Genomic DNA, 144,179 nt, shown 5'->3' on the forward strand with positions numbered 1-144,179 from the left:
ACACAATTACATTTCTCATTGGGAACTGTACCTTTACGTAGTGCATCTCGGTTCTTATTTTTTCCACATTCCTAGCCCTCCCTTCACCCCCTCCACCCTTCCCTATTTACAAAGACTTTGTTTCCATTTTTTCCATTTCTCATCATTTTTCCTTTCCCTTCTTTCCTTTCCCCTGCCCCTCCCACTACCCCTGCCCCTTTGGACCTTTTCTTCCTATTTTGCATTATCGATTATTCATTCTAATCATTGGTACATTTTAGGTATACAATATAATGACATTCATCATTGGAAATTTGCCCCTTTACATATTTTATGTATATAATAAGACTGACTGCAACACATACTAAACCAACTGCATCAGGGTTTTTTGATTGTTTGCTTGTTTGTTTCTTTGATTTAGATTTTTTGTTTCTTTTTATTATTTATTTCATATTTTAAATTTTCTTCCTTATTCTACTCTCTTTTATTCTTTCTTTTTTATTTTTTAAATGTTTTTCCATAATACTCATTTTTCTTACCTCTCTCTCATATTCTTATCTCATCTTCCTTCTCTTCCTCTCCACTTTTAGTGTAATATGGTGCCTGTATATGTGCAAAAGAGAATAAGAACTAAACTGTGCTTAACTTAAATATAGTAGAACTTTGAATTCCAAGTAACTTGTTCTGCTAGTGTTCGACAATCAAGCAAACGTTTCTGATAAACTTGATAAATGAGCAATGTCTTGCGATAGTAGTAGTACGTGATATCAAGTGTCACATGATAAAAACTGAGTTTATAGTTCTCTCTCTTCTTGCTATGAGATTGTGAGTACACATTGGCCAACAGAGAGAGATTATAGAGATCTCATCTGCCGAGAAGGACGAGAAAAAGGAGAAGGAATCTCTCACTTCAAATGAGATTAGGGAAATGTGTAAAGTGTGGGAAACAGTGCAAAATTTTTTAGAAAAATATCACCTGAATAAGCCTGTAGAAGTATGAGCAACAAATCTGCTTACCAGCAATGCAGTGTCACCTTTCCATGAAATCCTCAAAAGGCAAAAACGAGTGTCACTGGATAGATTGCTTGCTAAAGTTGTACCAAAAAAAAAAAAAATTCCATTGAGTCAATAGATAGCAGTGATTTAGCCAGTGACAGTGAAAGTCATCTCACACAATAATCCTCCTCTTTTCTCCCTCACACCAACCACAAAGGTTTTCAAAGATAAGTGTAGGTTAATTTGTTTATTCTTTTATATTTCATACTTTTCTCATTATTTTGTATTATATTACAGAATTATAATCATTTTATATGAATATTTTTGTGTTGTAGAAAGAAGCATTTGAGTTTTATTATTTCATATGGGGTAATTTAACCTGAAATACAAATGCTTTGGATTATAAGCATGTTCCCAACATGAATAATGCTCACAAAGCAAGCTTTTACTGTAGTATCATTCATGGGCCTGCCAGAGTAACAATTACCAAAATTGTGCTTAGAGCATCCAAAAAAAGCTACCTACAAATATATTAACGACTTTTGACCATCTCACAGGTTCCCTCAATCTCTAATTACACTTCCCTTCCTTTGTCTCCTTCCTCCCACATCCACAAAAGTTATCTCAAATCCTCTTTACACTAGCATCTTTAATTCACCTATAAAAAATTCTAACAATCAAGAATCCTATATAATTATTACCTACTGATGTTTCTCTTAACTCCCTCTCTTCTAACTCATGTATCCACTTCCTTCTCTCCTTCTTTCTTTTTCCCTAATCCTCTGCATTCCAGACTGACTGTTAATATCAGTATTGTACATTCTGTAAGGGACATTGATAAAAGAGTGACATTGTTAAAACAGTGACATTGTTAAAACAATTTTTTTTAATAAAATGGAGTATGGAGTACTACTCACTCAGCCATAAAGAATTAGAAATTAGAGACATTTATAGCTAAATGGATGCACATTGAGGCAATACTCTTAAGTGAAATAAATAGCACATACATGTGTAAATATCAAATAGTTTCTATGGAGTGAGAAACTGAAAGTGAAAATAAGGATCAAAAGGTATAATAGATAATGTGAAATAGGAAGAAAAGGTCCATAGGGTAAGGGGAAGTGAGAGGGGGAGGGGAAAGGAATAAATATGAGAAAAAGGATAAAATGGAAACAAAGTCTTTGTAAACAGGGAGGAGTGGAAGGGTTGAAGGGAGGGCAGGGGAGTGGGGAAAAAATAAGAAACAAGAGAGATTATGCAAAGGTACAAATTCCCAATGATGAACGTCATCATATTGTATAACTAAAATGTACCAATAAATTTAATTTTAAAAAAAGACACACAATCCCTAGCATTATGGAGGGACAGTCAGGAGACACACAAAAATCATACACCAAGATCATAACATATGAAGGCATTTTCACACAATAATAGTAGAATAAAATCAAGTGGACTTTTGATTCCCAATTCAGCTATTTGTTATGCTATACACTGCATTTCTGGAAAATTTCATTAAGAATAGTATGAAAGCAGTTGAATCTTTTATTGATTCTTCATTGCTTTTGACTCTGAGGGTAGAAACAGGTTTCAACCTAATCTATACTAACTTAGTATGAAATGCTGGCTAATAAATCTGCTTCCGTCTGAATTTTAATAATACCTTGAGATTCAGGGATGATAGGACAACTGATTTTTATCTTTGATCCTGAAAATCACATGGAAATTTTACTGGGAAACTTCCAGGGTCTCCATATTTTATTTCCATACATATTTTATGAAATTTCATTTTACTCTATAAGACTGTAACTTGTTACATCCATGAATTTAGGAATTACAAGATAAAATAAGTGGCTAACTACAATATTAGAGATGGAATTATAGAGTTGTTTTCTTTAAAAATATTAAAAAAATCATCCTCAAGTACATATATAATCAAATAGAATCAACTTCTGGAGTTTGTATTTATGTGGAGCTTCATAAATTTATAACAGGATTTCTTTCCAGATGCCTTAAATATAAGAATCAACACAAATACACACTCACATACACATAACTTTGCATTATGTTTTTCTAAGTACACGTACATGTACACAGACAAAAACACAGAGACACACATATAACAAAGAACTCTTTTGAGACATCCAGCTTTAAACTATCTGCTAACCAATTGTTGGGTAAGACCTGTAGAAAGAAATGATAATTAAGGGAGTTTAGAAAAAGTAATGCAACATATCCATTGGTAAAAGAGCTACAGTTTTCAACTATAAAGAACCATATATTAATTTAAATCTTCTCAGAAAGTATTGAGTTGCATCTAAGTTTCTTAATTCAATATTTATCAAAAAGAACTTAGGAAATTCTGCATGATACTAACATTTTATTTTTGGAGAAGCACTGGGGATTGAACTCATGGCCCTGCACTGAGTGACATCTCCAACACATTTTATCATTTAATTTTGTGACAGGGTGTCTAAGTCCCTAAGTTGCCCAGTCTCAGCTTCAACTTGAAGTCTTTCTACTTGGTCTTCCAAACTAGTGAGAGCAATTTTGTGTTTTTAGAAGAAATTCTCTTGCTTTTTTATGCTATTTTCATAATCACCACTTGAAAAATTAGAGCTAAAAATTATCACACACAAAAAAGAAAATATCAATAAGTAGGACCATAAACATGAAATACTCCCTAATAATCTCAAAAATTTTAATGTGTTTTGACAACTATACAGTAATAGTAGTAATAACATACAATAAATATGAGACAATAATTTATATGTTTTATCATTCTTAAACCTGAGGAGTGGTAAATCTAATATGAGTACACTAAAATTTAAATAGAAAAACAATAAACTGTGAACTTATTTGCACTTACAAGGTAAAGCTGTGCAATTATACACTGATGTATGGCAAGTATTAATGATTTATTTCCCTCTTATTGTATACTAACTATATTACATTTGTTAGGAGATAAGAATTGTTGTAAGGTCTTTATATAAACTAATGTTATTTTCTTTATTTTTTCTTTTTTATTAATTTTATTGGTACATTTAAGGTATATAAATAATGACATTCATCATTGGAAATTTGCACCTTTACATAATTCATCTTGGTTCTTATTTTACCCCCTTCCCCTGCCCTCCCTTCAACCTTCCATCCCTCCCTATTTACAAAGATTTTGTTTACATTTTTCTTTTGCTCACATTAATTCCATTACCTTCTTTCATTACTCCTACCCCACCCACTTTCCCTTCCTCTTTGAACCTTTTCTTCCTATTTCACATAATCTATTATACCTATTAGTCCTTATTTACACTTTCAGTTTCTTACACTAGAGACAATCTGTTGCAAGTTGTTAACTGTAAAAGGCTTGAGTGGCTATGGCCTTATAGCACTGCTAGTGGTTGTAGCTTCCATGGATTCTCTCTGGGGCCAGATCTGCTCTCTCCTTGCAATTTTCCTCAGATGATACATGTTCCTGGCTTCTCTGCACTTCTGGGGTCTCCACTGAACCTTCAGCTTCACACTCAGAACTTCACAAAACTGCCCTCTCATGAAAACAATGCCTGGCCTCCCAGGCCTTCTTCTGAAATCTGGGTGGAAGCCTTCTTGACCTCACAACTCTCGCATTCTAATTGCACATAAAACCAGTATGATGTGGATGACACCAAGGTCTGCTGCTAGCTGGAGCAGTAGCCAGGCTTCCTTCTCTCTTGGCTTTAGGGTTCAAGTGCCTATGAACCAAATCCTAAGGAACAACTTCCCTAGGCCATCACCATTCTAGAATGTAGTACTTTGTGGTTCTCCTCTCAAAGCAAAGCCTTTCACTTTTGAAATTTTGAGGCTTCAAAAGGTGAAGTCTTGATGCTTCTTGTGATGTCATTAGGTGATCTTTTCTATTCTCCTGTTTCTTCTCAGGAATCAAGGTCTCCTCTGCTCTATCTTTGTGATCCACAGCTTTACTGGAGCTTTGTTTCTGGCCAAACTCAGACAGTTTTAAATCATTCCACTGGGCTCTTTGCTCTTGATTCTCAACATAAATCTGGCTAAAAGCCCCCAATAGAAACCATGCCACTACCTCAACCCTAGATTGCCTTGAAGTTTCTTCTGCCACATTAATAAGTCTACCACCCTTAATCTCAGTTGCAGGCACAATTGCTGGACTTCAGCAAAATGAAGACAAACCTTCTGACAAGATAATACACACTGTCCAGCGTCCAACAGCCAATACAGTACTTCCTAGCAGAAACCTCCCATGCCTGATCTTTACCAGTAGCATTTCCATCAGTGTTCTGGTCTTCTGAGCTCTGACCAGAATCTCCCATCAATTATAGCCTAACTCATTCTAGCTCTACTTTTTCAGCCAGCATTTCCAAACCTTTCATAACTTATCTCTTTCTCACAAACCAGTTCCAAAGTCTCTTGAGCCACATGGCCAGGTAATGTTACAGCAACAATCCCCCTTCTCTGATACAAATTCTTTCTTAGTTCCATTTCTCATTGCTGAGACAAAATACTCCACACCCATATGTTAAAGGAGGAAAAGTTTATTTGGCTTAGATTTGTAGAGGTTTCAGTCCATAGTTGGATGGCTCTAAGGCAGAATTGCAGGCAAAATAGCAAAAGTAAGAAGAGACCTCTACAATATCTTTCTGCCCCTTTTATCTTATCTAGACTATTTAGGATGGGCAACACTTGCATGCTTAATTCTAGTGCCCTTGATCCTAGCATTGCCTCATGAATTGATCCCAACATCACAGATTCTTGATCCAGTCACCTCTGAAAAATAATCTAGCCACTTCATGAGGCTTTGGGGGAACATCTAGACACAAGCCATGACATCTTCTTAAGTAAATATAAACTCTCTGATGGTTGATTTACTCATATGTGAAATAATGATAATCACTCTTTTGTTACATGATTATTCTAGGATTAAGTAATGTGATATATGTAGATGCACATGTAAATGATTTTTTTTTCCTCTAGAAGTCATGCTTCTATTGCTGTAACTCAAGAAATATTTGTTTAGAAACTATCATGTGCGTTATTCAAGACTGCTAAATTTTTCAAGATATGTCTCTGTCACATGTGAAGTCTGTTTCAAACTTTAAAAAGATGCTTTAAATAGTTTGTGCTATCAAGTAAGTAAGCATTACTGCAATAAAAATCATAATGTTTATATTTAAATCAGTATCTCTGGGGTAGGGTAAAATTAAACACAATTTTTATCTATATAATCACAGAATTTTTACTAGAACAATTTACATTTATCATATTTAAATACCTTGAATTTAAATAAAGACTTATGCAAAGTCAAAGCTCAAGATTGTTTAAAGTAACTAATTTTATGTTATTAATGTTTACTTCTCAGACATTTGTGTCACTGTTGATCCAAGAAGTCATATAACTTAAAATTTATTCATACATACTTTCAACTACACAGTTTATTGAAGCGGGTATGCTAAATTATGTTATTTCTACCCTAAGTGCTGTTCTGTGAAATGAATATACCACATAATTATGGAAATGACAGTGGTAATTAGCTCAGCATAGCAGCAGAGCCTACATAAGTTGATTTTTAATGCATAGTTCAATTCAAAGCATACTTTCAATAATAGATATTTATTTTCTTCCTTCTTATATTACTTAAGCACCCAGAATTTACTTCATAATCATTAAATTATAGATATGTCTAAGTTACTCAACCTGAAAACAGGTAAGCAAGTCAAGAAAGCTAACTTAACTACATTTATAGTCACTATTTTCTGAAACCTTAAAATTTTCAGACAATTATTCAAAGCCTACTTGTGTATAATTGGCTTTATTAAGTAGTACATTTCTGTTTGGTGATTAACTCAATACAAATCAAGTAAAAATTGAGTATGAGCAAATGTTATCAAAATATTATAATCTAATAATTTGTTGGTTTTCTCTAGGAGCAAATTACTTTTTATAGCAAGGTCTTAATGTATTTTTGGTCTTTTCTATTTTGTTTTTAAATGTCACAGAATTTATTTGCTAATTAAAGCAAGAACAACTATTCTCTAATATTTCTTTGTAAAGGACACTAATGCTGAACTAATCATTAGTCTATGACTGATAGATAGAATGATAATAGAAGGTTATTCATTGTGTATTTAAATTTTTCATGTTTGCATTTAAACAACATAGTTTACATTAGAAGAAGTGAATGTGAATATCAAAACCCTTTTTAAAAATTTATTTATTTTACTTTTAGGCAAGTTCTCATTAAATCACTAAATGGTCATGGCTGGGTTCAACATTTTGATCTGTTTATCTCAGCCTCAAGAGTGCTGTGATTACAGTTATGTTCCACTGTACTTGGTTTCATGTAGAATTTTCAAGAACAGTATTTCATAGATTTTCATAGATTCTCAAAAAGTTTTGTGCCTATTAAAAAGCAATATCTATCTATCTATATAATATGATTTTTTCATATATATATGAATTTTTCAGTTAGTACCTAACATATTTTGCTCTTCAAAATATTTTTACTTCAGGTTAGCAATGTATTGATTTAAGAAATTAATGTATTATTGATTTGAAATGATCAATGAACTTATTCACAGAAACACATAAGATATGATCTGATGCTAATATTTGCATATTGTAAGTATTAGAGAAGATATGGATAATATTTACAAAATTATCCATTAACCCTGTGGCAATTTTATATTAATTAATAGGATTATTAGCTAAGGTGCTTAGTAACAGTATAGGAAGTATTTGTCCATAAATCAGAAACTTTCTGATATTAATCTTCAAATTTATCTTTTCTCCATCATTAGTAGAATTGCGGCACATAAGAGCATCATACCCATATCAGTGCCAAATCTCTGACTATGCATCATAAAGACAAACTGAAATATTTTAGTCTCTCAAAGCCAGAAACCAGCCTGAACTTCAGTGGAACTATAGGTGCAGTCTTGCTGGTATTATCCACTACCCAACCCTAAATCTATGGCTGGATTGCTGGGCTTAATAAGTACATATCTGGGCTCTGTCTGCCTACTCTGTCTACCAGTGAAAACACAGGAGAGACACTCTGAAGTGGACATTTGTTTTTCTTTTCTTTTTTTTTTTTTGATTCATCTTATTTTCCTATGAGTTTGAACTTTATTTCTAATTTTGTTGTTGTTCTGCTCTATTCTTGTTTTAATTTCTTCCTTCTATTTTTCCCTCCTGACTTCTTCACCAGTTTACCAAAGTTCAAGTAATTCTTTGCACTCCAGCCTTGGTTCTAATCTCTCCCTCTTCTTCTACTTCTATATTCCCCCCCTAAACCCTTTTAAATTTTTCTCTCATGAGAGCAACATCACCATTCTGAGGTGATTTTGTTATAGTTCATAAAGTTTTGTTATAGTTCATAAAGTTAAATGTATTTGCCACATGTTTGTCATTTTCTAAGCTGTGTTTAATGCTACTATTGTTATTGATTGTACTACTTAGGAAATGTGACAGAATTGTTCCAATCAGTTGTTCTTCCTGGTATGCCAAGACTGAGGTTGCCTGAAGGTCATAAAAAATACCATATGCCAGTGACAAAAATCCAGAGACTAGGCCAAATAGGCAGCAACTTATCATCCCCCCAAAATTGAAGAGATAAGATCTTACAACAAACTCAAAACCCAAAAGCCCTCTCCACCTGGATGACATCTCTGAGAAGCAGTCATTTCCTAAGGGTTTTAAATAAAGCTACCTGCTATAAGCAGTTTACAAGCATCAACCCAGGAATTAATCTAGAAAAAATAAAATAAAAGAAGCCAGAGAAGTAAAATGCAACCCCAAGACTTCCAGCTCAACAAAGGCAAACTCAGGGGCAATGAGATGGAACAATTTGAAAGCCACCCACTTAAACTCTCTGAGGTAGCAACAGTGGAAATGACAAAGTAGATAAATGCAGCTGTAGAAAAAATCAAATCATAAATAATTTCCAAGATAACTATAGAGATTTCTAAGATAATTATAGCTCATAATGAAGGACATACTGACTCTACAGAAGATACAGATTTAAAAAATAGAGGAGCAAAAAAAACTAGAGAAGATTAGGAAAATGATGGAAACAATGAATGCCCAACTCAGGAAACAAATGAAATATATGAAACAGACTCAAATAAAAATCTAGGAGATTAAAAACTCTATTGAAATGAGTTTGGAATGAGCCAATTTGAAGACAGAATATGAGATATAGAAGACAGGATTGCAATTAACAGTCATGAAAGAAAGATTTCTTAAAAATAGCAAAGGACCATGAAAAATCAATCCAATAGCTGGAGATGATGCAAAGAAGAAGAATAAGATTGACTGGAGTCAATGAAAAAGCAGGAGGATGCAAACAATATAAACAACCTATTCACAGAAGTAATGGCAGAAAACTTCCAAAGCATGGAAAAGAATTTGATATACAGAAAAGTGAGACATATAAAACTCCAATTACCAGTTATATCATCAATGTAAATGGTCTTGATTCACTAATCAAAATTAGCAGGCAGAATGGATCAACAAGCAAGATTCAAGAATATGCTGTATAGGAGAAACATATTTAATTCAAAAAAGAAATTCATAGACTGAATGTCAAAGGATGGAAAACAATACTCTATGCAACAGGAACCCAGAAAAAAAAAATCAAGGGCAACTGTTTGGAGAAAAAGTGGATTTCAAGTTAAGACTAAATAAGGGAGACACAGAAGGTCACTATATTTTTATAAAGGGATCAATCCAAGAGGAAGAGATAAGAATCATAAATACAAATGTACTAAATACAGGCTATTTATATACACCCAGCTATATCATACATATTAACAGACATGAAAAATCAAATAACAACTAATACAGTAATGGGGGGCAACATCAGTCAATGAAGTTGACGATGTAATTAAAAACTACCAACAATGTAAAGCTCAGGTTCTGACAGACTTACTTCTGAATTTTACAAAACATTTAGAGAAGGCTTAATGCTGCCACTTCTCAAATTCTTTAATGAAATTGAAAAAGAAGTGATACTCCCAAATTCTTTTCTAGAAGCAACCATTACTCTCATACCAAAACCAGAGAAAGAGTCTACTAAAAAAGAAAATTATAGGCCAATCTCCCTATTGAATATAGACACAAAAATCCTCAATAAGATACTGGCAAACAGAATGCAGCAAATCATTAAGATTATAGGCCATGACCAAGTAGGATTGATCCCAGGGATGTAGGCATGGTTAACATATGCAAATCAACAAATGTAATACACCATCATAACAGAACCAAGGACAAAAGCATATGATTATCTCAACAGATTAAAAAAAAAAATTTGACAAAGTCCAACACCTATTCATGATAAAAAAAAAATCCAAAAGAAAAATGGAATAGATAGTCTTTATCTCAATCTGATAAAAGCATCTATGACAAACTTACAGTCAATATACTAAATGAACAAAAACTGAAAGCTTTAATTCTATGATCAAGAACAAGACAAGAATGTCCAGTATCGCCACTATCACCAATCTTACTCATTATAGTTCTGGAAATATTAGCCAGAACAATTAGAAAAGAGAAGTAAACAAAAGGAATAAGGATAGGAAAGGAAGAAGTTAAATTATTATTCACTGATGACATGATATTCTATATACAAGACCCCAAAAACTCCACCAAAAGGCTTCTAGATTTAGCAACCAAATGCAGTAGCGTAGCTGGATCCAAAGTCAACACTCAAAAATCAATAGCTTTCCTGTACACAAATAACAAACTTACTTAGAGAGAAATAGCGAAACAGCACCTTTCACAATGGCATCCAAAAAAATGAAATACCTAGGAATCAATCAATCTAACACCAGATATAAAAGACTTTTACATTAAAAGCTACAGTGGTCTGAAAAGGGGGATCAAAGATGTCAGAAAATGGAAAGATCTGACTTGTTCTTGGGTAGGAAGAACCAATACAGTGAAAATGGCTAAATTTCCAGACTTGTTATAGAGATTTATTGCAATCTCAAAGAAAATATCATTGGCATATCTCATTGAATTAGAGAAAACAATTCTAAAATTCATTTAGAACCAGAAGAGACCTAGACTAGTAAGAGCAATCCTGATCAACAAAGGTAAGGTAGGAGGCATCACAATCCCTGAATTAAAATTCTACTACAAAGCTATGATAAAAACAGCATGGTACTGGCCAAAAAAACAGACTTGAGGGTCATTAGAACAGGTTAGAATACCCATAAAAAACTTCAAACACACTCAGCCACCTTATCTTTGACAAAGAAGCCAAACATTTTCACTGGAGGAAAGATAGCCTCTTTAACAAACAAATGGTGCTAGAAAAACTGGCTTTCCACATGCCAAAGATTAAAACTAGCCCCATATCTTTCACCATGCATTCAATTAAAATTGAAATGGATCAAAGATCTAAATACTAAAACAGAAAAACTAAGTCTGCTGGAAGATAAAATAGGTAGTACTCTTGAAGAAATTGGTGTAGGAAAAGACAATATGAACAAAATCCTAATTGCACAGGAAATACAAAAAAATCAACAATTGGGATCTCATCTTATTAAAAAGCTTTTGAACAGGAAAAGAAACCACCAACAGAGTGAAGAGACAACTTAGAGTGCTGGAAAAAAAAATCATAAGCTGTTCCTCAGACAAAGAACCAATATCTAGAATATATAAAGAACTCAAAAACAAAATCATTCCCCCCAAATTGAAAGACCCAATCCAAAAATGACCATCTGAAATAAATATATACTTCTCAGATGAAGAAGAAGAAATAGCAAATGAATATATGAAAAAATATTCAACATTACCAGTAATTCAAAAGTTGCAAATTAAAACACTGAGATTCCATCTCACTCCAGAAAGAATGGCTATTATCAAGAAATCAGCTAAAGGCTGAAAGGGCTCTGGGGGCAAAGGAAACCTTCTCCACTACTGGTGAGAGTGAGGACTGGTGCAATCACTGTGGAAATCAGTGTGGAGATTTCTCAAAGAACTAAAACCAGAGGTTCCATTTGACCCAGGTATTCATCATCTTGATATCTTCCCAAAAGACTTAAAAGCATCATACCACAGTGATATATGCACATCCACATTTATAGCAGCACAGTTTGTAATAGTTAAGTCTTGGAAATAGCCCAAATGCCCATCAATTAATGAATGGATAGATGGATTTTTTTTTATACAATGGAGTACTATAATACCATAAAGAAAGATAAACATGAGACATTTCTAAGTAAATGAATGCACCTTGAGACCATACTCTTAAGTGAAATAAATCAGACACGTGTGTAAGTACTGTATTGTTTCTCTGGTATAAGACAGTGAAAGTATAAATAAGGACCAAAATGTATGCTAGATATTGTGAAATGGGAAGAAAATGTTACAATAGAAAGGAGCCGGGGAGAGGAAGAGAAAAGAAAAAAAAAGAGGAAAGAAAAAATGGAAACAAAACTTTTGTAAATAAAGAGGGGAAAAGGGTTGAAGGGAGGGGATGGGAATGGGAAAAAAGGAAGCAAGATATATCATGTTCAGGTACAAATTTCCTGCAATGAATGTTACCATTATGTATATCTAAAATGTACCAATAAAATTATAAGTAACATTCTTTAATAATGGATACACATAAAAATAACACATGTTCTCAACACCTTAACATACACAAACCAAAATTTTTTTATTAAATTATGTATACTTATGAAAATACATAAGAATCAACTAGTATAAATCACTATGTAATGGGTCAAGAGAGTAAGGTTACTTAACTGTGGAACAGCAGCTGACATTCACTAGGAGAACATCATATGAAGGTTAGATTCATGGTACCCTAAGAAAAGGAACCCTGTGAATCCAGTCTCTTGACTCAATCATTCCTAGCAGGAAATGTACAATTTGTGGTCCACAAGATGCGTGGCTTTTTAAAAAATGTTATTACAAATATAAAAATTAAAGGAAGCTTTGTCACATATATATATTAACTATATCATACCAACACCCCTTCATTCACTGTGGCCCAGCTAAGTGAGAAAATACTTTTGCCATGCCAGACATAGAGCTTTCTCAGGAGCATGGCTCTACTAACACCTTGGTTTTGAATGTGTATCTCTCCAGACAGTGAGAAAATGGATTCTACAATTTTAAGCCACCCTGTTTGTTATTCTTTATTATAGCAGCCTTCACAGAGAAGTATATTGTTTCATTAGTGAACTTTGCTTTCATATGGTGAAAAAGGTATTTCTTCTATGTACAAAAATGTTACCATGGGTGAGGGGATCCCAGGACAAGATTCCAAGTCCCTATGTATGAGGAGCAAAGAATTGCACATTCAGTAGAGAACAGTACAGAAAAAGCAGCTAAATTTGATGAAATTTTAATTCACAAAATCGGCTCACGCTGGTGAAAAAGAAAATGGTGTGAGTGGGAAGGAAATGGCATGGACAGAAAGAAAAATGGCATGAATATGGGAACAATTTGAGCTTAAGAATTTGAAGTGTGTGTGCCAGGACTAGTGCATCTATCATTGGGTCTTTCAAAGCATGACTGACATGATTGACAGGGTGCTGAGTCATAACAGTTGTATCTCCTGAGAATATCTTTTCTCATAATTCACTGGTCACAATTGGAAGTTGAGAAGCAGTCCATATATATATGAGTTCCAAGTGAGGAAAGGTCATTGTAGGTCATGCTGCCAAGTCTAGCATTCATGTGCCCTGGCCTGAAATTTTAGGAATTTCTAGGGGTCTTTGTTATTTTTATCTCTGCTTCTAGGCTGTGAGCCTTAGAACAAAGGTCAAAGGGGTTGACCCTGGTGTGTTGCTCAGGCTCCGTTGAGTAGTAAGGAGTGGTCTCATAGCTCCTCTATCTTATTCTGTCCAAGGAACCTGGTCCATGAAAATGTATAAGGGTTGTAGAGGGGGGAACGTCTATTTTTTACAGGTACTTCCTGTTGAATGGTGGTGCTGGCCCTGTCTAGGCAGAGAACAATGAACTCTCCTCTGCCTGATCTAGGGAGTTGAGGGAGCAGTATCCTTCCTCCAAAGATTTATTGATGTGTAGTAGATGTGGAGGCAGGTTTTTGTCCTTGGCATCGGCAGTCATCAGTAGTTTAACAGGTATTAAGCAAGGAGAAACAAAATTGAACGAGATGTTATGTGTGGTCTAAATAGTAAGACCATGAGAAGCATTAATAAAAGTAATCTCCAGGGCCAGATAATCAAGGGTGAATGTTCTTGTCCAGTTTGTTGGAAGACACACATGGGAATTAGTGCCACACAGGAAGAAAAGTCCCTGAGTCTCAGGACACAAATCATTCTTAATAGTAAAAATATAAGTAAATTTTGCAAGCAAGATAGTAGCAAAACTACCTACAAAAGACACACAAGAAGGGACCATATTTTCAGGAAAGGGCTGATTTTCCCTTTTAGAGAGAACAAAATGATTTAGTTATCTGGCTTAGCAAGTTGTTTGGTGTTTTCTTTTCTGAAAAATACTTGAGGCCATGCACTGGTTCACAAGCGTGAGAGTTTGTGTTCTCTCCCTGACACCTCAGGCAGCTTGGGTTTTACCTTGGAAAGGTGAATCTATTGAATATTGAGAGCTAGTCCATGGGATCAGAAAAGAAGGCCTCTTTGAGATCAAGGACAGAGCCAGTTACTGTCTCCTGAGATCTGGGCAAGGAGAGTGTGTGGATCTGCCACTCATGGGGTGAATAGGCATCACTGCCTCATTAGTAATTCTGAGATCTTGTACTAGGTGATATTCTCTGGATGCCTTGACTATGGGTAAAATGAGTATTTGCACAGGGACTGGCATGGTAGGTTCAACCTTGCCGCTAAAGACTTATCAGTAATGGGCTTTAGCCCATGCCTAGTCACTTTTAAGGGATTACTGCCTTCTTTGAGGTTACTGATTAGATATTTGAGCTGAATGATTATCAGAGTGGCCTTGATAAGGCTCTGAGAGGTGACATCATACCATGCTTGGGGCTTAGCTTTGGAGGGAAATCAGCAAGATGTAGCCAGGCTAGAGAGGTACCTGGAAACTAGGACACAGGTTACCAGTGGTTTGAATGATAGTGGCCCTGGGTAAGAAGAGTATATCTCTTTCAATTACTGGGATGGAGCAATTTGTATTATCATGAAGGCAGCTTGGTAAAGGAAATCTCCCTACCAGCAGTTCAGAGTGGGTGTAAAGAAAACTGGTTACCTACTTCAAGACACATTACAACTGAGGAGCAAGATGGAGTAAGAGGCCCCAGTATCACGTAGCTACCACATTCAGAGTTACATGTGGCTCCAACAAAGTGATGAGTATGTCTTTATGTAGGGGCCACACAGGCCATCTTGGGAACTGTCAGCCCCTTAGGATTTTTCCCTGGCCACTATGGTGGAAGATGAACTCATCCTCTTCTGGGAACCAGGGTAGGCCCTCCTTCAGTACCAAGGGTTCTCTCCTGTGTTCAGACAAGCTTGACAGAGACTCAGAGGCTTTTGAAGAACTGCTTTGTCCAGCACCCTGATTGCTTGCACTTGAAGTATCCAGACTTGCCCCTATCACTCATTGCATTACCTTAGTTCCTCTTTGTGGAGTCAGCTTTATTATGCAACTTATCCATTAGAGTTACCATGCTTTAGGCTGGCTTTTCTCTGTACTCAACTCCCATTTGTCCTCTGCTTCCTCACTGTTACTAAAGGCTGTGTAAACCACATTTTCCAATTGACTTATTCCAGCTTGTGGGCCCTTGTTGGAATTTCCTCCTGGTATGTGGAGATGACTGGTTAATAAAATACTGTCCAAGGATAATTTGTCCCTCTCTAGATTCCAGGTTTACATTAGTGTATTTATGGAGTGCAATTTTCAAGCCAGTGCTGGAAAGCTGCTGGATTTTCATCAGAGCCTTGACTGATAGTTCTGACTGAGGAGTTATAACTTCCATTTGGCTTCTACACCCCCAGTGTTATAATCTCATCTGGGCCCTTCTTGTGGCCCAAATAACGCATCAGTTGGCTGATTACTGTTGGGCACAGCTGAAAGACTTCATCATTGACCTGTTTTACAGCTCTTGTAATCCTTTTGCTTTCTATTGTTGTGCAGCAATAAACCAGGATTAATTGGACATCTCTCCTTTCCAGGTCAGATTCAAAGGCATTGTCAGGTTATGGAATCTATCAGAAAACTTTTAAGAGTCCTCAGAAAATGTACCCAATTTCTCTTTGCTTTGCTGAATATCCACTACTCTCTTACATACTTTCTCATTACTGGGACAAAATACCTGACATCCACAAGTTGTAGGAGGAAAAGTTTATTTCAGCTCACAGTTTGTAGAAGTTTCAGTCCATAGTCAGCTGGCTCCAAGGCATAGCAGAAGAGAAGCTGTCCATAGCAGGGTATGAAAAGAGCAGGAAGCAATGAACCTGCCTTCCATCTTTCCCTTTACATTCCATACAAGTTAAAATGTCAAATATAACAGATTAATGATACATTAGTAAACTACATAGCATAGAACTCTGATGTCTGTAGCATTTATTTCATGAATGAATATGAACTTGTGTGCTGAAAGATCATTTAAAAATAATTTGTCATATAAAATTTATACTTTTTAGAATCTTTGAGGTGAAAAATAATAGCTCAATTTAGTAATATTATCAGAATAATAATGCTAAAATACTCTGTTGAATCAATGACATGAGACAAGTCCAACAGTTATGAACCAGTGACATGACTAGTGATGTAAGTTCATTTTAGTAACATTTAAATAGAAAGTGTATGGGATAGGAACTAATGAGGATACATAGGAATATTTTGGTTCTATTATAAATCTGAATAATGTATTTTTTCTCTATTTTTGCTCTTTCTTGCTACATAAACTTCTCTTCTGAATCTGTGATCTGCTATATGGTTTCCACTAAACTGTTTCTAATTTTGAATTTGAAAACTTGGCAGAGAAAATGTGTTTGGTCTAGAAGAAGTATTATGCCCTGAATAGGTAAGTGGGTGACTTACCAAGTCCTTGACTTAAAAAGAAAATTAAAATGGTCTGGGGATGTGGCCTATGTGGAGCTCCTGGGTTTAATCCCCAGCACCCCCCCCACACACACACATTAACGAAAGGATTTATGGTAAAATCATCCTGCCAAAAAAATATTGCTGAGTACTAGGAATAAAGAAGTACATAGCCACACAAAATTTTAATCTAATACTCTGTTTCTCTCAGTGTGAAAAGAACAACTACTACATGATGGGATACCTGTTCATTATAAGGATAAGAAGTTGTGTTTCAGAGAATACCAACCATTTTTTAAGTTAAAAATTTGAATCATCAAATGCAGTATCTAGATAAAAAAGATAAGCATGTTATGAAGGCAAATCTGAAACCAAAATATCAGGGAAGATAAGAATCAAAAGAGAGTAGTGAGCTAGAAGGCAGAAAATATTATGTCCACCTGAAGCCATATCTGAACATCAGTACTAATAACTGGGGAATTTATTTTTATTACCGTTTAATCCACTTATAATATAACTAATTGCTCTTAATCTTATAATTGTGACTCAAATGATACAATTTGATAATAAAAGTTGTAATAAAGGACAAATTTCCAATACTACTATTAATCCAATGTTCCATATTGCCATTACTATTCAGTCATTCTTTGTAATGGTATCTTAAATGCAATGAAGTCTTTATGGTACAAGTTGAAAATTTCTTCATAATGTTAGATCAGGAAGTTTCTCACATTACTTTCTGGCATAAATTAATGTAGTCCTTCTCATAGTGTGCTTGACTGGTTTACTGGAAATTCCAATCAACTCTGACCTATATTATGTAAGATTTAAGATTTGGATAAATCCTGACAACCAAAGTCATCAGAAAATAGAAATGTTGGCATAAACAGTTTGACTCACTTATCCACCCCTTCAGTGCTAGTAAGACATGAAAAAACATTCTTTATCAAGTCATGAAAATGCATTGGTGAAGGAATACATGAATCTTAAAAATCCTGTAAAAACCTCACAGGAGGCAATACTACCATTTAAAAAAGAAACCTGATTTAAATGTTAGTCACAGCTCCAAGAAAAGCAGAATTTTAGTAGCAGCGCTTAACTACCAGAGACAAGATAGTGATTGTATTGAGTCACATGGATCAAGCAGTAACCAGATTGATGTTACTTCCAGGGTTATTTGACAGTTAGGAACTTATCATGATGTCTGCAGGATTAAAATAAAAGGAAAGTCTATTATCAGTTCTTATTGGCCTGCAAGACTGGGGGAAACAAAACTCCTACTAGCATCTGGAAAGTCACCATAGACATTAAAGATATTTGAAGTATAATTATGTAATATATAATAATATGATTAAATTACAAAATTATAAAAATAAATTGTAGAATACTGTATGGCCTTAACATGCAGTAAGATGCCCTAAGTAAGGTATATCTTAGAAGGATTTCTACTGAATATATATACATATATATACATATACGTATATATGAAACTAATCAACTCAAGAATAGTAAAAAAATATCCAAAAGAGCAACTACAATGTCTATAACTTTATATATGTGGATATACATATGCATTTTCATATATAAACTCTAAGAAAGCTACTTTATGAATATTCAGTGTAAATACTAGAATGGTTTAGAGATGGTTTAAATGAATACTGTTTTATTATTCTAATCTTTATCTTTATGATATGTATGAAACAAATTGACAATAAAATACAGAGTAGAAAATTTTGTCTCTATCTTGAATTTTAAATAGCTCTATTCTTCCTGGAAAAAATAACTAAGCAAACATTTAGCTCTTATCTCTTATATTTACTGAATTAATTACTAGGCAAATAAAGTATTGCTATTCAGTCAATGACAGATATTTTTCTATTTGGAAATGTTGATTCTATTTACTTGGCTTCAATTAATTTCCAGAAAAATGGAGATGGTTAATATATCTAATTTCATTGAAAATGTATTTCTATCATTTAATTGTTCTCTTAAATTCCAAATTTTACCTAATAGGGATCCTCTATAATGAACAAATTTTTAATCCCTTTAGGATAATATAAATCATAAATCTGCTTTATGTATATATGGATATGGTTCTTGCTGTTATTTACTTCAATATTAATAAATAAAAAGCAAATTTTGATTGAATAACCAAGATGGAATTGAATATTAGAATATTAGAATAGAAATTGATGCACAGAAAGTAGATTTTCTAAATTCATAAACAAATATATCACTCATGAATGGAATGAGACTGTTAGCATTATTTATTTAGAAATATGAGTGTGATCTTCCACATTTTACTCATGTTGAAACAGAGATATCCAGAGATGGAGTAAATTATTTAAGGTCATATGTTTGGCAAGTAACATGTATGAGATTTAAATATAGTATAGCTTCAAGGTTTGAATGTTAAAGGTACTATGCAACATGATCTGTCTGTCATCACTCTCATATAAGTTACACCATTTTATCAAATTTAATTAAATGCCATCCTTCCCAAGCAAATAATGTCAGTAGCCCAGCACCCCACCTCATTCCCCACTTAACTGTGTACATATATGCACATTGGGAGATTTTTCTGTCAATTTGTATATGAACAGAATCATATCTTTCATGCTTCATTAAACCATTTCACATCTGACATGGCTTTGTAGAAATAACTTCTTGTCTACTGATAAAATATATTCTATTTAATGACCAAATAACCTATCTAACATATCGAAATTGGTAGTATATACTCAGAAATCATTTTATCATTAAATCTGTATTGCAATTAACATATGTTTTGTATCTTTTTTGAATTGCAAATTATTTCTATGTAATACATTTTAAGAAATAGATGAGTGAAAATGTGTGCATTTTAAATTTTAATAATTGTTTTCAAATTGCTTTTAAACAATAAATCTCAAGGCCAGCGACAGTGGTTCAAGCCTGAAATTCTGCTACTCTGGTGGCTGAGGCAGGATGATTGCAAGTTCAAGGCCAGCCAATAAAATTACTAAGACTTAGGCTGCAGCTCAGCTGTAATGTCTTTGCCTTGCTTACATGAGGCTCTGGGTTCAATCCTCATTACCACAAAATATGTTAAAAATAAACCTCAAAAAATCTAGAACACCAGAATTACTGTCTTAGTCACTTTTCTCATCCCTGGTGTATAATACCCAATACCCACAACTTAAAGAAGGTGGGGGTATGGGAAGAAAGGAACCCTTCTCCATTGTTGGTGAGAGTGCAGAGTGGTGCAATCATTGTGGAAATCAGTATGGAGATACCTCAAAGAACTAGGCTTAGAGGTCCCATTTGACCCAGCTATCACCCTGATGGATATCTTCCCAAAAGAATGAAAAGAATCATGTCACAGTGATATATGTGCAGCCATGTTTATAGCGACATAGTTTGTAATAGCTAAAGCTTGGAAACAGCCCAAATGCCCATCAACTGGAAACTGGATAAAGAAGATGTGGCTTTTTTTTTTTTTAATAAAATGGAGTACTACTCAGCCATAAAGAATGAGAAACTGGAGACATTTATAGCTAAATGGATGCCTATTGAGGTCATCCTCTTAAGTGAAATAAGTAGGACACACATGTGTAAATATCGAATAGTTTCTCTAGTGTGAGAAACTGAAAGTGTAATTAAGGATTAAAATGATTAAAATGAATAATGGATAATTTGAAATATGAAGAAAAAGTTCAAAGGGGTAGGGGTGGCAGCAGGAGAAGGAGAGAGATCAGGTTACAGGCTGGAATCTGGAAAGAATCCATATATCGATTGTGTTTAAAACTATAGGAAGAGATGTAGATAGAGAGTAGGCTGGAACTCATCAGTGGGCTGGGAAGGAAGAGTCACTGAGATCAAAGGAGAGAAGGGTGTGTTTCCAGAAGAAGCACATACAACTACTTACAGTACACAGTACTCAATAGTGTGATAAATGACTGTTACTGTTTTAGGTACTTATCATAACATACTGTACTTTTCATATTTTAGAGCATAATCTTATTTATATAAAAGAGTTTACTGTAAAACAGTGTGCTGCCATGCCAGTGGTAGCCTCATGTATCTCGTGTTTAACTTCATATTTGTATAATATCAAGAGACCATCACAGGTGATTTATGTATAACTTTTCAGGTTACACTTAGAAGTTGGCACTCTGTGTGGTACTTTGTGATACACACTGATGAAATTGCCTAATAACATATTTTTCAGATTATATTTTCATCACGTGTCACATGACTGTATTGAAATTTAAATCAAAAAAAGTTGGCCTATGTGGAGTCTACTAGTTAATTAGAATTTTTTCTCCAGACCACTATTTTTCAATATTAGTTTTGAAAATCTTTCTAAAACAAATCACGTCTTCTGATGTCTTGTTAGTGCTTGAGGTGTTTTTTTTTAAAATTGTATGGAAAAATGTTTAAGTTCTTTTCAGTTTTGCTTTGGTTGAGCTCTATTATATTTGAATATTATTATAATATTTTCCCTTGCATTACTTTTCTTTGAATAATTTTAATCTTTGTATATGTGTGTGTTTAGTGAATGATAATAAATTTATACATTATTTTAAAAAAAGAAGGAAAAATGTATCTGGGCTCTTATTTGAGAAGGTTTAGTCCAAGATTATTAGAATCAAATACAAAAACCACAGGGTGAAAGGGCCTATCAAAGAGGAAAGCTCCTCATGGCATGGCTGGCCAGGAAGCAGAGTGTGAAGGAAGAAGCTGGAGAGAGAGGATACCTCTTCTGGGTCATCACGCCAGTGAGTGACACATCTCTTCTGACAAGACCTGCCTTCTAACAGCAGGTCAGCTATATTGCTCCATGGCAATCACCTTGCAAAGTCTCATGGAGGAGAGAAATGGGCTTTTGGGGGAAATATGCCTAAACAGTACCAATTATATATCCTGCTTGCTGTATCTTTTGCCACACCATGTTTAAACATACTTATGTTTACTAAATTAAGGAATGTAACAAAATAATATATTTTTACTTTAATCTGCATTTCTCTGATAAATGAATTTGATGATATTTTTTATATGGTGTTGTATTGGTTTTTAAGTGTGTATATGAAGCTCAAGGTTTTAACTATTATGAGTGTTATATCTAAAAACTAATTTTGTTCTCTAAATTGAATATTTGCATATAACAAAAATATTTTATAGTGATAATTTAAAACATTTGAAATATTTTAAACAGTTTTATATAGTTTTTAATAAATCTTCATTGTCAACATGTGGTTAAGAAGCAAGTCTTCTCAGTATACAACGTTTTCAGTTGGCTAAAAATATTACATAGATATACCTCCCTTATTTATAAAACTTTGGTAATTACCTGGATCTGTTCTTCTTCTCTTGATAGTACACATACACAAAATAATGTGGTAGTTGATATTAAATAACAAAATAAAAGTGGTACATAAATTTATTTTAAAATAATATTTTTGGGGAAATTATAGGAATATTATCTTCTTGGCCATAACATTGAAGAAAACAAAGTCTTATACTTTCTAGTGTCCTCTGTACTTCTTCAGTATATTTTTGCCCTACTACAAGTGGAAGATAACTGAAATAGTGAGTGAATCCTTACTATAAACATGGTCCTAAAGGAAAAAAAATCGACATTATTAGAAAATACAAAACAGAAAACTCTGTTAGCATCAAAGGTAATTGCATGTAGTATAAAGAGTGGAACTAAAGAGCAAAAAATTGCATAGTCATTCTATATAGGAAATAAATTATGACCTCACAAAATTGTGGAATAAAGGTATGCCTTCAAGCATATAAAGGCAATAAATTTTAGTGTCAAATTTTCAATTTGGTAGAACATTAGAAAAGTAAAAGTGTGCATAGTAAAACAATTCTGAGTTACTAAAGCTTAACCCAAGTAAGAAAGATAACCTAGCTCTTTGGGATACAAGAAAAAAAGGTTAACATCTAAAATTAAAAAAAGATAAATTTATTGTCTTTTGGAAATTTTGTTACTGTAAAATATATTGAAAAGGAACAATGAAACAGCTAAGTAACATTTTATTTCTTCCAAGTTGAAGAGAGAACTGTACAGTTCAGAGTAGGTGGTCTGCTATAAGTAAGTATATATCTCCTGCAAGGCTTTTTATTAGGTAAAGAGGAATTAAGAATAAAAGCCAATGATGCTTTCTACTTTGAGATTCTTGATATGTTCATTAAAAGACAAAAAGAATGAAGAATTGCACTTGGACATAATATTTGGATATAATAGAGGACTTGTAGGAAATGCTGCATGTTCAGAGGAGGTTGGCCTAGGGCCTTTTATACTTGAAAAATCTACTCTTACAAAACTACTCATTTTAGAAAGATAGATGTAAACATAATTAAACACTGAAAAAATTATTTCCTAGAAAGATGAAGTATAAATAGGAATACAGAGAAAAGAATGAACACTTGTTGAATAACTATATTATTCCAAGCACGTTAGAAGCATTGCTTAATTTAATCTTTAAAAAAATGGATACTATTTCAACCACTTTAGCTGTGGAAAGTGCTATTGGAAGAGTTTTAAGGTAAAACTCCTAGTAAATGATAGTCTCAGAGCTTAAACTCCATTAAAACAAGTTGCTTTGGTCTCAACATTTGGAAAGAATGAACCTCTTCTAGTGATCTGAAGTACAATCAGTACAACATAGGGCAGAATAATTGACTTTGGAGATCATTAAGGTTTTAAAATATTCATTGATTAGTAAAGACAAATGACAATTCTGGGAGGCAAAGTATGATGGTTGTAAAGGTTTTAGAGATTTAAGCAGCTAATTTGCAATTGGTTGTAAGGAGACAACTAGTAGAAACTGCTAAGATGCTCAAGTCTGGGCCAATGTTTCTCATGATTTTGCATGCATCATAATCTCCTGAGGCCTGCAATTTGCATTTTGAACTAGTGCCCAAGTGAACCAAAGCTGCTGGCCGCAGACCTCGGTGTGAGAACTACTACTTGGGCAACAAGGCACCCACACACAGAGTCATATCATATTAGTTTACATTTAGTTTTTCTACTGTCTTCAGAAGCCTTAGAAGAGCAAGATTTAGATGATATTATATTATTATTGATTGTAAGAAATTTTAAAAGTCCCTAAATTCTGAAAATGAAAACCTAATTTAGTAAAAAAGACCTAAATTAACATGTAAAGACTTCTTTACACTTCTGAAAATACTAAGAACAAAATAAATATGCTTCCAGTCAGCAGGGAAAAATGTAGTATTTTTTATAACTGTTCAAAATACCATCATTTCTGTTCAAAATACCATCATTACCTCAGTGAGGGATAAATATAGCAAGTAAATTTTAAAAATAATTCATGCTTTTATTCTGAACATATATTTTGTTTTTGTGTATATGCAGAAATTCTAAATAAAATGCAATTCTATATTTAATACAGTTGGGTTATCTGCTAAAGTTCATTCATTAATTCTAAATAAATAAATCACAAATTCTACTTTGTATTTCATTGTACAGATCTTATATTTACATAGCTAGGAAAAATAAAAGGCAAATGACAGAAAAACAATTCTTTGTTTTCTCCCATTACATTTTATATTTTTTCACCTAAAGTGAGGATCTGGTTGATTATTCAACAAACTAGGTAACTGTCACTAGCAGATTAAAACAACTCATTTTGCCTATTGAACATGATATAGTTATTTCTCCAAAATTATAGCCTTAAATAGCTTTTACGTGGAAAGTAAAATGGAATTGTTGATACACATGTAATTGGAAGATTTCATCTATTAATAGCCATTGCTGACATAAAATAATTACTTTAATTTTGAGAGTGTTAAATGACTATTCAAAATGTCCATAACCATAATTCTAAAGAAATGCATAAAAGTAAAAAAATGCATCTAATTTTAATTCTTTGACTTGAAAAAATAGGAATATGAGTGCAAGTACAGTGATCACATAAATTGAAAGGGATATTTTATTGTTCATAATCACACAATGCTTAAATCATTATGTAAGAAGTATTTATTTGGTATAACATAGTTCACACTTTTAGAAAATGAGATGAGAATAAAGAAATGAATAACATTTTCTTATATGGTGTTTTCTAAATAAATGGATTAGTGCTTAAAAAAATGTTAGGGTCAAGAATTTCTGGCTGGAAAATGTAATTCTGAATGCCAAGTTCATGGTATTCAAACTCTTCTGCTTTAAATGTCAGAGCTGTTTGCTTGTATCAAGAGCCAGACTGATAAAAGCAGTCAAAGAAATAGAAAACAGAAATGAAATCAAATATGACATATAGAAGAGCAGAACAGAGTACTGTGAAAAATCACATCCTTCATTGGTAAAGAAAACACTTATATTTCTAAAAATAGGTTAGTTTGTTTTTAAACATATTCTCCAACTCCAAAATTCAAAAATTGTGATAATGAGTCACATTTCTATACAATCTGGTTTTTAAAAATAAAATTAAATGATTATTTTCTCATTTTATAATTGAGTTACAAACAATATTTCTCTAGAAAAGAAATGCATAGTTTTCACTTAGTTTTAATATGATTTTTATTTGCATTTTACTCCAAACCTATCAAACTTTTGTGAAGTGTTTATTTAATGTATTGCTAATTGACAATTTATACATCAGAGAATCTGTTCCTGTTATATCCCATTGTTTCAAGTAGAAAATATGTCTTAAGTGATATAAGGTCAATGTGTATTCAAGTATTTTCATACATATACTACATATTATTTTATGTACAACTCAGTTAATTTTTCAAAATTTTATTTAGGTTTAGTCAATGTAATGTGACAAAATACCAGATTAAAACAAATGGAAGACATGAAAAAGGGTGTGTAATCTACTATAAGAGCATATGCTAATAAATTAGAAACTGTTTTCAATTTAGAAAAACAAAATCTTTATTATAATTTCCCATCCTACTGTATCCATTACTATTCAGAAAGTATATTATCCCTGTTTATATATAATGTGCTTCAAGATTAGACACTGTCAATATTGCACTTTGACATTTTTATCAAATTATGCTTAATTTTAAGAATTTATTAGAAGACTATAAAAATAATAGGTATACTAATAGTATTTTAAAAAACAATTATAAATATAAATCTATGAGCTTCTCTGTTATAAAGTAAATAAAAGAGGCTCAATTTGAATCAAATATATATTCAAATGAAACAAATTGCTTATTGCATATTTATTTTTTAACACTTTTGCTGTATTTGATGGAGAAGATTCACATAGGCTCTCACAATAATATTAAATACTTAAAAATTTAATAGTAAAGTGTCCAATTATATGTAGTCTTTAATATTATGCAAATTTTATGTGAGTGGAAGAAAAAACAAATTTATAAATTTATATTTTAAATTTATAAAGTCATAGATGTAACTTAGTAGTGCAGTAATTGTCTAGCATGTACAAGGTCCAGGATCTAATCTCTAGGACTTTAAAAATACTACTGCTGGTAATGATAAAATATATGTAATATATACTCAATATTTATAATGTATCAACATATTATTTTAAACTCTGCATAAAATACAACTAATCTAGTAAAAATAATAAGTAACAGGCTAGGGATTTAGCTCAGTGTTTCTACCAACTGCCTCACAAGCACAAGGTCCAAGTTCAATCCCCAGTACCAAATAATAATAATAATAATAATAATAATAATAATAATGAGTAAGTTGATAGACTGCATTTTTTATTGGAAGTGTTTATAAAATGCAACTTAGATTTATGGTGCTAAAGCTAATTTTATTTTCTTTCCTTGTATCAATTAAATATATGTATTTTAGATTTATGTGCTTCTGAATTTGCATATATTTGCTTGTGTCATGTTTTTTGAAAGATTATTAGATAAAATCCATAATGAGAGAAGGATTTTTTTTTGACATAACTTTGAGATAAATTATCTGAGTGCTCCTACAGACTCAGTTTCCTCAAGAGAATCATAAATGATTATATTTATGAAAATAATAGAATATGTGTATTTTTAATTTGACTTATATGAAGGAAGGGTATAAAATAGCTTAGACAACATATAGGATAAAATAATAGTCAAGTTAAAAAGATATATTTTCATTTTAAATTTGACTAGAAGTGATCAACATCACATTGTGACTGAAATTGAATTTTTAGTTGTATCTGAATTTAAAATGAGTGAATTTTACATTAGGGGCAAATAAAAAATAGTTCACTCAAAAGACAATAAAATATAATTTACTAGAATACATTTGTTGCAGTTAGCTAATGTTATTTAGGACATTTAAAATTATTAAAGTATATGAAGTCCATGTTTATTAGATAAAATAAAATATGTTCTGGTTATTTTCTTTTGAGATAAAATACCAAAGAAATCTACTAGATAAACATATAAAATGCTACTGATTATTAATATTTCATACAATATGCATCAGCTAAATAAGTTGAAAGAGTTTTAAAAATTCCAATATTTTCTGTGTTTAGGAGTTTATAAAAAGATTTTGTTATAGTTTTAAACAACTCTGAATTTCATCCTATCAAAAAATTTTACAATAATTAATCATTATACAGTATAATTTTTAAAAGAATAATACTGTACTAGCTATAAGCCTTATGTTTCACTAAATAAAAAGAAATATGTATGAAGGGTAAAAAAAGTTGCAGTGAAATTAGCTATATGAAGAACTATAGTTTATAGTACCACCGATGATAAATCCTCTGAATTACATTTGAAAAAGAGCTCATGATTGCTGAATTAGACAAAATGGATTCTGAGGAAAATTTTTATTGAATACATTAGTTGCAATATTTGGAAAGATTGAGAAATCTTAAATATTATAATGAAATACCTCAATATATAAGTATAAAAAGGCATTTAAAATATAAAAATGTACTGAAATTTTTGTAAATATATATTAAATAGTTATCTTTATGACTCATAACTTAAATATTAGTGATCTGAATTGCCATAATAATATCTTGTTATTTTTAGTTTGACTTCAAAGAATAGCTGAATTCAGAGGAAATGGAAATTTTGCATAACTTTTAAAGCAAAATTATAAAATCCTATTTGAAGTTATTTCAATTTAATAAGAATAAATATTAACACTGCTAGAAATTTATACATTCCTCAAAGATATAAACACAATAATATTTATGTTTCATAATTATTTTCATTTTCCCTTAACATTTTCCTTTCCTTTGCACTTTCTGTAGATAAAAAATGTTCTATTGGATAAAATTTCATTCTCTGTGTTCATAAAATCTGTTAGGTTTTTCTTTGGGTTAACAATTTGGACATAAATTAAATAGTACAGCTATATTATGTGCTCAATACTTTTGTATTTGCTGACAAACGTGGTTAAAAATGATGCTTGTATATTGACCTTGTGTTTAAAAGTCCAGTGATATCAAACTCAAATTTTTATACATCCAATTGCTTAAAATTTACCCCAAGTGATGAGGGTGAAGCTCAGTGGTAGACCACTTGGTGTGTGTGTGAGGTCCTGGGTTCAATGCCCAGCTTCCCAAAACAAAAGAAAATACATATAAGCCATATATATATAGTTTACAATACTATAAAATTATGTATAATTTATAAAATATATCTTAAATAGTCATGGATTTCAGGCATTTATAGCCTGCCTGATTTCTATACTTGGAAAACTGTACCCAAGTTGAATCATAGGCAAACTATTCTCTAGTGTTATTAAGGACAGCTAAACCATTCATATGTTCTTTAGAATACGCCAACTCAAAAACTTCTTATTGTTTTAACTAAGATCCCACTCAAATCTCTCCACTCAAATTAGCCTCTGAGGCTAACTGCTCTGATGGAGCCAGTGGTTACTAGATGAACAGTACCTGAGGGGAGGGGTGAGTATTAAGAAAAACAGCACCAATTTGAGAGAAAAGAAAAGGAGAGGGAGAGCCTTCCCTCTTCCCACTTTATTGAGCCTTTTATATATCCCTCTTCTTCACCCACAGCCTCCCTCCCTTGCTCCCCTCATGACCTGGTGACTTATTGTTTTTACAGAGAAAAGGTCAAGTATATCTTTACAATTCCGGGAATGTTACTTCTTTGTCTAGCAGACATACAAATTCTTATTATTTTCTTTAACAGTCAACATCCTTGTTTTTGTACCAGTTTCATATCCTGGCTCATTATATTCTTATCTGACTCAAGAATCTCAAGAGGCTCAGGAGTCTTTCAGGGTTGTTTCAAACCTTTCGCTCTCCACACTGCTCCCTCCTGTTTGGAATCATGATGCACACTGTTGACTGTGGGAGTCTTTTGCTGTGAGGGACCACCTCCTACATATCCTTGCAATCCTGTCACAGCACTGCCCAAATAAAGCTCATGTGTACTGTACCACTGCCTCACTACAGATGCATTGTTCTCCCTGATCTTGTCCCAGAACCTTCAAATTCGCTACAGGTACTTAATTGAATATGAGCATAAACATGCAGTTCAGCACATACATTCCAGAGCCTACATATAAATACACTAGATTAAATTAATTTACAAAGGTATTATTTACAATTTGAGTGATGTAAATGTGTCTAGTATAAATTAAAATACATAAATCGAGAAATGTTTCCAATAGAGCAATTTTTTTTTGTCTTTTCCTGGGCTTTTTATTTGCAATCTTGTACAAGGAAGAGGTAATATATCAGGTGGGAATAAATAAATTGTATAAACTTATCCAAGTGGACATATTTAGTGCTCACTCATTGTAGCTCTATTTATTTTAGCAACAAGGTATTTATTTTATTTTGGATATTGTGACTGGAATCCAATCACAATATTAACAAGAAATAAATTAATTAGTCAAAGCACAGGATTAAATGCATAAACAAATAGGAAATATTAGAAGTAAATGATGACTTCAGATTTCCACAAATACAGCCACATGAACCAAAACATCAGGGACTAATAAAAGAAAAAAAGAAGAATTCTGAGATACTCTTTTCTGTGGCTTTCTACATTAAAACATAATTTGTCATTTTGACATGCAAACTTGGTAAAATAAAAGTCTCCACCTAAACATGTGTTTACTTTTCATCCCCCAAAATGTATTTCATGTTCACTTCTACCCTCAAATAAAGAATTGAATACTTTCTGAGCAAGAGGATGCAAAGAATAAAGAAACATTATCACAATTACCACACATTGGACAGGAACTTTGAAGTCAGAAAATGAAGCAAGTCCAGTGATGTCAACTCGAAGTTTTACACATCCAATTGCTTAAAATGAGGCCAAGTGTTGAGGATGCAACTCAGTGGTAGAGCTCTTGGTTAGTGTGTGAGGCTATGGGTTCAATTTCCTGCTTCCCAAAACAAAACAAACTGTACATAAAGCAAACTGCACATAAACTGTACATAAATGTGTATTATAATATTCACAATACAATAAAATTATATATTATTTATAAATATATATTATAAATAATCACAGATTTCAGCCATTTAAAGTGAGCCTGCTTTGTATTCTTGTTAGATGTGATCAATATGAGGACCCTGGTCTAAGTAATTTCCAAATACAATAAAATATTTCTTACTTTTTTTCCAGCACTGGATATTGAACCAAAGGTCTTTGCAATGAGTTACATCTCTAGCAAATTTCTTATTTTTTATATTGAGATAGTATCTTCTTAAGTCACTAAATTGCCCAAGATGGATGGGGTTACAGGTGTGTGCCAGGAAAAAAAAAGTATATGATACATATATATATATGAAATAAAAAGTTTATTACATTTATCTAGCAAGACATTAGGTAATACAGAAGAGAAAATTAGTGAAGTCAAAGACATGACAACAAAATGATGAAATAAAATCCAGTGACCCAAGACACTCAACCAATCACCCAAAATACATATATAAGCACATCAATAACCTCCAACTCCTCACTGTTCCATGTTACAATGTCACTAGTGTATAGAATTATATCTTATATACTCTTATCTCATTTTCAGCAAATATTCCAGTTTCTCCATGCAGATTTCTGAAGGAGCCCTCTTTTGTGCATGCTTAATCCATATAAAAAATTATTGCATACAATTTGTACCTACTTGTTTACTTTTTTACTTATTTTTAAATGTACATTTTTCCTTAATTTTAAAACACCACTCTCTGTCCTTACCTCACCAAGTTCACCAAGCTCATTAAGATGCTAGGCTGTGCTTCTATTTTGCAATAACTGAAGACTGCTGTTCTTTGTTTTGTCCAATTTTCTCATTGTTTATTTAGGATGAAAAATTACAAGTCCCTGCTTTTTGATGTGGCCAAACAAAATTGATACTGTTATTTTCAAAGTTAACCACATAATTATAATATATCCTGAGAGTTAATAATCAACCTATAAATTAGAAGGTTCTTTCTTTCAAAATAGAGAAATTTCTTATCATCTTAAAATATTAGACAGAGGTACATTCATTTTCTGGTTATTTGTTCAAATTCTGTCAGATTTCAACATAGCCCAAAGAGATAATTAGAATTTATTGTTTTTTTTTAAAGACCATTAACATTTTATTTATTTTAGCTTTTTACTTTTTTCTAAAATTCCTCATGTTAGGAGCTCTGGCATTAATTACTAATTCAGTGTAGAATATTAAAGCAATATATTAAAAATCCAGAAGCCCTGAACCTGTTGAAGATCTGCTAAGCCAGACTCTGAATATTCACAAAAATTTTAGGTGTTGAAGGTGCACCTTAAAATATGAGAAACCTTAAGTAATTTACAAACTAAAATATCTAATGAAAACCAAGTTAATTTGTCTGAAGAATCAAAATGACTAATAAGACTATAAAGAGTCTTTAATAGTTATTTTCTGTTTTAAAGTTGTGCTGGAGACACACACACATGCAGGCACACACACTTTACTGCTCTTACATTATACACTCCCATACTTTCTTACAGAAAATTTCTCCCTAAAGGGTAAGGTGGCAATCAAAGTAAATATCACTTTCTGAAAAATGAATTCTAGCTCATATATTTTATTTGTGAGCCAGTTGTAGTGTATAGGTCAACAGCAACATGCTACCTTTTTCTAATATTAGTTTATTCTGTCATTTTGTTCCATTTAGTGTCAGATTGTGTTAGAATTGTTAGAGTATACATAAACCAGTTCAAGAAAAGAACGGCCATTGTTTGGAAATATTGACAGAATAATAAACCTTTTACTACTCTACTTTGCAAGAACTCAAGACATATCAATAGTTATGTCACTTTGATTGCAGTCCTTCTGAAATTTTTAAGGAATGCTGTAAATGGATAGGTAGCTTAGCACATCCATTGGGAAAAAAGGTAAAATATTGTCTAAGATACATGTAAATTTACCACTATGTACATTTAGCAGTTTTTCCTATTCATTCAAATCAACAAACATGTCTTAAATATAGATAAACATAAACATCATTTAAAAAGCCCTGTGGATATTCAAAATTATAGGCATCCTGTAGTTTTGAAATCCAAAGGACAAACATGCAGAAAATACAGAATGTGGCTAGTACTTTGTTGACAGTAATGTCAGGAAATATCTGATGGCAAGAAACTACAGAAAAGGTTTCACTGGATGACTATATAGGATACCAGAGGGAAGGAAAGCTTAAAATGATATTTCGAATGGGGGCAAAGAAAGAAAGGGAAAATTTGGAATGTGGTTGAAATATTTTTGACAAAGTGAGTGCCAAAAGGAGCAATAAGTTTTCCAAAGTACAGCACTATGTGGGATGAATCAGGAAAATGTGTAGTTATTTATAAGACCCTTGAACCAATCCTTGTAAAAGAATAATGAGAATGGAAAAGAGTCATCACATATGAGAGATGTAATGGAAGAAGATGATACTACCTCTGGAAAATAATTAGGGAGAGGATAAATGTTATTTCCCTTGAAAATAGAGGGGGAAGAAAAAGTACAATCCATATTGAAAAGAGGTTTTAGGGCATGCTGAATTGGCCAGGCCAGTGAAAGCATGCAGGAAAATATAGAGCAAGTAGATGAAATGCATAGTGAGATTTAGCAGTAAAAATGCAAGACACATCAATTTAATTTAACTTAATTTGGAACCTATTAATTTTATAATATGTATAAGATGTATAACAACATCTCAGCATGTAGCCTAGTCTAGCTTTGAACTCTCTAAAACAGCTCAGGATGGCCTCAAACTGCCTCAGCCTCCCAAGTGCTGGGATTATAGGCAAGCACCATCACACACTGTGTTAGTTTGTATATAATACATGTACCTGAGAGAGGCTATAAAAACTAAGAGTTTCATGAAGCCAAGGTAAAGAATTAGAGCTATAGCAGGGAGACACAAGGAAGTAAACTAATGATAGTAGTTTTAGGGAGAGTAATATCTAAAAATAGAATACAGTAAACAAAACAAAAATATATTTAGCACAGAGAACAATCAGGAGAAATGAAATGAATCAAAAAGTGGGGGAAGGAATTGTATTTATTTATAGCCTCAAGCATTTAAAGAGGCATTTAGTAGTCTCAAGTACTTAAGGAGGTAAACAAGAATTAGGTAATTAGGTAAGAGAGTTTATTACTGAACACAGAAGCAATGTCAATCATCTGGTTAGGCTTCCCAGATAATATCTGGATGAATTTAGCAGAATATAAGAAAATCTTCTCACTAAAAGTTCAGCTAATCTCATTAACACCTGTTTTTATGCTCAGTTTCCTAATTGGAGTTACTAGATTTATATGAGATCCAATAACCAAAAAATCGGAATATGAGAAGTCATTCTTAGAGCTCTTCTTATTACACCTAGAATTTTCCTTCAGATTTACAGAAAATTTTCTGTATATTTTATGTTCATTTTCCACTTCAAACATGAGGAAATCAAAATATTATTTCAGATACGTATTTCATTCTCAGGGTCTAAAAGTGCATGTTTTCTCACAAGTTCTAAGTAACATTTAATTAAATGTTAACACTGTGGCTTCCACCACTAACCTTTATGAAAATACTTTATGTATTAAGTTTTAACCTCAGAATGAATCACAGTATAAGGTGTTAAAAGACAACCTTGATTTTTGCTTCAAAAGTATGTGTACTGAGCTGTTAGAAACAACTTCCTTGATTTTGAGATGTACTTGAGTAGACAAATATGGCTATACTTTAATCAATTACCTACTAACTGATTTGTAGCATATAATTTGTCCCCTTTTCTCTTTGGGGGAAAATCTGCTACACATAATATGTATTATTTTATAAACTACAAACTTTCCATGAGGGTAGGAAATAATCTACCTTGTAATGACATTCCCTATTTATTATTCCACACTAGGGAAGGTTACACTGAACATATCCTTATAACCAAAGTCTAGCCCAATAGTACAATTATTTTAGTAAAACTATCTCACAATGAACTACTTTGGATACTATAATGCTATATGCATTATATCTTTAAATTTCCAAATCCCTTGCTGAAGTAGCTCTGCAATGAGGCAGTGAATGTTCCTATTTAATCAGATGGATTCTATCTAAATGTCATTTGGATTGGATTAGGGTTCTGAGAAATACAAGCTAATGGTACTGGGCTGGACAGAAGTTAAGGGGTATGTCTTGTGATATATAATATAAATATAAATGTATATAAATGTTCCAGACATTCCAAAAATTCACCACTGAAGAAATGACATTTCATGGGATAAGTGTAGAACAGGGTGATCTGCCCATGGCAAATTATAGCTTCTGCACTGTTTGCAGGTCTTGACACTTCTCTAAACAACAAATTGTTTTGCATTGCATTCCTTTCATCATAATTCCCTTCTCTGCACTTTGATTTTATTAAAAGTCTAATTCTAAATAAAAAGCAAACCATACCCTAACATAGCCATGATAAACTCTTTAATACTCCAATGTGCTGATAGTATCACTTATTACTTTGTCCTAGAATCATTTCATTCTAACCTTCAGCATGTGGTTATTCCTTCTACCTATTGGAAAAATTACTGTTGTTTGGAGAACAGGGAAAAATCACATCTTAGCATGATAAAGTTAGTTCTACTCTATTCCCTCTCACAATGAGGAGAAAAATAACTTTAACCCGTAGGTTATTCTCATGTAAGGCCATAGACCATTCATAAATGTAAGAACAATATGGTTGAAATATTTAAGTATTTATCTAAATTGAAACAAGTAAAGGTATTTTTATTTGGGAAGTATTTTCTTTCGTCAAACAGGTATTTTTTTAGCGTTTACTTATGAATAGACACTGTGCTGAGTTCTTAGACAAAAAAAAATTATCCTTGCCATCAAGCATCATAGTATCTAGTTGTAAAGAATAACTCTACACAAAGAATGTAAATATTAATTATTGCAAACAGGTATTAATAAAAATAAGCTATAAATGACACATTTAGCTAAATAATAGCTCATGAATTAGGGGATGAATAAAGAAAAAATGTCTAACAAAAAATTTGGTGGAAACATAGAGTGAAATGTTTTTAAGATAATGAGAACTGATTTTTCCAAAATATACCTTGGAGAGCTCCTGCTGAGTTGCCAACATCATTTATAGCAGTTGTCCTTTTACAAGTTCTTATGCAACAATGAAAATTAGACAAGCACATTTCTGATAATATAAAAAGAAACAGTGTATACATTCATAAAGAATGAAGACATTTCTAAAGAAGTGAAAGATTTTCAAATGGAGAGTGGCAAAGTCATTTTAAATTTTCAAGGACTATTTTAAATTTTATTTCATTTATCCCAATATAAATTTATTTTCCAATCTACATTATCAGTCTGTTTTGAAAATCAAAATTAAGTGCCACATGATGTCAAGGTAGTATTGTTCAGAATTCTTTGTTTCAGACAATTTAAAGCTTCTAAAATTAAAAGTAAATTGGCAAATTTAAAACAGAGTATTAATTACATATGACATAATTCTGGCACACAAGTTGATAAAACTGGGTCTTGATGATTGATGTAATTTTATACCCCATATATTTATGATTCATAGCAAGCCTACTTTAAAATTTATCAGATGCAACTGATTGATGTAATTAGACCATGAAAATGAACAAAATTTTCTAACATTTTAGGCAGTAACTCATTAAAATGAGGTGACTAATTTGTAAGCTTCTAGAGTCAGATCAATTTTAGATCAGTAATTTATATTACTAAATTATATTCTAACTTATGAGGACAAAAATATTAAGCATTGTACAGTCTATTGAGAGACTGTCAAAGAATCATGGAATTTAGTGCTGAGAAGGTTAACTGTATAAATGTTTAATGACCTAAACCAACAAGCCAAGTTTTTCTGATGCAATAAATATAAATGATATAGTTCAAAGTGGTGACAATTGCTAATTTATGAAATATTAAACTTTACCAGCAGGACTAAATATTGTCAGGTACAACCTAATGAAGAAAATATTTTAAAAACCAATAATATAGTTGAAATTTACTTTTTAAAATGTATTCTAATAGAAATTAAACAAAATTTTGAAAGTCATTTTCACTGGTAATGAATGATGTTTTGGTTAGTAGATGAAGCACAGGGATCTACTGACAACTCCAAAAGTACTGATTGAGAAATGAGTAGGCATCCATATACCATAAGTGTGCTGTATTTTTACAGAACAAAATATTCAAAGACAAAATGATTGGCCACTTAGTCAAGACATTGTCTCAAGGCTTGCACAGTGTACGGCATGTTTCTCATTATTCATGAAGAGAGAAGCTAGACTCTAATCCTTTCTGCAGTACCTTTCATAGTTAGAATAAAAGTATTAGCCAGTTTGTTAAACAAAGTAGCAACTGTAAATAGCTCCAAATTATACCACCAGAGAATACAACAGTAAATCAACAACTGTCTGGGTATGCTGGAGAAAACTGAACACACAACTTACCCCTCAAGCACATGTATACTTAAGAGTGAGCAGTCCAATGTTGTCTCTTGGATGGAACAACAATGGATATTTTAAAAAGTGTAAATGTGCCAATATTTAAGGGATTTATATTTATATGTTGCTATTTATGTCTTGAATGGTATAAAACATCCAATTATGGGTAGGAATTTTCCTGGTACTTTACTAATTGGGATTTGGACACTTTTGGGTAAATTATTTTAATGATTTTTCCATTCACACAGCAATAAAAGTGCCAGTTTACATTAAACAATGATGGCTTTATATATATTTTTCTAGTTATGTGTCTATGTCATTATACATTATAATAGATGTAAAAACTTACTAGTAACTGATGTAAAATCTGAGACAAATATAAATCATTTCAATACTAAATATTTTCTTTTTAAAACATATTAATATTTTCCAGATGAAATATGGCAAGGTGACTTTTCATCTGGAAAATATTAATATGAAGATTTATCTTATATCTCTAGTCATATTATTTCTATTGGCCATTATTTTAACCTGATATATATATATTTACTACTTCAAATATTTACTACTTCATCTAAATCAAATATTGTCATTAGCCCTTAAAATATACCAGTATATAACTATTAAACTTGACATCTCAAACTTAATTAAGTTAATTAATTTTAATTACTTAATTAACTTGAATTACTTAAATTTAATTTAAGTAATATCTCAAATATTACTTTTTGAAAGTAAAATCCAAAAGGGAAATAATTTTTCCATGATTTTTATAGGAAGTATCAGCTATAAATAAAAGAATTACACTGAAAACAATTAGTAATCGTACACAATAGCTGTCACGGGATACAGAGCATTTATAGGTATCATAATCTAGCAACCAAGAGATGTCCTTGAAAACCCAAAACATCATAAAATAATGCAACCACTATTGAGCTTCTGTGAAGACCATAAAATATTTGAAGAAAAGGTTATGTGAAGTTGCAGTGTAGCACTTAACATTTTGGCAGATACTAGATTTAATGCAGTACAACTCTATTTACATAACCATAAGCTAGTCCCACTGATCTAACTGAAATATGGTGGTCTTCCTGGACATTAGGCAGAAATTCATAAAAGAGACATTTTCTCTAAGGAAAATTATAAGTAAGAAGAAAATATTTGAATGCAAGAATGAAGGCTATTTAGTTTATCAAATGCATTCATTTTCCTGTAATTAATTATTTGATTAAACAACCTAATCATCATTTAGTAGATTATCAAAAAATAAAATTTTTAGCAAATCTGTTTATTAATTTGGTAGATAATATAGCACCTTTAAAAGAACAACATTTTATTTTACAAGCATCAACAATGAGTTTCATTTTTTTATGCATTATATAATATGAGACTGCTACAAAAAGTAATGATGAATTTTGAGGTATTGATTTAACTATTTGAAATATGTAGATAATATAGATTAATAAAAGGTGTATATTTTACATAGTTAAGATGAGAGCTGTTTCTGGCAAGTATGATTTATAAACAACTATTTGAAAAGTGTGAATTAATAACAGAAAAAAAGAGAAACTTAGCTGGTATATGAAGTTGAAGGTTTTTTTGATGTAATTTGTTCTCCAAAACTTTCTAATAGATGTCTACAATGACAGCTATATCAAAGTCAGATTTGGTAAAGAGAACATTAGTGAATTGAGGAAAAAAGAAAATTTGTGAGCATAATGATTTTGCAATATGTCAAATTGGCTAAACCAACTATTCATATATTTCTAGTTCAAGAGGAAAACAAAAAAGATTGGAAGCAGCAGTTATTTTTATTTAAATCTCACACACATTATTGTTGATCTGTGGATTCACAATGTTGATGTGAAGTAATCTTTGCTTTCTCCTGGATTCTCCTTTAGCTTCTGTACTGTGTAGATCAAGGTTGAGTGTTTGGCTTTATGATAAGGGAGCCTAGCTTTTGCAGAATACCCTCATCACCAAAGTCACAGTCAGCAAGAATTGAAATTAGTTCATCCGTGGTAATCAAGTTTCTTCTTGTCTGTTCCAACTTTCTTGTTCTTCTGCATTTTCCATGTATCATCTCTAATTGACTTCATGCTTTTTAGGTGTCAAACTCCAGCAGTCCATATGGAAATAATAAGCTTACAAATATTGGTTAGCTTCCATGATTTTCTATGACTAAATCTCAATAAACTCTTACAAACACACACACACACACACACCAGTTCTGATTCTCTGGTTGAATATTGACTATTTTTATGTCAACATCACGGAACAGGTAAAAAATCAACCATAAAGTATAGATCTAATAATGGGAATTAAATAAAAGCAACAAATTAGAGCCAGTGGTACTAGGAGAAATTAAGTCCAAAAAATGTATTTAGGATTATGAGATAGTTTTATCTAGATTTTAGCAGCTAGGTAAGCTAAGTAGAAATAGGAATTATATCAACCACTGCAAAAGTCTTTTATTCTTTGGCAAGTTGAAACACATTTTTTCCAGCACCATTTAGTAAAGAGGCTATCTTTCCTCCAGTGAGGAAAAGATGAGGTGGCTGAGTGAGTCTGATGCTGTTTCTGCATCATCTAATCTGTTCCACTGATCCTCGGATCTGTTTCTTTGTCAGTACCACACTGTTTTTAGCACAGTAGCTTTGTAGTATAGTTTCAAATTGGTGTTTGGGATATCCCCTACTTTGTCTTTGTTGCCTAGAATTTCTTTTGCTATTCTAGGTCTCTTCTTGTTCCAAATGAATTTTTTGTAATTTTTTCTCAAGGTCTGTGGAGTATGCCACTGGGATTTCAACAGGAATTCCATTGAATCTATATAGCAATTTTGGAAATATGGCCATTTTCACTATATTGGTTCTTTCTACCAAGGAGCAAGCAATGTCTTTCCATTTTCTGATATCTCCTTAGATCTCTTTTTTTCAAAATGCTGTAGTTTTCAGAGTAGAAGTCTTCGATTTCTTTCATTAGGTTGATTCCTAGGTATTTCATTATTTTGAATGCTATTAAGTTCTTTCTCCAGTTCCTCTCTCAGTAAGTCTGTTGTTCAGGTACAGGAAGGCCATTGATTATTATTAATTTTATTGGTACATTTAAGGTATACAATATAATGACATTGATCATTGGAAATTTGCACCTTTACATAACATCTTGGTTCTTATTTTTCCCCATTCCCCTGCCATCCCTTCAACCCCTCCACGCCTCCCTATCTAAAAAGACTTTGTTTCCATTTTTTCTTTTTCTCATATTAATTCCATTCCCTTCTTTCTTTTCCCCTACCCCTCCCACTTCCCCTTCTCCTTTTCACCTTCTCTTCCTATTTCACATTAGATATTATATGTTTTACTCCTTATTTACACTTTCAGTTTCTCATGCTGGAGAAACTATTCAGTATTTACAGGTGTGTGGGTTTTTTTTTTATAAAATGGAGTATTACTCAGCCATAAAGAATGAGAAACTAGAGATATTTATAGCTACATGGATGCACATTGAGGCCATACTCTTAAGTGAAAAAAATAGGCCATTTATTTTTGTGTGTTGATCCAGCTACTCTACTGAATTTGGTTATTAAGTCTGGAAAACATTTGTTGGAGTTCTTGAGGTTGTCTATATAGAGTGTCATGTTGTCTGGAGATAATGACAATTAGACTTCTTAATTTCCTGCCTTTATTCCTTTTACTTCTTTCTCTTTTCTAATTGCTGTTGCTAATGTTTCCAGAAGTATATTGAACAGGAGTAGTGACAGTGGACATCCTTGTCTTGTTCCTGATTTTAATGTGAAGGATTTTAGCTTTTGACCATTTAGTATGATATTGGCTGTTGTTTTTTCACAGATGGCTTTTATCAGATTGAGGTACAGATCATCTATTTCAATTTTCTATAGAGTTTTTATTATGAATAGGTGTTGGATTTTGTTGAACTCTTTTTCTTCAGCTATTGAGATGATCATATGGTTTTTGTCCTTGAGTCTATTAATATAGTGTATTACCTTTATTGATTTGCATATGTTCAGTCATTCCTGTATCCCTGGGATGAATCCCACTTGGTCAGGATGTATGGTCTTCTTGATGATCTTCTGCATTCTACTTGCCAGTATCTCATTAAGGATTTTTGCATCTATGTTCATTAGTGAGATTGTCCTAAAATTCTCCTTTTTGGAAAGGTCTTTCTCTGCTTTTGGAATCATGGTGAAGCTTGCTCCCAAGAATGAATTTGGTAGTATTACTTCCCTTTCAGTTTCACTAAAGTGTTAAACTGAAATAGATTAAAGATCTAAATATTAAACAGAAACACTAAATTGGCTGAAAGAGAGGTTATGTAGAACTCTTGAAGATATTGGCATAGGACAAGATTTCAAGAACAAAACCTCAGTTGCATGTGAACTAGCAAAAGAATAAACAACGGGGATCTCATCTTATTGAAAACTTCTGCACAGCAAGAGAAATCAACAACAGAGTGAAGAGAGAAACCACAATGTGAGCAAAGTTTTTACCAGCTGGTCCTTAAACAAAAGACTACTATCTAGAATCTATAAAGAGTCAGACCTCCCAAATTTAAAGACCCAATCCAAAAAGGGGCATCTGAAATGAACAGACATTTCTCATACAAAGAAGTAGAAACAACAAATAAGCATATGAAAGAATGTTCAACATCACTGATTATTTGATAGATGCAAAAAAAAAAAAGAAAACAACTCTGAGATTCTACCTCAGTCCAAAAAGAATGGCTGCTATGAAGAAATCAACCAATAACAAATGCTGGTGGGTTGTGGGGGGAAAGGAACCCTCTCCACTGTTGGTGGGAGTGCAGACTGGTGCAACCATTGTGCAAATCAGTATGGAGATGCCTCAAAGAACTAGGACTGGAAGTCTCGTTTGACCCATGTATTCCCCTGCTGGGTATCTTCCCCAAAGAATTAAAAGAATCATACCATAGCAATACATGCAAACCCATGTTTTTAGTGGCACAGTTTGTAATAGCTAAAACTTCAAAACAGTCCACTTGCCCATCAACTGGAGACTGAATAAAGATGTGGTGTTTTTTTTAAATAAAATGGAGGACTACTCAGCCATAAAGAATGAGAAGCTAGACACATTTGTAGCTAAATGGATCCACATTGAGGGCATACTCTTAAGTGAAATAAGTACAACTCACCCATGTAAATACCAAATTGTTTTTCTGGTGTGAAAAACTGGAAGTGTAAACAAGGATCCAAAAGTGGAATAGATAATGTGAAATAGGAAGAAAATGTCCAAAGGGAAAAGGGAAGTAGTGGTAGGGGAAAGGAAAGAAGAGAAAGATAAACATGAGAAAAGGAAAAAATGGATACAAAGTCTTTGTAATTAGGGAGGGTTGGAGGGGTTGAACAAAGGGCAGGGGAATGGGGAAAAAATAAGAACCAAGATATATCTTGTAAAGGTACAAATTCCCAATGATGAATATCATCATATTGTATACATAAAATGTGCCTATAAACTTAATGAATAAAAAACAATAAATGTTGTATATAAACTTTATCAGAGAAGATAAATACTTGTGAAATAAAACCAGAACTGGTAACACAGTTTTTTATGTTTCCTTCCCATCATTTTTCTTTGCTCATTTACAATGCTATTTTTAAATTTTAGTGTTTATTTTTACATACTGAAAAACTAAACCTAGGGCTTTACCACTTTCATACTCATCCCTTTTCTATTTTTTTTAAATTTTTGAAGCAGAGTCTCACTGAGTTGCCAAACTCCCTATGCTGGGTTCAAATTTCCTATCCTTCTGCTTCAGCTTCCCCAAGTGCTTGAATTATGGGAAGGTCATTCCACAAGCTAAATATCTGATATCAATTATCTGCTTAAAGTTACTCCTTCTATAATGGGATAAAGTCCCAGTTATATATGATAATAATCTCTAATTATTAAAATAATTAAACTATATTTGAATATCTCTTAAGTGTCAAGGACTGGAATGATTTGGGGATAGCATGGTATAAAGATAGACAAGTTCCTGAATCTCTTGGGTGTTGCTTCCTATAATTTGACAATTATTTACTCTGAGAAAAAATTAACATAAAAATATAATTGAATATGTTTTCATATGAAATATTTTAACACCGTCTTTCTCAATAGAATAAATAATACATTTCTTCTTTGGTTTGTTCCAAGAATGGCTAAGATTAACCTTTTAATTATCTTCCTATTTTATAAGACCCTCAAGTAATAGTATACTGCTTCTTGTCTTCTTTTGAATCATACTAATAAAGGTCAACTTCTGAACTGATTTTGGTTCTTGACCATTTTTTTGTACGCCTTCTGTAAATATAAAGTCCATGGACAAATACAAAATGAAAAGCTTAATGTTCCCCTCAAAAGGGAAAGAATCTCCTTTCTCTTTTTTCTAAGCTCATTTATCTTAGAAAACATAATTTTAAATATTTTCTTAGCCAGGTGTGGTGGCATATACTTGAAATCCCAGCACTAGGAAGGCTGAGGCAAGAATATTGCTATAAATTCAAAGCCAGCCTGGACTACATAGTGAGTTCTGATCTACATAGTGAGACCTTGTCAAAAAAAAAAAAGGAAAAGGAAGAAAAAATATTTTCTTATAACAAAATGAATATAAAACATTTCAAGGACTAAATAGGTCTTTCCTCAAATGACCTATTGTCAGCTTTATGATTCATGACATTTTTCTCAAGACCTAAACATTATCTTTTTAGAACTCCAACATCAAGGGAAATAGCATCCTTATGTCCAAATTTCTTTCAGAAGTCTAATTTAGACAGGTAACTTATTCCAATTTACAAAACTACCTCCTATTAAAAGCAGATGAAAAAATTTTCTCCTTTAGATAAAGGAGATTTGCTAACACAAAGAGTTACTATAGTTTGTATCCTAACTCTTCTCCCTGAGGGCTATGTGTAAAGTCTGGATTTGCAGGCCACAACACTGTTAGACATGGTATAAACTAAGAGGTGTGGCTTAGTGGAGGTGTTTTGGTCATCATCGGAAGAATGTCTGTGAAGGGCATTGTGGAAACACAGTTCCTTCTTCTCTAAGTTTTGCATCTTTACCATAATTGGAAGAATTTTGCTCTGCCTTGCAATCTTGCTATGATGTGTGGTGCCCCCCCCCCCCATTCCACAAGCCTAAAAGCAGTGGATCTCCTGGACTGCGCTCTATAAAGGTATGAACAGAAACAAACTCTTTATCTTAATAACCTGACTTTTTTTAGGTATTTGTTACACTGACAGAAAGCTGATGAACAAGGATTATGCTAATTACCAGAGAAGTCAGGATGGACTTTTTATGTTCAATGGTGATATCAAGTCCTCTACTTGAAGACGTCTCACAGTTTATCTTGAAACACATGTAAAACACATTGTATATGCTTGGCTTTATGAAATTGTGAGATTTCTTCAAGTCTTTGAATTGTTTTGGTAGATTACTTGTAATGTGCATCATATTCTAGCTTAATGCTTATTCAATAATAAAATCATTTCCTTGGTCCATTGCTTACTATAGGGATTTTCAAGGTTGAGAGATTTTATTTTTAATTATATTTCTTAAGCAATATACATGCACTCTTTTCCAGAAGAAATATTAATTCATTTCTTCCCTTGAGATCAGATTGTTCCCATTTTCAGCATAAGGGATCTTAGTATAAACTCAAGACTATTTAGTTTCCTGTTTGTTTTTAGTAAATATAAATAAACTTTTATAATGTATTTCTTTTAATCTTAAGAACCCTGAAATGCTTTATTCTTGCCATAAAGAAGCTTTTCTTTTTTTTCAGCTTTTAATTTTATCAGTACATGTTTGTATTGCATGATGATGACAAGCTTTTCTATTACCAAATCTTATAAATGTTTTAAATTTAACAAAAGTACCAGTAATTTTTATGTCTGACTAGAATATCTGACCTCAGGTAAGAGATAACTCTTTAACCTTAAAGGAAATTAATATTTGATTCATTCAAAAGCATTAAGGCTCTATAGGGTTCAGGTGATTCAGACACTGAATTAAAAGAAACACATGTACATAGGTTTCTGGATTTCTTTTAAATCAAAAGAAGACACTTGAAGCTCAGAATTCAACACACACTTATAGTTATTGGTAATCTTTTAGGGTTTTTTTTCAGGTTTTCTTAATTTTAATTTGATCGAATTCTATTTAGAAATTATCTTGAACCTATGTTACATGTGGACTTAAATAATACACATACATAATTATTCCTGGTTTTCAATATGGGAAGCATTATGATAATAAGCATCATTTTGTTGAGCATCGAATAACTAATAAACTAATTATTATATAGTGTAATTAAATATCTGTTAATGGAGGAAAAAATTTTATACTATAGACTTGAACCCAATCATCAAATTTCCAAATATATAAAATTAATAAATTATAGAATAAGAAGAAATAATGAGTTTGCAGACCATAACTCATCCCAAATAAGAAAATAAATTAAATTATCAAACGTAGCTAAAGATTCACTAAAATCTTTTAATATTTTAAACTATAATAAATATATTAAGAAAACCAACTCATAAGCATTGCTTTGTGATTGTATTGTTTTATAATTAGTTCATCTTCAATCTTCTCAGAGAATTATAGTATTTAAATTATAAGTTTGGGACTGAGTAATTTTTAATGCAGATCTTGAATGTTCTGAGATTGGGCACATGTTATAATGCAATAACTCCAGATGGAAAAGGAAGCATGAAAGAAGAATTTTGATGCAAGTTTTAAAGAATTAGAAATCAATTGAAACATTTATAATAAATAACTTGTATTCTGGTAAGGAAGTAGTTTTAGATGTTTTATAGTCTATCTTATCGCAACAAATATTTCTGAGAGTAAACAATTATTTATTATTTGGTCTCACATATACAGGATTTTATGCTTGTTTTCAATTCAAAGAAAATAAGCTCATTTTGAAAAAAAAATGTGGAAATATACAATGTAAGCATCAGTACAATCTATTATACAGAATGAATTTCTTACAAAGATACACGAAAGAGAATGGATACCAAGAAAATCACTTTCAATTTTAAGGACTATTGCCCTAAGCTTTTCTTTCAAGACAGATATTTTAAGCAAGTAAACAGTAAATATGAAAAATAGAAAAGAGAATAACATTGCATTGCAACAACACTACTGAACATAAAGTAAAAGGGAAAAGGTTTCATTTAAATTAAGTCTACCAGTTACCACCACCATTATAAAATGAAAACAATCATTATAAAATGAAAAAGACATTTTATATTGTATTGATTTTCATATTAAATTTCTAGAAGGACAATAAGACTAGATGCTGTATTGTTAGTAATGAGGCTGGGCCAACCACCACGTATGACAAATTTTATGAATGTAGAAAAAGCTTTCCTTTCAAACAGAAAGCTGAATGAGGGCATAGATCATGTTTAATCACATGAATTGAATTTTACACAACAAATTGCCCACTCTTGAACAGGATAGTCAGAAAAAGTACTCATGTGTAAATAGAATTATTGCAATGGAAATCCCATTAAATCACTGCTTGAAAAAAAGTTCATGAGCAAAGGGCAACTGGAGAGCCTAAATTTCTACAATTATGAGATTGTAACAGGAAGCCCCAAACTTTAGCCGATGGGGTGTTACACAAAGCCAAGCAGGGATTTGGGAATTTCATCCCCATTGACAGGCAATGAGTACCAGTGAAGACTATCTGTGGCACCTGGTAGTAATGAGGTACTCTTCTCCTATCTGCACCCTCATTGCCATCTAATATGTAGAAAGCCCACTCAGTCATCAGCCCTGGATAGAGACTAGAATTTCCCCCATCTGTGCCAAGCAGGAAAAAATAAAATACCCTCACCTTGAATGACAATAGAAGACAAAGGGTAAACCTAGAGAAATATCTTCAATTATCAATGAAATTATTATGTCCCACTTCTTTCCCCTGCCCAAATGGTATCAAGGAAATCAGTTAAAACAGAAAATTTGAATAAGAGGCCTATAAGACTTACAGTGTTCACATCTCAGTAGACAATTTTTCATTATAATAAAAGAGAAAAGGCTCAAAATGAATTACAGAAAATACAATCAATATATGCCAACATTGAGATGAAGAAAATACTAGATTTATTTGATAAATATTTTAAATCATGTATATTCAAAAATGTTTCTATGAACATGCTTGAAGAAAATGTTAAAACCAAAAGTTTTGAGAAAGTCATAGTAGAAAAATAATAAAATGAAAATGACAACTAAAAACACAATAAATGAATAAAATGCAGTAATAGGCTTAAAAATAGAAATAAACAGAGGAAAGGTTCAATATCACTCAATGAATGGCAGAGAGAAAGTAGACTGAAACATACTCAGCAGAGTTCTAGGCCTGCGGGGCTCTAACAAAAAATCCAACACCCATGTGATTGAAATCATAACAGGAGAGGAGGAACAAGGACAGGCTAAGAAAGTATTGAAAAAATAATGGTTGAAGCTTCCTCAACTTTGTTTCAATCAATCAAACAATCCATCAATCAATCAATCAACTTACAGATTCAAGAAGTTAAACAAAACTCAAACACGCTAAACATGAACAAATCTATCCTAAGACATATGCTATGTGAATTTCTAAAAGTGATAGATAAAATTTAAAAATATCTTTAAAGCTGCCACATAGAATGACAATGGATTTTTCAACAAAAAACATGGACACCCATGGAAATAACTCAATATCTTTCAAATCCTGGATTGAGGGCACTGGAAACAGCCAAACAGGAATGCAATACCTAGTAAAAAATATCCTTCATAAGTAAAATAATATCTAGGCTTTTCTAAAGAAAAATCAAGAAAATTTCTTACTTGTAGACAAATACTTTTAAAATGACTTAAAATTTCTCTGACAGGAAAGGAAACAATAAAAAAGGAAGCTTGGAGGGCTGGGGATTTAGCTCAGTGGAGCCACCGCTTGCCTTGCAAGCACAAGGTCCTGAATTTGATTCTCAGTACAAAAAAAAAAAAAAAGAAAGAAAGAAAAATAAAAAGGAAGTTTGAAATGTTAGGAAGAAATAAAGGATATATTATGCAAAAAAATGGACAAATGCAAAACGATTTCCTTTTACGTTAATTTTTAAAAATATTATGTTAATGGTGAAGCTAAAATAATATTATTGTTAGCTATGATTCTAAATATATGCACAAGAGATATTTAAAACCATGACATTAAAAATATAAGAATGTAGAGAAACACAGGGAGTTTATTCAAAAAGACAATGTGAAAACATGACAGAATGTGATAAGGAATGTATGTAAAGTTTAATAACTAGGATAACTACTAAACAAGCTGTGCAAAACGCATGCACAAAACATTAAAAATAAATAAAAATTGAATTTTAAAATGTGTTGAAATGACCCAGAAAAAGATAGGGGAAAAACACATGATATCTATTTTTTAAAGTTTTATTCTTTAATCTATTTTGCCAGTCTTTGTGTTGGGATGATATACTTAGCATGCTAGTGTTTAATGTAATTATTGGTTTTTATATGCTTTGGACACAACATTTCAAATAGAGTTTTTAAAAAGTACATTGTGTTGAAGAAAATGCATATGTAGTATTTCACAATTTATCAAACTGAACAAGAGCAATGGTGAAAGGGAAATTTACAACATTTAATAGCTGCATAGATAATTTTAAAAATCTTAAATCAGTAAACTAAGCTTCACTTTGAAGAACCTAAAAAGAAAAAAAAACTAAAGTAAATAGGCAAACGTAAAAATTTAAATCACTAAAATTTAAAGCAGATAAGCAATAGAAAAAATGAAAGGAACAAAAAATTGTTTCTCTGAAAAGATTGATAGAATTTTCAAATCTCTAGCATGATTGACAGTAAAATAATTAAACTAGATGACATCAACACAATCCAGCAGATCTTCAAAACATAAAGTAGTATAAATAACTACAAAGATAAATTTGGCAACAAAGAATGCTAAACAATTTCAATTCCTTTAAGAATATAAAACATTACAATTTACCTAATATAAAATAGATAATTTCAATAACTGTCTAACACCATAAAATGAAGTAGAATTTGTCATTTAAAAACTCTGGAATAATAAATCCATGGTGTTGAGATGATCCCACTGGAGATTCTACCTGAGTTTAAATAAAAATTCACACCAACCCTATGTAATTTCTTCTAGAAGATAAAAAAAAAAAAAAAGTTACTAATTCATTTTTGACATCAGTATTATTTGAATGTAAAAACACAACAATGACAGTACAAAAATAAAGCAGAACCTATAGGTTTATATTCCTTATAGATACAAACTTACTTAATAAAACATTAATTTGGCTAGGTTGATAGTATCACAGAAATTTTCTATATCCTTACCAATTTTCTGTCTTATCCTTACCAATGATTTTATAATTGTATCAGTCAGTCCTTACTAAACAAACATATTTAATGTAAGATATACAAATATGCAAGAATTTATAAGATGGCTTACAATGTGCACCCATAGAGTGAGGTGTGAAAGAATACAAGAGGTCTGTCTATGCACCAGAGGGCCAAAGGATCCGAAGTACTGGAGCTCAATGTAGTGTTCCCTTGGAGTTCATATCAGGGTCTGCCATGGAAGAATGAAGGGTCTGTGCTAGAAGCCAGGAGATGACATCCCAGATGAAGACTCCTCTGAAGAAACGGAAAGGAGCCTTCCTTCTTCATTTCCCTTTTATAACATTCAGAAGACAAGACAGACACCTTAGGGTGGGTCTTCTGTATTCAGTAAATCCTCTCAGTCACACTTAGAACTATGCTGCTCCAATTTAGTTGGGTGTTTCTTACTCAAGCTGACACAATCAATTAACTATCTCAATCACTTATTGAGAAGGATGTTTGAATTTTTGATGATTGATGTAGATTTCCATACTCTTCTTTAAGTTACATTAGGCTTTCCTCTTTTCTTTTCTTTTTTCTTTTCTTTTCTTTTCTTTGCTTTGCTTTGCTTTGCCTTGCCTTTCCTTTCCTTTCCTTTCTCATTTTGTCTCATCTTGTCTATTTTCTTTTCTGTTCTTTCTTTCTTTCTTTCTTTCTTTCTGTACTGACTCCAAATGTTTTATAGCTCTATAATAGTTGCATGAATCTTTAGGACTGTGCTATCCTCCCAATGAGCATCTTTGATGCTCCATGAGTTACAAAATTTCCCCCCGTCTGATGGTAATAGAGACATTTTCCAGTTCTCCCTGAGCTCAGAGCAATTATTCCTTTGCTCTTTTTGGGTGATCTTTCACTGGCACCTGGTATCCTGGTATCTTGTTCATGCACATAAGCTCATCCATGCCTTGTTAGACACTCCAGAGAGATTCTTTGTAGGTATCTGGTGCCAGTTCTGTTCTCATATGCTTTATTATGGGAATTCAAGCCACTCTGAACTTTCTGTACTCCATGTCCTTTACTTCATCTTAGCCAACTTCCTGAGCTGAACCTACTTCCCTCTGTGGCTTGGGTCTGTAATCTTTCCTCAAGCTGTAAAATAGCATAAGCTCAGGATTGATCTTCATTGTTTCTTCTATCTGAGATATAATTCTCCTGTGTTACTTGATAGCCAGTAACTGAAAATTCTTGTTTTATATATTTTGTACCATTATTTTTTGTGTACTGTCACATTTTTTGTTTTTTCCAGAATGGACAATAACTCTTTTGAACTCTTTTGTACAGTCTGTGTGTGTGTGTGTGTGTGTGTGTGTGTGTGTGTTTTCTGAATTTTCTAAATAGGGAAAAATTAAAAATATAACTCCTATAATATGAACTGTATTAAATAATTGTTTGAAAAAGAAAATAGAGTATGATAAATGTAGGGAGTCAGACCTGGTATTAGATGGAGAAAACAATTTCTCTTTAAAAGAAAAACAGTAGGCCTTTAGGAAGATCAAGAGAATACTGAAAGAAATGAGTCAAAGCTATACATTAACTGACTTGTGATTGAGAGCCTGTTTTCTTCTCCATTTAAAAAAATCACTTCTCCATTTTTAAAAAAATATGATTTTATGTGATTTATCTTGAATATCTTGATGGAATACCTTTCATGGGTCATTGCAAATACTATGCAGCTTCCTCTGGGGCACTTCAATGATGAATTGACTGAGAGAAAGATATTAGAGAGTCAGTTTTTTAAGAAAAAGAATGTCTCATCCTTTTCCCTCTAATTTTTCTAGGTGGCAGAAGAAAAAGATCTATATACTGAAATAGTTTGACCAACGTATCTCTGGAGCCTGGATCGGTCACATTTTTGTATAAATAATAATTCTATATATGGGAGTATACTTAACTACATTGTACTCTACCAAGATAATAAATATATATAAAAGCATTTTTAAGAGCTGCTACAGTTTTAGAGGAGAAGCAGATTTATAGTGCCATAAAAATCTCCAATATTGACTAAGCCTTTCAAATATTAATGATGTCTAAATGTGGTCACTTTATTAGACATATTTGCTGTTCATTCAGATTCAGTCATGTATTAATAAATTATTTAATTATAGAGACATATTACATATTGCATTGTATTAGAGTACCCATTTTTATTTTGCTGTAAGTAAATGGTTAGTTTATTGAATTCCAAAGAATTGAAGATGGTCTTTTCACTGTATATGAGACATAAATGTTTAAAGAATGTTATATGCAATCCTTTAGGAAAATAAAGAGTCGAAACTTTAGTATTTATTGCTCATAATATGTCTTACTCTGAGAGCTTTAAGTTAATCTAGAATCTTTTATTTTCAAATAATCTTTGTAATTACTTCTCTTAGGGCTTTATTTTATTTATGTAAATAAAATATAATTTATAAAGTATATATTATTTTTATCTTAATATAGTATATTCAGTGAATTACAATGTATATAATTTAACATTTAAATATATTTTTACTAATAACGATTTGCAGTGGCAAAGTCCTTATAAAATGAAACCTCCTTTGACTAAAAGAACATTAAATATAAGTATTTATGTCATTATTTTTTCTATATGTACTTTTTTATTAATCACAGGTAAATTGAAAGTAGCTTCCTGTCAAATAGAACAGCCTCTGGAAAAGTATGATTTAGGGAAAAATGTGTCAAGGCATACACCAGATATGCTGCCGCAAAGCTTTTAGACCCCAAGATACTCAATAGCCATAGGACAGAACAAATTTTTCTCTGATCTCTGACTGTATCAATCACCTTTCTGAGGCCTGTATATGTAATTTATATTTAATTATCACAATACTGTGAAAGCAAAAATATGATAGTACTTTTTAACAAATGAAAAGTGACAGATTAAGGAGTTTACCTTAAAGGCATCTGCGTGTAAATAATTCAGACAGCAATCTAACCAATGCTGTTCCATTGCAAAAGTCTGTACTCTTTCCCCTACCCTGTAGTTCAATAGTTCAATCTTATTTTTGCTAATCCTCTCCAAATGTCTGATAAGAAGCATAGTTTAACTCTTGTAATAAAAAAGCTGCTAACAGGTAAGCATTCTTTAGAAATGGCCTCCTCTTCTTGAGAACACATCATTTCTTGGCTTGATCTGTCTGGTTTGTTTCTTCTGACTACAATGTTATATATCCCTTTACTTCTAAGGAAAGGTTCACCCATGTTGAATTTTTATTAAAGTAAATTCTCAGATGAAAAAGAAAATCTTCTGTTTATATTTTAGTAGTATGACTATTGATTTAACATATTTACATTTGTAAGTATATTTTCTGCAAGAACTCAGAAAAGCAGGAACTGAGCTTCATTTGACATTTTGTCTTAACCCCTACTAGGTAAATGGATAAACAAATGAAAGTACTGAATGGATTTCATTGCAATCAATGAAGCTATAGGAACTGTAAAGAGCTCATTATAATGAGCAATGAGCAAGTTTGTTTTGATTTGCTTTGTTTTCTTTCCTTTCATTCCTTGGAATGCAGTTGAGGGCTTCCCACATGCTGAGTCAACAATTCAATGAAGACATTTTTTCCCACAGTGGCTATGGCAAAGAGGTTTAGTATATAAAACATTCAACTCAGGGATTTTATATCATCTTCAGTAACAACTAGTATGATGTGATACCACCTAAACTAGCATAAACATCTAGCTCAAATACTGCAACAATATGTGCAAAATATAAAATTCTATTTTAATTGGACTCTCTTGGGCTCCTCTTTAGGCATTCTACTCCCATTCCAATATACTTCATCTTGTTTACCTGTACAGAACCTTGTTCTGTCCACATAATTACTCAACAAATCTTCTCAAAAATAATCTAATCAATTCACTAAAAGGAGGAAATAAATAACTGATAGGACCTAATATTGCTACCTCAGCAAATACCAGGGTAGCTTAGCTAAGAAAAACAAAATTCTATGTGGGTTTTCAGGCCCTCACAAATTTGAATTAGGAGGTATGAGCTGACAGCAAAGTAACATTTCTGGTTCCTTTGAAGTCAGCCCACCTTTAAGAACAGGTCAAATTTGTCTTTTCTGTTACTCTCATACTGCTCACCATTTCTCTTCTTTGAAAATCTAACTCTACTTTCAGAAAACTGTGTGATGAATATGCTCTGCAAGCATAGTCCACAATTCTTCCTACATGTCAAGTTCATCTGAGAATTTCTATCTACGAGGCTAGTCATAAGATTTTCTGAACTTGCCTAATCTTTAGAAAAGTTTCTTCATGATTCCTCTTTACATAAACCATCTGTAGAACACTTCTAACTGTAAATGTTTCCCCCACCAATTTTCAGATGCAAATCTTTTTAAACATGTGTCAACAGTTTTACAATCAAGGAATTTCTTTCTCAAGAATGTTAAAGAGCCATACCTGAAGAGGGTATCCGTTTTTCACATTGGGAGGGTAGGAACCTACCTTTGGTGGGTTATTTTGTTCAGAAGTTATGAAACTACTACTTGCCATGTTAAGACAGCATGGTAAAGTTTACTTTTCCTTTGGGTAAGTCTGCTGAGCAAGCACAGGTGAATTACAATTACCTGCACACCAGCAGCTAAAAATTCTACTACCATTTGTTTCAGTGCAGGTGAGTTCAAATTTTATCCATTCCTGCTTTGAAGCAAGTCTCAGTTTCTTGCTTGACTTTCATACAATTTTCCCTTTGATACTATTTGTCTTCCTATCTGTAGCATAATTCATCTTCAAATGGTTAATTCCACAGATTTACACCTCATCATCTTTGTGTTTTTAAAAGTTCTACAAGAAATTCTAAAGTGTAGCTAGGTTGGTCAACCATTGATTTTTATGTTAGCATAAATACAAATATGCTGATTCAAAGTACATTGGCATTTTACGTATTATAAATGTTGAATGTTGAATGATTGTAATTGTGCCTTCATTTACGAGAAATTCTAGCCCCAACAAATTGTGGCCAGTTAGCTTGGGTCCTTGCTTTAGAAAAAAATATAAATTAAAACTAAAGCACACATTTAGAGAAAAAAGAGCATTAATTTTGAAAAGTTATAGGGAAGATAGGAAAGGACTTGGGTTAGATAACTGGAGGGGGTACACACTCATAACAGGAGTTCAGATACACAAAAGCCAGAGACCACTTTTCAAGGATTAGCTGGCAGCCTGGGATTGGACTGATCACTGTCAGTGCAGTTGGCATAACCTTGGGATATTTTTGGCTGACAGTGCCCACCTTTGCAGGAAGGATTATCTCCATCTGTGCTGAGCTCAGCCAGGTAGGACTCTACAGTTCTTGGACTCCAGGCGATCACAAGTTCAGGAAAATGGCTGGAAAATTCTGACAATAGCTGTAAATCCTTGAAAATCTTCCATCCTGGTGTTCTCAGTCTTGAGGGGAGTGAGATTATGTAAACTCAGACTAAACAACCTTGTTTTGCCAACTTTTAGAAAGACACTCTGTAAATGATTAACGTACCTATATGCAGAGCTGAGAAGGGATTTGACCCCAAGTTTTAAGGTAACAAAGGGTACAAAATGGTTTTGTCCTGCTTCTACTTACCTGTTCAGCATCTTTAGGCCCAGGTGAAGAGTCTTGTTGACAGCAAAAATGCTATTTATGTCTGTTACTGTCCCAAAAGAAAACAATTTGAATGTTAAATGAGTAATAGTAAGGGCCTTGGAGGGCCAGGGATTTGGCTCAGTGGTTTTGTCACCTGCTGCGCAAGCGCAAGGACCTGAGTTCGATTCCCAGTACCATAAAATAAAATAAAAAAATTTAAAAATTTAAAAAAAAATACTAAGGGCCTAGGATTATACCCGTGGTCCCTGACTATGTAATGACCGTATCAAAGTTCTTCAAGATACTGTTGTGCAATGTTTTTATCACAGTAGCTTTGTAGTATAGTTTCAAGTTGGGAATTGTGATACTCCCAGCCATGTCTCTGTTGCCTAGAATTGCTTTTGCTGTTCTAGGTCTCTTCTGGTTCCAAATGAATTTCTGAATTGTTTTCTTTAGTTCTGTGAAGTATATTGTTGGAATTTCAATCGTCATTGCATTAAATCTATATAGTAGTTTTGGAAGTATGGTCATTTTCACTATATTGGTTCTTCCTACTCAGGAATAAGGAATGTCTTTCCATTTTCTTGTATTCTCCTCGATCTCCTTTTTCACAGTGCTCTAGTTTTCAGTGTACAGGTCTTTTGCTTCATTTGTTAGGTTGATTCCAAGATACTTCATTTTTTTGGATGCTATTGTAAAAGGAAGTGTTTCTCAAATTTCTCTCTCAATGAATGTGCTATTTGTGTATAAGAAGGCTATTGTTTTTTGAGTGTTGACTTTATATCCAGATACTCTACTGAATCTGTGAATTAAGTCTAAAAGACTTTTGACTGAGTTTTTTGGGTCTTCTGTGTAAAGTATCATATCATCAGCAAATAATGACAGTTTAACTTCTTCCTTTCCTATCTTCATTTCTTTTGTTTCTTTCTCTTTTCTAATTGCTGTGGCTAATGTTTCTAGAACAATATTGAACAGGAGTGGTGACATCAGGCATCCTTGTCTTGTTCCTGATTTTAGCATGAAAGTTTTCAGTTTTTGACCGTTTAGTATGATGTCGGCTATTGGTTTTTCATAAATAGCCGTAATCAGGTTGAGATAAAGACCTTCTATTCAAATTTTCTCTAAGGTTTTTATCATAAATGGGTGTTGAATTTGAACAGACCCGAGGATCAGTGGAATAGATTAGAAGATGCAGAAACAACTCCAGACATGCTCAGCCACATCATCTTTTACAAAGGAGCCAACCACCCTCATTGGAGGAAAGATAGCCTGTTTAATAAATGGTGTTGGAAAAACTTGATTTCAACCTGCCAAAGATTAAAACCAGACCCATACCTATCACCATGCACTAAACTAAGATCAAAGTGGATTAAAGATCTCAATATTAAGACAGAAACACTAAACTTGCTGGAAGATAAGTTAGGTAGAACTCTTGAATACATTGGCATAGGAAAAGATTTCATGAACAAAACCTCAGTAACACGGGAGCTAGCACAAAGAATCAACAACTGGGATCTCATCTTATTCAAAAGCTTCTGCACTGCAAGAGAAACCACCAGTAGAGCTAAGAGACAACCTACAATGTGGGAAAAATTTTTACCAGATATACTTCAGACAAAGATCTACTATCTAGAATATATAAAGAACTGAAAAAAATCAGATCCCCAAATTCAAAGACTTAATTCAAAAATGGGCATCTGAAATGAACAGACATTTCTCAGACAAAGAAGTAAAAGTAGCAAACAAATATATGGAAAAATGTTCAACATCACTGGTCATTCTAGAGATAAAGGTGAAAAGAACACTAAGATTCCACCTCACGCCAGAAAGAATAGCTGCTATGAAGAAATCAACCAATAACAAATGTTGGTGGGGATGTGAAGAGAAAGGAACCCTTCTCCGTTGTTGTTGGAAGTGCAGACTGGTACAACCACTGTGGAAATCAGTATGGAGATACCTCAAAGAACTAGGGCTAGAGGTCCCATTTGACCCAGCTATTCCCCTGCTGGGGATCTTCCCAAAAGAATTGAAAGAATCATACCACAGATATATATGTGCACCTATGTTTATAGCCACACAGTTCGTAATAGCTAAAGCTTGGAAACAGCCCAAGTGCCAATCAACTGGAAACTGGATAAAGAAGATGTGTTTTTTTAAAAAATATATAAAATGGAGTACTACTCAGCCATAAAGAATGAGAAACTAGACATTTATGGCTAAATTGATGCATATTGAGGCCATACTCTTAAGTGAAATAAATAAGACACACATGTGTAAGTACCAAATAGTTTCTCTAGTGCGAGAAATTGAAAGTGTAAATAAGGATTAAAATGAATAATTCAATTTGAAATAGGAAAATGTCAGTGGGAAGGGAAGGGGAAAGGGAAGAAGGGAAGGAAAAATTATGAGAAAAGAAAAAAATGGAAACAAATCTACTTAAGTAGGGAAGGGTGGGGGAAGTGAAGGGCGCACAGGTAATGGGAAAAAAAATAGGAAGTAAGATACATCATGTACAGGTACAAGCACCCAATGATGAAAGTAAATGTATACCTAAAATGTACCAATAAAATAATTTAAAAAATACTGTTGTGTAAACAGTAATAATCACTGTGGTGTCATATATAACAAGAAAGAAGTATGTAAGATTTTTTTCTTATTTCAGATGACCACAATCTGAAAAAAATTTTACTACGTAGGAAAATTATACATGGAATATCTTTCCAAGATTTTTATGAGAGGGGCAACATGTAGTGAAAATTCTGGGCTCCACAAAGTCTAAGGTTTAATTACTGCTTTTCTACTTGGTCTTAAAACTTCCTGAGGACCCAATGATTAAAAGATTGTTAATGGCTGTGAGCTCCAAGGCACTAAAGAGACATACACGTGGTGAACAATTATGAGGATAAGTAAATCTAAATGACACAAAAATTTAAAGTGTGCTTTAAAATTGCACAGATATATAAATAAATCAAAAAGAAATATGTATACTGTGTCTTCCATGTTTACCACTAATAATATATAAGCCACTGACTAGTATGTAATCAGTGAAGAATTCCTCAACACATTAAATGGTGAACTTCTGTGGAGATGGGTTATAAATAGGATGGTAACTAGTAATAACTACGAAATGAACCTTGAAATCTTAAAATATGTGCAAAGTGATCTTGCCAATTATCATCATAATGTAGCATTGATAAAGCAATGAATGATTATTATGAATGAGGCACTCAGTGGTTTATCACCCAGAAGAACTGAAGTCAGAAAACCACTGTTGGTCAATTCATTAGGACCTGTTGGATACTGACAGATTTGTTCCGGACAATACAACAAATTAAAAGAGATCACTACAAGTGCAAAAGCATTAATATCTTGGCATAGAAGTTTACATGTAATTTGGTAATTACCAAGCAGCTTAATATACTCTTTGCCAAGTTTTATAAATCATTGTGTCAACTCTAACTCCTTTTGCTTTAAGAAGTTCTGGATACAGGAATTTTAAAAAACAAACAATTTCCTGATCTTAAATATTAATAGACTTTCAACTTCACACAGGTCTATCTCTTCCTGAAAATAAATCCATAAATCAAATCAGAAAAATCTTGGAGATAATTGAAATGTCCCTATAAGACCTGTCATTACCTTTCAAGAATGTAGTTCATGTTGCCTTAAAAATTGGTGTATATTAAAAAATAAAAAATTTACTGAGAAATTATAGGCTTCAGATGATGTAAATTTTACTAAAAGGAGTCACAGAAAAATTTAGAAATATCTCTTGAGCTTAATTATGTTTATTTTGATTAATTGTCCCTATTTGGAATTAATATTTTCAAATTATAGCATGAAATTGAAATCATATTACAGTGAGATCTCTGCACTGTGAAAGTGATGATGGTGATGAAAAGGATGATAAATTATTAAGGAGATTTGGCTAGAATAGTTTAAAAGAAATGACTTAGTTTGCAGGCCAAATGTGATGCTGCTGCTTGGCACAGAAGCTAATGACCCAAACTAACTGGCTTGAGTGTGATTCAATATTATCTTGTCAGCTTTCTCCTCTCCTGCCAATACAAGAAAACAAAGCAATTCCCAAGGAAGAAGAAAAAATGAACATGTCATTTCCTTTGTCAAATGCTACATTGTGGTCAGCTCTCTATGGTCAATGTAAATAGACATCTAATAGAAAACTCTGAAGGACAGAAGTGATTTTCTAATAGCTCTGCCTAGTGACATAAATGACAGAAAATTCAGCAGCAAAGTGCATTTGACCTTAATAGCAAAAGAAGTGTTTTAATTCCTGTGGGTAGAATTTGAGCCATAATCAATTTCCCCAGAATGAGCTAGAATATTAAATCCTTCTACTTCAAAATAATAAGAAACAGTAACAAATATTATATAATTGCTGTGAGAAAAATCATAGAAGAAGGTAATTTGGTTAATAAATAGCACATAGATATATTTCCACCTTCAAATAAGATCAGTTTTCTAAACTTTTAAGTCTCATATCATTTTAATAAGTTTATTACCTAGTATTCTTGGATTAGGGGACATTTTTGTCATTGACATGAACAAATATAAGTCAAAACTAAATTCTACATGACATAAGAATGCTTAAAAATGAAAACTACACTTGATCTTAGTCAAAAGACCGAGAAGTGATTAAAAACTGAAGTCTGTATTAAATACATTCAAGTAATTTTGGATGTTTTTTAAATCTTAATTTATTTGTAAAATGATGAACTCATTAAGGTTGGCCCTGAATTTCCTCTCAAAATCATGTGAAAACTGAAGATCGGCATAAATTGTTTTTAGTTTCAAAAAAGTTGTGAAGATTGTATAATTCTCATGTACCTACATCTATTTCTCATCTTATTACTGTTGTATATTGTACATTATACCTGTGTTCATCAGCTTTTTGTTACTAAAATTACTTGAGACCTCATAAAATTAAAAAGTGAAAAAGTTTATTTTCACTCACTGTTTAGAAGAATAAGTCCATGGTCATTTGGCCCAGACTTTTGGACCTGTGGTGAGGCACCACATCATGGGGGGAGAATAGGTAGAGGAAGCCCTTTCCCCTCCTGACCAGCTGGAATTCAGATAGAGACCAACATCCCACAGCCCCATTGGAGAACAGGCCCCAGACTTTCCATTCAGCCCACCTCTTAAAGGTTCCAAAACACCTAGTGCAATTATTGTGGACCAAGCCTTTAACACATGGACCTTTTGCAAGATCCAAGCAATAACAGTATCTTTATCACAAAGAATGAACAAACATTGGCCTATTCTTATTGACGGTAATCTATACTTTATTTAGAATTCTTTATATTTGTCAAATTTTGTTTTCTCTTTCTAAGTCTTTATCCAGTATGCCATGTTAAATATCACCCTAATGTCTTCGTAGATATATCTAAAGCATTTCTCAAACTATTATTTTGCATTTTATTTCTTTGGTAGTTGGGTAGGTCTTCTGTCTTAGTTACTTTTCTGGTTGCTGATACAAAATACCTGGTGCCCACAAGTTAAAGAAAGAAATATTTATTTCAGCTCCCAGTTTGCAGTGGTTTTAGTCCATTATCAGCTGGCTCCAAGGCAGGGTGGCATGGGAGAGGGGCATCACAGAGGAAAGACAGTCCATGGTAGAAAGACAGTCCAAGGCAGAAGTCAGTAGATCAGCAAGCAGCAGCAGCGGCAGCAGCAAAAGCCTTTCCCTTTTTATCCCATTGAAGCTACAACCCTTTCAGGTGATGCCACCTACACCCAGAACTATGATGAATGAATTAGTGGACTAATCCACTAACATGTACCCCTTATCCCAGTATAATGTCCTTAATCCACATTCATAAACCCTAGATCACTCACCTCTGAAAAACCCTACCCATGACTGCATGAGGCTTTGGAGGGACATCTAGATAAAGCCATAACATCTTTTCAGCACTTTTTATGGAATATATCTCAATTTTTGTTAATTTTATGTTTTTCTGATGATTAGACAGAAATTATGAGCTTTGGAGAACAAAGTCACAGATTCAAAGTCATATTGTGTTGAAGATTCATGCTAGCAACATGATATATCACCTTTATCACCTGTCTAATGTAGTCTCTATCAAGTTCCTTCACTGTAAACTTACTCTTTCCTCTCTTTTCACACTGTATCCCTTGAAAAGAAACCCTCGTGTATAACCCACAATTAAGAATTGGGAAACTCTGATCTCCCATCTTAAAGGTGCAATAGATACATAAGTTATTTGGATTTCTTTGGAGTAGAGAATTTGTTTCTTCTCTTTTATGTATTTGTTTAATCATTTATTTATATCCCTATAGAATTGTGGATACTTATTTTGGACTTTAGATAATAGTCCAATTTGATTTAGTTTATTATGTTCCTTACATTGTTCTGGCTTTGAACATTTGGAAGGTTTTGGTTGGCTCCTGTGTGCCACTGGCATATCCTATTGTGGTCTCTTTCTTATTGAGCACTTTCTTGCTTTTTGAGATTACAGTATGCTCCAGGATAATCTTATGTATTCTCAGATTTAGAAGTTGACATAACTTCAATGAACTGCAGTTTCTTTCCTTAGAGAGTAGAATTAGATAACAAGTTGGGGGTACAAGGTGTCAGTATGATTTTTAATATACTGAATGACATGGAAATGATGAGAGATTATTCACATTGAGTGATATCAATAAGGTAAATAAAGAAGATTACAGCCAGATAGTGAAAGATCTTCCAAAGCAAAAGAAAATAGGCAGGTATAATGGCTAATAAAAAATTAGAGAATTTTTATGAAACAGAAAAATTGCATTATTTTTTTCATTTACCTATTCATATTCTAATAATTGTTTTGAAAATTTATGTATTTACTTACTATTATTCACTGATATCTAAATATTGTTTAGAAAATTAGAATTTTTTAAAGTAGCTATACACATAATAGTTTATATTTTAGAGAACAGATACAAAAATAAAACAATAAATATTGATAATGAATATAAATTGTTATTAGATTGAAAGAAAACAATGAATGGAAAATGATTTTGAAAGGAAATATTTGGCAGAGAACGGTAACTAATATTTTCTCCAGTAATGTTACATTTCAGCAGAGATGTAGATGTGCATATAAATCCTGAGCCATTATGCATAGAACAATTTCAGCAAAGGCATATGTCTTACAGTGAATAAGCTGAAATTGTATGTATTTAAAGTAGAGCCATTCAGATTTGCCATGTATGTGGCTGAGGGGTAAGAAAGAAAGAGAGTAGGGACACCTTTTCCCTGATGCTCTTTTCTAAAATGAGGAATATTGGAGATGGAGCAGCGGTTAGGATAGCAAATTTTGCATGCCAGACACCTGCCAAACTCACTGTACATTATAAACCTTTGCAATAAGGTAACAAAACATAACAATGAAAGGATTGTGGTAGAAATCACAATTTAGAGAAGGGGACTTTTACTTATAAATACACATATGAACAACTGGTAAGAAGGAATAACTGGAGGAAAGGAGTTATATAATTTAAATTAGTAAATAGAAAATGTCTGTTTGAAGGAAAGACTTTTAAGACTAGCCCGTGCAAGTTGAAGACTGAACAAGAAATATCACTGTAGGATGAAAGATCAGGCTAAACTGTACTTTTGGTGGTCTATTACAGAAAAACTCATTATGTGTTTCTATGTGAATACACTCAAGATAGAATTGTGTATGTACACTGTTATAAATGTATATAGGGACTTGACTCTGCTTCCCTCAATAAGTTAGTGAAAATGTTATTTTTTAAAAGAAACTTTTAATAGGCATTTTTAAATTTAACTTGTATATAATCTTTTCCTATTAAAATTCAACACATTTTTCTTACCTTTATTATTGAATTGCCTATTTAGTTAATTACCCATAAATGAAGTAATAAATGATGGCTATTCTAATCATTCATGTGTTGTAGATGTAAAAACCCACAAGTTTACTAAATAAATATCTTCGTATGGTTGCCTCTAATCTGTCTCCAAATATCTCAACAGAAATATAGGTAGTTTGATGCAAAAAAATAGCTGTTGAGATTTATATATTTTTGCTTCTGAATTACGTATATTTTCCATGGATAAAACTAATTTATTAATCTGTCATATATACTGATGACTATTACTTATACCTAATCCAAAGTTTTGGTAACATTTTGTGATACGCTTTCTGAAGAAAATATCTTCTTTTTCTTATTGTAATAGGATCAAATCTAATCAGACAAAAATGCAGTAGATCTATTTTTAAAGTTTTCTAGTAATATGCTTTTACAGAGGTTGTGTAGGAAAAGTCATCCCTTACATAATATCTTCCAGCTGCTGACACTACACAGCCATTTTGCTCACTATAGCATAAGTCAAAACTTTCCCAAGTAGCTCAAAGCCTAGAAAAAGTTTCAGGCAAATTCTTACTCACTGAAAATATTCAATTTTTGTGTATTGTACCATTGATAGTTCATATGTAACATTTTTTTGGAAACAGAAAAGATATTCTTTTGGTTACTCATAATTCTACAAAAAGGGTAACATCGCCACTATGAGATCTTTGGAAGGCAATAATATTAAGCAATATAACTCAAACTTCTTTCTTTCTTTCTTTCTTTCTTTCTTTCTTTCTTTCTTTCTTTCTTTCTTTATTCTTTGGTATCGGGGATCGAACTCGGGTTCTTCGACTTGCACAGCAGGCAGTGAAGCCACTGAGCTAAATCCCCGGTCCTATCAAACTTCTTTTCTTATAGAAGTTTGTGCGGGGAGACAATTAAAATAAAAAGTAATCAGTACTGAAAATAATTGGTCAAGAGTCATTCTCTTAATAAGGAATCTGGGAAAGAATTCCCCTGACATTCTGCAAATCGTGCATTATAGGGATAACAAACAAATCTGATTTCCAAAAAGTTCTAATAAAAGTTACACTGTAATAAAAGAGTTTTCCTTAAAGTTTTATCTTCAGGTTTTTGTTCATGTTCATTAAATTCTTTTTGATTTTGACTGTAACATCTCTCAAATTTCAGATGGTGGTATAGATAACAGAAAGGACTAAATATACTACTTTTAAATGACAGCTTTACTAATGAAAATGTGTAGATGTTGATTCTGATAACATAAACAGCGGGCTATAATGATGTTTATGCTGTGTATAAGTGGAGATTTGTTCATTTTTCATATCAAATCTTTATGCTTTTTATTTACTTTGCCTATTTCATTAAGTAGAAGTTCCAATGTGGTGTTGAATCAATATAGTAAGGAGGGCACTACTGTCATGTTTCCAATATTGTTGAGAAATGTTTCCATATTTACCATTAATTATTAAATCATGAACCAGCTTTGTTTTGTGTTTAATTTGCTCTTTTCTTCTAGTTTCTTAGGATGAAATTTCACATTATTGATTTGAAATTGTTATCTTTCCTATATATGTCATTGATGTTGTAAATTTACATTTAGCCATTGACTTAGATGTATCCTACCAATATTTTTATGATATATATTCTTATTCATTTAGATAAAGATTTTACAATTTTCTATATGTTTTATAGATTTACAATTTAAATCAATTATTTTCAGAAAATATCCTTTGTGTGATTTTCATAGTTACCATTTTTAAATTTTCAAAACATATGTCTTATTTTAATCTACATTTTATGTGTTCTTATGAAAAGAGTGATTAGGTATTCTTGAAAGCAATATTGGCATAAATCTACTATATATTCCTTGTTATAATTGTACTGTTCTTAGTTAAAATGTGTATTTGTATGATTGGATTCTGTTTGTTTTCTTGGTTGTTTTTATTTGTTTCATAAATTCTTCAGATATTTTATCTTCTTTATATTTTTATTAACTAGGCTATATTATGATACTGTTTTTCAGGTTTTCTTTGCACATTATAATTTTCCAACTTGATCAGTTACTGAGAAAAAACTTGAAGTGCCTAGCTAAAACTGAATTTATCTTGATTAATCTTTCCATTTTAACAATTATTTTGCTGCAGGTATCTGTAAGCTGTATTATTAGGTAAATGCATATTTAGTTTTCCTATGTCTTGCAGTCCAGATGATCATGTAATTCTTCTTTTCATTATTAAAAATCCTAATTTTTCTAAAATCTGTATTTTCTGATATTAATAAAGATTATCCAGCTTTCTTTCTGTTAATATTGGTGTGGTGGTGTTGTGGAAAGCCCATTATTTTATTTTTGACCTATCTTTACATTTAAGCCAAATTTCCATTAAATGGCATGAATTTAAGTATTTCTTTTCCTTTCTCATCAAATTAACAACCATATCTTTTAACTGTTATGTTTATACTATTTTAATTTATATTGGAAATTATTATGATTTAAATGAAACCAACTTGCTAGTTGTATATATTTGTTACTTCTGTTTGTATGTGTCTTATTTTAATGCCTTTCACTTGGTAAATGAGCAGTTTTGTTTAGGTTGTTTTAATAACATTTGACCGATTAACACCTGTAATTTTTCTATCCCATTGATAAAATCCCTACAGATATCATTAAAAATCAAAATCTACTTTTAATTTTCAACTTCCTTTTTACAATAGCTAAGTGTTTTCAACATTAAATCACTTGTATCTTCAGAAGCTCTTAAACTCTCATTAGACACAGATGCTATGCAACTTATAATGATTCATGTTTATTTGCAGTGTGGTGAGAAAAATTTGAATCACAGATTAAATTTTCTCAAATTAACAATGGTATACTATGGCATGCATTATCAAAATCCTATTAACTCAAACTATATTTTAGAGAGATTTCCATAAACATAATTAAAAGTATTATTTTTTATCCTTCTATGTGACTACAATACTTACAAAATATTTGTCTGGCTTCTTTCCTTCTATCTCTTCAAAATAAGATTCATGTTCTCTGAAGGCCTCACTGTTTTTACAAGAAAGGGAAGCAATATCTAAGATTGAAGCCAAAGGAATCAGAGAATAAAGCAGAGGCTTGGTTCTGTGCCCACCAGGGACTGCCTGAAAAGACTAGCTTAATTTTGCTTGTGACATCCTATGCATGACATAAAGGGTAAAGTGGGAGAAACCTATATTTGGGACTATCTCTCTATCTACCTATCATCTATTGATCTATCTGACCAGCCAGCCAGCCAGCCAGCTGTCCATCCATCTATCTTTTTGTACCATGGCACAGAAACACAATTTATTATTTTACTGTACTTAAAATATGAAATGTAAATGTATGAAGCAGAAAGTAAATGCTTAATTTTAACATGTGAACACTAATAATTTTAAATACAGGAAAATAATGCTTACTGATGAAATTCTGAAGAACATATTGTAGCAAAATGACCCAAGATCAAGCTCATTATTTTTATATTTTAATGATTCCTTTTATGTTTAAAAAATGAATTTTTTTTGTTTTGTTTTTCATTTGCAGTGCCCTGTTTCCTATGACTTTTATAAGAATCGTGCTTTCATTTCTGTGGATTCATTACCAGATTTTAGAAATTATTTCTACCTGAATTAGCAATTTTAAGAGTATTTTCTTCCTGAACTCTCATGCTATTTCCCTTTTTTAGGAATATATTTGTAAATAGCTTGTTAATTTTTTTTTGAGTAGCCATATGCAATATGAGGAACAAAAGAAAGAAGGTTTGTGATTTTAGATATGATAAGAGAGTCATCACCAAAAGAACGTCAAGCAAATTTGCACTAGAATTATTGTGTCGTAGTCTGGGAAATGCCACAGACTCATAAAAAGCCCAAAGGTGATTTAGGTCTCCAGCACTCTCTCACAGTCAATGTTCATTGGTTTGCAACATTTTTAAACAAAAATGACATAAATCAAATATTGTTCTTCCCAGGATATAAACCTGCCTCTTATTGACCCTAAGTAACAATAATAGATATATTATTTTATATTTATTTCATTTCACAGGTATGAAACACATGCGACAAAAATTAAATATTTGTTTTTTCACATACGATATACATTATCACATTTATTTGATACAAATGACATAATTTTGTTTTAGCATACTTTGAATCATTTTAGACATATTAGCTAATTTAATAAATGGTAATATATTAATATTGTTTTTAAGAATATAGATTATTATTTCAAGACATTAACAGAGTATGAAAAAGATGTTCTGCTAGGCAGAGATGCAGTTTCAAAGAAAATTTGAGTGAGTCCTCACATGCTGAGTTTATGCTGTTAGCCAATCATTAAATTAAATTATATCTTACTGCTGCAAACTGGCATTGAATGATTACTTGTTTAATTCAAATATGTATGTTTGTATGTTTTGATGAATTTTGCAGATTTTTTTTTTTTTTTTTTTTTGTACCAGGGATGGAACTCGGGTCCTTCCGCTTGCGAGGAAGGCGGCAGAACAACTGAGCTAAATCCCTGGCCCCTGTGCAGCTATTTTTGATAGAAAATGCCAGAAGGTTTTAAAAGTTAAATTTCAGCAACCATTATATGGTACGGTAGTGTTTAAAGTAAATTTTGAAGAAAGAAACATGAAACAAAATTCTGAACAAGGATACAGATAATGTCATCAAAGAAGCTAGAAATCAGAATACAAAATACATTTTAATGTGAATGATGTAACTTCTAAAAAATAGTGACAATGTACTAGGTGAAGGATAAAATCTTGAACTTAGAAACTATATTTTATAAGGACTAAATGTATAATAGGTAATGTGAAATAGGAAGATAAGGGGCAAAGGGGAAGGAAGTGGGAGGGCTAGGGGAAAGGACAGAAGGGAATGGGATTAATATGAGAAAATGGAAAAATAGGTACAAAATCTTTATAAATAGAGAGGAATGGAGGGTTTGAAGGGAGGGCTGGGCAAGGGTGAAAAATAAGAACCAAGAGAGAATATGTAAAGGTGCAAATTTCCAATGATGAATGTCATTATATTGTATACCTAAAATGTACCAATGATTAGAATGAATAATCAATAATGTAAAGTAGGAAGAAAAGGTCCAAAGGGGTAGAGGTAGCAGTAGGGGCAGGGGAAAGAAAAGAAGGGAAAGGAAAAATGATGAGAAATGGAAAAAATGGAAATAAAGTCTTTGTAAATAGGGAAGGGTGGAGGGCGTGAAGGGAAGGCTAGGAATGGGGAAAAAATAAGAACCAAGATGCCTCATGTAAAGGTACAATTCCCAATGAGAAACGTAATTATGTTGTATACCTACAATGTACCAATAAAAGAATTTAATAAAAAAAAAGAAACAGTATTTTATTTAGTGCTTTATTTTTAACATCTAGTATCGTGCCTAAATATAGTAAGAAACAAAAATTTGTGGAAGGACAGAAAAAAGCACTGAAGAAAGAAATAAAGGATGAAGGACTGCAATGTTATGGGTGATGATAGATGTGTCTCAAAAGACAATCAAAACAGACAGATTAGAGTGGTGGAAAAATTTTCAAGACTGAGATGAGAAGAACTAGGAAACGATACCATTTCTCTGGGTAGACATATTTCAAAAGATGGCAAAAGTGGCCAACATTGGATAATCTCCAAAGAGAGATGGATTCAAGTAACCAGGTTTTAGTTATAAAAAGTAGTAAAATAACTTACACCATGGTTCTTAGCTTAGAGCAATTAGCTCTGTCTTTAAATTGAAGACCCACTTATAAAACTATTAGCTACAACCTGTCATAACCTGGGAGTTTGTTTTGAACACATTCTTAGCAAATTGTTTTGTCTATCATATCTTTGACTAGAAAAACAAATATTAAAACTGTACTTGATCTTAAATTAAATTTACAGACTCTGTAAAAATTTCAAATTCTTAAAATATAAATTTCAAGAAGGCACAATGTAACTTAAGGTGATGATTTTCCTCCTTTATCTTGTGCCTGAGTCATTTCACAAATCCCAGGATAACCTGGATTATAATATTGACTCACAGGTGCTACAGCATTTGTTGTTTGTAGTATTTGGAAGGCCCTGAAAATACTTTGACATTTGGGTATTTTGACATTTACCATTGATATTAATGATGCTATAAAATTGTAATGCAGAATGCCATTTACCTATGGAGTGATGTTTATTAATTATAAATATTATGTAATCTATTTTGAAAGTAAAAGGTTATGTGTTCCTTTTATCTCACATTCTGATTAAATCTAAATCAGCACACGAGCAGAATCATTATTAACTCAAATGTGAACGTTAAATGGGATGGTAACCTTAGAGATTTGCAAGTCAGAAATAATTTAAAGACACTGAGAAAATCAGGCCAAATATATATATATATATATATATTAAGCAAAAACAATATTTTAATAAGTTTATTGGTATATCTAGATATACATTATGATCACATTCATCACTGGGGACTTCTACCTGTACATGATGTATCTTGGTTCTTTTTTTCCCCATTCCCTTTCCCTCCCTTCCACCCCTCCACCCCTCCCTATTTACAAAAACTTTATTTCTATTTTTTCCTTCTTTTCTGACATTTTTCCTTATTTTCCTTTCCCCCACCCCCTCCCTACTTTCCCTTCCCCTTTGAACTTTTTCATCCTATTTCACCTTATCACAACAATATTTTTGTAAATTGCATATATCTCCATATATGCTGAAAAACAGTAAATGTGAAATGGTTGATTATTATTGTAAGGATTTTAACTTGGCTATGGGATAAATTAAATGAAAATAGAAAACACTATCCTATAGAGTTAGAATATGAATATTTAATTTATCCTTTTTAAAAAGAAAATTATTTAACATGAAATATTTCAGTAAAGATTGACAAATGGACTTGACTTTCAAAAATCGTTTGAATTATAGGTGTACAGAACCTCAACACTTTAAAAATACTTAGCAAGTATGTAAATCAGAAGAAATTATTTTATTATATTAACATTGTTTCATCTTCTTTTGATCAAGTATAAGCATCCATGATATATTTACATTCATTAATTTCTTCATATATAATAACATTTTTGAGTTCATGGACTGTACTCTAACATGTATCTCATCCATAAAGTTAAAAACAAAGCAGCTTCTACATAAACTCCAAATTTGTGGCCTGATTTTTGAAAACACCTGGTTATTATATTTAAAATTCAAGTTTATTTTCATATGTAGGAGTCATTTATTTTGGTCTCACTCCTGTGGTTCTAGTAAAATGGAGACTAAGACATAATTTCAAAAATAATTTTGTGCTCAATCTTTTTGCTTCTGGAATTATTACATATATATATATATAAATTTTGTTTTTATTTGCAGCAAATATAAGACAAGCTAAAATGTTCTGTAAACATAGAGCTGTAGAACAATGTCTTATGAAGGAAATTTTTAAATCTTGTAGGAATTATGATATCCTAAGAAAAAGGAAAATGAGTCCCAGAGTGTTAGTTAAAATTTAGGCGAAGATTGGAAATAAGATGTTGGCTAAGATAGTCCAGAGGTCTTCTTTTCCTCAGAGACACCAATCTGAACAGATATTTATCCATAAAAATACTTTCATAAGAACTCAGAAAGCCAGTTGAGATATGACAATGCCTAGTTTTGGATTAAAAAAAAAAGATATTAAAGAAGACAGGGAGAAAAACACTTTTCACTTTACCCTTCTCCTAACACAAAATAACAACTTGGAAAAGCATTTCACATAAGAAAGAGGGAAGTAAGTTCAGGTCTTAAACTTAAAACCCAGACCTAGTTCTAATGCAATGAAATCCAATGTCGGGCAGAACCACATGGCACCTGCCCCCAAGCCAATGCCTGTACACTGAGCCTCTAGACCATCCTTAGTTATGGCAGCCAAAGTCTTGATTCAAGTTTCCCTTTCCCAGCTTTGGGCAGCACATCAAGGAACAAGATTCCTCTCACTGGGCAGTAGAGCAGGAAAGGAAGCATTGCATTTTGCCTCGGAGCTCAATACAGAGGCACTTTGGTAAAACCCAATACTAGACATTGCAAAAGCTGCTATCCTCAATCTTACTCTCTGCCTTGATATTAAATTTTGACCTCTGCACTATTAGAATGGTTGTTGTTATGGCCTGAATCATCACCAGACACAATGCTGGCCAGGTATGCACACCTAAATGTACACGAGCCCCTGAAACTGTGAAACCTGAGTGTAAACCAGCTTAGTATCAGCCTGGGCAGTCAAGGGACAGCCTCTGCCACCTGTCCACCAACCATGGACAGAACATGAAGGAGTATGACTCCTCCCTGGGAAGCAGGAAGAAAAATTAGTACAAAATGAGTATCCTGGAACAACATAGTGCTGGGCTAGGGCCGAGGATGTAGCTTAGTGGTTCTGGCACCTGCCTCCTAAGCAGAAGAACCCGAGTTCGATGCCCAGTACTGAAACAAAACAAAACAAAACAACGTAGTGCTGGGCTGGTAAAAACTAACATAGGATCGATCCTAACATTCCCTGTTCCTAAGCCAGGAACACAAGCCATTGACTGAGGGCAAAGCATCTGGGTCTATCCCAGTCACAGGTGGAAATCTGTGAAGACAGAAATGCCACATCAGATTTGTAGTCAGGCATCAGGGGATTCTGCACACCATCAAGCATAATTGTGTAGCAACTGTTCCCAGCCTTCTATGCCGTGACATCTGGCTTACATACTTTTTCCTTCCCTCAGTAGACAATTAGTCTTTTTATGTTGTGTTGCTTGGGTTTAGCTCTGAGGAATGGTTGGGAATTCTCCTGGTCACCAATACACCAAAGTCTTCACAATTCAGCCATTTCAAAAATAACAGATTAACTGCATACCTTGTTTAGGACAAACTTGGCCTTTGGGTACCCTCTAGTGGTGACACCGCAACAATATACCAAAAATGGCCATGCAAAAAACCTGATTTTAGGTTGACATCTAGTTCTGAAACAGCCAAAGTGTACACAGGCTCAAGGACAGCTGTATAAGCAAACTGTTTAGAATTCTTGGAACACTGGTTCAAACAAACCGAAACTGTAAAAACTGAAGTAAATACTATTCATCAACTCATAGATGTTGGTATACACCAATGAAATTCAAGAGTTCCAGAGAACCATAACCTTTCCTAATAATCAAAATAAGATGCCAGCAACTGATCAGTTAGCAACTGATATGTCAAATTCTTGGATGGAGAATTTAAAATAGCTGTTTTAAGGAAATTCAATAACTTTCAGAAAAATAGAGAAATATTTCAGTAGTCTAACATAAACTAGGGATTAAAATACTACTTAAAAATCAAACAAAATGCTTTTAACTTAAAAGTACACTCAGAAAATTAAAAAACTGCTAGAAGGTATTCATTAGCAACATAAATCAATTAGAAGAAAGAATTAGGAGCTCCAAGATAGACTTGTTATACGGTAAGAAGAAGGGGAACTTGCCTATATAGTCCATTCACATCCCAATCAATGGGATGACAGATATCACAGCCAATTCACCTTTAAATTCAAGACAGTTTCACGTGGTGAATACATAAAACTTCCCAAACTAGAGAAGGATATAAATCAAACCAGTCACTGGAAAGGGAAAATTTATAAGATGGAGCACAACCAAGACTCTTCCGAGACATTATAATCAAACTCTCTCAAAGGCTAAAGACAAAGAAAGGATTCTCAATCCATGAGAAAAAAAAAAATTACAAACAAGGGTGTCTTTAGCAAACTTCAAGAAAGTATTTCCATTGATAGCATACTGCTCAGTAAAAATCTTAAAGGCCACAAGGTTGTGGGGTAAGATTTTAACAGCAAAGCTATCCATTAGATATCCTGGAGACACAGAGACATTTCTAGACAAATAAAAGGACCAGACTTGTCCTACAAGAAACGTGAAAGAATTCTTCAAGCTGAATTGATTTACTGAAGACTGAAGTCTCACCTTGGTGTGGGTGGTACCACACAAAAGGCTTGTAGCCTGGATGAGATAAAAGGGAAAGATGGGCTGCTGCTGAAGGCTGCTTTTAGCATTTTGCCTGCAGGACATGAACTGTTTCTCCTCTGCAATGATCTCTGCCATGCCACCCTGCCTTGCAGCCAGCCAACTATGGCCTGAAAACGCTACAAACTTTGAGCCAAAACTCCTTTAACTTTGGGTGTCAGGGAGTTTGTCTCAGGAATGAGAGTTCTATTTTCAACCAAAAAAATAAATAAATAAACAAAGGATTATTTGTAAGGCATATATTAACCACAAAGCAAAAATCCATAAATGACCCAACAAAAGTCTAAGAAAGAGTCAAAACACACTTGTATGGAAAATCATTTGAGCAAAAGAAGACTGTAAAAGAAAAAGGAAGAAAGAAAAGAAATACAACAAAATTAGAAAACAAGGAAGAATATGGAAGTAATAAGATTTTATTACTACTAATTACTTTAAATGAAAATATGTTAAATTTTCCAATTAAAAAAAATAGTGATAGAATGGATAAGGGGACAAATGTTAACTATATTATGTTTGCAACAAAATAATTCCATCCCTAAGGCCACAAACAGAATGAAAGTGAAGGCATGGGATATGATATTTCATGAAAATAGAATCCAAACAAAAGGATAGATAACTATAAAAGAAAAGCTCAGGACCAGATGGCTTCACTGATGACTTCTACAAAGCATTTAAAGAAGAATTAATGTCAATTCTTAAATTATTCTAAAATTTTGTGGGAGGAGTTCTTCTAAATTCATAGTATGAGGCCAATTCTGTCTTGATACCAGAAAATGATAACAGAAGGAAAAGAAAAAGCCACAGGTCAAGATCCTTGAACACACATGAAAAATCCAAGATACTAGAAAACTTAAACTAAAACCAGGTAAAAGATCATTCAGATGGTCACATGGGATTCATCCCAAAATTCAGAATTGTTGAACATATCTGAATCAGTAAATGTGATATACCACATCAAGAGGATGAAGAACAAAACTCATGATTATCTCAATAGATTCAGAAAGGCATATAGTAATATTTGACATTCTTCATGATAAAAGTTCAGAATATATTAGATATCCAAGAAATATATTTCAACATAATAATGATACTGTACAGCAAGCCAAGATTTATTATCATACTGAATAGGGAAAATCTGAAGAATTTCTTTCTAAGATCTGAAATAAGATCAGGACACACAATTTCATCATTCTTATTTAACATAGTACTAAAGTTTAGTAAGATTAATCAGGTAAAGAAAAAGGAGTAAAGACCGTCTAAATTGTAAACAAGGAAATAGAACTCTTGCTGTTTTCAGTTTACATGATTTTATATGCAGAAATTCCCATGGGCTCTACTGAAACACCATTAAAAATTATGAACAATTCAGAAAATTTACAGGATACAAAATTAAAAGCAATCAGTAACATTCCTCTATACCAATACTAACTTGTCTGAAAATGAAATCAAGAGAACAACTTTGTTTTAAATAATTAAAAAATTTTAAAAAGCACTTAGGAATAAATTAAACCAAAGAAGTAAGTGATCAGCATGTCAAAGAAATACACTTTCCTATTTATTGCAGCAATATCCACAATAGCTAAAAAGTGGAAATAACTTGTGCCCATCAGCTGACAGGTTGATAAAAATGTATATATATAACAGAAGGGAGGGAAACTGGGAAGTGATTAATAAATGGGTAGGCACTAAGTTATAGCTAGAAATAATAAAGTCTTTTTTGACATTATTGCATGGTAGAGTGACTCTCCATGATGAGAATATGTTGTATCTTTCAAAAACCCAGGATAAAACATTTGAATGTCTTAATGAGATAAATATATTCAAGCAGATTTAAATATTACACAATGTATCAAACAGTCACAGCGTAGCCTATACCTGTGCCTGATGTTTATGGTTTATGTATCAGTTAAAATATTTTTTTTTTGGTACAGGGGATCTAACTTGGGTCCTTATGCTTGTGAGGCAGGCAGCGGCACCACTGAGCTAAATCCCCGGCCCCAAATAAATTTTATTTAAAATAAAAATTTCAACTAGAGTAACTCTAATGGACAAATGACAATATTCTGATTAATTAAAAAAAATAGAAGAAGGAAAGAAAAAAGAAAATCTTTTCTAGGTTCAATCTTCCAGGCCATAGATAACATTTGTGTGACTGACATCCAAATTAATGCAATATGTAATGTAGTGGGGTATTTTTGTGTTTACTTTTACTAGAAATCTTCTAATGGCACTCTATACAGAAACAAGCTCGAGGTACATAGACTAGCCAACTAAATCATATTTTCTTCAAAAAATCTTATCCCACACTTTTTACTTAGATTATTTTGTACACAAGAATGTGAAATGGGTTTAATGTGAATAACTAGTATGTAAGTAAATTTTTCACACTAACACCTTAGTTCTAACCATAATCCTATGCCTTCTTTTGTTGATATCTCAATATTAAGATGAGAAAACACATATGGGCTTTAAAGAGACTTAAGTAACTTCATTTTAATTTAGACTGATAAGAAACTGTAGAATCCATATTAAAAGCCAGTTTAACTCCATTGTGAAATCTCCAATCTTGGCTAATTAAAGAAATTAATTTTCCAGCCATGGAAATATGCTGTATATAGAGATAACTAAAAAATATTAAATTGATAATACATTCCTTTGTCATTCTTAGTAAGAAGGAAAGGTAACTAAATCACCTAATTAAAAATGAAAAATAATATCAATCATTCAGTAGTAATATCTTCTTATTTTTCTCCTTGTCCTTTTTTCTACAGCTTGAAAAATGTAATTTATCCTTGCCAATTTCATCATATTCATATTCTTTCTGTAAGATATGTCAAGATGGATGATTTCACCAAGTTGTTGGTGACACTATAGGCCACCTTACATTTGTAAATGTTCTATTGTCTAAAATTTAATTGCCGAATTATCACATATTCTCCATGCATACTTCATAAATTGAATCTATTGTCAATCATTTAGTTTTCCTTCTGTGACAAAAAATCTTTTTCTAGCATATGCTGCTGAAATAATTTCCTTTTTATTCGTTTTAGGATTACAGGAAGTTGTCTTTATTGTTTGTCATTGTTTGCAAACACATTTGGAAACACTGACACTTTTCAATTGCACAAGACATCAGAAAACCCTTACTGGTTACCAGCTGTCATCTAAAGGAACAATAATTAAAGTGATAGAAGGAAGCTAAAATTAACTTCAGCGTAGTTTCTTTGTTTCTAAATTATTTTCATTCACATCCTTATTAAAGACTCATATAATATTCAATTTAAAGTACATACAAACTACTGTGACAAACTCTAGCAAAATGTTCTCTAAAATTCAACTTAACATTTCCTTAATCAAAAATATCCTTATCTCTGTGTTTTAATAGTTATTGGATATTTTTGCATAATTTGAACTAAAAACACTTCAAATTTTAGCCATCTGACTCTTACAGGTAATACAGAAAAAATAGAGTTGAGTTGTTGAGTTCTTTTTATAAAAAATTATATTGGTACATTTAAGGTATACAATATAATGACATTCATCATTGGAAATTTGCACCTTTACAGGGAGGGCAGGGGAATGGGGAAAAAATAAGAGTTGAGTTCTAAATAATATAATTTCACAAGCAAATACATAAATTAGGCTCTAGAGTTTTTAACAATTCTCATCAGTAAAGAACCAGTTAATGATAATATACATAGCTTTAGGGTGATAGCATTATAAAAAAGTGTTCTTTTTTTCTCTGTCAGTCTTAATTTAGATATGTATGAGATCATTGTCTTCTGAGCCCTTCATACAGAAACTAATAAGTCTGCTGAGTCATTTAATTTATAGCTTGTTCAGATAGTGTATGATATCATCTAATCTACTAAATTCAGTATTCATCAGAGTTTATCAAGTTACTCACTTAATAAAATTGTATCTGAATTAAAACTAAGTTAAATGGATGCATATTGAGGCCATACTCTTAAGTGAAATAAATAGGACACACGTGTAAATACCGAGTAGTTTCTCTAGTGTGAGAAACTGAAAGTACAAATAAGGATTAAAATGATTAAAATGAGTAATTGATAATTTGAAATAGGAAAAGGTCCAAAGGTGTAGGGGTGGTGGGAGCGGGAGGGGAAAGGAAAGAAGGGAAAGGAAAAATTATGAGAAAAGAAAGAAAATGGAAACAAAATCTACGTAAATAGGGAAGGTTGGAGAACCCACAGGTAATATAGAAAAAAATAAGAACCAAGATACATCATGTACAGGTACAAGCACCCAATGATAAATGTAAACGTATTGTATACCTAAAATGTACCAATAGAAGAATTAAAAAAAAACTAAGCCTATGAATTTAACTGCTAGAATACATTACAAAGTTCGTTCAATATTTTTTTAAAATTCAAGAAATAAAATTTTGTTTAATGCAGATTAAACATCCTGGTTTTCATCTTTCAATATGACAAAACTTTCTCACTTGAAAGATTACTAAATGATTATCTTCACACAAATATATTAATATTATAAATAGCCCTTTAGAATTGTAATTTACCTGGAATAATTTTAACATAGCAAGCTCTATATAAGGGTAAAAATAAACTTTGAAGGAGCCAATTTAACCTTTTGGAACTGAAAAAAGAACTATGGTATTATTGGTCTCCATAGCCTTTCACTTGTCAGATAAATCTTCCAAGGATATTACTGCTCTATCTATTGCTAGCTGGTTTTGCTATTCATTGTAGTATACACAGGGAACAAAAAATAACTAATCTAAAAAAGGAAAGAACAATTTAAATTTGATACTTGAGACATCCTCTTAGAAAAGAAAAAAAATTGATTGGGATAATATATTTGTATAACCATCATAAATGTGTTTGGATTTAGCTCAATTTATTATATTTGTTCAAATAAAGTTATTCAATTAAAACCCAGTAGTTGGTACACACTGGTTTATTGAGGCTACAGTATTTTAGTACCACATAGAACTAATTTTGCTTTTATTCCATTAGGCCATATTGAGGGATAGTAAATATGCATTCCCATGAAACTTACTATTGTGTGTACTATAGAACAGTTGTTGAGGGTGTGACTCATTAATTTGTACAGTTTCTTTCTTCTCCATGAGGGCCCATTCTTGTGTGTCCCAGGATGAGATGATTAGTTTGTCTCTTGAATTCTCTTTTAATCTTCAGGTCACTTCCAATATGGATTTTTATGTGAATTGAACATTAGATATAATTGATTTTGCACACTTGTATTTCCTTTGCACAATTATATACACTTTAATCTCCTGCATACTTTTGAAACCTATATTAAAATAGCTGCAACTTAGATACCAGTATAATTAACAAATAGTGATTTAAAATATGAACGGTTTTCAAAAGATACATTTTATGGCACTCAAGATACTATTCAGACTTCTTACTTTTACAAATGTGTACTTTCTGTGGGCAGTCTGATTATGAAGTGCCATAGCTTTGTTGATTTGTCTAATTAAAAATCTCATTATAAACATACAAATAAACACTGGTGAAGTTAACAAGAAATTTTTGCATTCTTTAACTTTTGAATTTATATTGCTTTGGGATTTAGAACATTTCTTACCTTATGACTATATATTTTGGATTTAGAACATTTCTGAGAAAAATTTTTAATATTCAGTTTTCTAATTTGTAATACATGAAGAATGTTCTACCAGCCAGGATGAGCATGTGATGAGATAATTTAGTAATATAAAAGAAATTTACTAACAATAAAGTTATAATCTGTAAAAACACTTTTTACATGACTAACTAAGAAGTTAATGTTAGAATATGCTGGATATATGTTGTTGGAAAATAGACTCAATTCCTGCCACTGGGTCTATGAGGATAGTGAAAGTTATATAATCTCTGATTAATCTGTAACTGTAATCTCTGATAAATGATACGAAAGAAAAAGTTGCCATGTATTGGACACCTAAAATATATCCCTCTCTGAAAAATTACACAAACTCTGACATCTGGAAAAGAAGGAACAACTAAAGATATAAATATTTCAAAGATATAGAACTACATGCACAATATTCTCAATGAAGAGTTTGACATGTGTGAGGATTTGATAAAATTACAAAAGGAAAGCAAAAAATGACATAAGATAAAAATTAAACACATAGATAATGTCTGTTCTTCATAAACTTTACAGCTAAAGTTAAGGAATTGAGATTGAACTCTAAGAGAAAATAAAATCATTAAGATATTTTAATTTAGAGTAGCTTTATCAAATTTGCATTTATTAAGACTTTTCTCCCTACTGTGCAAGAATTGTTCAAGTACTCCAAATTTGAAAGCAGGGAGACCAATTAAGGATCTGTTATTATTTCTCAGGTCAGAAATCATGTTGACTTGCACTTGGGTGAGGACATCAGAGGTAAAGTTATGTGCTTTTACTCCCAATATTTTAATAGAATGGAAGTCAAAGTTCATAATGATAAAATAAATATAAAACTGCAAAGAATGAGTCACCAAAATTGACTTTTATATTGTTATTCATCTTTAGATCATGAAAGACGAAGGATAAGCAAAATTTAAAAATATAAACTCATTGTATATTATAGCAAGTACTATATAACATAACTGCTAGTACCTTGATGACTGCACACATACCCAAAGTATTCTAAGCATTTATTTCATTATGTGTACTAAACACAAAAAGTTCTAAATGAAATACTAGTTAGAAGATAATATCAGAACAGTAAAAATGCATCATGATCAAATGACTTTCATCCTTCAATATATGGGTTTTTCCAAGTTAGTAACTGTTACGTAATTTGTTCAAACTGAGATATTTTTAAAGTGAAAGGTTTGCTCTTATTAATTTTAATCAGCTATTAACACTAAAGAAATAAATCACATATGTTTAGAAGAAATATAATTACTTTTTCTTCATAGTATATTCATGGATCATACTTTGTGATTTTATATATAATGGTACGATATTTTTTCAAAACTACCTCCCAGACTAAATTTTATGCTTCATGATAACAAGGCGTCTGTCTATTCCATTCACTGTTAATGACCTCTGATATTAATCTAATGACTGGCTTACAGTTTCGGTAAATTAAATTTTATTGCACAAAAGAAGCAATTCAAATTTAATTTTGTTATGTTCCTTACTATCAAATTGTCATATATTTGCATGTGCATCCCTTTGTATATATACACATAAAGTCAAAGCGTGAAAGTATATTGTTGTATTATTAGATACTTTAATGATTGACTTCATTACTGAGGTGAAAAAGATTTTGTAACTTGGAACACAGAAAAATTACATACAGAAACATAATTGCAATTAATAGAAAACACGAAAGTCAAACACTAAAATAGTTATCCTGCATAACCCTCTGTAGAAAAATGACTTTTCTTCTGATATTTTGAAATAAAAGGAAACCCATTTTTAAATGCCCAAATAAGATTGCATTGGTCAGCTTTCCTGTTTCTGGGATAAAATATCCAACACACGCAAATGAGGAAAAGTTCGATTTGCCTCAGTGGTTCATTTCCTGGTTGCCTGACTGGAAAGCAGAGACATCATGGTGCAAGTGTGTGGCCCAGCAAAGCTGCTCACTTCATAGTGGCTGAAAAGCAGAGCAAAGGGGAAGGAAGGACACAGGGTGAAGAGGACTCTCCAAAGGCACAGCAACCTGTGATCCACCGGCTCCACCTGGGCCTCAGCTCCTAAGCGCATTTGCTGTGAACCCCAGTGACAAATGCATGGAGGAGTACAGTATCTGCGTGATCCAATCAGTTCTTCAGGCAGCTCTTAATGCGGTCACATTGAGAATTATGATTAACTGGCCCAAGGATGAATATGACAAATAAGTTATTGTAAATTTTAACTTTTTAGTCTGTATTCCTTCTTAAAACATCAAAAATTTCTGAGTAATTTTAAGAAACGCTACCAGTTATATAGTTGGTAAAGAATAGTATAAAAGTAACATAATCTTAAAACATGCATGAAAAGTTTTATCATCATAAAATAATTTAGTAGAGCTTGCAACAGATTTAAAAAAAGATTTATTGAATTAATATGTTATATACTTATTCTCCATAATAATAAGTGGAAATAGTATCAATACAGGGGAAAATATATCACATTGTTAGAACAATTTCTTCCACATTATTTTCATTGAAAGAAGTACCTCATGTAATAGCTGATATTTACTTCTACTTGAATCCCTATTGTATCCTGTGGTGGAAACAGTATTGGCTTTGCAGTTAGGGAAACTTGGCTCTATCACAAAACAACTTTATGAGGCAAGATGTCCTTGTGATTTCACTATCTGGAAAGTTATAGAGCTTTGCAGCTTTATGGTGAACAGAGCATCTATTATTACCATGGGAAATAGAATTGCTGAGAGTATGTTGCAATATAAATAAAAATATCTAGTAGAACAGATAAACAGCACCTGAAGTTAATTTTCCTTCCTCTTTTCCCTCTTTCTTTCCTTTCAGTGACAAAACCAAATTTACTAAGTCTTAAAAGAATGTTTGCTTTGTGCATTACTAAGAATGTATCTTCATATTGAATTTAATCTTACACCATTTCAATGGTAGCAAAATTAACTGTGTTATCCACATTGCTATAACAAATTTCTCACATAATCGATGTTTAAAGAGAAAAGTTTATTTGGGCTCATGATTTTAGAGATTTTAGTCCATCACTGATAGATCCTGCTGTTTTCAGCCCTATGGTAAGTCAGTACAACGTGGCTAGAGAAGGTGGTGAGGCAAACCCCTCACTCCACACCTCTAAAGAAAGCAGCAAGGAGGAAGAGGATGGGGTCTCAATATTCCTTTCAAGGGCAACACTGCTCCCAATAAGTCAAACACCTCCTTCTAGGCCTCACCTCTTATGTTATAACCCACTTCCAATAATGTCATGCTAGGAACTCAATCTTTAATATATGGATATTTAGAAAACAATTATTCAAACCAGATCCCTAATATTATTTGGAAAAAGATAAAATTGATAACAGTATTGCATAAACATCATGATCAGATTTCATTAGTCAGTGACCAAACCAATAAAATGATGGTCTATATAAATTCAATGGGATTTAGAAATCTGTTTCCTTTTCGGATCCTCTGTTATTTCAGAAAGTCTGACTTGGTTGGGCTCATGTATCCTCAATGCAGTTTCCTGCTCCAAGCTTAATACTACAGATTTACTGACCTTTGTAAAAATTTGATTCTAGTGATTTCGTCTTGCACTGGACTAAGGAATAATTCTAATGCACACATCACTGGATAATTACATGACTAGTAATAATAATAATAATACTTTCTATGTTTTGTATCATACCTACTGCCTCTTATAAACTGACATTATTTCATTTGCAGTGCTGACAAATCAGGGAAGCTTTTGCAAACTTTCAAAGCCTTAAAACTCCGTGACTAATTATAATGATGTGAGATGTAAATTTAAAATTAAATATAATTTTCTGACAACAAACCACTTGGTTAAAAAAAAATATAACATAACAAAAAAAAACATCTACAGTTTCAGGATCACACCTGAAAATAGCAAAAGCCATTTTATTCTCCAGAGCTCTAGAGCTCTTAGTGGTAACTGGCTTACAGCACAACCCAGAGAAGAAAGGCAATAATTTACTACAAAGTGGGACCCAAGTCATTTTTAAACAAAGACAAAGATATAAATATATTCCTATAGAAAAATATTGACAATTTAAAAAGTCAATAATTATATTGACTTGACATATGAGAAAATGAACTTAAATGGCAATATGTGGAAATAAATTCATGAGGTACATTCAGAAAGGTCAAAGTTTGTGAAATATCAAGGTCTTTTGCATTTTTCATGCTTATTTAGGCTAACTTTGAGAAAAATAAACAGTCATTTTGTATTAGAAATCTGTTTGGACAAAGAATGGGTCTGAAAAGATTTCCTTATAATAGTTTTTTCTTTAGATATATTGTCATGTTTCAAATTTTAAAACAAATATTTTTACTTTAAATTATTCAAACAAACAGTCTTTTATTGTTTGCATAAAATATTTTGGAAAAAAATTACAAAATGCTTTGTTATAGAGTTTCATTCATTTTTGTTGACTTTGGCAATATTGCAAATTATTTGTGTCCAGTATTGTACCTGTGTCAGAACAGATTACCCAGGCTTTCATTGTGTAATGGAGTCTCTTAGCACAAAAGATGTGAAAAAATAATACCCAGCCTTTATCCACAGTCATACAATGTTACTTACTGTTTCCAAAATCATAAAAGCTTGTCTTAAAAACCTGGCATCTAGTTTCTTTTTAAATAATTCTTTACAATTTAAACTTAATGTTGTATACTATCCATTTTTGCAATAGTTATTTAAAATTTGTCATTACTTTGGAATTCATGAGAATTATTTAGGAAAATGAGAGGTGAAAATTCAAGAGAACAGATATAATTAAATTTTCTAGATTTGTTCACAAGTTTTTTCTTCATAATGATTATTTAAGAGGCATAGAATTTTAGAAATGAAAGAAACTCCTTGGAAAAAAGATAGCCATGGAGATTAAATGTGGTAATGTGTAAGAAAAAAGGACAAGCTTTTGGCAAATTAAAGCCAAACCACTTGATATTTTGGAAACAGTTCAAATCTTGCTACTCTATTTTCCTCATTTGATTTGAGTATTTTAAAATTTCTTTTCTTTTTTTTAATTCATTAAGTTTATTGGTACATTTTAGGTATACAATATTATGACATTCATTATTGGGAACTTGTGCCTTTAAGTGATGTATCTTGGTTCTTATTTCTTTCTCCCATTCCCCTACCCTTCCTTCACCCCCTCCACCCTTCCCTATTTACAAAGACTTTGTTTTCATTTTTCCTTTAATCATATTTATTCCTTTCCCTTCTTTCCTGTTCCCTACCCCTCCCACTTTCCATTCCCCTTTGGACCTTTTCTTCCTATTTCACATTATCTATTCTACATGTTGATCCTTATTTACACTTTCATTTTCTCACACCAGAGAAACTATTTGGTATTTACACATATGTGTTCTATTTATTTGACTTAAGAGTATGGCCTCAATGTGCATCCATTTAGCTATAAATGTGTCTACTTTTTCATTATATATGGATGAGTATTACTCATTACTATATATATATAAAACATTTTCTTTTTCCAGTCTCCAGTTGATGGGCAATTGGGCTGCTTCTAAGTTTTAGCTATTATAAACTATGCCGCCTTAAATATGTGTGGACATATAGTGCTGTGGTATGATTCTTTTAATTCCATTGGGAAGATATCCAGAAAGGAATAGCTGGGTCAAATGGGACCTCTAATCCTAATTTTTTCAGGTATCTCCATTCTGATTCCCATAGTGGTTGCACCAGTCTACACTCCCACCAAAAGCGGAAAAGGGTTCCTTTTTCCCCACAACCCCTCCAGCACTTGTTATTGGTTGATTTCTTTAATTAATCATACAGCAATAAGCAAATATTATAAATTAAAGTTCATTCATCATCATTTCCAGGAAACAATACATTAGTCACACAATAATAAAAACAAATGCAAACATTCCTCACTTGATTTTCGCTTACCCCCTAGTGAGCTCATCAGAATACCTTTTTAAATAGAAAGTCCCTCATAGATTTTACTAATGCACATTTCCAACCTTCATACTTTAGCTGCCTTGGTCATTGTTATGGCTTGTGTTATGTGTTCCCTCAAAGCCTCCTGCCATCCTAGGTGGGGCTTTTGCAGAGGAGGCTGCATCTAGACTGTGTGACACTGGAATTGATTCATGGTGTAATGCTAGGCTTAAGGGAACTAGGATTATGGGTATTAGTGCTACCCACCGTAAGTAGTCTGGATAAAATATAAGGAGCAGAAAGACATTTGTTAAGGTCCCTTGTTGCTTTTGCTACCTTGTGCCTGCCATCCACCTGGCTTGGAGGCAGCTGATTATGAACTGAAACCTCTATAAATTTCAAGTTAAATAAACTTTGCCTTCCTTAATTTTGAGTTGTGTATTTTGTCTCACCAGCAAGAAAACTAATGAAGACAGAAATTTGATACCAATGTAGTGAGATCCTTTCTGTGAATATATGTGAACATGTGGTTCATTCAGGAGCCTTTGGGAATGGCTTGTGGGAAGACTTTGGAAAGACTTGAAGATATGGGGTCAAAACATAGAGCTGGAAAACCTTAGGCTATACTTGGTAGGGGATTCTGGTAAGAGGTAAGAAGACCAGAACGATGATAGAAATATAAACAGTAAAGTCCAGGCTCAGGAGGTTTCTGCTGGGAAAAAGGACTGCATTGGCTGTTAGATTCCAGATGATGTGTATTATACATTGGTAGGAAGTTTGTCTGCATTTTGCTCATGTCCAGAGACTTTGCTTGAGACTAATATTAATCTGACAGAAGATGTTTCAAGGAAGTCTAATATTGAAGCAATGGCTAGATTTATGTTGAGAATCAACAGCAAAGAGCCCAGCAGAACAATTTAAAACATTTTGAGTTTGGCAGGAAGAGAAGCTCTAGTAAAACTGTGAACTGCAAAGATAGAGCAGAAGAGATCTTGATTGCTGAGAAGGAACAGGAAAATAGAAAAGATGGCTTGAGAACATCACAAGAATCATCAAGATCCCACCATTTGTAACCTCAAAATTACAAAAGTGAAAGACTGCTTTGAGAGACAGCCCCAGAGCACCATGTTCCAGAATGGCAATGGCCTAGTGAAGTTGTTCCTCAGAATTTGGTTCATAGGCACTGGACCCCTATAGCCAAGAGAGAAGAAAGCCTGGCTACTGCTCCAGCTGGCAGCAGACCTTGGCTTTATTCACGTGGGGCTGGTTTTACGTGCATGCAGAATGCAACAGTTTTAGAATCAGGAAGGTTCCCACCTAGACTTCAGAAGAAGGCCTGGGAGGCCAGGCAGTATGCCACTGAGAAGGTAGTGTGTTAAGCTGTGAGTGTGAAGCTGAAGGTACAATGGATACCCCAGAAGTTTATAGAAGCCAGGAATGTGGATCATCTGAGGAAAACTACAAGGAAGGCACAGAGCCAGCCCAAGAGAGAAGCCATGGGAGTTACAACACTGGCAGTGCCATGGTGGCAGAGCTACTCTAGCCCTTTGGAGTTCACAACTTGCCACAGATTGCCAAAGATTGTCAAATGCTGGACATGGAACTACAGGACTTATTGTTTGCTTTGCTGGATTTTGTGCTTACTTTGGTCCCATTTCTTTGTATTCCCCTATTTGTACCTTTTTGGAATGGTAATGTTTATTTTATGCCATTGTATATTGGAAGTGTTTAACTTTTTTTTGTACAGGGGCTCACAGTTAAGAGTTTGCCTTAAGGCTCAGAAGAGACTTTGGACTTGGACTTTTCAGCAATGCTGAAACTATTAGGACTTTGGCAGCTCTTAGAGATAGGCTAAATGATTTTTTGTATAAAGGGAAGTACAAGAGTCTTGGGAGGCAGGGGAGAATGTTATGGCTTCTGTCTAGATGTCCCTCCAAAGCCTCATGCAGTCATGGGTGGGGCTTTTGAAGATGAGGCTGCATCTAGAATGTGTGACATTGGAATTGATTCAGTGCTAGGCTCAAGGGCACTAGGATTAAGGGTGTGAGTGCTACTCTCCCTAAGTACTCTGATAAAGATATAAGGGCCAGAAAGACATTGTTAAAGTCCCTCTTGCTTTTGTACCTTGTGGGTAGCCCCTGCCTTGGGTCAGCCAACTATGAAATGAAACCTCTACAATCTGTGAGTTACATAAACCTTTCTTCCTTTAACTTTAGGTGTCAGGTGTTTTGTCTCAGCCAGGAGGAAGATAACCAAGATAGTCATTTACATTTAAATTCAAAGCAACCAAGGAATATGGTATAGCAGAATATTCTTCTGATTGTTCTTTCTATAATATACATGAGCTTTCATAAGGAACATTTTGTATTAAATCTTTTTATAATAGTAGAAAAACTATACCAACAGAGCAGAAGGATTTAAATAAATTTGGATAATGAAATACAGGTTTCTGTCTTTATCACTCTTTCTGACTTTTTCCATCAATATCATTCCTGGAGGAAAAACATCATTACATTTATTATTTGCCATGATATATATGATACTTCGCACTCTTCAAACAGGCTTAAATGTTCACAAAAGTAATGTATCTGTCTATTTCTTTATTAAAAATGAGTAATTCAAGTAAAAGTAATTTCACATAATATATATTAATGAACTTATAATATATAGGAATATACTTAAAATAATTTAATTTAATTTGACATTATTTATATGGCCTTAGTCTTCACTGGGATCCAGAGATCCCAAGGTGGTTAACATAATGTTGGAAAATGCTGGGTAATCTTTAGATGTAAATTGCCCTAAGTAACACCTGTCGTAATTTATTTCACTAAAAATCACAAGTAATATACTAATTAATGTAGCACTAACTTCTACAAGAGATAAACTCCAAAATCTCAGAGACTTGAGTTTATATAGCCCCAGGACTTGTTGCAGATACAGGAAATGAGTGTTCTCTAATAATATGTTTTGGGGACCCAGATTAATATAAGCTCTGTCAACATCAACATACTCTGATACTTTGAGTTGTCAGCATTCAGCCAGAAGACTTAAGAAGAGAAAATCTTAAAGATCAAGCTGTAATGATTGGACTGGATCTGGGCATGTAATGCATCACTCTGTCCCACATCAGTGGTTACAACTGCATCATACAAAAGAGAGGCTCAAGGCAGAAGGAACATATTTGCTCTTTCTATTATCTGAATAATATTTTGATCAATTCAATTTCAGGTAGAAAATTTTCCACCTAGGAATTTATTCAGATATAAAGACAGATGTTACAGAATGCATACATGTTGCCATGAATAAATACATTTAATGCTCACAACTAGGTGAGGAGCAGCAGAATGAGAAAGACTCAGCCATCATCTGATGAGAGGGAAAGCAGAGGGTAGATATAGTTTGGCGATTTTATTGTGGTTCATGAGTGAAGCCAGGGCAGACTTTCTGACTGAAGGCTAGGAGTTGTTAAATCTTATATTCAAGATTTCCTGTGTAGGCAAAAGTTGTGACATCTCCTTGATTGCCCTGATGGAAGGCAACCTGGGTTAGAGGGATGAGGAAAAAGCTGCCAATGGTCCAATATCAAAATGGAATCGGCTTCTTTAATGCATCAGTCCATGATACTAAATTAGCAACCAGTTTGGATGGCTCTTGTGGGAGAAAACTAGCTCCTTTCAATCATATCAATTGGAAAAAATAAATGCTTCCTAAAACAGACCAGTCCAAGAGTCATGCTGTCAAGATTACCAATTTGAGGATTCTGGAGTATCCCAGAATATTTTTCTTTCTATGTATTTGTGCATAGCTATAATGATTTATTTCTTCTGTCTATAATATTCTCTTTATTATTTTCCAAACCTATCCTCACATATCCAAATATAATGTACAGATGCCAGCAGATTAAGCATGAGAAATGTATAAAATATGCATTTTAAAGGATACAACTCAGCTGAAAAATTTAAATAACAGTCAAAAATTTTAAAAACTGCGTAAGTGTTATCAGATAGGACTCATTATTTTAAATAAAATATTCCTCCTTAAATAGAAATTTAATATTAGAACAAAATAAAATCTCTTGTTCACTTGCAAAATATAGATGGAATTATCCTTAAAAATATTTGTCCTCGGGCCAGGGATTTAACTCAGTGGTTCCACTGCCTGCCTTAAAAGCACAAGATCCCGAGTTTGATCCCCAGTACAAAAAAAAAAAAAAAAAAAAAAAATTCCAATCTTGCACATAGTTGTTTATTAACATGATTGAAATTGAACCAAATATATTGCAGAGATCTGAAAAAGAGACAGTATAGAGGATAACTATTTGAGCAATTTAAATGGAGTTACTAATTTCAAAGATCCTGAAATATCTCGTGGTTTAGAGGGTTTTGGATAATGTATACATCAACAAATTCAGCAAGATTTGCTTGGATTAGTAAATCTATTTACTATTTATTTATTCTATCTTAGACATTTTGGAGGAAAATATAGACACCAGGATATGAATTTTGTTTTCAACAAAAGTCTACATTCGGAGAAAACTTACATTTATATCATTTAGAAATTTCTGAAATAATGGAATTAATGAAACACACAAAGGAATATAATACAGGGATGAAAAATTAGTTTGTTTATTGGAAATTATTTAAAAGATGCATTTGTAAAAATGCATGTGTAAGATTCACTATAGGAATTGAATATTTAGGTAGTATTGCATAATGGAACCATTTAAAATCTAAATATAGAATCAGGCTACACATTTTCTATGGTTAATTCTCTTTAGAAGGATTTTGCTTTATTTTTGTTTTCTATTCATGACACTTGTGTGACTTAGGAATATTTCTGAAATATTATTGTGATTTCCCTTTCACCTCTTTAAATATTCAGTAGTAATAAAACTTATTTCATAGATTTGTTTTGAGAATTGAGTAGCAGAGTCAGTATAAAATGTTGGTGTTATGGTAAACAATAGGCCATGCAATCAAATCCTTTATTTACTTAGTTAATATTTCTTTTAATATTATCAGCATTACTTTTCAGTAAGGTGTAACTCTGTATTTACACCAGGTATATATCTCTTCTTTAAAAAGCCCCTTTGTGGGGCCAGAGATTTAGTTCAGTGGCACTGCACCTGCCTTGAAAGCACAAGGTCCTGAGTCCAATCCCTGGTGCCGAAAAAAAAAAGCTCTTTTGTAAAAAAAATTAAATTGATATGAAATCTGTAAAGAAACACAGATAGATACTTGTAATTTATTAGATGAATCTTTTTCTGATCTCTGTTGGTATTAATATATCCTGGAAAATGAAAAAATGAATGAGTCTCTTTTACCTGAAATGAGATAAGAAAAACTGAGCCTAATATTTGTGAGGAATCCCTTCTAAACCAGTCTCTCTACTAGGTATTAAGTGTGTTATCTTAATCTTCAAAGTAACACTGTGAGGTGGAAGATTTTACCAACATTTTACAGTTGAAGGACCACTCATATGCATATAGATAGCTTTTAAGATTTTGACCCATATCTTCTTGACATTGAGACAGTTTCCAAGTTTCCTAGCAACATATTATGCAGAAAGCAGATTTTAAATATGTTTAATGAATAGCTAAACTAACAGTATGCATTTGACTATGGTATTGAAGAAAGCATAGTCATCTGCATATTTATATTTTACCCTCTATATTACCCAATGCCTCACTTTTTCCTTCATTCTTTCAGATGAAATCAACCACTAGTAATTGACTTTAGAGTTGCTGGAATGACATTTACATGGCTTATTCTTTGTGAACTCAAAGGAAGAAGGATTCACAAAAAATCAGATTTATAGAAGTGAACTTTGCAACCTCTACACTTCACAGAACAAAACATATAAAATAAATTTTATTACACTAGATTAGATGATCTAGAGCAGGACACTCCAACTCCTGGAATATGAACTAATTGGCATCAGTCTTTGGCTGGGTAAGAACTGGGTTGCTAAGCTGCAGATGAGGGACACATGAGTATGGACGCTTCATTTGTAATCGTAGCCACTCCTCGTTGTTTGCCTTACTGCTTGAGTTCCATCTTCTATCAGGTCAGTGGCATATTAGAGTCTCATAGAAGCACGGACCCTACTGTGAATGGGGCATCTGAGGGATCTATTGTATAACTCTATTGGATCAATCTTTATATCCCTTATGGGAGTCTAATGCCTGATGATCTGAGATGGAGGTATAGCAGTGAGGCTAGTATGGGGAGGATCTACAAATACAGATTGATATTAGCATAGAGGTTTGACTGTACGGAGACCATATTAAATCAGTTGCTTGCAGACATATCAAACCCCTATCACTGAGTAGCAAATGACAAATAAGCTGCATCTGATGACAGGCTTTATAGAGGCAAGTAAGTTGTACTTCAACTATATAACTGCATCTGGTGGCAGCCTTTAACTCAGAATCCTACACTTATTTTAGTTCATGTATCCTCCCTCCAATTATTTCATTCAGAGGTTTCATCCATACCACTTGTCCACACTGTGCACTTGTCTCAGTCAGTATTGGTAAGTTCCCAAGCTATTCCTAAATAAAATGGGAAAAAAAATCAATGAACAGATTCTTTGAAAAGTGAGAAAGACTCAATGATAAGAGAGCCAAAAAGTCTAAGATTGATAAGAAAAAGAAGACTGCATTTAAAATAAAATACCAAGAGACCTATTAAATTACAAGTTCATTGTAACAAGTGATTCACATTCTCTAAGCCTGCTCTGTATAATACTTGTGATCAGATAACGAATGAAGTCATGAGAACTTCAAAATTATTTTTGCCACATTAAAAAAAATAATCTATTGTCATTAAAAATCAACCCTTTGGAGTTTTGCCAAAGGAAAAAAATTCAAACATGAAGAACAAAAGCAGTTCTTGAAAGCTACCATTTCATCAACTATGTGTACCTTGACAGCCCATTCTTAATGGCTAACCACATTGCTGAAGCTATGAAGCACTTTGCTATTGGTGAAGAGTTGATACTGCCTGTGGCTGAGAGTATTTGTCATGAACTTTTAGCAGAGGAAGAAGTTTAGAAGGAGACACACATTTCTCTTTCAGCTAAGGTCATAAATACATGAATAGATGAAGTAGCAAAGGATTATGAAGCACAATAGTTTGAGGGGCTTAATGAATAACTGTGGTCCACAATCCAGGTTGATAAATCTATTGATCCAATTTTTGAATGGGTTATAAAGCTTTTTTACTTATGTGGCATATTCAAGCTGCTCAGAAACTCAAAGTTTCACTTCCAGGAAAAACAACACCAGTGTTCTAGTCAGCAGACAAAGTGCCTCCATTCAAAGCCAAATTGGAATTATGAGGGTGATGAGTGAACATTGGGATTTTTTACATGTTTCAAACATTAGCAGAGATTTTGAAAGACTGAGCCAGGGTCTTCTTTCTTCCATCTGGTGCATGATTATCACTCTCAGTTTTCAAAACTGTTTGAACGTTATTTCCCAAACAAAAAATTCCCCAACCCAAAAGAAATGGATCCATGACCCATTTGTGAATAAGCCAAGTAAGTCAAATTTGTCCTTGCTAAAAGAGAATAAATTGCTTGAGATAACAAATGGCCATGGCTCAAAAGCATTTTTGAGACAACTTCAAATCTCCATATGTTCCAGATTAAAGGCAAGGTAGAATATCCTGGGATTGTCACAAATGCACTCAATAGCTTGCTTCCATTTCCAACATTCTGTCTTTGTGTAACAGACTATTCTACAGTGACAGTAACCAAAATGAGACTGTGAAGTAGACTGATATAAGCAACACACGGGAGTTACCGCTATCTCCTATCATTCCCAAGTGGGACTAATTGCAGGAAAACTGGCTCAGAGATCCCATTGATTCTAAATTATGGTGAGTTATACAATTATTTCATTATATACATTATTGCAATGTGATGATAATGGAAATTATAATAAATTTAGTGGGCTTGAGCCATCACAAAACTAGCCCTCCTGCTTGGAATAATTATCTTCCACCAAACAGGTCCCTCATGCCAAAAGTTTGAGGGGTGCTGGCCTTGAGATCAGGCCACTGGAGAATATCCTTATGGAGAGAAAGATTTATAATTTAGTTTTCCAAGGGTCTGAAGCAAGGGTAGAAAGAATGATTTTAAGATATTCCTCATCCCATGCACTTCATGTTTTATACATCACTCTTTTAAATCCTTTTCATTTGCTATCTTTTCCTGTGCAAACCTTTCTAATTTTCAAACACATTTTTATTTGCTAATGTAATTCTCCTAGGTTCATAGATATAAAATATTTTCTAGGAACATAGAGCAACAAGTGAAAGTTTGGCATATTCAGGTTAACTTCACTGTTTTATTATTTGTTCCCAAGTCCTCTTACTCAAGATTTAATTCTGAGTTATTCATCACCATGGCAAGTGTGTGGGCTAATGTGTTTTCCTTTTTTTATTATTATTATACCTTTTCAGTACTTAGAGTTTATAATCTTCTTGGGGAGTTGAAACATGTACATAATAGAGCTTTAGTTTTTTAACTCTAGTTTCTTCCTGCCACTCTTCCTCCTCCTCTAAAACCTCTCTCCCCATTTCCATTGTTGTTGATATTATTAATTTTATCTCATGTTTATGAGATAAAATATTTGCATTCATTGAGGTTATTAAGCTTCTGTCTGTGACATATTCTTAATTTACTTATTTTCTTATCCTCTTCCCCTCTCCTCTCACCCTTGGTCATAGAATCCCTCTCCATTTTTAAGAGATCTATCCCCTTGTCACTTATCCATCCTTTATTATGCTCTTTGTTTGTATTTTGCCTTACTCAAGTGAGAGATACTACATGGTATTTATGCTTTTGTGTTTGATTTATTTCATTTAATATTACATTTTTAGGTGTACCTATTTTCCTACAGATATTCCAAATTTGTCCTTCTTTACAGCTGAGTAGTATTCCATTATGTATAGATACCACATTTTCTTTATCCACTGCCTACTGATGGGTATACTGGCTGCTTTTCAGATTTAGCTATTACTGTTTGTGCTGCTAGAACATTGGTATTTATGTTTCACTGTAGTATGATGTTTATTGCTCTTTGGGGAAGCTACCCAGAAGGGGAATGTTTGGGTCATATGGAATTTCTCATGTTAGTTCTTTGAAAAATTTGCATACTGATTTCCGTAATAGTTGTACTATTTTAAATTCCCACCAACAATGTAGGATGCCAGCCTTTGTTATTTTTTGACTTTTTGATACTTGCCATTCTTTCTGGTTTAAAATGAAATATTAGCATTGTTTTAATTTGCATTTCTCAAATGGCCAAAGATGCTGAACATTTTTTCATATATTTGTCAGTGATTTTTTTGTCTGGTGATTTGTGTCAATCATCAGAGTTGACTTTTTAAAAAAAAAAATCTCTATTTTTTCCCTAATATAGTAGGTAATAAACTATTTATTACTTAAGAAAGAAATGTGTCTATTTAGAAAATGAAACAGAGAAGTGAAAGAAAAAACAAAGATCAGAAGAAAGGGAAGGAGGAGATAAAGTAGGGGAAGGACATACAGAACAGAGATGAGAAGAAAAAGGGAAAGGAAGAAACAAGTAATGGCCTTGGGAACTTTAAAGGAACATACAATAAACACTTATTATCAAGAGAAATAGGAAAACTGTTATCTTCTTTATGATTTCCATAACATCATTTCTTCTTTATGCTTCTTAGGCAAAACTCTGGCAAAGCCACATGCTACTTCAATCCTGCAACAGCCACAAAAACAAATCCATATTGTTCATTTTAGCATATAGTACAATAGATTTTTACACATTAGAATGACATAGAAGCTACAGGAAGATGGCCAAATTCCAAAGATATGTCAGAGAAGCTCCAAATAAAGAAAAGGCAGAAGAATTCAATGGATGCAAATAGAGCATCTCAAGATTGTGTTTTGGTGAATCAGTGATTTGCACTAACACTCCTTCCCTCCCACTTTGTCAAACTTTACTTTGGCAAAAAGGTCTCTCTCCTTCTTTCTCTCTCTTTTCTCTCTCTCCTCTCTCTTTCCATATATATATATATATATATATATATATATATATTTAGTATATATATTTAATTTTATATAATGTACAAAAATTTGACTTTTCTAAACTTCAATTGTATTGTTTATGTGACATACTTGACATTTGTATCATTCAAACTTAGGGGGGGAAAAGATCTAGTAAGATTGATTAACCCAGAAGCAAAGACATTGTTATGTAGAGACACACAAGAATATAAGAAAACAACCTCAAATGCCTAGCTCTAAGTATTTGCTTTCTTGAGCAGCAGAATGCTCTTATACAAAGGGGCTTATACAAATCTCTGTATAGTAATTAAGGAGTTCGAAAACATTCCAAGAAAAAATTGACCATATATTTGTAATCACTGAAATTATTGTAGGATTGAAGGGCTACTGACCACTTCTTTTTTTTTTTTTTTTTTTTTTTTTTTTTGGTACTGGGGATCCAACTCGGGACCTTGCACTTGCGAGGCAGGCTCTGGAACCACTGAGCTAAATCCCCGGCCCGACCACTTCTGATAGTAAGATATATTGGCCTCAAAAGACATAATGGAAATTAGCTAAGAATGTAGCTTTTCATTACTTTTACCGTATACAAAAAAGGAAAATAAGAAAACCAACTGTATGAGGTGATGGATATGTTAATTTGCTTGTCTGTATTGGTCACTTCGCTATGTATATGTGTATCCAAAAATCATGTTGGATAACTTAAATATATAAATGAAAATTTACAGTGTTCCAAAAATTGAAAACCTCTTTGGTTTATTACTTTATAAACACTAAAGTAAAAATTTTAAAAGTTCAACCACACAAAGAGTATTGCAACTTTTATGCATTTTAAATAAGTTTAAAGCTAGTGAACTAATCTCATATTTTATAGCTTTATTCAGAGTAGGCATGATCTAATGACATATTGATTCAATAAGAAAGCTGGATCCAAATGAAGTCTAATTTAAAATGTGTGGGGCACTTACTACCCTTGGGACTACTTTAAGGGTTAAGAATACACAGATAAATACATAGCACTTAGTACTTGATTTTTAAAATGCACCAGTTAGAAATGAAAATGGTGCATATTGATCCATATTTCATTGTGATAAAATTCTATGCAAACTGGTTATGAGAAAGTTCAACACCAGAGACAGAAGCAGGAAATTTGCCACAGGGAAAAAAGCAAAGCAGTGAGAACTCAAAAAGGGATGTTACAGTAAAGTTGGTCTGGAATGATGAGTTAGGTATCACAAGGTAGTGAAATTGAAAAAAAAATCATTCTGTAAAGAACGTAAATATAGGACATAAATATACTTGAGGCTGAGAAGTACTAATATTTTCTTTTCTTTTCTTTCTTTTCTTTTCCTTTCTTTTCTTTTCTTTCCTTTTTTTTTTTTTTTTTCGGTACCAGGATCGAACTTGGGACCTTGTGCTTGCGAGACAGACTGTGGAATCACTGAGCTAAATCCCTGGCCCAAGTACTAATATTTTCGAGGCATTTGAGTTAGGGACATTAAATATTTTCTCTATTGTCCTCTATGGAATTTTTTTGTAAACGGATGCATTGTATGAGAAGATTTATATTTTATTTACATATTCATTTTTAGGAAAAAAATCACTGTAGCTCTGAGTATCAGGTGTCTTACATAGAAATGATAAAATAATACCATTTTTATATTTATTAAATTGTCAAATATTACAAAGTTTTCAGTACTAACTACTTATTGATAAGTATGTGGAGAACAAAAATATTTATGCATTCCTCTTGGCTAGTGAATATATACTTTGGAGATTATTTTGGAATTATATAATAAAATCAAATATATCTTTTTTATTTGTTATGTTAAAAAACTTAAATAGTCATAGTTAACAAAAATTCTAAGGATGAGTAAAAAGCGAGGTAGGTTAGTCTGGACAGCAAGTTAGAAATTTATTGCAGCAGTTTGTGTAAGAGATATTTGAGGCCACAAATCAGAAAACTGATTTGGATGTGGAGAAGGACATATGTTAGGGATTGTAATAAGAAAAATTGGAAGTGAGATATAGGTGGTTGTTTTATGTAAGATGAAGAAAAATAGCTTGCCATAATTTTTGCAAGTCATCTTTCTATACCTATATATTTCTATATCTATATATTACTTTGTGTATATCAATACATAAGCCAATATGGACAAGATGTGACGAAGAGATAATTGCTAATGAAAAGATCTATTTATGTCATAGATTTTAAATGAATTCAGAGCTATTTTCTCATATGAATCACCTGGATGATTGTCATAGACTCTGTATGTTATTTCCTATGAGTATGATATATTGTGGAGTACTTCATAAAATGAATTTTCAGCAAATATACAATTTTACATTGTTGTTGTCTATGTTAAGGAGAAGAAAGGAAAATTAAACTAAAATTTAGTAAAAATATGTTTGAGGAAATACAATATTTTTCTCAAGAAAAATAACATCTTAATTCACATAGAATTTTTCATTCTTTAGGTAGTCACACCAATGTATTTTCAGATAAGGGAGCTGCTATTTGGACATTTTTAATAGATAAGGGAAACAATTACAGCAGAGGCTAAATTAATGAACATATATCCTTTACAGCAAGTATAGTGGTAAATCTTATATATACAATTCTCCTATTAAATCCCTTGTAAAGCATTTTCTCAGACACTTATGTACACAATAATATTAAAAGTACACATCTTCCCTCTTTTCCAGTACTAACTCCTACAAGGCTTTGAAAACATCTATGAAACAATATTTTTATTTCTCTGTGTAGCTATTTCATACTATTCAAGACTGTATGTCTTTGATTTTTCGTAAAAGCAAAAATACTCTTAAATAAGTCCTTGGCCAGTAAGAAGTGTCATTTTGAAATACAGCCATGTGTAATATTTACTGTTGTATTTCATCTTGAGAACACAATTTCATTTGAATTTCCTTTAGTGAACCTAATACAAGATAAATTTTTGTGAACAATGGCTTATGAAAAGTGTTACGTGATATTTAATTTCTAGTGTATTTATTTTGGAGTCCTTTGAGACTTATAATTTCTTTTCCTCAAACGTCATTTTTTCATCCTATATGAACATTTAGTTTCATGCACCAAAGTGCATTTTTACTACAGCTACTATTTTCCCAATGGTGACATTGGTCTAGTATCCTGGAACAATTGTTTTTTGTCCCTCTGAGTAAATAAAAAAAGCACTTCATCTCCCAAGGAAACTCATAAACCTGACTCCTTTTAAAATGAGTTCATCCTATAAATCTCTTCTGGTCCATTACAATTTCCTACACTGTTCTTCATGATTGATAACTGTATACCTCAACATTACTGAAAAAATGGCATTGACATTGTGTACTTACTAAGAAAGTGTTTTGAGATATATAACTTCAAAATTTATTTTCATATCATATTCAGTATTATGAGAAGTTCCAATACTATGAGTTTCCATTTTTATCATTACAAGCATATTTGGAGAATTCATAATAAACTCACAGTGACTAAAGAAAGTGTTTTGTCCTCTGTGGTTTTTCCTAGAGGGGAAATTACTTCAATTGTTTTCTATGTACCTTGTATTTAAGTTATATAACATTCAAACGTATTTTAAAAGATATAACAATCCCTATCACACAAAGCTTGCAAAAAATGAAGTGCATTCTTGAGGCCAGTTGTGACTCATGCATTAGTGACAGAAAACAATATTATCTTAGGTAGAGAAGACATTTTAAACATTACTGTGCTGAAGAGGTCGCCTATTTTGCCTTTCCCTTTGATTATGAATCTGGATTTCGGTCAGAATGATGAGAATAGGAAAGAAATTATAGGGCCAGAGGGATCCTCACATATATATTAATTGTCTAAGACAGTCACTATTGAAGCTATGAAGTCCAAGGCCAAGGGCCACATCTGGTGAGGACTCTATAGAACCCAGGGACAGGGCAAAGCATGGCACAGCTAAGGAGAACAAATACAGCAGAGAAAGTTTGCTGCAACAAAGCCATTCTTTCAATAATTCATCTATCCTTTGTTGCAGGCATGAATTAATCCACTAATGAGGGTAGAACTCTGGTTATCCAACCATGTCCTAAGAATACCACCTCTCAAATACTGATGATATATGATTTGGGGATTAAGTTTCTATGATAGCTTTCTGTCACTGATGAAATGTCTGAGATAAATTATGAGGAAAATTTTAGTTTGGTTTAATGTTTTATATATTTCAGTTTGTGGTCCCCAAAAACATCCCATGTGCTCTTGTTTTGGAGTGGCAGATACATGTGACTATCATGACAGAAGGAGAAGGGTAGAGCTGCTCACTCATCCCACTTGGAAACTAGAAAGAGAAAGAGGAAGAGAGAGGTTAGGAAGAGAGGACAAGGTTTTAATATTTCCATCAAAGGCATGCTTCCAATGGTCTAGCCCTTTTCACTAGACTACATCTCCTAAGGATTTCACAATCACCCCTGACTCCCACACCCTGTTAACCAAGTCTTTAGCACATGAGCCTTGGGGAATATTTAAGATCCAAATTATAACAGTTTCTGAAACATAAAATTTGAGGCTCTATATAAAGCCATAGCATCTACAACCCCATCTTCATTGCAATAATATTCACAGTAGGCAAGACATGGACACAACCTAAGTGCTCAACAATGCCAAATAGATAAAGAAAACATGCCATCTAAATAAGGCATAATGGAAAAATAAAGTGACTGTTTAAATGGTAAAAAATTTATTACAGTAAAAAACATATTGTTATTAATCCCCCTCAGAAAACCCCTTTTAGCTTCTATCACACATCCCATTGTTCTTGCCAAATCCTGAGGCAGTTGTGGCAGTCCTCTTTGGTGAGTGTGTTTACTTGACTGTCAGGGGATTGATGATCTGATTCAATTTAAAACTTTTACCCTTTGTAGTCCTTTCAACTTTGGGGAAGAATCAAAAGTCACATGGAGCTACAGTCTGTAAATAAGGTGGATGAGGACACTTAGTCATGCTGTGATGAGCCTACCTTATTTTTGGACCAGACTCAGCAGCAGCATTCACTGAACAATATTTTTTCATCACACTGGGTAAAAACACTCATGAAAAACTACTTCCAGAGATTCTTTCAGTGACCCACCAGTGACCCACCTCTTGCAACAAGGTCCTCTCTCCTAATAATAGCACATTCAGTTTTGATCTAATCAAGTGATTGATCCACTGATGAGCAAAACATGCCCATTACCTAATCACATTCCAAACCCCCACCTGTGGATACATGTGATTTTTTGAGAGACATTTAGATCTAAATCACAATACTACATATTTTAGATAACATGATTCATGGAACTGAGTCTAATCACTATGAATGACTTAGTTTGAATTTCACAACCATGATACCCTTTCTTGTGTGTAATGGGCTTGACAGTAACTTGCTTTCGAAGAAATTTATTTGCTTCATTTGACTTATGTCTGTTTACAAACCCTGCCCCAACTATGTGGCTTTTATCATGAGTCTAACATTTCATTTTGAAAGGTGAAGTTTTTCTTATGACTAAAACAAAAGAGGATGTTTCCATGTGAAAGCCAAAAAGTTTCATGAGAAAATAGTTGTGGCTTAAATTATTTCTCTCTTTTTTTTTAGTTCTTTTATTGGTACATTTTAGGTATACAATTCATTTATATTTATCATTGGGTGTTTGTACCTGTACATGATATATCTTGGTTCTTATTTTTTTTTCCCCATTACCTGTGCACCATTTACCCCTTCCGCCCTTGTCTATTTACATAGATTTCATTTGCTTTTTGTTTTCTTTTCTCATAGTTTTTCCTTTCTCTCTTTTCCTTTCCCCTTCTCCTCCCTTCACTCCTTCGTCTTTGGACCTATTTTTCTATTTCAAATTGTCAATTATTCATTTTAATCATTTTAACCCTTGTTTATACTATCAGTTTCTCACACTAGTGAAACTATTTGGTATTTACACATGTGTGTCCTATTTATTTCACTCAAGAGTATGGCCTCAATATGCATCCACTTAGCTATAAATGACTCTAGTTTTTCATTCTTTATGGCTGAGTAGTACTCCATTTTATAAAAAAAAACAACACATTTTATTTATCCAGTTTGCAGTTGATGGGCACTTGGGCTGCTTCCAAGTTTTAGCTATTACAAACTGTGCCGCTATGAACATGGGTGCAGATATATCACTGTGGTATGATTCTTTTAATTCTTTTGGGAGGATACCCAGCAGGGGAATAGCTGGGTCAAATGGGACCTCTAATCCTAGCTCTTTGAGGTATCTCCATACTGACTTCCACAGGGGTTGCACCAGTCTGCACTCCCACCAGCAATGGAGTAGGCTTCTTTTCTCCCAACAACTCTGTCAGCATTTGTTATTTGTTGATTTCTTGTAGGAGCCATTCTTTCTGGGGTGAGGTGGAATCTCAGTGTTGTTTTCATCTGCATCTCTCGAATGACCAGTGATGCTGAACATTTTTTCATATATTTGTTTGCTGCTTTTACTTCCTTGTCTGAGAAATGTCTGTTGATTTCAGATCCCCATTTTTGAATTGGGTCTTTGAATTTGGGGGGTCTGATTTTTTTCAATTCTTTATATATTCTAGATAGTAGTCCTTTGTCTGAGGTACAGTTGTTAAAAAATATTTCCCATATTGTAGGTTGTCTGTTAGCTCTGTTGGTGGTTTCTTTTGCAGTGGAGAAGTTTTTTAATAAGATGAGATCCCAGTTGTTGATTCTTTCTGCTAGTTCCCATGCTGCTGAGGTTTTGTTCATGAAGTCTTTTCTTATGCCAGTGTCATCAAGAGTTCTACCTAACTTAACTTCCAGCAAGTTTAGTGTTTCTGTTTTAATATTATATCTTTAATCCACTTCAATCTTAGTTTAGTGCATGGTGATAAGTATAGGTCTAGTTTCAATCTTTGGTAGTTTGAAATCCAGTTTTTCCAACACCATTTATTAAAGAGGCTATCTTTCTTCCAATGATGGTGATTGGCTCCTTTGTCAAAGATGAGGTGGCTGAGCATGTCTGGAGTTGTTTCTGCATTTTCTAATCTATTCCACTGATCCTCGGGTCTGTTCCTTTGCCAGTACCATGCTGATTTTATCACAGTAGCTTTGTAGTATAGTTGCAAGTTGGGGATTGTGATACCCCCAGCCATATCTCTGTTGCTTAGAATTGCTTTAGCTATTCTAGGTCTCTTATGGTTCCAACGGAATTTTTGGATTGTTTTCTCTAGTTCTGTGAAGTATATTGTTGGAATTTCAATTGGTATTGCATTGAATCTATATAGTAGTTTTAGAAGTAGGACCATTTTCATTATATTGGTTCTTCCTACCCAGGAGCAAGGGATGTCTTTCCATTTTCTTGTAAACCTCTTCAATCTCTTTTCTCAGAGTGCTATAGTTTTCAGTGTAGAGGTCTTTTGCTTCCTTTGTTAGATTGATTCCTAAATATTTCATTTTTTGGATGCTATTGTAAAAGGAATTGTTTCCCTAAGTTCTCTCTCAGTGAGTCTGTTATTTGTGTACCAGAAGGCTATTGTTTTCTGAGTGTTGACCTTGTATCCATCTACTCTACTGAATCTGCCAATTAAGTCTAGAAGTCTTTTGATGGAGTTTTTTGGGTCTTCTATGCAAAGTATCATATCGTCAGCAAATAATGACAGTTTAACTTCTTCTTTTCCTATCTTTATTTCTTTTATTTCTTTCTCTTTTCTCATTGCTGTGGCTAATGTTTCCAGAACTATATTGAACAGAGTGGTGATAGTGGGCATCCTTGTCTTGTTCCTGATTTTAGCGTGAAAGTTTCCAGTTTTTGACCATTTAGTATGATGTTGGCTGTTAGGTTTTCATAGACAGTCTTAATCAGGTTAAGATAAAGACCTTCTATTCCAATTTTCTGTAGAGTTTTTATCATGAATGGGTGCTGGATTTTGTGGAATGGTTTTTCTGCATCTATTGAGATGATCATATGGTTTTTGTCCTTGACTCTGTTAATACGGTGTATTACATTTATTGATTTATGAATGTTGAACCATCCTTGCATCCCTGGGATAAATCCAACTTGGTCAGGGTGTATAATTTTCTTGATGACCCTCTGAATTCTGTTTGCCAGTATCTTGTTGAGCATTTTTGCATCCATGTTCATTAGGGAGATTGGTCTGTAGTTCTCTTTTTGGGTTGGGTCTTTCCCTGGTTTTGGAATCAAAGTAACACTTGCTTCCAGGAATGAATTCAGAAGAATTGCTTCCTTTTCAATTTCCTTGATGAGTTTAAAGAGTAATGGCATTAGTTCTTCTTTAAATGTCTTGTAAAATTCAGCAGTGAAGCCATCAGGGCTTGGGCTTTTCTTTGTTGGTAAATATTTTATTACATTTTCAATTTCACTCATTGTAATTGGGGTGTTTAGAATTTCTCTATCTTCTTCATTTAGCTTTGGCAATTCATATGTATCTAGGAATCTGCCCATTCTGTGTTTTCCATTTTATTGGAGTAGAGGTTCTCAAAGTAGGAATTAATGATCTTCTGGATTTCTGTTGCATCTGTTGTGACTTCACCTTTTTCATTCTTAATTGCATGTATTTGTGCCTTTTCTTTCCTTTTTTTGATAAGGTTGGCTAAAGGTTTATCGATTTTATTTATTCTTTCAAAAAACGAACTCTTTGATTCATTAATTTTTTGTATTTTTCTCTTAGTCTCCATTGCATTTATTTCTGCCATAATCTTTATAAGTCCTCTCTTGTACAAGCTTTGGATTCTTTATGCTCTTCTTTTTCTAGGAGCTTGAGGTTCTGCTTTAGGTTATTTATCTGGATTTTCTCTGTTTTCCTAATATGAGCATTCACTGCTATGAATTTCCTGAATAGAACTGCTTTCATTGTGTCCCATAGATTCCTGAATGTTGCATTGGCATTTTCATTTACTAGTAGAAACAGTTTAATTTCTTCTTTAATTACTTCTATGACCCATTGGTTGTTCAAAAGGGTGTTATTCAATTTCCATGTGTTTGTTGGGGTTTTGAGGTTTCTTATGTTATTGATCTCCAATTTTATCACACTATGGTCTCATAATACACAGGGGGTAACTTCTATTCTTTTACATTTACTTAGATATGTCCTATGAGCTAGCATGTGGTCTGTTTTGGAGAATGACCCATGTGCAGCCAAAAAGAATGTGTAGTTCAATTTTGTGGGGTGGAATGCTCTGTAAACATCTATTAAGTCCATTTGTTCAATAGCTTCATTCAGTTCTAGAATTTCCTTGTTAACGTTTTGTCTAGATGATCTGTCTATTTGTGATAGTGAGGTATTGAAGTCCCTCACTACAATTGTGTTAGTGTTTGTTTGGTTTTTCATGTCTATTAATATTTGTTTTGTATAGTTGGGGGCATTCATATTTGGTGCATATATGTTTAGGACTGTCATCTCTTCCTCTTGGATTGTTCCCTTCACAAGGATGTAGTGACAATCTTTGTCTCTCTTAATTAGTTTTGGTTTGAAATCTACTTTGTCTGCAAATAAGATTGCTACCCCTGCTTTCTTCTGGGTTCCTGTGGCATGGAGAACTGTTTTGGATCCTTTTACTTTCAGTCTATGAGTTTCTTTTTGAGTTAGGTGTGTTTCTTGTATACAGGATATTGTTGCATTTTCCTTTTTAATCCATTCTTTCAGTGTATTTCTTTTGATTGGTGAATTGAGGCCATTAACATTGAGAGTTATAATTGATAGATATTGATTTATCCTTGTCATGATGTTTTACTTTTGTTGGCTCTTTTATTTCTTATTTTTTCCCCCTTTCCTTTTAGTGCCTTACCTTGCCTGGTGGTTTCCCTCTGTTGGGCCTCATGAAGTTGTGACCTTCATTGCTTTTTTCTAGGATATTGTTTAGAATTGCTTGTAGTGCTGGTTTGGTGTTCATGAAATTTCTCATTTGTTCTTTGTCGTGGAAGTATCTAATTTCCCCATCAATTTTGAAAGATAATTTTGCAGGATACCACAGTCTAGGTTGGAAGTTATTTTCTTTTAGGGCTTGAAATACTTCACTCCAGACTCTCCTTGATTTGAGGGCTTGTGTTGAGAAGTCTGCTGTGATTCTGATGGGCTTTCCTTTGTAGGTGATTTGTTTCTTTTCTCTAACTGCTTGTAGGATTTTGTTTTTCTGTTGGATTTCTGAGATCTTGACTATTATATGTCTACATGTAGAAATTTTTTGATTGTGGCTAGTTGGAATTCTATGTGCCTCACTTATCTGTATGTCCAATTCTCTACCTCTGTCTGGGAAGTTTTCCATTATTACTTCTGTGAACATTTTTTTTTATGTCAATTGTGCTTTCTCCAGTTTTCTCATGGACTCCTATCAGTTTTATGTTATTCTTCTTTGCATCGTCCAGCAGTTGTTGGATTGATTTCCCATTGTGCCTTACTATTTTTAAGAAATCTCTGTTTTCATGGTCCCTAACTGCAATCCTGTCTTCTATATCTGATATTCTATCTTCAGATTCCCTTAATCTGCTGTGGATACTTTCAATGAAGTTTTTGATCTCCTGAATATCTGTTTCAATCTGTTTCATGGATTCCATTTCTCTCTTATGTTGGGGGATCATGGTTTCCCTTTCTTTCTTATGCTGGGTATTCATGGCTTCCAGCATGTTTCTGAGCTCATCTATTTTTTTATCCGTTTCTGTTCTATATCCTCTAATCATGTCTTTCACTCTGCTCACCATCTCTGCGGATATCTGGGAGATTATTTCGGCTTTGAATTTTTCTAGAGCCTCATTCATCTGTTTTGTTACTTCCTGTGCTATCAGTTCAGGGTATCCATGTGGTTGGTTATGGGACTTTTCCATCTCATTTCCCCCAGGATTTATCCTTAGTGGGGTGGAAGCCTGAGTTTGTGCCTTGCTTAAATGTCTTCTCATTTTCATTTTTGGTACTGTCCTTGGTTTGACTTCTGGGTTGATAGTTTGAAATTGCTTATTGTAAGTATCTTTGTTGCTTGTAATTAGAACTCTTATGGAATGATTGCTTCTCAGAGGTGTCTTCCAGATATAGCTGGTCTTTAAGTTTTGTGTCTCTAATGACTCTAAAGCTATCTCATTTTCCTTATACTAGGAAGGTTCATTGACTAGATCAATACCAACACCTTAGCCCAAGTGATACAATCAGCAACACCACTGCATCAAGTACATCTTTGAAAATAACATTTTGTGGTAGTTATTAATCTATCACCTTTAGCTGTGTGAATTAAATCAAGATTGAAGACCAACCCAACATATAGTGATAAACTCTTCAATATAACAACTTTACCCTTTGGGATGGGGAGTTAGAAGGTGTTAGAGAGGGAGGGATAGATGGAAAGAAGGATAGGGGAAGGTTAGCAGTGTGGTCAGAGGACACAGGTGAGAAGGAAAAAGAGAATAATAGGAAAATGAAGAACTCTGAATGAGGACCAAAACAGGGACAAAAAGGGAAGATGAACAATGTGCGAGAGCAAGTGAGTGAGTGTAAGAGAGAGAGAAAGGAAAGAGAAAAGAAAGAAGAAAAGAAAATGAAAAAAAAAGGAGAGAAAAAGAAATATTTGCAAGTAGGGAAAAAAATTAAAGATAAGAGGAACAAAAGAAAAGAAAGAGAAAAAAACCAAAATAATAAAACTAATTCTGGGAATAAAAAATAACCATGAAGATGAAGGGCCTCTTTCAGGGTATGTCTCTGCTGTCACAATAGACAACGTGGGATGCAGTGTGCAGATATAAGTCAATGAGTCTCAGCAAGCTAGTCGCAGACCCACGAGATTCAGGCAGATTTTTGGCTGCAAGTCCCAAGTTGAGCTCCCTGTCCTCCTGTAGGGTTGAACTCTGTAGAGTTGTATTGCAGGTTCCAGCTGCCCTTCCCCTGAAGAGAGTACCGGTCCTGATGGGAGGTGAAAATGACTCCAACTTACCCAGTACAGTGGTCTGGTGGTCCGGTGTCCTCTGCGTCTTTGTAGTGTGGAACGGGTGGCTGTACAGAGGAGCAGGGGGTGGGGTTGTGCAGTGGATTGCTGCCAGGCGCGGGCTGATTCGGCGCGTTCCACATGAACCAATTTATCTCTTTAGAAAACTGAAAGTAACACATTTAGTTCCTTGATTTTAACGTGATTGAGATTGTAATGGCATTATTAAGTATTTCTTTCAAATTTTCATCTGTGATGTGCACTTTTCTACAAATAAAGGAATTACTTTCCCTTATTTTACAAATTTGTATTTGAAATTCCCATTTTTTTCAGTTGTAGCCCTTGAAAATCTTCTATCTCAACTATTCTCTTTCTTCCCACCAACTCTATTAAATCTTCAACCATAGAAAAATTTTCTGTATTTTATGGTTGGTTTGTTTTTCTGGCAGCAATACTGAAGTTTACCTCTTCTACCCATTTTCCTTATATGTCCAGAGAGTGAGGTTCAATAAAGTATAAGTCAATCCAAAGGTTTTGAATATTTATATATTTCTATTTCCCCAGGTTATAGGATAATACATGCCAATTCTAGTTTTTCTATAACTATTATTTATTGCATAATTTAGATATAATATCTGTTTATGGTTGATCAGGTAATTTAATACTGACAATTTCTCTAGAATGATGCTAAAATGAGAATAAATGAGAAAATTTTCATTCTTCTCAAATTAATAACAAACATTGTGTGTTATGAGTCTATTGCTCTATTTCTTTCTCTCTTTTTTTGCCAGAGTATATATGACAAATTCAGGAACTTTGTGAGGTGAGAACAAGCTCTGTAAAAGCCACGGTAGAATGCCATCTGTAGAGTCTTCTTCAAGGGGAAAGATTCATTTTTTTTTTTTTATATTATTGGGTATTGGTTGGAAGACAGAAACTCTTAAAAAAAACGTTTTAATGATTTCCCTCTACTGCTCAAAAGTTTTTTTTTTTATTATTGTTAGAATATTTCCTCTGCCTCACTACAAAATTTCACTTCCATGTACTTTTGTTACTATAGAACAGTTAAGAACAGTGAATCTCTATCTTGCTTGAATTTTGATTCTGAACTGGGTCTCAGGTTTTACAGTCTTAGCATCATCTATCTCTTCAGAATACTCTCCTCTTAATACAGTGGTCTCAACATTTCTGTTCCTGGGCAATTCTTAGTCCTGGCCTCATTTGACAGGACAATGAACTAATTAGCTATTGGTGTGTGTGTGTGTGTGTGTGTGTGTGTGTGTGTGTGTGTTTCTAGTGATAGATAGATAATGTCTTTCACATATGTAGTATTTTTCCTGCCCTTCTCCTCAAAACGGAGTTTCACTCTTTGAATTCTAAATTTTTCTTTCACATGCTGATAGCATTAGCAGATTTTGTTTGAAAGACTGAAAACAATTTTTGCCCCACAGCAATCATACAACCAATTGTTCTTCCTCTGACCAGAAACAGGAAGGCCATTCAAGAGAAGAGGATAGGGCTGGGACACCAGGGGAGGCAGAAATGAACAAACATTCCAGGAACAGTGACTTCCCTGAGAGTAGCACACGGTGTCACTTTGCAGTGTGAGGCTTTTGCAGGAGTGATGCAGACTTACAGGCCCCAGCGGCACAGAGCTTTGCTAATTTTGTTTGTGTGATGGAAGTGGGTGGCTGAGAGTGAGGAAGGTTCTGGCCCAGTGTGCTGCACTGAAGCAAGATTCTGTGACAAGACGTTGCTTGAGCAAATCTCCGTATGCTTTGTCTTGGCAGAGAGTAAATAGTACCATTGCCACAAATCACCTTCAAAATAAACCTTGTGAAAATAAACCAAAGTTTAGCTAAGTATTGATCAATAAAAACTGACAACAGAATGGTCTTCCCAAACAATTGAGGTTGTTTAATCTTTATCTCCAGTGAACTGCAGGTTATCACTAGTACAGCATCTTCACTTAAATGTCTGCAATTGCATTATTTGCTACCTTGTCTGAAAAATCCAGTATTAGAGTTGGATTCATTTAAATTAGAAAAATATGGCAGTTCTTTCATGCATTGTGTGGAGTGTTTTCATATATTTCATTTTAATTTCTTTGGGGGATGTATAAAATTACAAATGGTCATTTCTCCCCAGCTTTTTATACAATTGTGTGCTTTTGAAATCATCTATGTTTTCTATGTCACACACAATCTTAAACTTACCAACAGACTCATACTTTATCTACCCATTTTATGCCTTAGTTTCTGACTAAATATTAGCATAACTCATTAGCATAATCAACACAGCTTTTTTTGTTTAATAAAGCTTAGAAGGCTGAGATATGGTAAAATAGGAATATTATTATAAAATACTTGTTATATAAGAAGTAATAATATATAAAAAGGATCAGAGAAAGTCTTTATGGACCCAATGAATTAAAATTGTATGTGTGTGTGTGTGTTTAGTGTGGTGTGCCTATTTGGGCGTACAAATACACTTACCATGAACTACCAATAAGTCTTAGTAATATATCTCAAAAGCAAATTTTAGAGAATTAGAACAGAAAAAAAACATTAATAATAATTTTGTAAAATTGAAATAGTCCAGTTAACAGTAATGTACCAAGGTCAGCTTCATAGCTTTGACAAATATCTCTTAGAGTTATAAAAGAATCTAAGCAATTTTCCAGTAAATCTAAAATGATTCCATAATGTTTTAAAGCTTATTTCAAAGTAAAATACATAAATTCACAAAATTGAAGAGTATAAGGTAGAAATTTTTTTAACAAAATAGGATAGGAAATAACCAAAATGAAAACTAAAAATCATAAGTATATTTTTTGAGTAATATTAGGGACCAAGAGCCACTTTTAGGTTGCCTTGTGATGTCTTGTAGCTTTTTGGGAGCACAGGACCTATAATTTTGTCTCATGAGTTTGTAGAAGTCATGGTTTTAGGAAACAAGTGGGAAGAGAGGCAGTAAGAGGGTTTACACTTGCCTTTTTTTACACAAGCTTCCACCTGAACATTATCTATAATAGGCGGGAACAATGGAAGTATTTGTTATGGAGCAATTATAGACAAAAATTCTGTTGGGAGTCTCTATTGTCCAAAGCCCCCACGAAGGAGTAGGAATAACGACTTGTGTTATGCTTTGTATGTTTCTTCTGCTCTAAAGAAAGCATGTCCTTTCCTCTAGTGAGGGTCATTCAAACATGGAGGAGATCACTTTAATCATCAGTGCATACAAAATACCTGAAGCTACAAGTTCTCATTTATATCAAAGAACTAAATATAAATTGTCCCTTTTAAATTCGCATCAGTAGAAGTCTGCTTCCATAAAGTATGATACATTCATCTGTGTGCAAAGAATTCTTGGCAACAATGAAAACAGTAAGTTTTTGGCATAGAAAGTATTTACACCATATTAATAATCAAAAAGTACAGATTTCATCATACCATGGATTATACATATATGATATATGCACATGTATAGAATGAAAACTTTGAAGGATGTGCTTCAAAATGTTAATAGCATTTACCTCGACAAATCATTGATTTTAGTTCTTTTTTATGCTTTTGCACTGAAAAACTTTTTATAACAGGTATATATTGCTTTATTAATTAGAAAAATGTTATATTATTTCTATTTTGAGGCAAAACAGTAGGTTTATTTACATTTGATAGTTTTTAAGTTACTTCAGATTCAAAGCTGATGTGACCCGGCACTTTTGACAGTAATAAGTTGTCATGTAGAAGTTTTCTCCTTGGGTGATCTATGTCATACACAGAATGACTTTCCTTTGGTGCTTAGAGACTTTAATCTGCCTTTCTGTAGGGAGCTAGCAAAGAATGGAAAGTAGCTGGAAGAGAATAGGAAAGAAGATTTGTGTGTATTAAAGAGAGGGTATGCTTTTATTTTTTTCTGTTAGACTTCCTTCCATCCTTTCAGAAAAAGCCTGTGATTATAGAGCTGGGACTCATTCATTCATTTTTTCTAGGAATGTGAGCCATTCAAACACAATTAGATAGATTTGCAAATATACAGTTAAAAGGAGCTTAAGCACTCCTTAGGAAATATATATATTTCTATTAGAGTAAAAAGTACATTTTTTTTTCCAAGCAAAGAAATTAGCTCTTAGTATGTCAGTCTTGTTTTTGCCAAAGGGAGGCTTTATCTTCCAGGACTATAGACGATTCATCAACCTGCACACACACACACATATATATATATATATATATATATATATATATATACACACATATATACATATACATACATACATATATATATATATATATATAGCAGTGAACATGTGAAACAGAAATAAGCAATGTGCAGCTGTATACATATAAGTATTTGTGGATCACTTAGTGAGCAGAAAATAGAAAATAGCATAGCCACAGGATGTTAAGGTTTAGGTCTTAATTATTTCCCAAAGGCCCATCTCAAATGGCTTGATTGCCAGCCTGTGGCAGTATTGAGAGGTGAAAAAATCTTTAGAACATGGGCCTGGTGGACAGGAATTAAGCCATTGGAAGTATGCCCTGGATAATAGTATTGGAACCTTTGGTCCTTCCCTATCTGTCTTTGCTTCCTGACCACCATGAGGTAAGCACCTTTGTTCCACCATACATTCCCAGTCATGATGTTCTACCTCACTCAACACAGGCCCCAACCAACAGGATCAAGTGAGCTTGGATTCAATCTCTGTAACTATGGGCCAAAATAAGTGTTTCATTCTTTTAAGTATTTTCTTCAGATATTTTATCACAGTAATGGAAATCTGGTTAATACCTAGTGGTCATTATAGAGAAGAATATAAAATATAAAATTAAAAGAACATGCCTTAGAGAGATCACATATTATCCATTATCCTTGATCCCTCTTGAGATGCCATTTAGAACCACAATCAATTACACTTAGGTGAGGATTTTCTTAGGTTATGATTTTCTTGGACTTCAGGAATATTGAGGAACTCTGTGCTACTCAGTGTGTAGCAATGGACAATGATGAAATTAATAACAAGACTAGAATGGTTGATGTAGTCTGAGGAAGATATACCACACTCAGTTCCACTTCAATAAAGTCCTCAGACTTCCTCTCTGCACTCTACATGTTGATGTCCTAGACACCTCCCTATTATAGTAAGTAATGGTATCCAAGCATTAGCCACTTAAGAGTCCGGGAAAATTCCAATCCAAATTTTTAAATTTTATCTTTTTCTACAGTAATACTGTTTGGCTGCTTAGATTCTAAAATCAAAAGACGTAAAGGAAACTAATTTCTCACTGCAATTCAGCAGCCAGCAATATACAATGCTACACTTGAAGACATTATTTTTCACCAAAGGTTTTTTTTTTTTCCATAAAGTCATAACAGTGAGATTTTCAATAAGCCCAAATGTAGTTTAGATTCTCTCTGACTCTTCATTGACTAACAGATGTGTATCAGAGAAGAAACATAAAAAGTAAGCAAAATAGATTAAGATATTCAATATGAAAAAAAAAGTAAGGCATTATCAAAAATACACTAGGTCTTTTACATGTCAAATTTTAAAGGGCTTAACTAATGTCACATTGAAATGGTGAGCGTGTAGGACTATTGTCTTGGATTATCATGTTGGTACTGTGGGTTTGTAAAAGTCATTTCATAGTCGAAAGCAAAACATATCAAACTATCACATCAAAGTCCTCATAGTTTTTGATCTTATGTTAGGCATTCATACCACAAAATAATACTGAAAACTAAAAAATAAAGAGGATGGGATAATACTTTTGGGAGTGAAGGCTAGGATTAAGGCATAAATTCTGATACTTTCATGGGTACATACACTTTCCTATGTTCAGCAAGTTGCATACCTTAAATATTTATAGTTTTATGTATGTCAATTATTTTTTAATAAAATAGTCAAAAGTAATTTCTATTATCTATCTGAATTGTAATAGGCACCGTGCTAAACATCTATTGTCAACAAAACTGAGACAGCCATGCATGCTTTCCTAGAGTTCATCTTCTAATTTATATGTTAAAGGATTGTAAGAATTCAGTCCCCAAACTCAGTATGATGTAGTACTGGAAATGATTGCTAGTTCTTCAAAATCCATCTGTCCTCTCTTCCTTAGTAATACAGCACTTTAGTTTTTAGATGAGCACTGGAGAGTGAAAATAAAATTGAGTTTCTTAGGCTTCCTAGAAGCTACATGTGCATTTATGAGTGAGGGCTAACAAATGGGATATAACAGTAAGTGAAATATGCTCTTTCTGGAGATTTTCCTTTTTTTTTTTTTTTTTTTTGTCTTTTCTCCATCATCTTTTTTGTGGCCTGGTATAAGCTCATGATGGATAGAGCTGAATCACTAACTGCATATGAAGCTTTAATCTGAGAGCAAGACGTAAAGAAGCATCCTCTGATATCCAAAGCATGCAACCTGGACAACGTACCTCTTAGCCTGTCTTGCCTATATGAAAATGAAATAAATTCTACCTTATATAAGTAGCCATTACTTTGGATTTTCAGCTACTGTCAGCTAAGAAAAGAATCCTAACACAGTAACTTAGCAAGCAATTGTGTTACTTTTCAGCATCTCCAAGTGCATCCAGAAAATCATCTGGTCACTCAAAGCCCTGTTTCCCATTCAGTAATTCAAAGACACTGAGTGGTACTATTCATCCTTTAAACACTATGTATTTATATTAGTAGATGTAAAAGTTGGTACAGGGAGATAGGAACAAGCATTTCCCATAAATTAGTCTTCACAAAGGATAGATAGGCTCCTTTCTCCATATCTTCAGTTCCACAGCCAGCTTAGACAAGTTGAATCAATAAAGGAAAGGGAATTTTAGTTTTCTTCCATTTGTGCTTGTTTATTTATATTCTCAAACCTAATATGGATAATATAATCTTATCCCATCTGAAATATTTCACATTACAAGGTATTTCTAATGAATACACCAAGACATAGCATTTCAGTTTACATTTAATTTAGTTTAAAGCTATGTTTTCAACATTTTAAAAAATCACAAGCTCATCAGTGAAGATTTTGCACTATAAGATGCCATCATGATTTCTTGCACTGAGTTTTACATTAATTGATGAGAAAAAAAATTGAGCAACTAGCCAACATTTATTTTGAACTGTCAGGTTTAAGAAAAATCTTTTTGGGCCAGACTAAAAAATCCAGATAGTTATTGTCTGTAGTTTATATTCTGTCACTGTTGAGATATCCTCTCTAAAATTGGAGATGAAATTATTTCAAGGAACTGACTTTGAAGGTATTTTGTTTTCTTTTCAAGAATGTGATGGTCAATGAATGGTTAAATGCCTATTATTTCATCATAAAACTTTGGCTTATATATTCTAATTGTAATAAATAACTAGATCCAAATAAAAATATGTGACTATGACAAAAAAGAAAAAAATGGAAACAAAGTCTTTGTAGATAGGGAGGGGTGGAGGAGTTGAAGGGAGGGCAGGGGAATGGGGAAAAAATAAGAACCAAGAGAGATTATGTAAAGGTGCAAATTTCCAATGACGAATGTCATTATATTGTATACCTTAAATGTACCAATACAATTAATAAAAAAAAGAAATATGTGAATTTGGAGAACATCAAAAATACCCACAAAGGTAGTTTGTCTTCAGAGTATAAGATAACATTTGCAATAATATTTGTAAAGTGAAGCCGTGTTTACTCTTTTATGTGGGTGTGTTTTTGTTAAATAAGAAAACAAAAAAGCAAAAATATAGAGTATAAATGCTACCAAAGAAAAGAATGAAACTAGTATGGGTGACCACAGTCTTGATAGTTAAGAGATCAATTACCATCAGAACAAAAATCATTTATGCATACAAATTAATTCTTCTGATTGGTGTCTAAGAACTACAGCCAGCACAATAAATAAATAGTGTAAATCTAAAATACAATGTTTCCAGGAGTGGTTAATTTTAAGAAAAGATGCAATTATAAATTCATTTTCCTCATCAAAAAAATGATAGAGCAGAACAATATGAGTGTAAGTTTGTTTATGAGACTACATTTATATATTTTGCTTAGGAAAATAATCTAGAAATGGGAAAAATAAACAAATATATGTATTAGAGATACAAAGGATTTTAATCAAAGTAGTAAGTAATCTTGGTTTTCTTTCTTTTGTGTCATATTGTCATTTGATTCACTTAAATAACATATTACTGACAGAATTTCAGTTTCTCCAACATTATAGAATTAAGAGAGTTAACTACATCTTCAAGTAAAGTATGAAATAACTTTACTCCCTAAGCAACAAAAGGAAAAAAAGAAACAACTTCATCTTTAATAAACCAAGAAAACAGTTTCAATTCCCAAACAGCAAAACTTTGGTACATATTTTCCTATATCTGTACAGTGAAAACTAGACCAACATTTAAAAAGCAACAATAACAAACAAACAAACAAATAAAATTAAAGGCTTGCACCTTATTCCTAAAATTTTGATTAGAAAACATTTGTCTCAGGTATTAAGCTCCATAATCCTCTAAGGCAATATTGTATTATTTTAATCAGAGTAATGAGGTATATGAGTGTGGAAAGGCTGAAAAGAGAAGGAAATCTCTTGGTAGACTCATTTGACTTCCATTAAATTTTAAGAGAGGTCAAACCAAACAAGAAGACATGCTGAAATAGCATTTGCAGAGAGTACCTTGGGTAGAATGTCTTACATAGTAAAGAACACATTAGAATTGTGAATAACTTATGACATAGTTACTTTGGATCTAAGGGCATAGGAAACCAAGGATATTTAAGAAGGATGAGAAAATTTTGTATTGAAAATGTTCAATTGGCAAGCTGTTAGTTTTTATTAAAAAATTTTCACTTTGGCTAGTGGACAGTTTTGTTCAGAGAGTGTTTTCAAGAGCAAGGTTATTTGTTTTCTTGGTTTTTTTTCTTTTCAACATAGCATTAGGAACAATTAACTTAGTTTCTTTTTGTACTTCCAACAGTGTTCTACCATTTTGAGTAAGCTTATTTTTTTCCAAAACTGCTACTCCACAGACATTCTCAGAGGTGTTATAAGGTGAAAGAATGAGATTAGAAAGTAATTCCAATATTTTGGCACTTATCAACTGTAATTAAAGGAGTCTAATATAAATCACATTCTCATAAACATGAACAATTCAGGAAAGAATTGCTACAATGCATTACACTATACTGTCCTGTGGAATGTACACTTATAGAAACAAAATCAAATATTAATATAATAATTATTTCTTAACTATAATTTTGATTTCCACAACTTCAGTTACCCATAGCTTACCACAATCCAAAAATATTACACAGAAAAAATTCTAGAAATAAGCAACTTATAATGTTTTCAGAATGGCACAGAAGCAAGACAGATTATATCTGGGAAAAGATGACCTAATATATATCTTTAGCATTATATGTGAGTCTTTTCAGTAGATCTGTACCATTCATCTTTGTTCTTGAAATGTTATAACATTAAAACTAGTCTAGAAGTTAAGGAAATCTTCAGATTCTATGGTGCCCAGGAGTAAAATTTTGAATGTGGTTGGATAAAAATGGTTAACAATAATTCTAGAAGTTTAAAATTATTCTACGTACATGTTTTTATATCTGAAAATTATTCAATAGTGGCATAATATCTCAATTTCTTTAGGCTAGGATGTAAAATAAGGTTGCAACATTTATAGTTATATATATAATACCAAAAACCATTATGTGTAAGGATACAAATTTCCTTAATAAAATAATTATACTTGTAAACTATAGGCTTTACAAATGTAGTTGCCTTTGTGTAATGTTTTCTTTAAACAGATACATATGTTCTAATCTATAACTCTTCCTACATTTTTATCAGACTAACTTAGGTTATGGTATGGTAAAAACAAATCCCCAAATTTACTTGCTTAGTATCCTATTGATATGTGAGATGTCCAATCCAGTTTTGTTTTTTGTACTTATCATTTAGTTTCACCTAACTATAATAAGAATGAAAATTGAGAGAGCAATAAATGAATAGGTTAGCATTATTATTTCTGATGCACATTTTTTTGTGTGCGCATCAAATATTCAATACTATAGTTTGTGCCACATTTACAATACTCAACTTTTTCCCAGTGAAAATAAACCAACATTCCACTAGGCACTAAATCCATATCAAAACCTAATATTTAAATGTTATTTTTGATAATCTCTCCATCCAGTACAATTCAGTTTCCTATAAACTAAGAGAAAACTTTCTATGTTCTCCATCCCAAGTAATGTCTAATATGAAAACAGGCAGAGACAAGTCAATTCTTACATATGGGATGAGGAATAATGACTGATACAGAGTGATTCCTCTTGTATATGGTTGAGTAACTAATAAATATGAGAAAAGGAAAAAATGGGAACAAAGCCTTTGTAAATAGAGAGGGGTGGAGAGGGAGAAGAGCGGGCTGGGGAATGGGAAAAAAAAATAAGAATCAAGATATATCATGTAAAGGTACAAATTTCCAATGATAAGTGTCATCACATTGTATACCTAAAATGTACCAATAAAATTAATGAATAAAAAAAGGAAAAAATTATTAGAAACCTGGAAATCAAAGTGAGAACCGCGTGTTCATTCAGTGTGGCATTTGTTCAACGTTGTTCAAGAAGTCCATCTAAGGATTATTTAATTTTCTACAATTTTTCCATCAGACTTCATTTTTTTCCATGTTTGATTATAGCCCAGACCCTGTTATGTTATATGTTAACTTATAGAATTCTGTTCTGAAGAAAAGATAACCAGAAAAGTTGTCTCTTATTCTATATGGAGTATTAACCAAGATTGTTAATTAGCATAGAAGTTTTACTCTAACATGCTTTGCTTTTAAAATACCTATAAAAAGCTAGATTCTTAAATATTATAGAAATCACCTTTACCATCTTACTGGTTCTCCTACTAATAACTTCAATAAAAACATTGGCATATATTAATTTTCTAATTATTGTCAAATACTTTGATAGCATACACTGTCTTCAAAAAAACTATCAAATGAGTCATCTCAATCTCTTAATATAATATTATTACACTCCATAAAACTCTGTCAATTGATATATCAGAATTTTATTTATTTATAATAAATCATCTTTTGCTAAACTTGACATGAGTAATGATTTATTTTTCTCAAAATTATATATCCTTAGACAATTGTTTTGCTGTATAAAATGTACAAAAAATATTTGAGAAATAACTTTAGAAATCATTTTGTGTCATGAAATATAAACCTGTAACTCAACTGTGCTATATGAATTTTTAGTGTAATACATCAACCAATGATAGTGGGCCTACATTTCAATGATATCTTCAAGAACTAGAAAGGTGAGACTTTAAAAATAAAGCAAACATTTTAAAAGTGAGCTGTAGTCCATGAGTTATGTTGACAAATAATCTTTAATAATGTCTCATACAGATAGTTGCAAAATGTCCTTAAGTTTATTAGTGTAGTGCCTTAGCATTAGCTTAATGGTGGCTCTTTTCAAATTTGTTCTGTATGTATTTTTCCTACTGCAAGGTTAGTCAATATTTATGAGTATGTACTATGTATACACACAGGGATACTACATGCTCTTAAGCCTTTGATGTTTCATTAAATGTATCCAGCTTTGTAAATGAAAGAAAAGCACATGAAATTTATTGTAAAGATAGAAAGTTCTTCATATAGTTGAACTTGACATGTGACATTAATTCCTAACTCCATATCAGCTCTATAAAATGAATTCTGTAGAACAATGGTTCATTTACACAAATATACAATGAACACCTTATTTACCTGAATGCTTTAACATCTTTCTGCTACATTATATCTTTTTATTCCATAGAGACTCATTTTTCTCTTGTTCTTCCTTACGTATGTCAATATGCTTTCAAATTCACGCTGCCCTGTTTAGATACTGAGTTTGAGGATGACATGGGTCCTATTTTTGCTGAAAGTACAGTAGGAGGATTAATATACTCCTGCATTTGAGATTAATGTAGTCACATGCCAAAAACTGGCTGGAGGTGCAACTCAGCTTTTCAGAAACCACTTATCATGAAACTTGGACACCACAATATTCACATAAAAATGTCTGAGCAATGTAATGTCCATGGAAGCTCATGTATTTAAAATTTGCTCAGCTTTTTCTTTAAGGGACTGATGTTTTGTATTTATTTCCTTGACTTTCTGAATTATCTTATGTGGTGGTTGACAGAATAATTGCTATATTTCTCTGTTGGCACACTGATTTCCACTTTCACCTTTGGCAGCTCATGTAAGTGTTTAATATACTATCAACTTTATATTATGTAATGGATTGTCTATGGGTAAAATAAATTTGATTGAAATTTCCTCATATTCAAATGTATTGTGCTGTGCTATTTTTCTTTTCAAGGAAATAGAATGAGAGATACCTGCTGGAAAATGTTTTAGAAGAAATTACTAAGATGAATGTTATACATATGTAATTACATGTGTGAATTTAATTCAATAAACACTAAAATATGTGGCTTTTATAATATTATGCGCATAAATTTTGCCTGTTACATACAGCATCTGATGTTCTTTGTATATAATGGAATATTAGTTTCAATCTAAAATTCACTTTCTCTCCAACCTACTTCCCTTCTAATGAGCTCATATCGATTCTTTTATCTTTCTATGCTAATCTTTAGAACCTCTTCAACTATTATGTATTGTTTCATATCAAAAAGCTTTTCATAATATTGTTTTCTGAATACACGGACTTTTTTCACTTCTATCTGTTCAATATAAATTTGAATTTCAGAATTTAGAATGAGTACTGTACCTTTTAGAAAAAATGTTCACTGCACTAAATGAGTCAGTCTTTCTCATTGTTCAGTCATTGTCGGGTACATATCTCCATGACTAGACTTGACCCGTGGCATTGCAATTTGTTTTGCTGCTATCTCCAACTCATATGGATTCTCTTGTCCTTAAAGTTAGTGATTGTATTTCATTTACCTCTTAGTTAAATAATTGGGGGACTTACATTTTTGAAGCATTTGTTAAGGAAAGCAGAACATTTCACGGTTTTATGAAAACAATCAAAAGAAACCAGCAAAGCTAATAATAAGGAATAAAACAATGGGATATTTCCTTCTCAGTTTAAAAACATGTATTGGAAAAAGGGCAGTCTTTAGTGCTGAGAATAATGTTTTTTTTTAATGCAAACTAATGAAACTTCTTTACTTGTATATATAGCCAGATGCCCCCAAAATAAATATATAACAAAATAACAATAACAAAACAATAGCAACAGACAACCCTTGAAACAAATGGATTAAAGATTTAAATGTAAATCCTGAACCTAGGAAAATACAGAGGAAACCATGCAGGAAATAATTTTGTACAATGGTTCAAGCAAGGATTAATAGACACCACCTCAAAAGTGCATGTAAGAAAATAAAAAACAAATAGGATTCTATCAAACTACATAAATTTCTTTGTTCAAAGGAAACAATGAACAAAGTAAAGAGAAAATCTACAAAATAGAAAAATTTAGAAACTACATCAGACAAGAGGTTCAGATCTAGATAAGGAAATACAAAAACTCAACACCAAAGCAAAATGAATAAAATCTTCAAAAACTCAAATAACTAAATTAAATAAATATTTATTTAAGAAAGATGTACAAACCAACAAGCTCATGAAAACATGTTCAACATCACTAATCATCAGAAATTCATCTCATTTTAATAACAATGGCTATCAAAAGACTAACCAAACAGGTGTTGGTGTGGATATGCAGAAAAAAGAACAGTTGCATACCATTGATAGGAATGTAAAGTAATATTCCCATTGTGAAAAACCTTATGGAAGTTCTATAAAAAATGAAAAACAGAACTATCATGTGATGTAGCGATACCACTATCGAAATGGAAAATATGTGCAAAAGAAATGAAATCACAATCCCAAAGAGACATTTTTACTCCTATTTTTATGGGAGCACTATTAAAAAAAACCCCAAGAAATGGAAGCCATAAGTGTGTATCAAATGATGAATGGATAAAATAATATGGTGCATACATACAATGCCATACTAGTCATAAAAATGAATGAAGTCCTTTCATATGCAACAACAAATGTGGCTGAAAGTGAGTATCATTTGCTAAGGGAAATAAGCCAGACACAGAAACATAGGTCCTATATCATCTCATTCACATGTGGAGTATATTTTTTAAAAGTTAATTTTATAAACATTGAGAGCAGAATGGTGAATAGCACAGACAAGGGATCATAGAAAAGAAGGGAGATGAGGAAATTCTGTTTCTTATCTTGACCCTCAATAGTTTCACCTTTGATCTTTTACTGACCTCAAACTGAAGCACCAGCTCTCTTTCTCTTTACTACCACACATTCCAAATGAGCAGTCTAAGCTCATCTTTTTCTCATCTATTTGCCTCTTCCCATCCCTTTAACCATTTTCTTCCTTCTCACCTAATTTTTTTTAAGAAAACTCCTATTATAATCACTCTTTTAGGGACACTGACTCAAGAGTGCTGCCTTCTTTGTTGCTGACATTCAACTTTGACCACATGCATCAAGTATTTTTTTATGATTTTGAAATTTCCATTTCAAGAAAATAATTTTCTATTATTCTCCACACAGTGTATTAATTCATTGCCAATATCATTTGGTTCCCATTGTTAATCAGCAGTCTAATTTCACATATTTTAACCTCTCAGATTTAGTTGTCATATATTTCTTCCCTGAGAGTAATTTGCAATGCAGATTTATCTTTTGTCATAGATACTTATTAGTATACAGTAGGATAGCATGTTTATTTTTCTTCAATTTCATCTTTCACTGGCATAATGCTACATTGCTGTTTAATTATAGACCTTATGGTAATTACAGCCCTCTGAGGTACTTCAACCTTCTTATTTTATGATGGAACATTTTATTGTACTTCTCCTAAATTACAAAATGAAAAGTTCATTTTTTCTTTAATTTTAGTTTCTTCAATTTGATATTTGTCAGTAGGTGTAACTCTAGGGAAGAATTAACTTTTACTCCAAAATGACGTTTATCTAGAAATTCTTGCTAAAAATTAGGATATTATAAAGTAGGATAAAATTAATTGAGTTGCCTGTCCATTTGGAATCAAAGTATATTTGACAATCTGTGTTTATCAATTTTCTTCAAATACACTTTCCAGGTATTTTGCAGTGTCCTTTAACCATCTTTTATTCAGCAACCATCTTAAGGTTTATAATTATATGATTGCTCCATGATTTTATATGTTAAGTGATATTCACATCTAGGATAAAAACATATATCTTTTTTTTCCTAGCAGCATTTTTTATAGTTTTTTGTCACTTCTCAATCTGTTAATGGTTTCTGGACCTTAAACTCTTACAGAAAACTAGGCTGCATCCTTCTACCTGTTGTCTTGAAAGAACCAAGTTAAGATTCATTAGGAAGATTTTAATGAATTAATAGAACAAAATAATTTATGGACATAGAAGAATATTTTGAAGAAGAAAATATTTTCTTCTTTTCATTTCATTGGTGATTGGATATAAAGGCATTCTTTGGACTGGATATTCAAAACTAGTAGTATTTTTAGATACTTTAGCATCCTGGCGAGGCAGAGGGCTAGGAAGTAGCACTTGGGAGAGAACAAAACCATAAGGAGACGTTTAGGTTGGGTTGCTAAAAAATCATTGCAAAATGTTTAGACAGCATAAGAAAGTCGAATACCTAAATGTCCCTAAAAGCCAAGTCAACACAAATCATAACAGTAACATGATTTGACAGTCCATTAGAGATCTAATCCCCAATTTTACTTCAGGCTATGTCTCAAAAGTTGGTATTTACTAGGCCAAGAGGTCTTTCCACAAAATAGAAGTTATATTTTATTTAAAGTAGATAGGATGGAGATAAATTATATACAATGAAGATATCTTTCAAATTGGAGTAAATAAGTACCATATATTCATTCCCTTGAAAAGATGAAAGAAATAATGTTTTTTCCCTTAAACTATTTTATCTTCACTATTCATAAGGTACTCATCTATTCATAAAATATTCATCATTTAGGCAAATTATACACAATCCATAACACAGTCATGATTCTATTTTATTTCAACCTAAATTTAAGTTGCAATCGTCTGTATTCTTATGTGAATGTTGTATGTATGCATGTGTGTACAGATATGTATGTAACCTCACATCAGAGTCAACACAATATTACCATGCATGTGTGAGTGGTCCCATATTACATATAAGGTAGCCAAATGACAGAGACACAAAGGTTTATACAAACAGTAATTTGGAAAGGCAGAATTCAACTCCAGCTTTAATAACATCATATTCCATATATTTTCTGAAGAAAATTCCTTTCATTCTATGGCAGCACAGATACTTGAATTAATTACAAATTTAGTGAAATAAAAGGTGAGCTCATTCTGACAAGATGAGGAAGCTTATGCAATGCCTGATGGCAGTGGCTCTTCAAAGCTGCTGTCCTCCCTGTGACAGCCAGCTGCACCTCCTCTGCCTTTTCTGTAGCTCCACATGAGTTAGCATCGCTCAGCAGCTGACATGTCGCATTCTGGTGTCTAACCTTCCTAGGCTAGGTGGAAGCTCCAAAAGCTTAGACTGCCCTCCTCCTCTACTTGAAAGACTCCTCTCTCTTATGTTCTATGAAAAAGAGGGAAGCAGCTGTGGTACAGGAGCTTTCTCAAAGAGCACAAGAGATGCTCTCATGTAGGATGAAAATAAAACATGATTATCTTATGACAACCTGCCTGATATTCTACACATCAGCAAATATTTAGATTTTTCTTCGAGCTCTTAGCTCTAGAGTAGTTTAGATTTCCTTCTGGCATCTTCTCATGTGTAGGATTATTTTTCTATGATTTAATTTATTTTTTGCTTTTCAACTAATTACGCCAATAGGAGAAAAATATGTCATTAAAAATAACTTGTCATAAATTTTGTCAGCCCAGTATTTTAATTTTTGGTATGTTCTTGGTGAAAAAGTATTAATAAGTTACTAGTGACCAATAAATTCAGAAAGACAATAACTAAAATGATTTGATAATTGTAATACGTGTATAAGCATACGTAGACATTGTAAAATATATACACACATGTGCACACATTTTTTTAAAAGTACAGAAATTAAAATAACATTTATTGGAGACCTTTGAAGGCATATATTTCATATGTTATGCAAGAAAATTTATTTTTAGTATCTATATATAGAAATTTAAATCTAAGGAAAATATGGTGACTTTGAATTGCACTTTATTTTAATATACTTTTATCCTTAAAGTAGTTGGAAATACAAAAAAAAAATGTATAGAGCATTCCTGTACGCTTCTAATCTATTTTCTCCTGCTGTTATCAGTTTGCATGGCCATGGTACACTTGTTACAACTCACCAATGTTGACTTGACCATGATTCTAAACCCCAGAATTTTTCTGTTTTGAATTTAAATATTTGTTCATAAACATTGACTTTCTATTTTAACATCCCCTTCCATGGATGTCATGTAGCATTTAGTCCATTTAGTCTAATGTCTCCTCAGCCTCTTTTGGTCTATGGCTACTGTTTCTTGATTGGCTGATGATAGTTTTGGGGAGTGTTACTCAGATGTTTTGTAGGGTGTTCTTCAAATTTTGCCTGTCTGGTGTTTTCCTTCAGTTATACTAGGCCACAGGTTTTGGAAAAGAATGCTATACACATGCAGTTGTCTCTGATTATGTCCTATCAGGGATAAAGGATACTATGTGACTTACTCATTGTTGATGCACCCTGGTCACCTGGCCCAAAGAATGTTTGTCATTTCAAAGTTATTTCAGATATTACTGTATATACCTTTGTATATACAATTATTTTGATGAAAGCCCCTGAGGATTGCCATCATAAACTATTTGGTACATGTCTACATGAAAGATTATTTCTATTAGTACCTATTTGCAGTACACAGTGATTGCAATCCCCATGAGGAATTTGTATATGTATAAAATACATCTAAATTTTTTCATCCCCTTCCCCTCCCCTCATTTTCCCCCTCTTCATGTCTTTGTCCTCTTTCTTTTTGCAAAAAGCCTATCTCCCTGTTTCCTGTTATCTATCTTTTGTTTTAGTTTTTTAAATGTATTTTTTCTCCTGTATTTATTTATTTCAATAGGAATAAACTCATTGATATTCCTTTTATACTTTGTTTTATAATACAGTTCATTATAAATATTACTCAAAATAAATGTTATTCATTTTATTGTTAAGTGACTTCAGCTTTTGCTACTGGAAGATCTTTTGGTATCCTTTTGAGATGCCTTGTGTTTTACTTTTTAATATTTTAAAAATCCTGTGTCACTTTAAGATGTCCATCCTCATCTAATAATTCTCTGTCAATTCTAAATTCAGCCATCACAGAAGAAACTTTGATTCTTTTTATTAGAGAATTATTATGAGTAATTCCTTTAGAAATGGCTCACTAATTGAAGATATTCCAGGTCCTTTTTGGCTCAAACAAAGACTTGGATGAGAGAAGCCAAAAATGGTGCCAAAAGTTTATTTGAAAAGTGAAGGATGAAAAGATAAGGGAAGAACCAACTCTGTAGAGCAAACTTGGGCAGAACAAAGGGAGGAAACGATAAAAGCAAAAATAAAAGTCCACTCTGCATCAGCTACAGTGATGTACAGGAGTCACTATAGCAAGCTCCTCCTAGCGTCTCATCTCTTTTATCTCCTCTCATCTTGTGGGAGCCCACATAAAGTTCTATATACTGTATGCTGGGAATTACTTGGCCCTGTCCTGGGATCTTGTAATTGATAGGCCCTGATTATTCCCCCGGCCAGATTTGGCCCACCCTATCTTCTGTATCAGAATGCTTTCAGAAACGAAGTTCTGAGGATTGCTTTTTCTAGTTGCTGGTGGAGTTTCTAATTCTTTTTCTAAGCTTCACTGCAGATTTTTTTTATATATGACAATAAATCACTGCTTAATGTGAAACTGTAAGGAGCAGAAGAAGAAAGTGTATTTGAAACATTAAAGTGAAAAGTAAAGTTAATCTGTTTTTTGCAAAGATCTAAATTGTGACTAATGAAGCTGTCATTTGACTTATATTTAGTATGAATAATCCAAAAACAAACAAACAAGCTTGGACTCAGAGTCAATTTATGTGAGTTTTAGTACCAGATATAGTATTACATTAATTTGAATAGCCAAAGAATTATAGGGAGGATAAAATTTTAATCTAGCTGAAAATTTCTAGTTTGTAAAGCAGTAAGTGTGGATATGAGATTTCCATAGCATACTTGTTGTTGTAGGCCACATTATTGCAAATATGAAACTAGGTATCAGTTCCTACAGGTTTCTTATCAGTTAGCTTTTTTGAAAGCTACTGTCTTAGTTACTTTTCTCATTGCTAATACTAAATACTTGACACCCAAAGTTAAAGGAGAAAAGGTTTATTTTGCCTGACAGTTTGTAGAGGTTTCAGTTCATATTTGACTGGCTCTGAGGTGGGGTGGCATGGCAGAGGGGCAAGAAGGAGGGAAAACAGTCCATGGCAAAACAGGGCAGACAGAACACAGCAAGCAGCAAGCAATGACAACAGCAGAAGCAGCTGCAGCAAGGCACAACAGCAGCTTTCTTTCTGTCCCTTATATTCTACCCTTAGGGTGGGTAACACTCACATCCAGAGTGAGGCACCCTTAATCCCATCATCACACCCTTAATCTCAGCATCACACACTGTAGATCCAGACACCCTCAAGCCCCACCTATGACCAAATGCTTTTTGATACAAATCAGAACAGCAACACAATAATTAAATAGTTCTTTCAAAAAAGTCAATGGTTCTAACTGTACTGCCCAGCTTTTAGAATTTTTTAAAGAAAATTTGAGTAATAAGTGAATAAAGATTCATATTAATACAATATTAACAGATAAAAATGACTAGCCCTATCCTTTGGTGTTCTATACATTCAAGATAAGTGAGAACATTCAAATTTACAGTGTGATAGCTGTGTCCCTCTGGTGCTTTAGTTTGGATCTGAAGTGTATTCCAAAGGATCATATGCTGAGATTTGTTCACCAGCCTGTGCCACTATTACAAAGTGGTGGTTCCTTTATAAGCTGGGGCCTGACGGGAAAAAGTTGGATCACTGGGAGTATGCCCTTGAAGAGATATGGAGACCCTTGGCCTCTTTCTCTCTCTCTTTGCCTCCAAGCTTCTTTGAGGATCTGTCACACCTCAATAAGGCATAAATATCTTTCCAAGTATGTACACTTTAAATCGGAGAGTTTATTCGACATGTACAAGATTATTAAATTAATAAGCTCTTGAAAAACCAAGCAAAATATTTTTTTTCCTTTTCCAAATCTTCATTTTTTCCATTCTTTCTACTTTGTTTCTAAAATGTTAGGGCCAGATATGTAGCTTAGTTGTACTGAGCCTGTCTGGCAAGTATAAAGTTCTGAGTTTAAAAAAACAATAGTTAACTGAAAGTAATCTTTTCCCTTCCCAATGAATATATTTCTTGCATTTCAGGCTTGTGTGTCACATATTGCTCTGTATTAAAGTTATTTTGGAACATTTTTTTATCTTTTGTCAATTATTTTCTTTTAAAAGATACTTCTTTGTTACATGCCTTGTATATAAAAGAGATTATTAAGGACATGAAAAGTGACAGCTCAATTAATTTTCTCCTTATATAGATCTGCATTGTTTTAACCAGGAAGAGCAATCTTTCTAGAAGTCTCTCATTAGTTTTCTTCTTACATCTTATTGGTGAAAATTGAATTACCAGACTCTGCTCAAATCAGCCACAAGTAAAAGGAAAATGATTAGCACAAATGACTTCAACCAATCAAAATTCACAACAAAAATGAGAAGTGAAGAAGGACTGATTGCTCTGATCGAGAGGTCCAACAAGGCTCACCACAAAGTGTCTGCAGGCCAGAAACCTCTTGTGTTAGATAGCATATGAGCTCAGAAAAAGAATCAAATCAGCAGCCCAGAGAACAGACTTGGGTACAGAAGTGACCACTGATCTTCATCCTATTATGCCAGGGCAATGCCCACTGTCTCATGGGTGGGCTTGTTGATATTTATCCTCTGGGACAAGGGTGACACACCCTAGTTGTTGGGACAGATTTTGATGATTTCTCAGTATGATAAACCCCAGGCAAAAGAAATAATGAGAGAGAGAAAAAGAGAGAGGGAGAGAGAGAGAGACAGAGAGAGAGAAAAGAAAATCAGTCAGCAGCAAATCCAAAAGTATAAAGAAGAGTGTTACTGAAAAAGGAAAAACAGGGATAATTAAGTAAAGACATCAGTCCAAGCCCTACTCAAGAGAACTTGAACTCATGCCCACTCCAGTAACATCTGAGAAAAATTCCTTGGCTCATGCTGGCTATGGAGAAAAGCTATTCTAACAATATAGATGGAAAATAGGTTGCTATACCAGAAACACCATAGGTATAAGGCAGATAACATAAACCATTGCATTATCCCATTGACAAAGATTAGATTTCATTTTTTAAAATTCTACAAAATGGCCTTGATTTTCTTAGGCATGGAAAGGGTTGAGTTATTTACCAGCAATCATTTATGGAGGCACATGGGTAGACTCAACACATTTCATAAAATGTCTACTTTGATTGTGTTCATATGTATCCAGTATCGTAATATGAATGTGCTTTCATAATCTGTGCAAAAATTTTGTATAGGAACTTACTGTCCCCACTCTAAAACTAGGGAAAATGAAGTTCAGGACTTAAATATTGTTAAGTTCAAATCATAAGCCATGAGGCCAAGATTTGAACACAGTTTTACTGACTTCCAAATCCTGTGCTATAACTGAGACACCATACATATCATTTTTACAGTTTGTCAAGTCCTGATCTACACACATGAGATGCAGTTTCTTTTTCTACTACAATTTCTCAGGTTCCATTAACCAATTACGTGGCCTAAAATTCTGGCAGCCTATGTGTTAGAGAACCATGCATAGCTGTGCAGACAGCTGGCGTATTGCAATGGCCAACAAGCAACTGGCTTCACCTTATTTTGCCTCTTTTTCTGAAAATAAATATTTTAAAACACAATAGTTTTACAAACTTGTGCAGATAAAAAGAGCAGACTTGACCTGTCACTTTATTGTTCATTAGAGCCAGAAATGAAATGTGTCTCATTTAATGAAGGACCTCCAATATCATTTAAACAACCCATTTTAAGCAAACAAATGTATTACTTGATTGAAAGGTAAGTGCATCTTAATTTATCAGTGTCTGTTAGTGAAGCAAAATATGCCTAAAATGTTAAATTGTTTTTCTATGTGAATTTTAGGGATTTGAAATAGTCCCTGGGTAATAGTGTTGCACTCTAAATTTGCAACCGACACCAGGGACAGGAAAAAAAATGAGAATACTTGGAGAAAAGATGATTTCAGCTAAAAGCAGAATGGGGAATTTTGCAGAAGAGCATTTTAAACATGAATTTTTCTGCCAGAAATTCAGATCATCTATCCCAATTTGCGAAACTTGAAGCCTTAAGTCCATGCAGAAACACATGTCAATTTTGAACAATGGAATGAACTAAAAATAATGCAGTGACACAAGGAGTAATAAATAAATAATGCATATATGAAATGTTTTCATTAAAGATCCAACTACCCATACATTATTAATATAAGAACCTAATTGAGGACTTGTGTGATGATGCATGTTTGTAATCCCAGCATTCTGGAAAGCTGAGTCAGGAGGATTGTAAGTTCAAGTCTAGCTTGGGCAATTTAGTGACTTAGCGAGACCCTGCCTCAAAAAGAATAACAAAACAAAAAAAAACAAAAAAACCCACCACATATGTAGCTTAGAGCAATAGCCCTGAATTCAATCCATAGTACTGAAAAAATAATTTTTAAAAAAATAAAATTTAAAAATATTTAAAAAAAAATTTAATATTATCACAAAATGGATATTTTCAATTACATATTTCGTAAAAGAAATACTATTTTTAGAAATTATTTATTATTTCCAAAATAAAAATATACCTACAATAATTAAAGATATAACAATTTTTAAAATAATTTTACCTATCATTTTAGAAGTAGGCAGCTTCCTCTCTGGACTTTAAAAGGACAATAATAATCAGAATAAAAGCTCTACATTTAGTGCTCTTGTGTTTTGGATTTTCTGAAAAGATATCATAAATTCTCTAAATCTATGTCAGCTGTGCCAGGGTGTTCCACATTTCCAGAGCTACATATTGAACATTTTAAGCATTATAAACAGATTATCACCAATAACTCTAACCATATCCTTTTAAAGTAAGGATTATTATTATCAAACTCATTTTACAGACTGGAAATCTATATATTTAAAGTTTGCAAAATGTGCCTAAGGGAAGTTATAGAACAGTGAAATGTGAAACATTCTGACCCTATGAATTCAAATATTAAGCCATATGGTTCCTTCTATCACTTTGATTTGAAGATGAATTACTTTATTCCTAGGGTTATACAACTATAAGAAAAATAAATTTAAAGACATAGGCTAAGACCAGTGTATATTCATAGAGAATCAATACTTCTGGAATGATTGGAGATTTTTCATTTTATATTCAGACAAAGTATTGACATGAAATAAAATGCAAATTTTTTAGATCTATAGGCAAAATGAAAGCATTTGAAGTAAGATGGTTGCTTTAACTCCTATAAACACTAGCAATAGATTAACTTTTTGTCATGATTGAAAAGATTTTTAGTAGTTGTAAGAGGTGCAAGGAAAGGTCATACAAAGTCATTATCTAAAAAATTTTTTTAAAAAATTAATCTAGTTCCTCTGGTTTTCAATAGGGCTATGATCTCCAAGCTATCACTTTTTTTAAAAGTCAAATTTCATCTTAGGGAAAACATTATTTTAGACCAGCATGTTTTATACTGTGGATTCAAAACATATAAATTACTATAATATCTCCAGGTTAAGTCTTGAGACTCTTGTTTTTTCATGAACATTTGCTTGATGACCTGATTCAGCCTCACAGTCAACTGAGCAATGTTCTAAAAAGGCCGAAATGTGTCTTTCACACAGATTTCCACCCTTTTTTTTTCTTACATTCTTTTATTGGTACATTTTAGGTATACAATACATTTACATTTATCTTTGGGTGCGTGTACCTGTACATGATGTATCTTTGTTCTTATTTTTTCCCTATTACCTGTGTGCCCCTCACCCCTCCACCCTTCCCTATTTACATACTTCATTTCCATTTTTTTTTCTTTTCTCATAATTTTTCCTTTCCATTCTTTCCTTTCCCCTTCCCCTCTCACCACCCCTACCCCTTTGGACCTATTCCAATTTCAAAGTATCATTTATTAGTTATTAACCCTTTTAGTCCTTATTTATACTCTCAGTGCAGAGATACCTAAAAGAACTAGGGCTGGAGGTCCCATTTGACCCAGCTATTTCCCTGCTGGATATTTTCCCAAAAGAATTAAAAGAATCATACCACAGAGATATATGTGCACCCATGTTTATTGTGGCACTATTTGTAATAGCTAAAGCTTGGAAACAGCCCAAGTGCCCATCAACTGGAAACTAGATAAAGAAGATGTGGGTTTTTTTTATAAAATGGAATACTACTCAGCCATAAAGAACAAGAAACTAGAGTCATTTATAGCTAAATGGATGCATATTGAGGCTGTACTCTTAAGTGAAATAAATAAGACACACATGTAAATACCAAATAGTTTCTCTAGTGTCAGATTTCTACTCTTAACTACAGTCTCGTGTTCAATGTCTAATTTTGTCTGGAATACTACAGATAAGTCAAAACAAATATGTACACAATTGATTTCCTGAACTTTTCTTTCTGCTGTATTATTTTTTCCTCCCCTACCATTTCTTCATGTTGTTTTTTTGAAATTTATACTCCGTAGTTCAGACTTAAAATTCTAGGAGCTTGTGGGTTGTTCTGTGGGTCTCTCCCCTGACACATACACCTCTGTCTCTGTCTTCTCTCTGTCTCTCTGTCTCTCTGTTTCTCTCTCTCTCTCTCTCTCTCTCTCTCTCTCTCTGCCCACAAGCAAGCACACACAAAGACACGAGGCACCCTTACACATATATTCTATTAGAAATTAATCAGGATATCCTACACTTCAGTTTGAAATGCATCCAGGGTGTGATTATTTCCTACAGCATTTAGTAGTTAGGTTATTTGTATAAATGTAGTTTTCTCCTAAGTTATTCTTTTTTTTCTGCTCTTAACTCTTCTAAGCATCTGCTTCTAGAAGAATAGTCAGTTAAGTGTTCCTAACAAAAATCAGATTTGTTGATCTTTTCCAATTGTTTCAATTTCTCTCCATTTCACTGAAAGTATTGAAGGTGTCACATGAATCTTTGTGTATTTCCCTTTCCAGGTGTGAAATCAGACATTGTCTGCAAGGAGTGCTGGTCGTTTTTCTTAGGAGTCAGAATCTGAGTCCTGAATTACTCGTAGGCTCTGTCAGCAGACAAAGCTAGAAAACATTTGCATATAAATTAACGTGTGTGTATATTTGTGTGCACATGATTCTTAGAGAATGACAGTGGGGAGCATTTAGTATGTCTATTGCAGCAGAAGTTACAAGGGTCATCTGTTTGTAAAAGTTGTTGAAAACCCTAGATTATTAAATGGACTTCATTCTAAAAGCAGAGTGGTGACTGAGAATTTTGTAACTCACAGAAGTAGGAGCCATCATTTTAACAAACATTAATTGTAAAAAACCTGGATGGTCGTACTAATGTGTGAATGATGCTCAGAATCTAGACAACCTATCATGGTTGATATTTAACATGGTGAATTCTTATCTTTCATTTTACTGCTTGAAATTAGTTTACCACTTGCATGTTTTCACAAGGTATTAATGGTAACTAGGCCTATTATGGCTGAATGTGTGTGCTCTTCTGTGTATGCTATTTGAATATGAGGCCTTTGGAAATTAGGTCATGAGAGGGTAGTCCCCTGAATGGGATTAATGCTTTTATAGGGAAAGGGAAGAGATCTAACTTACTTTCTGTAAGGATAACTCCAAATTCAGTATTATGCAACCTGTGCGAGAGCCTCACCAATATCTGACCATGCTGGCACCTTGATCTCAGACTTCCATCTTCCAGAACGAGAGCTGTGCAAATACATCTCTTATGAGTATAAGCCAACGCTCTGTGCAACTTTGTTATTACAGCACAAATCGACTGAAAGAATGTCTATAATTACAAGCAGTCAATGCATATTTCCTTAAAGAAGAAATTTAAAAAACTGTTTTTTATGCTTTGCAGGTAACCATAAAAATATGCAGTATTGTTTTTAAAGTTCTATTAAAAATAAATGTAGTTTAAGACAATCTTTCACAATTATGCTTTCATAACTGTGTGAATAAACAGAACAATTAAGTTTTAATTAAGAAATGAAAATATGATAAGGCCCAAAACAGTAGGTGAAACAGCACTTGCTAAATAAGACTCAGAAAAATAACTGCAGTAAGAATGCTTGATGCCACGTACTTTTTGTTACAGAATATATTATTTTAAATAACAATTGGGTATGTTATTGGGTATCTACCAGTATTATTGGCCTCAAGCCAGGCACTGGTGAAATAGATGGCATACACATAAATAAGAAGTCTGTCTGTTTTCCAAAGTGACCCAGAGGCACATGAGACCAATTCTTACTGCCTACTATTATGAAAGGTTAATAAAAATGATCTTCTGAGAAAGCCACAACCATTTCCTATATTGTAGCAGGATTTTACTGATTATTTTTTCAAATCAAAAAAGGAGCAGTTTAAAATACAAAACCTTTATGTCGGAGTTATTGAAATAAAAAATTCAGATGAAGCACAGTGCAGTTAGTTTTCTGTTTAGATATTTACAAGGCAGAACTCAAAATCTTGGATCTCCATTTTGTTTGCTGTTGTCTAATCATTGTACATGATGTGTTGGTTCATGTCTCACACCCTCTGCATTCAAAACTAGGACTGGCAGACGAAGTTCTCCCACTTGACATCTGCATGGCTTCCCCTTCTGCCTCATCTCTCTTCTGCCTTCCTAATTTGTGTATCTCTTTGATGCATTCTACTACTAAAGTTTCATGCAATGGGATTTGCTCCAAATAATACCGGATAATCATTGATTTTATGGTCAGTTACTAACCTTAAGTCCATCTACAAGCACCTTTACAGAAGTACCTAGTTGAGTGTTTTATTGAATTACCAGTCAATGGGAACTGTATGAGGCAGATTCAGAATCATTAATGACCCTATTCCAGCTCTGTAGAGACATCTTTACTGCAAACATTGGCACCGGATGCAAAAAGCTGTCAATAAATAGAGTGGTCAGCAACCAAATACTGCAACAACCTAGAATGATGCTTAAAGTTTATTAAAACTTGAAATAATGATCACCTGCTTTTTATCCCTTTCAAAAATATTTAACTTGAGTCTAATCAACAGAACACAATCAGTTATATTATTATGGGGGAGCACTCTGCAAAAAAACTGACTAGTAGTCTTTAAAATTCAATGTCTCACAAGAAAATAACAATAGTTAGTACTCATCTTGATTAAAAGAGACTAAAGAAACAAGTGTTGATTAGAATATTGTTCTCTCAGTTCTGTCATTATAAATTGTGTGCGAGTGAAAAAGATTATTTGTCTTTTTAGATTATTGTTCTCCAGATCATGAAAATCATTGCCTAGACAAATATCCCTGTGAACTGGAGACAAGCAAAACAGAATTATTATTCCTTCAGTAAGAAAAAAAGCAAAATTATGTCCTTCATTTTCACAAAACAGTATTAATTTGGGAAGAATGCTAACTATTCAATTAAATGTTGAAATATATTCAATATCTATATTTGATTAGCTTACATTTAATAAATTTGAGAATTATATTTCCCTAATTACCATAATACTGATACAGAAGAAATTATTTTCTCCAATCATTGAAAGTACAAAGTCTATATGATTCATATAATACTATAAAATAGTAAACTCCGGTGCAAGCAATCATAATCTCTATGACACATTCTTTTGAGTATCATTTTAAAGCTGCTCATCATCATGTCACTGACAATGTATTTTTATATTTATGTAGAAATATAATCAAACACCTAGAATATATGTTGTATATGTTAGTAGTATTCTCCAAAATACTAATTTTTAAAATATCTGACTCTCGATTTTTTTTTCTCACAAAGAACCCACACTGATATGTATAATTTGGTATTTGAAAGTTTTCCCAGATAGGAAAATTTTGCAAAATAATGCTGAAAATATATTCTTTCCAACACCCCAGGAAGACAATAAAAAAAAGTACCTCAATGATGGTGTAGTCACTGCACATGTTGTTAAAGTTTTATTTTTAGACATTTATAATACAATGAGGTATGATTTTTTTTTTCAGTTTGGAGAGTCTAGCATTGGTTAGAATATAACTTGAGTTTTAATAGGTGTTGAAGCTCATCAATGGGCAGAAAATATGTTCCAGTTAAACAAATTCAGTGTGATTTTTTAATGTGATTAGCCCTGAAAATTCCATATTTAAATGTATTGTATAAAACTGAGATTTTATTTTTATAAATGTTATATCAAGTCTGTAGATATATACTGTGTAGTATATGTATGTATTTCATAATTCATACATGTCTTCCAAAAATAGGAAAGAAATTGAATAAAAATGTATACCTGAATATATAAGATTTGTATGCATGTGAATAAAGCCCATTTTCTAATGTAAAAATTAAAATGTTTGTATGTTAATCTTTATTTTGTATGCGATATTTGTATGTTATCTTCATCTTGTATATAAATCTTCAATTAAGATTTATAATTTAAGACTTAAAATATTTACTTATTTGTTATTTTTAGTTTTTTACCTGGGATTGAACTCAGGACCTTGCACTTGCCAGGCAGGCATTGTGCTGCTGAGCTAAATCTCTGCCATTAAAACTTAAAATATTTATAATACATAATTTATTTGTAAAATTACAGGTTATATTTTAATTCCCCATTAATCCATTAGATTGATATTTAATATTTTCCAAAACAAGAAAACCTAATTTTCAAACAGAGAACACAAACTCTATAAAATATACTGCAGTTTGATTTTTTTCCCTTTGGATATATTTCCACAATTTCATTAAAGTTTTTCTCCACCTTGAATAAATTGTTCATCATTGATTTATTTCAAAGTAGGGAATTTTGGAGGTATACTTATTAATGTCTTAAAATATGATAAATTGATTTATTGCTTGATTTTATCTATGACTATGTAAACATTTTCTTTGATATATTTGAAGTGACTATGAGTCTCAAAAAAATTAGTTCCAAAAAGTTGATACTGTAGACATATCCTTCATTTCAACTTGAAAGCATAAATTAATTTAATATATTATCGTTCTACATAACATTATCTTTATACCATGTACACTGAAGTAATACAATGATTTTTACTAACTCTAATTCCTTATTTCTTCATAAGTATTTTTGTCTGTACCAAATTGTACCTTCAAGTCTTCTAATTCTAATTCTATGGTGACATGTCATAAATTCACCAAGAGTTTCACTCTACATGTGGGGAAACAAAATGATGCCATTTCAAAGTCAAGCAACAATACATGAGTTAAGAAGAAAATGGTATTCATGAAGAAAAAGAGAAAGATGCATGTCGGTGATGCTGCTGCTATTATTGCTCCTATTTAGTATACTATAAGATAAATAATAATTGCTAGAAGATTAGGTATAACTGTAAGGCCCACTGAAACACATCCTAGTGTGGACATGATGACTCATGTGCCTTGAGATTTCTAAAGACAAAACCATCTCACCATAAATGCAATTCATATGCCTTTAAACTAAGTGTTCTCATACAAGTAGAGATTTAAATTCCTGGTATGAAAGAAAAACATAGTAACTGACTCAGCCGGAATACACATATAAGAAAGGAGAAAATTTTCTCAAACTTTGGGAATGTGATCATGATGGGAGATCATTTTGGTCTGGTGGTTATCTGCCCCTATATATGGGCCAAGTCACTGGCCTGTTCTTGCTATCTTCCTTGTAAGAGTAGTGTCATAATAAAGTGCTTGAACATAGAGAGATATTTTTATGTGAATTTGATAAGAGAACAGTTTATTCTAGGTAAACTAAATAACTATGACCATTCAAAACTTCAAAGATGATGCAATAATAAGAATAACACTAAGAGATCCCTCCCGCTGCTTCTGACCAAGAGGAAGGGGCTTCTGAGCTGCTACCCCACTGCTTCTGGTCCAGAGGAAGGAGCTTCCTGGCCACCATCCCTCATGTTGCTCCCAGCCCAGAGGAAAGGGCTTTTGGGCCACCTTCTGTCTCACCACTCAATGCCCAGAGGAAAGGGCTTTTGGGACACTATCCCTACCACTGCTCCCAGTTCCTGGCCCACCTCTCCCAGCTCAGAGGAGGTGAGGCACGGGGGCACCAACAGCATCTCCCGCCCTCCCGGTCGAAATGAGAGAACAAGTAAATAAGTCTCCAAACCAGACTTCCAGATCACCTACAGTAACCCCAAAGGGAAATGAGATGGAACACTCTGATACTCAACCACCTGGACCCACTGAACTGGTAACAAAAGGGGATCTGGAAAAAATTAAATCACAAATCTTTTCTCAGATAACAGGAGAAATTGTGCTCCTAGTGCAAGACATGATTAATAAATCTAGAGAGGAGCTCAGGAACATGGTGGAATCCCAACATAGGAAAAAAAATGGAATCCATAAAACATATGCAAATAGATTTCCAGGATATGAAAAACTCCATTGAAAGTCTACACAGCAGAATGAGCCAATGTGAGGACACAATATCAGATATAGAAGATAAGATTGCAATTAATGGCCAGGAAAAGAAAAACTGCTTCAAAATTATGAGGGAACATGAGAAATCAATCCAGCAGCTGCTAGATGATGCAAAGAAAAATAACGTAAGGCTGATGGGAGTCAATGAAGAAATAGGAGAGAGGGCAGATGACATAAAAAAAACTTTTCATAGAAGTAATGGCAGAAAACTTCCCAAGCAGGGGCAAAGAACTTGACATACAGATAAGTGAGGCATACAGGACTCCAAATAGCCTTGATCAAAAAAAAAAATTTACACATAGGCATATAACTGTTAAGATTCCAGAAACTCAACAGAAGAACAAAGTTCTACAAGCAGCTAGAGAAAAGAAACAAATCACATACAAAGGAAAGCCCATCAGAGTCACAGCAGACTTCTCAACACAAACCATCAAGGCAAGAAGAGCTTGGAGTGACATATTCCAAGCCCTAAAAGAAAACAGCCTCCAACCCAGATTGATGTACCCTGCAAAACTATCTTTCAAAATGGATGGAGAAATAAGATACTTTCATGACAAAGAGCACCTTAGGAATATAGTGAATACCAAACAAGCACTCCAAAAAATTTTGCACAATATCCTAGGAAGAGACATTGAGGATCACAACCCCAGGAAGCAAAGCAGAATGAACCCATCTGGCATGACAAGAAATTAAATGGAAAGGGGGAGATCCAAACAAAAAGAAAAAGTCATGGCAATGACTAGCCAATACGTTTCAGTTATAACCATTAATGTTAATGGTCAAAATTCACCAATCAAAAAAAATAGACTGGCATAATAGGTCAATAAGCAAAATCCAACAATATGCTGCATAGAAGAAACACACTTAATTCAAAAGGAAACTCATAGACTGAAAGTTAAAGGGTAGAAAACAATACTCCATGCAACAGGAACCCAAAAAAAAGCAGAAGTAGCTATCCTCTTTGCAGGTCAAGTAGATTTCAAACCAACACTGATTAAGAGAGATGAAGAAGGACACTACATCCTTGTAAAGGGAAGAATCCAAGAGGAAGAGATGACAATCATAAATATCTATGCACCAAACACTAGTACAACCAACTATTTAAAACAAGTACTAACAGACATGAAAAGTCATATATGCACTAATACAATTGTACTGGGGGACCTCAACACCCCACTGTCACAAATAGATAGATCAACCAGACAAAAAATAAGTAATGAAATTTTAGAACTCAATCAAACTCTTGAACAAAAGAACTTAACACATGTTTACAGAGTCTCCCACCCCAAAAATCAGAATACACATTCTTCTCAGCTGCACATGGTTCATTCTCCAAAACAGACCACCTACTCACACATAGAACATGTTTAAGTAAGTGCAAAGGAATTGAAGTTATCCTCTGTATATTATCAGACCATAGTATGATGAAATTGGAGATCCATAGCAAAAGAAACTCAAAAAATTTCATAAACACATGGAAAGTGAACAACACACTTCTGAATAACCAATGGGTCAGAGAGAAAATTAAACAAGAAATCAGACAGTCCCTTTAATTAAATGACAATGACAATACAACATATCAAAATCTATGTGACACACTGAAAGCAGTCTTACAAGGGAAATTCATAGCAGTCAATATGCATATTAGGAAAAGAGAAGGAGCCCAATTAAACAACCTGATGCTGAACCTCTAGCTTCTAGAAAAAGAAGAACAAAACAAACCCAAATCTCATACAAGGGAGGAAATTACAAAGATCAGAGCAGGAATCAATGCAATGGAGACTAAGAGAGTGATACAAAAAATCAATGAACCCAAGAGTTAGTTCTTCAAAAGAATCAACAAAGTTGACAAACCTTTAGCCAACCTTATCAGAAAAAGGAAAGAAAAGGCCCAAATCCATGCAATTAGAAATGAAAAGGATGAAATTACAACAGACCCAGCAGAAATCCAGAGGATCATCAATACCTACTTCCAGAACCTATATGCCAATAAGATGGACAACACAGAAGAAATGGACAGATTCCTAGATACATATGAATCACCAAAGTTGATCAAAGAAGACTGAAAGCTTCTCAACAACCCAATATCAGTGAAATTGAAAATATAATTAAAAACTTATCAACTAAGAAAAGCCTGTTCCCTGATGGCTTCACTGCTGAATTCTACAAGATATTTAGAGAGGAACTACTGCCACTACTGTTTAAACTCTTCAATGAAATTGAAAGGGAAGCAATACTCCCAAATTCATTCCTGGAAGCAAGCATCACCTCAACCCCAAAGCAGATAAAGGCCCAACCAAAAAGGAGAATTATAGGCCAATCTCACTAATGAACATAGATGCAAAAATCTTTAATAAGATACTGGCAAATAGAATGCAGAAGATCATTAAGAAGTTCATACACCCTTATCAAGTGGAATTCATCCCAGGGATGCAGGGATGGTTCAACATACGCAAATCAATTGATGTAATACAGTATATCAACAGAGCCAAGGACAAAAAACATATGGTTGTCTCCATAGATGCAGAAAAAGGATTTGACAAAATTCAACATGCATTTATGATAAAAACCCTACAAAATATTGGAATAGATGTTCTCTAACTCAAACTGATAAAAGCCATCTATGAAAAACCATCAGCCAATATCATACTAAATGGTCATAAACTGAAATCCTTCACACTAAAATCAAGAACAAGACAAAGATGTCCACTATCACCACTCTTGTTCAATATAGTTCTGGAAACATTAGCCACGACAATTAGATAAGAGAAAGAAATAAAAGGAATAAAGATAGGTAATGAAGAAGTCAAATTGTCGCTATTTGCAGATGACATGATACTCTATATAGAAGATCCCAAGAACTCCACCAAAAGTCTTCTAGACTTAATAACCAAATTCAGTCAAGTAGCTGGTTACAAGCTCAACACACAAAAACCAATAGCTTTCCTCTACACAAATGACAGACTCACTGAGAGAGAAATAGGGCAAATAATTCCTTTCACAATACCATCCAAAAAACTGAAAAACCTAGGAATCAACCTAATGAAAGAAATCAAAGACTTGTTCTCTGAAAACTATAGCACTCTGAAAAGAGAGATTGAAGATGATATCAGAAAATGGACAGACATCCCCTGCTCCTGGGTAGGAAGGATTAATATAGTGAAAATGGCCATACTTCCAAAACTGCTATATAGATTCAATGCAATTCCAATTGAGATCCCAGCAGCATACTTCATGGACTTTGAGAAAATAATTCAAAAATTCATTTGGAACAAGAAGAGACACAGAATAGCAAAAGCATTTCTAGGTAACAGAGACGTGGCAAGGGGTATCACAATCCCCAACCCACGCCTGTACTACAAAGATACTGTGATAAAAACAGCATGGTACTGGCAAAGAAACAGACATGAGGACCAGTGGAACAGATGAGAAGATGCAGAAACAACACCAGACACACTTAGCCATCTCATCTTTGATAAAGGAGCCAAACTCACTCACTGGAGGAAAGATAGCCTCTTTAATAAATGGTGCTGGAAAAATTGGGTTTCAACTTGCCGAAGATTAAAACTAGACCTATATCTCTTGCCATGCACTAAACTAAAATCAAAATGGATTAAAGATCTAAATATTAAAATAGAAACTCTGAACCATTTGGAACAGAAGTTTGGTTACTCTTGAAGACATCAGTGTAGGAAAATATTTTATGAACAAAAATCAGTTGCCCATGAACTAGCACAAACAAGAACAACAAGTGGGATCTCTTATTAAAAAGCTTCTGCACAGCAAGAGAAACCACCAGTAGTGTGAAGAGATAACCCACAATGTGGGATGGAAACTTCACCTGCTTTTCCTCAGACAAAGGTCTATTATCTAGAATCTACAAAGAATTTAAAAAGATCAGACCTCCCAAATTTAAAAACCCAATCCAAAAATGGGCGTCTGAAATGAACTGACATTTCTCAGACAAAGAAGTAGAAATAGCAAATAAATACATGAAAAAATGTTCAGCATCACTGGTCTTTCAAGAGATGCAAATGAAAACAACTCTGAAATTCCACCTCACTCCAGAAAGAATGGCAGCTGTCATGAAATCAACCAATAACAAATACTGGCAGGGCTGTGGGGAAAAAGGAACCCTGCTCTACTGCTGGTGGGAGTGTTGACTGTTGCAACCACTGTGGAAATCAGTATGGAGATACATAAAAGAACTAGGACTGGAAGTCCCATTTGACCCCACTATTTCACTGCTGGGGATCTTCCCCAAAGAATTAAAAGTATCACACCACAGTGATATATGTGCACCCATGTTCATAGCAGCACAGTTTGTAATAGCTAAATTTTGGAAACAGCCCAAATGCTCATCAACTGGAGACTGGATAAAGAAAATGTGTTTTTTTGATAAAATGGAGTTCTACTCAGTCATTGAAAAAGAGAAATTAGAGACATTTATAGCTAAATGGATGCACATTGAGGCGATACTCTTAAGTGAAAGAAATAGGACACACATGTATAAATACTGAATAGTTTCTTTGGTGTGAGAAACTGAAAATGTAAATAAGGACTAAAATGTATAATAGGTAATGTGAAATAGGAAGAAAAGGGGTAAAGGGGAAGGAAGTGGGAGGACTAGGGAAAGGATAGATGGGAATGAGGTTTATATGGAAAAATAGGAACAAACTCTTTGTAAATAGGGAGGAATGGAGGGGTTGAAGGGAGGGCTGAAAAATAAGAACCAAGAGAGATTATGTAAAGGTACAAATTTCCAATGATGAATGTCATTTTATTATATACCTAAAATGTATCAATAAACTTAATAAAAAAGGATACAATACAGCAAAGAAGACAACCCATGGCTCTACTGGAATAAGAATGGCAAAAGAAAATTATTGGTTTGAGATATTATTTACCAGTCTCTTGTTTTTACCACCAATGTTATTTCACTGTGTTATCAAGTCATATTGATACTCATCTCAAAAAGCTCATAAATATTTTTAGAACTCCAAGCTCATGAGACGAATAAGGTTAGGATAGAAGGAAGACAGATAGTGTAACCTAGCTGTTTTGAGAATCATGTTACTCCTGCTTTTCTCTCTAAGGAAATCATGTCCTTTTTTAAATTCTCTCAATTCATGGGTTTGAGGTTTAGCATAAAATAGTTAATCTTTCAACAATAATACTAGTTTAAGTAAATTTTATGCAGTGATAATCTTTCATTACTGACTGCCTTAGTTACTTTTCTCAATGCTGAGACAAAATACCCAACACTAAAAGTTAAATGAGGAAAGATTTATTTAGCTCACTGTTTATAGTGGTTTCATTTTGTAGTTGGTTGGCTCCAAGGCAGGATCTCATGGCAGAGGGGTAGTGCAGAGGAGAAACAATTTATGATCAGCAGAAGGCAGAAAAGCAGTTAATAAATAGCAAGCAGCAAGCAGAGAGTGAACACATCAACTCTCTTTATATGTATTATATTTTATCCAGGGTTCTCATACCCCTCACACCTAGGGTGGGGCATCCTTAATCATACCCAGAATTACACTGAACCAATCAATGGACTGATGTCATAATCACACACCTTTGATCCCAGCATCACACACTCTAGATCCAGCCACCTCTGAAAAGCCCCATCTATGACCACGTGAGTCTTTGAGGGGACATCTAGACATAAGCCACAATACTAATAATTTGATCTAAGACTGCTTTAAAATTACAGTTCCCTGAGATAGATAATTATTTAATATTGGAAGTACTTTGAAAATAATGTAACCTTTGAAGTATTCTAAGAACATATTACACTTTTGTACAATGAGTGAAAGAAAATAATTTACGTTAAATTAAATGTTTGATCATAACTACAAGACTTGCATTTTTGTTTTAAAAATATGAATGATAATAATATGGATTTCTATCTTACTGTTCCATGATTAAAGGTATTCCACTGACCAACTAATGTAAACATTTGGGGCCTGATATTAATAACACTGGGGGAGTTGATTTTGCAGGTACCTTTTATTAATCAATATTCAATGTTTTTATTTTAAGTTTCTGCTTGTATTTTATATAACATATCCATCTGCTAGCTTGATAAAAGTGCTAAATAACTTTGCAAGGTTAAAAGGCAATATTATGTGCATACAAATCACTTGGCTCTGCCACATTTTAGGGATATGGAGAATGACCTAGTTATATCTTCTATCATTCCCACTCTAGAAATATCAGGTCAGCTGTGATATGTAAAAGGTTGAATTATTATTTAAATAATTTGTTTTGTCCTACATGATGAATAGGTAAATTTAAACAAAACAAAATTCTTTTGTAAGGTAAGAATTACTCAAATTTTTATTTAAATTTTCCCAAATTCTTCCATTTATGATTTACCATGTGTCTTCTCTGAAAAACAAAAGGCTATTTGAAAAAGGATTATCTTTTTTGATACAGGGACATAAATCAAATAAAAATCTGTATCAGCAATGAGAAAGGTAACTAAGGCAGAATTGTCTGGGCAGGATTTGAGAAACCTTCCTGAGCCACTACACTTATTTAGGAGGTCACAATTGGAGCCTGTGTTCCCTGATGAGCCTGCTGCACCTGAGAGTTGGCCTTGTGGGCTGGGGAGCAGCTTCCCTAGGCAGACAGGCTTGCAGGATCATGTCAAGAACAAGTTGCCCTTGTTGCTTTTGCTGTCTTTCATAGCCATTCTGGAACATGGTTCTCTGGGGCTCTCTTCTCAAAGCAAAGTCCTTCACTTTTGCAATTTTGAGGCTGCAAAGGGTGGAGTCCTTAGGCTTCTTGATGCCCTCAGGCCATCTTTTTCACTCTCTTATTCCTTCTCAGCAATCATGATTTCCTCTGCTCTATCTTTATAGTCCACAGCTTTACTGGATCATCCCTTCTGGCCAAACTCAAAATATTTCAAGTCATTCTGCTAGGCTCTTTGCTCTTGATTCTCAACATAGATATGGCTAAAAGACCCCCAAAAGTAGCCATGCCACTGCCTCAATATTAGACTGACTATCTTGAAATTTGTTCTGTGAGATTACTTAGTCTGCCACTCTTAATCTCAGT

The sequence above is a fragment of the Heterocephalus glaber genome, unplaced genomic scaffold, assembly GCF_053883595.1.
Source record: "Heterocephalus glaber isolate CG9 unplaced genomic scaffold, H.glaber_assembly_v1.0 deba00001577, whole genome shotgun sequence".
NCBI lineage: Eukaryota > Metazoa > Chordata > Mammalia > Rodentia > Bathyergidae > Heterocephalus > Heterocephalus glaber.